At 39.3% G+C, this 144,179-nt stretch overlaps 4 protein-coding genes and 1 long non-coding RNA gene across 10 annotated transcripts; 2 read left to right on the top strand and 3 right to left on the bottom strand.

Annotated features, from left to right (window-relative positions):
* Positions 1 to 1,225: 1,225 nt before the first annotated feature.
* Positions 1,226 to 69,519, top strand: ITGA2 (integrin subunit alpha 2). Of its 5 annotated transcripts, XM_085566544.1 has the most exons (31): positions 1,271 to 1,379; positions 7,505 to 7,661; positions 20,979 to 21,102; positions 28,968 to 29,077; positions 29,988 to 30,079; positions 33,611 to 33,725; positions 34,116 to 34,243; positions 35,379 to 35,527; positions 36,398 to 36,548; positions 36,971 to 37,136; positions 38,440 to 38,513; positions 39,844 to 39,982; positions 42,531 to 42,676; positions 43,384 to 43,527; positions 45,399 to 45,602; positions 46,374 to 46,510; positions 47,964 to 48,103; positions 49,063 to 49,214; positions 50,268 to 50,378; positions 50,959 to 51,041; positions 51,832 to 51,973; positions 53,563 to 53,655; positions 54,784 to 54,860; positions 54,959 to 55,042; positions 58,093 to 58,195; positions 58,973 to 59,083; positions 59,530 to 59,634; positions 59,943 to 60,056; positions 62,359 to 62,448; positions 65,727 to 65,843; positions 66,576 to 69,519. In XM_085566544.1, the coding sequence occupies exons 5-31, from the start codon at positions 30,029 to 30,031 to the stop codon at positions 66,663 to 66,665; spliced, it is 3,216 nt and encodes a 1,071-aa protein (XP_085422670.1). In that variant the 5' UTR covers positions 1,271 to 1,379; positions 7,505 to 7,661; positions 20,979 to 21,102; positions 28,968 to 29,077; positions 29,988 to 30,028; the 3' UTR covers positions 66,666 to 69,519. The 5 variants fall into 5 exon arrangements, with proteins under 5 accessions (XP_021409554.2, XP_085422670.1, XP_021409553.3 ...); XM_021553879.4 differs by lacking the exon at positions 7,505 to 7,661 and having other exon boundaries at positions 1,226 to 1,379; XM_021553878.4 differs by lacking the exons at positions 1,271 to 1,379; positions 7,505 to 7,661 and having other exon boundaries at positions 20,795 to 21,102.
* A 5,726-nt stretch (positions 69,520 to 75,245) lies between these two features.
* On the bottom strand, positions 75,246 to 79,165 carry LOC110483758 (molybdopterin synthase catalytic subunit). Its single transcript, XM_021553884.3, has 4 exons — positions 79,036 to 79,165; positions 78,094 to 78,247; positions 76,591 to 76,714; positions 75,246 to 75,469 (listed from the first exon to the last, which is right to left on the bottom strand). The coding sequence occupies exons 1-4, from the start codon at positions 79,154 to 79,156 to the stop codon at positions 75,401 to 75,403; spliced, it is 468 nt and encodes a 155-aa protein (XP_021409559.2). The 5' UTR covers positions 79,157 to 79,165; the 3' UTR covers positions 75,246 to 75,400.
* A 1,093-nt stretch (positions 79,166 to 80,258) lies between these two features.
* On the bottom strand, positions 80,259 to 84,004 carry LOC110483759 (molybdopterin synthase sulfur carrier subunit-like). 2 transcript variants are annotated; one of them, XM_085566547.1, is made up of 4 exons: positions 83,845 to 84,004; positions 83,417 to 83,574; positions 82,968 to 83,089; positions 80,259 to 80,397 (listed from the first exon to the last, which is right to left on the bottom strand). In XM_085566547.1, the coding sequence occupies exons 1-4, from the start codon at positions 83,987 to 83,989 to the stop codon at positions 80,271 to 80,273; spliced, it is 552 nt and encodes a 183-aa protein (XP_085422673.1). In that variant the 5' UTR covers positions 83,990 to 84,004; the 3' UTR covers positions 80,259 to 80,270. The 2 variants fall into 2 exon arrangements, with proteins under 2 accessions (XP_085422673.1, XP_021409560.1); XM_021553885.3 differs by lacking the exon at positions 83,845 to 84,004 and having other exon boundaries at positions 83,417 to 83,469.
* Positions 84,005 to 97,275: 13,271 nt separating this feature from the next.
* LOC146763836 (uncharacterized) lies at positions 97,276 to 100,655 on the bottom strand. The gene is made up of 2 exons (XM_085568029.1): positions 100,596 to 100,655; positions 97,276 to 100,534 (listed from the first exon to the last, which is right to left on the bottom strand). The coding sequence occupies exons 1-2, from the start codon at positions 100,653 to 100,655 to the stop codon at positions 97,985 to 97,987; spliced, it is 2,610 nt and encodes an 869-aa protein (XP_085424155.1). The 3' UTR covers positions 97,276 to 97,984.
* Positions 100,656 to 122,093: 21,438 nt separating this feature from the next.
* On the top strand, positions 122,094 to 135,150 carry LOC146763837 (uncharacterized). Its single transcript, XR_014951240.1, has 3 exons — positions 122,094 to 122,623; positions 123,441 to 123,547; positions 128,675 to 135,150. It is a non-coding gene; the product is annotated as an uncharacterized LOC146763837 (long non-coding RNA).
* The last annotated feature ends 9,029 nt before the right edge of the window (positions 135,151 to 144,179 follow it).

Below are 144,179 nucleotides of genomic sequence, written 5' to 3' on the forward strand. Positions count from 1 at the left end.
TCCATAAAGCAAATACATGAAAGAATCCAATGTAAGTTATATAAAGACAGGTCCCTGCTGCACTTCCATCAAGTGGATTTTAACATCCTCATGGAGATTTCTTTAATTGCATGATGTCCGTATAAAACTCTTGTCCAAAAAAACGTGCTGAACACCACCTGCTGACAAATGCTGACAAACATCTTCATTTTAATTCATAGCTCAGTTTCCAAAGCTTAAAAACAAGTAAGAGAATACATGTGCTCCTTAAATAATAGCTACAGTGTGTCATACCTAAATGGCCATGACATAGATGGCAAGGACGATGAAGGAAGGAAGCTTTTTTATTTCAGTTTTCCAGACCAACTGTCTTTTTCATTACACAACATTAATGCCAAGAAGTTAAAATTATTCAGCAGAATTCAATGCACAAAATGAAATACATTCCATATGAAAAGGTAATGCCATAAATTTTGCTATTTTCTGGAACTGTGGGATGGAGAAAATGCATATTTCTCAAATACTCTGCACATTCAGTATTCAAACAGTGCTGGCAAGGCTATGTAGACTGAAAACTACACAGCATCTTGCATAGGAACTTTTTCTGATTTCTCCGGAAGCCAACCTCCTCACCTCCCTGATTTTGCTGGCTTCGATTCTCTTTGTCTGCCTGGATATTGGCCTGGCATCTAAAGCAATGCAGGCAGTAATTTTGCCTAGGCAATACATCCTCACCATCATTGCCAAGTTTGAGACAGTTGTGTGGCAAGGCTTCTGGATTCTCTTTCACTCTTGCATAGCTGGGGGTATATTCTACAAAAATCTCATTTAAATAAGAAGACATAGACTCAGTGTCATCATATATGCAATTTAATAAGAAAAAAGAGGCATCCCCAGCCCTCCAAACCGCTGTTGCTCAGGGTGCCCAGGGTGCTCAGGGTACCCAGGGCAGGGGTGGTGGGTGTCCCGATGCCGGAGCCCTCGTTCCAGCGCAGCCATGAGGCAGCACCAGGCGGGCCGAGCGCGGGGGCTCCTCCAGAGAGTGAGTAACACCGGGGGGCAGAGAGCGGGGCAGAGCCTGCAGGGTACAGCACCGCCGGCTGCGCCGCGGGCGCGGAGCGAGCGCCGGGAGACGGCAGGAGCGCCCTCCGGCCCCTCCGCGACCGTGGACCGCAGGGGGCGTGGAGGAGGAGGAGGAGGAGGAGGAGGAGGAGGAGGAGGAGGAGGAGGAGGAGGGAAAGAAGGAGGAGGAGGAAGAGTATTTGGGGGCGGCTCGGAGCAGGTGGCGCTCAGTGTCGCCCTGGGAAGCGGCCAGCTCGGAGCGGCCTCGGCCCGACCTCGCAGCGCGCCGGACATGGGCTCCGCGGGCACCGCGCTGCCGCCTCTGCTCCTCGCGCTCGGTACGTCTGTCCGTCCCGCCGCTCCGGGAAGCAGGAAAGGAAGGAGGGAAGGAGGGAGGGAAGGAGGGAGGGATGGTCCCCCGGCGGGCGCGAGGTGCGGAGCGGGGCCGCCCTGGGGCCGGGCGGAGACGCGCGGAGGGCGCGCAGCTGCCGCTGGTGGGCTGCGGCTGCGGGCGAGTGAGATGCACCGGCGGCGATTTTAAAGCGGGTTGAACTCCTGGAGCGGCATAGATTTCACTTTCCCCTAAAGGGACTCCGTCTGTGTGTGCGCGCTGGAACGGAGGGAACGGGGACAATCTGATGTGTGAAATTAGAATTATATTATGATTATACCTTTCTAGGCGCGAAGATGAATGCTTTTTGTGAATGCTGCTCCTATTTGCAAGAGTCCTCTAGGTCTGTTACTATACTGTTGGGCAGATGTTGCTCCTTGGACAAGGATAGGGAAACTTGAACCATCTCCTCCTTCTCTTGGCTAACTTAATTACCATTACATCTATTTTCCTGGGAACTATAAGCAATCATATTCACTTGCCATGAGCAAATTCCCAGGCAGTTTTAGAGTTTTAATATTACTGTATACTCTCAAAAACCCTTAATTAGCAAGTCACCGAAGAGGCAGCATGAAAATGAGTTTTCACTGATGAGCTGTTGTAACTTGTTCTTTCAGTAACTATAGCGTACATTGCAGTGGAATGTGTGGCTGCAGGGTATGAAATAAAATACAAAAATATTAACCTGTGATGTGATATATAGAACAAAAGCAACCTGGCAATTTTTTAAAAAAAGAAAAATTCTGAAAAGTAGCAGTAGGCAAAACATTCCACCCTGTACTTTTTCTTAATGTATCCATTATTCTCCTGGTTACAGCTACTGAAAACCAGGACCATTAGCATTCACTGTAATTCATGGAGTCTTAAGACTTACAAAGGCTGTTGAAAGCGGGCGATAAGGGCTGATTGTGAAAGAATTTCCCTGGCATTTTGAATGACAGAAGTGGGATAGGTCTACTTTTTTAGGCACTACCCATGATTTATCTCAATTTATACATCTGAAAGCTGTGAAAATTTTTATTTCAAATATGTCATGACTCTTGATTAGTGGGTTAATACTTGCTAAGGCCTTTGATCTTGTTGGAATAGCAACAAAAAGAAAGTTTCAGGACAGGGGAGTTTTTTCTTTAGTGTTTTTGGAGTTCTGCTATGGTGATACACTTGTAGCTCTCCCACAATAATTTTGGAGTTGTTTGAATTCTAGTGAACTGTTTTTCTTTCAAAGGTGATGTTCTTAAATTTAATTAGGATAGCTTGGCTGAATTAGTCTTTACTTCCAGAAAATATTCCAAGTTATTCCAGACATAATTTTATGTCAGTATATTAACTACTGAATTATCAGCTGAATAAAATGGGTCACATGGGGTGCATTGCTGTGCAACAGTGAAGTAATGGGTTACTCTTTGCTGATGCGTAATTTAATGTCTGGAAAGTCATTAAGACTTTGTAGATGCTGTAAGAAGAAGACATCTGAAAGAGAATTATCAATATGATAGCATGACTTTGCTACCAACCTTGTTAATGTTGACCAAAATGTGTATAGCATAGAGGAATAGATTACATTAAGAGGAATAAATGATGTATTAACAGGGTCAACAAAGCTGGAAGCTTTTCTGTTGCTACATGCTGCCGATAGATTTGCCACATCCAGTTCTTTTAATTTACATTTTATGATTGCATTTTTTTTCCTAATGCTGTTCTTAAAATTCAGAGCCAAAACAGCCCAGCCCTCTCTGAGAGTGAAGCCAGCGGAAAATACAGTGTAGCTTTCCTGGGCTCAATTGTGGTAACATTTGCTTTGGAAAGCTCTAGTGCCCCCATGCTTCAGAGGAGATATTTGAAATTTGGCAGGAAGGAACTATTTGCATTGTCTACCTAAATCTGGCCAGGTAACAAGTCTATGCAAAACTGTATTCCTCTGGAAAGAAATGCATTTTTATCAGCTAGATTCTAAGTTATGTCCACCTTGTTGTGGACCTTAGTCAGATATTTCTGTGTGAGGTCTTAGATATATACCTGCAAATACAAAAAAATTCTCTCTTGACTTGTCAAGTTGTTATTTCTAAAGCAATATCCATCATTGTTTAAGCCAGTTTTGCTGGCTTCCAGTTTTTTTGCTGCTTTCCAGTTTGCTTCTGGATGGTGGTCTCCTGACTGTCTGTACTGCATGCTCTTAACTGTTTCCTGGGCTTCAGATGAACCAGCTTGTTCTCCTTTTTATAATAATAATTAACTTCAGAGTGAATTACCAAATGATAGTGTTGGAAGACCAAACCTAGAGAAGGAAGTAAAATGCAGGGTGACCTCGCCTATACTGTCTCAGCAAGCCTTCATATTGAAGCCTAACATGCACCTTCCTCCAGCAGCCCAGGGTGTGAATGATACAACTCTTACTGCATTCATAAAAGCTCCACTCTGTGAAGTAAGCATCCCTTGAACTCTTTAATTCTGAAATGAAAACTTGAAGCAACATGAGGGTTATGGCTTTCGGGCTACAGGTCTACCACATGAGTGCCATGGATTCTCACGTTTTTGTGGGACCCAGGCAAACTGAAGGAGAAAACAGGTCTACCTGAAACTGAGGTGTCTGTGTAGAATAGAGTTTCCAATGATAGAAACTCTTGTAAGTAATAGGCTGTAAGGCCCTATATAGGAATAGGAGACCCTACTTACAAACTATTTTCTTCAGTAAGCTTTTGTTTAAATTGGGATAGAAGCTGTGATAATGGCATTTAACATGCAAAAATTGGAAAGTGCCCAGAGTAAGTTAGCCACCTGAATTTGTCTCTTTTGCACATCACTACATCATACTGTCACTGCCTATGAACAAAGAAAGATGTTGTGATCAGATAATCAGCTAGAACTCCTGCCTTGCTTAGTTTTGGAATTAGAAAGTGGTCTAATGAATGAGAATGAAATGTAGGATTAAGAGAAATAAATTTCTGTTTTCCTTACAAAAGTGGATTCTTTCTCACTCTCTCTCTTTTATTTCCCCCCCCACCCCCCGCAAAAGCTGAGTACAATTTCAGACGAGTCATTTAAATCAAATCTTCGACATGTGGTTGGAGCTTTTGTGTTCTTCTCTTTCTCTTTGCTCAGCCAGGGGTTCTCAAAACTGAAGCTGCGTTTTCACGATCTGGTTAAGCTGACCTGAATGTGGAGCTGACGCTGCAAGGACATTTCGTCCACTCCTGTATGCATGTTTCCACCAGTTTCTCTGTGCTATCACTATGGCTTAGTCTCAGGAACAGGCCAGGGACTCATTTGCTTGAATAATTTTTTCCCCCTTTTGAGCTAGGTTAGTTTTGGAGATGAGCTAAACTGGTCCTGCTCACTTGAGCAATTTATTTGTTAGTGCTGGCATAGGGTACAGTCAGAACTCGTGGCCAGAGGATGGAAAGCTGGAAAAGTCTCTTTCACTAGTAGCTGTCACTTCCACTGGCTTGACCTGGTTGTGCAAGTGCATCTTGGTGTGCAAAAGTGCTCTGTAGTCACAGCTGCGACTGAAGTAAATGGAAATTGTATTTTAAATGTGAAAAAAATAAGGGTTTAGCTGTATCACTAGATATCCAAAAGTGGTAAGTACTTTTTTCTTTTTATGGAGATAAGGATGGTCTCTCATTTCACTTGAGTGTTGAAAAATAAATCCTCTGTCACATGCAAATACTTAAATGTTTATTTTCATTATATGTAGGCAATAATCAACAAGGAAGTTGCTAAGATTAAAATTACATACATAAAAGGACATGGCAATGTACAAAGCAGAATGGACTAAACTGATAACTGAATAGCAAATGGAAATGGAACATTTGGTGCTATAAATGAAGATAACATTGGGATGCTTTTAACATGCAATCATGCAGACCAAGTCAAATCTGTACAGCCTATTTTGATTTCTGCCTTTTTCCCTCTTTGTGATCATCTTTTGATACCTTGTTGTTTTATTATCATATTTGTGAGTAATGTTAATGTTAAAAATTATTCTAGAATCTGGAGATGGCATGAAAGGAGTACCTAAACATGAACTCTTCTTAAAGTAAACCTGTCTCTAGTTTTTCCTTCTTTCTGAGGTAGCAAGAAGTAGCAGCACTACTATGTATTATTTTTGGAGTGTTGCCTCTCACAGCATTGCAGATTGAAGTAAGGCTTCATTCATACTGTATTACAGGACTTGTATTTTGTATTATGTTTGTTTTAGAAAGCATAGAGGCTATTACCATCAGACACCTAAACACATTAACAGTTAATATTTATTTGTGCATAATTTGGTCAAAGTCAACATGAGATCCTACCAATAAGTTTTAACTGTGTGCTGCCTCTCTTTGGAACAACATGTGAATTGTTCTTTGCTTTTTTGATTCAGTATCACAGAACTTTAATTTAAGAAGTTAAAGAAGTAAAATACAGCTGCTCCTTTTTTTCATTGTGCTTCGTAGTCATTATATAAATATTATTCATTGTGGTCTTTCTTCACTATTGTAATTTTGAATGAATGAAAGTGGGGTTTGTATGTACTTTGTGTGATGTATTTTCATAAGGACTAATAACTGGAACTACCAGTGTAAGGGCTTAATGTCAAAACAGCTAAGTGTGAATAAAGTATTATAAAAGGATAAATGCAGGTAAAAGGGGGTTTCTGCATCTCCAGATAAGTAAAGCAATTCATTTTCCCCAGCACAAATCTTGTGCAGCCTCTATCCAGTGTTGTTATTTTCATTTAAAGGTTTCCTTTGTTAGGCTCTGTGCAGGCTGGTTCCCATTTCCATGGTGACCATGCTGAAATGCAGACAGGACACAGACTGGATTCTCATCGGCATAGCCATGCACTTGCATACCAACACATGTTATCTGCTTGGCTTAGGACATTTCCATTAGCAGTTTTAATGTTTAGAGCTTCTTTAGCGCTTTTAGATCACATAGTGATCTCTGGCCCTGTGATACTGCACAGTGTTGGGATTTCAGACTGTGCAGCAAGACAGAACAAGTTGATAAGCTTTTTTTTTAGAGCCAAATAATTTGGCTCTACTGTTCCAATTTAAATTAATCAAGGACATCAGAGAACTGTCTGAGCCTTAGTTTTCTCTTAAAAGTGATAACACAGAAGGATTTTTATTTATAAACCCTTAGGTGGAAGACTGACATACATCTGTGCTAAATAGTTATGGGAACATACCCCGTCTTAAAGCATTGATAAAAGGATAATAAAAATAAGTGAGTGTGAATTACAAAGGACAAACAATACCTTCTGTCTTTATCAGTCTAGTGTGAGTATGTATCTTTGTGAAGCAGTATGCAATAATCTTCTTCCTGCTCATACTGCAGTGGTTTTCTGGAGGTGGTGAACACTAAAGGCATTTAGTGGTGTCAACATAAGCATTTCCATTACTTCCAAATCAGGCTGTGATTTCTGAATTACCAAATAAACTCAATATTCTGAGTTATTTTGAATTTTTCCCTGAGTAGCATTTCAGGATCCTCAACAGAGAAAATTTAATTTTCTCCTGGACATATATATGCTGTAAAAATATAAGAAAATTGCATATTATTCAGGACTTAAAAGAACAGGCAAAGAACAAGGATCAACAGACTTTTTGAATGGAGGATGAGCAAAGACATTTTGTGTGCCACTGAATGGCATCTGCATGGTTGAGTGTCACACATGATGAATGTCACGGATTCTTTTGTCCCTTTCAAATTGCTGTTAGGCAGCGCAAAGGGCTTGGAAGTTATGCACAGCCCTGATGGAACTCTTGCCTTATTCCTGATTTATTTTGTTCTTTGCAACTTGCTTCCAAGTTTATCATTCTTCCTTTATATCATACAGTTGCATTCCTTTTTTTTTTTTTTTTTCCTTAATCACAAAAATTTTCTTGCATAACATGGCTATTTGTAAAAGACAGACAATAAAGAAATCTTGGAGGAATTACTGTCAACAGCAGGCTTCAGGGAGGAAGCTTATTGCACAGTAGAAATACCTAGAGGAAATAGTGGAGTTTGAGGATGGAGTGGTGAGTGAGGGGTGGATGGGCATGAAGGATTGAACTAAATTTTTACCTTTTATCTCTCTGACAGCTAGTCTATCTGCCTGCCTAGCTATCTGTCTCAAACATAAGAGACCTTAAGCAAGAAAAGCTGGCAGCGGTTGATGCTGTGTTAAGACTGCAATACAAAGCTTTGTGTGATGATAAGATTGCAGATGATCAGGCTACTTCACCCACTGGATTACCAGGTAAATTACTATCTCAGCCAGTTGCACGATCAGTGTTCTTACCTGACTGAGGAGCAGATGCCTCGTGCCAGTGCTTAGTGCTTGTGCTGCCTGCTTAGTGCAGCTAAGGATGCTGTTTCTAGAAGTTGTCAGCCCAGCACTTCCTGGAGGAAATGCCTGTGCCATGCCTTATGCTACCTGAAGTAAGGCAGCTGCACACAGATAAACCAGTGGAATTAGCTATGAGTATGTCTAACTTTGCACATGCACAGAAGTCACTTCTCATAATTTGTCAGTTTCTGTGACTGTTGTGTTCAAGTTTCCCTTCAGTTATGAAAGCACACTGGGTAAGAAATTCTACTTCATTATATATTCAGCTAAAAGAACAAAACAGTAAATTACTGCAATTCAGGCCTAAATTTATTGGTCCCATTCTCTTTGTTGAGTAGATGTCTATGTAGGTATCAAAGCAGGGCAAGAGTGTCAAATCTGTGTCAAGAGTTTGTGTCCTGGTTTCTTTATAGCAACAAGCTACAATAAGGAGAGTAAAACACAAAAGAATCTCCTTGAGGCACCTGTCCAAAGCAGCAGCAAGTGGAGTATTATGTCCTGAGGCAACTAGTGCATCCTAGATAGTTACCAAGTATCACTGCAGAGGAGGGTGTGTGACTCAAATGTCTCTGTGCTTTTATTCTTATTTGAATCTTCTGTTCGAAGAGAGTATTAATTGCTACCTAAAGAATAGTGAAACAGTTTATTTAAAAATTTTCCAGTAATTCAACTTTCTTTACAGTAAATTCTTATAAGATAATGACAGCAGTCTATAATAATGAATTTTTAAACTATTTTATCCATTATTCCTACTGTGTAATATAAAATTCAGTTGTCTTTATATGCAGTACTTTAGATGCACGTAGAATGGATTGAATGTAATGTATTAAACTCAGATTTAGCTGAAATTCCTCAAATGATGATTTAGCTAATCTTTCCTGCATAGAAAAAAAAATTAAGTGACATAATACTTTCTTTAATTGTGCTCACCAAATAAAGTTTCCATTTAAACATGCCTGAAATACATATAGGTCAAATATAAAATAGCAAAAATGATGGAGAAAGGACTTTTAGGAAGATGGGCAAAACAATAAACTAAGAAAAAAATCCAGCAGTACTACTCACATAGTCCTTCTGCTAATAATAGTTATCCATTTAACTCTAGCCAAATATCCTTTTTTTTCCCTTTTTTTTTTTTTTTTTTTTTTTTTTTTTTTTTTTGGGTGGGGGGAATGGGAGTTGATACACTTTTTTTAAATTTTATTTTTTGTTTTCCCTTCCAAGCTGCCAAAAGCCAGTTCATCATATTGAACAGTAAGAAACTACTTGAGTCTCTGGAGTTGCCTTTCTGAGAAGCTGAGAGCTACAATAGACTTTGGCTCTGTAAAGACAAAAAAGCAACTGTTCTGCTTTTGTAGAAGCAAGTATTATCTCTAGAAAACTCTTCTTAAATGTACATGGGCCCTTCTCTCTGGCCCCAAAATATACAATGGCTTCATTTTACAAAAAAAAAAAAAAAAAACTTCCTTCTGAACTCTTAACTACAGTATCCTGTCACCAACCTGAGCACTGGCATCTCGGTAGACCCTGTCTGGTGTGTGGGCTGAGGGTTGGGAGAGTGCCTGCTGCAGTCCCTTCCTCACCTAAAACATAGTCCCCCTGCCCCAGAGTGCAGGGTTAGGTGCCTTGGACTCAGCACCTTAAAATGCACAAAAAGCCAGCTTCTTACAAAGCAGGAAGACTCCTGCAGCTAACAGATGGATCAAAGGTGTTTGAACTCTATCCTTCTCAGGCACCAGCACGAGGTGCCTCCTTCTACAGAGGTCAAGGATGGGGAAGAATTTTGGGAGACGTGTCCAGTTCAGCTTTTTTTCAAGAGGTAGCTGCTTCATAAGTAATGGAGTTACCTGGGAAACATAAGTCTAGTTCTCCCTTGAGGCTCATGGTGATGTAGATTCAGCTCTTGGATGATGCATCTTTGCATCACCTGGCAACAAAGCAGCCAGACAAACAGTCTTTACATCATAAATTGAAACAAGGTCTCAGCTCACCCCAGGATGTATATTAATATTTCTAGACAGGCAAAGATACATCCTGCCTGTGGCCTAATGTCTGGGTATATAGCTGGAAGGAGCTCAAAGCTGGCTTTTTGAGACCAGCTACCCATACAATTCACATGTGGTAATTTGGTTGTGCATAAAAATAAGTTACTTAACTATTTAGTTAAATCACTTAATTTTTACAAGTCAAAATAAATAAGTTGAAAATCCTTCATTACCTCTTACTGTGGTATCAGAGTGGTAGGGTAGAATACTTCACTGTTAAACAGGGTGCTTCTACACCTGATTCATTTTCTAAACTTTTGTGCAACTTTGTGTAATGACACCTAAGTGACACGTAATTTTACCTTCATTGTGGGTTAGCCAGCTGCTGAAGTCTGGGCTTCCTGAATTGTTTTCCTGATTTTAATGTGCCTAAATTCTGCCTAGACACTATCTGGTGCCAGAATTGATCATTTCAAGGTGCATTAAGGTGCAATTTCAGGTGAGTGAATAGGACCACCTGCCTATCATTCAGGATGCCCAGCCATGAGCTCCCATTAAAATCAAAGGAGAGAAGTAGTCATTACTTCTAGCATAGGAGAACAAATGTTCTGATAATTATAGCTCTTCCAAGTATTGTATTATATATCCTGTGGTGCTTTGGAGTTTTTCTTCTTGCAGGAAGCTGATGTAGCAAACTTTTTACAGCTGAAGCTTCTCTTATTTCTGTGGCCATCTGTGTGCAGAGCAAAGCTTCCAGATAGCTTCAGAAGCTGTGAGGGAGGAACAGGGTCTTAAACATGCTTTCCTAAAAATGGTATGATAGAGCGACCACTGGACCCACTGCAGTCCTAATGCTTTAGGCTGTGACACTGGAGTGGCAGAGGGGTGGATGGTGATGGCAAGTCCCTCAGCTTTTTTCTAGTCTTGCCCATCAGGTCACATTTAACGGTGATATAACACACAATATAATATGGTGTAATACACTGTAATTTTCATATAGGCTAGAGTGTGATATGGGTAGGGAAGTAAAGATACCCGTGGTTGCTTTCTCTTCTTGATGTCTGTGTGAAAACATGCTCTGTACAATTGTGTTTTCATAGCAGCTGAGATGAGCAAATGTGGCATACAGGGTGTACAGATAGCAGTCACATTGCTTTCCATGTGGTGACATGCATTTCCTCTCTTATGGTTGTACTGTGGCTCATGCTTCCCTGACTATATTTGGAAGTATTCCTAGTTTTTAAAAAAGAGAAAATGCAACCACTGATAATGTTGACACAGGGAACAGAAACTGCTGGAGTGAAATGCCACTTGTAAAGTCAGTTTTTATCATAGGGAAGCATGCAAGGTTTTTGTGTTTATCATCATTACTTGCGAAGGCCAGTGACAACTGCATAAATAACATGTGTATGTGTACAGCTTGTTACCCTCACATGCTTTTAATCTTTTTGTGGTGTTGAAAAACAACTTTGGTATTCTAAGGACAAAGTTTAAAAATCCAATTAGTACCAAGATAAAAGAAAAACAGCATGTCATTACAAAAAAAGATAGAATTTAAGTGAATTTTCTGTTAAATTAAGCTTTTCACCACTGAAAACATGGATGGAAACATGCCAAGATAATAAATTGGAGTAGGCTTGAATACTTGCTGTCTTTATTAAAAACTCATAGGAAGTTGTCAGTCCTGCAGGAGCTGCTCCTAAGCATTTATAACTATACACTTTTGTGTATAGTAGGTTGTCTGGATTTCTTAACTACAGATGGGTGGTTTATTTGTCTGCTCTGGCAGCCAAAGAGGGCAGTATCTGGGCCACAAGTAGGGAGTTATCAGGGGAAAGACAAGTCTTGTAGACTAACTAATGAAGTTGTGGATAAATTTAATTAGCTCTCTTATTCTGCAGCAGTGTTAGAACAACAACATAGACAGCTCCTAGCTGTGTTATCACAGTCTCTCCAACTTTTCAGTCACAATTCATGTCCTATCAGGTTTGGGCTGCTTTAATAGGAGGTTATTGATAACTCCTCAGTGCAGCTTTTGTATTCTGAACCATTGCAAGGGAAAGGCAGTGTCTCAGGCTTTCAACACACACAGAGGCTCTCAGGCTGGGAGCTGACCTATTTCCAGGAAGAAGCAGTCAGCCAACTGAGCCAAGAAAACTTGTTGTAAAGAAGGGGAGGAAGAAGGGTGGGAGGATTGTTACTAAATGAGGCATTGTTTCTCTTTTGTTCCAAGTCGTGGATCTGGGGGAGACTTTTTTGCCTATAATTTATTTCTACTCTAAATGTTATGATTTCTGTTAATTATTAAGAAGCCTGAGCTATTGTGGCTGTTGTAAAGAAAATGTTGATCTCAAGACAACAGAAAGTAAAATAGTTAGATGAAGTAGTAAAATAACGACTTGCATTTTTCAAACTCCTGTAAACATATGAAACAATGACAAAGAAAATGAAGTGAGGGTTATACAATGTCTCAACTGCCAGTATAAAAAGCAGTGTCTTGCCAATCACTTTCTTGATTATTTTTGATTCCTGTAGAGGATTACATTGTCTCTATATAGGAAACTGTAAGTCTGTTCAGTTTTAAGTAAAAACAAATTAAATGTGATTATAAAACTTCTGTTTTAGTATATGAGCTGAAGGTATCTACATGCTGTGGGTGTCCATATTGAAGAATAAAATTATTATAGAAAGTAGGAAAGTAAATATAAAAGAGAAAACTAATGAGAACTTTTTTTTCAGTTATGTTGACCATACTGGGTAAGGGCTAATACACCTTTCCAGATTGAAGTATAAGTACTCCCTATTTTCCTTGCATGTTGGGTTGGATTCCCTGTAACCATTTGTGAGTATTCTAAAGACAGATAAAAAAGTTATTTTATATTTGTGTTCATTTGTAGGAAAGTCCCAAATAGTGAAACCAATATAGTTGGACTAGTACATTACAAAAGGAAAAAAAGAGTTTCTTCTTTTATGAAGATTTTACTTATTGCAGTGAGAATTGCTCAGTGGCTTCTGAATGCCATAATGAACATTATCCATATTGCAATTCAATAATTAAAGTAACTGCATGCTGGTTGTTTTTTCCTTCATGTTTCCACAGTCTTGTCAATAAAGCATTCAAAGCACAACATATTATGAAAGCTGGGTAATTATTTCTGTAAGAATACTTGAGTAATTCCAGTTGGATTATTGCTCTGATAATATATGTTCTGAATAATAAAGGAGTAACATTACTCTTAAACCAAAATATTGTTCAAACAGTAAAGTAAAACTAAATATATTTAATACAAAGCAAATACTACTTGACTACCCTCTTTCATAACTTTATTGCTTCCCCTTCCTGCCTTCATTCCACCTTCTGGCTCATATTGCAAGGACAGTAGGTGATTATAATGTGAAGGGGGTCTGTAGGTGCCTGTACTCCCTCTCTAACTCTGGAATCTATGAGCCAACTTCAGCAAACATTTGCAGACGGATGAAAAAAATAACCAGCTGGGTATCAGGCAAAGACAAAAGTGCTTTTTCAAGTTCCCTGACAACTAAAGAGATCCAGTGTAACTTGGCACAACAGAAAATAGCTGAAAATCTACCCCAAAGAGAGCCCTTGGAAATATGTTAGTCATGGAGTGTTGGGTAAGATGAAATAAGAAGGCCTTATAAGTACGATTGCCTTTTGGGGGATTTGGAAAGTGCAGAGAATGCAAGCCAGATTGAGATGAAAATGAGCTTTGAGATGGCAGACCTTGGTTGCTAAGCACTGGTGGAGAGTGGTGTAGCTAGTAGAAGGTAACTGCCTTTTTTGACCCACAGACAAATCAAAGGGTCAGGTAAAGTGTTCTGTCTCCTTCCTCAAAAATGTAGAGTCTATCTTGCACCTGTAACCATCCCCTGAAGTATGATGTATCAGTAATCCCATTGATCCAAAGTCCTTTTCCGCGACCCCCTCTGAAACCCCTTTAAGGTGTTCCCAGGAGACAAAACTCTTCCTTCTTCTCCCCTCTCTCTCCCCTATCCCTCGCTCCAGCTGCTTCTCCTACTCTCTTGGACCCTCACTTAGAACTCTCTATCTCACCCTATCCCCACTCCTTGGGGCCTACTTTGGGCTGTGGCAGCTCTGAGCAGGGCCCACAATAAACCGTGTACCCTGAGACCTGACTCCAGAGATCTTTCATCTCCATCCATCCCAACCATGCAGCCCTTGCTGCAATGGAGAAAGCTTGAACCAGAGTGCGCATCCGCTGTGAGATGAAGTCAGTGGAAAACAACAGCTACAAGTTCTCTCATCTCTCCCCTTTCTTTTCTCTGTCCTCAGCAGGGTCTGACAGGCTTCAGGTCCCTGCTGATGCGTGTTCTTTGGAGGTAGAAATCCATGAGACCAACAGAAAAATTTTCTTCATGGAATTTGTAGTGGCTCTCTTGGAGCAGTATAACATAAAGGGCAAAGCAAAGCCCTCTTCTGTAATGAATAGATAACTTTTTAAAAGACCAGACTGAGCAATTAAGGCAATGCCAGCAGCACGCATCTTAGTGGCTGCCAATCTAAGAAACTAATTAAAGAAGCAGCCAATAATCCAGAGGGGTATTCTTGATTCATTTTTCCACCCAAAATAACTTACAGATGAAAAACCATAGTGCATGGTTTTAGCATAATGGCAGGTCATGGCCTTGCTTTGCTTTAGTGACTACATGCTTACCCCTTCTACCCCCAAATCCCTCAGCTTGCTGATGACCTGGAGTTTGGGTTTCTCAGGGTTGGCTGCCCTGCTGGAGCTGGCACTAGGTGCTGTGGTTATAGCTGTGGCTGTCCTACCCAGCAGAGGGGAGCTGCCAAGGATGCTCTCCTGGCATTGTGACTGACACAAATGCTCACTCACAAAGACAAAAGGTTATTTAGCTGGGTTATATAACAATTTTTTTCTGGTTTATAGCTAGTAGTTGTGCAAAAACATGAACACCATAACATTAAGGAAAAAAAGACAAACTTTCCTACTGGCAAGGTTAATATTAGACAAATTTAAAACTTAGTGGGTGATGGATCATTACAGGCTGGTGGTCAAAGTCCATTGTCTCTTTTTCTCTTGATACTGTCTTTGCTAGACCTGTTTGATGGCGAGCTATAAATAACAGAACAGAATGCCTTTGTTAGGCTGGATATTTTAATAAGAGGTGAGACATGGCATACCTGAGTCTAATTACAGTATTTTGTAATTTATTGCCATCTTAAATTGGCACATCACCTTTGCAATGTAGAAAAATGTGATTGAAAATTCAATTTTTACTATTTAGAGTGAAAACAAAATGACACATTTATGATGATACCTATGATACAAAATACAGGCTAATAATACATTCAGTACATTCTATTAGAGTTTTATAAAGTTGTTTCACCAAATGCAATAATCAAATACATAAAAATCAGATTTCAATTTTTTTATCCCATTGATGCTTTTATGCTTGATGTTAATCTGAATAAGAAGTTTCAATAAAACAGCTATTATAATCCTAACATCAAATGGTTATCATACATTTTTTGCTTGATCACTTTAAGCTGTGAACTTTGCTTACAAAATCAAAACAAATACGAATTTGGTGTACCTAATATGAGCTTTTACTTCATTAAAACTTGCTTCAGCTTGTAGTGCAAATAGAATGACACAAACAGAAAGCATTAGAGCTATCATTAGACATGTCATTTATAGTTACAAAGGAATTCCCACACGTTGAGGCTTAAAGGTGCCCAGTCATAACATGCATTATTTTTCAGCCTGCTAGGAGAAAAAAATAAATCCTGGTGTTAAATTATAAAACCAGCTATATAACTACACTGCAGCTCCCATGGCTCACACTGCAATAATGCAGTTGCTCAAACATGGGAATTCCCAGGAAAAAAAAATACCATACAGAGAGATACTGGAGTTTATTAGAAAACTTACAGTTTCTTTTATCCCTTTAGGATATCTTTTCTTGCACTGTTTCTGAAGCTTGGTGTTGGGACTACTCTACTTAGTGAAGGTGTTCCCTTTAAACTGAACTGCTCAAGTAACTTTCCCAGTGGAGAGGAGCTGCTCCTTTTGAAGACTGCAGAGGGGCTTTCAAAAGCTGTAGGCTTGCATCTAGCTTCCTTTGTTCCATGGAGTCTGTTTACTTGACTGTAAATAAAGTGCCATTTACAGACAGAAGTTAGGAAGTGGATTTTTACTTGCTCAACCAATCTCTCATCATGATCATTAGGTCACAAAGTAGAAGTCTGTCACCAAAAGCTATTAAAATCCAGATAGTGAACTAGTTTTCTTTATTTCAAGATTCTTAAATTATCAAAGTTCATTGCCTGAAGGCAGCAACAGACCCTGAATCATTCCAGCCTAGAATATACAGTACTTTGAACCTAGATACTTCAATGATTGGTACCCTTTTAACATGTAAGAGACTCTTATTTTGCACAGGCTTAAAATAGGTCTAAAGGAAACTTAGAATTTTCTCTTTTTTTGGCTGCAAATACTTAAGTTTCTTTTTATGGATACTATATTAAGATAGATGTGCAAAATGGATAAAAGATGTCTTTATAGTGCAAGCACTCTATAAGATGGAGAAAAATGGCAGGAAAAATGCCTACTATATTATTGCCAGTATATACTTGCTAGGCCCAAGCCAACTAAGATTTGTGTGGAGTAGATCTAAAAAGTCTGTGGAATTTAAAATGTGACTGAAATATGCTGAAACTAGGTTTTTGGATTTTTTTAACAATGGTTGTGCTGATTCAGATTGTGTTTTCCAGCATTTCTGCGTTGATTTTTGCAAAGCAGTTGTGGGTGAGAGGCAAAGCTGATTTGTAAGAACACTGCAGACAACAGTGTGCCCTCAGAGGCTGGGTTTTATGATTGATTTTTTTTGTTCTCTTTTCACTGTCCTTGACTGGCTGCCTGTCTGGAAAGTGAACATGATAGAGGCAGATTTGAATGCTGCACTTGTGCAAATGATTAAAAATAATAAAATCAAGCCCCAGTGGTAAATGGGAAGGAAGGACAGGTGAAACAGTTCAGTGAGAAGAAGGCCTGTGTCACACCATGGGAAGAGAAAAAGGACATTGCTTCAGTAAGCTGTGGTGAAGCCCAGGGGAGCTACAGGTAGTTGAAGCTGCCCAGTGCAGGGACAGGCAATGCCCTTGCTCCTTGGAATAAGTCCCCATCTTGGGGAAAATAGGACCAGAGAGAGTCATGGGAGGTTCATGGATGGATGTTAGACACTGTAGTGAGTGGTCAAGGGAGAAGATGAACAGGCAACATATAACCAACCACACATTTTGCTGACCCCATCTGACTTTTTACAGCACCCCAGAGGAATTTGAACCATAGGACCTCTCCTTCAGGCTGTTGGCTGTCATACTCACCTTGGACACAAATTAGAAACATCTTCCATGTATTTGCACCGAAGTTTTCCAGTGCACTCAGCAGTGTTACCATTTGGTTTGCAGTGTGATTTGACATTAAGTGTGTAACAGTCCAGAGATTCAAGAGTTTTTCTCTAAATTGTCACTGGATTTTGGGTCAGATTGGAACTGTTTATTATTCTAGATTGCTTCCATATTTCAAGTTTGAAAGCCAGGGTTTATTTTCATGTACAACATAAAATGTGGAGGGTTCTTCTTCAGTATTTACATGCAGGATGATGCTGTGGTATAGTCTTGTTTATTCTCTTGAGAGTGGGAAACTGCTATATTATGCTTGATTTCTGACTGAGGATAATACAATTTAACAACAGACACAAAAAAAAAAAAAAAAAAAAACAGGGAATGACATGAAAAAAATATTTTTATAAAATACAAGTATATTAGATCACAAAGGAATTACTGGTAATTGTTGATTACTATCTCAATACACCATTTCCTTATCCTCATAACCCAGACATAAACTGTGATTATATGAGGTTGTGTTTAGTGTCAAAAGACTTGCAAAACAAGGTAATCAGTCTGTACACATTCTCTTTTCCAGTCTTAAATAGCTTGACTCAAGAAATATATTTATCTCTAAGGATGTTTCTCCAGGAACTATACTTCTAGCAGTGGGTGACTTCTTGCTTTCCAGAGGCTGACTGTAGATGTGGTTGTTTGAGATAACTAATATATGATTTCCTGTTTGAGTTTGTGGTAAAAAAGTGGTAACTCTAGAGTTGTATTTAGTCTTCCGCTAGAGATCCTCCTTTTTTGAATAGTGAGGGCAGGGGTACAAAATATACTTTTTACAGGTCATAAACTTTGCCTGCAAACCTGTGATTTTAATATTTTCACTATGATTTTATTACCATTCTTACTATTACAATTCAGCTATTGTGATGGACTGTTCCATGCTGATATAAACCCTGTTAACCTCTCTTCCAAAACTGCTCATGGGACCTGGGAGATAGTGATACCAACAGTAAGCTCCCATCAAAACTAGAGAAATGGTTAGAATTTGAGATTATATTTTTAAGATGGCATCTCTCCTTAAAGTATCCTTGTTGTAAGGATTATTGGAAAGGCTGCTTCTTTACTACACAATGACTCATACTAAGTAATCGTGGTGAAGCATATTTGTGTGTAAAGCAGATAAAACTCATTCTGTCTGGGCACACAGGAAGGGAGGGGAAACATGAGGGACATTGTTTAACCCATGAGCAGCTCTGTGAACCTACCTCATCTAGGAACCTCAGGGAGTGGCTGCACAATGAAATCACAAGTCATGATTTCTTCCATCGTTGCCATTTTTGGACACTTTTCAGGAGCTCTGAGGTGTTCCTCCATTGGGCTGTAGCTTGTTCCTGGAATCCCACTGTTGTCTCAGTTCTTCCACCTCCACAGTGGGGAAGGAGTTACCTACTCACAGCAGAGTCCCTCAGGGGAGTCTGGTCTTTTCCCTGCAGCCTTCCCAGTGCTTATTCTCTTAGGTATCCACCTATAGTTCTTGACCAGAAAAAGATCAGGCCCTTTGTGAATGAGGAGTGGACTCCCATGTCCTATAAAATCAATTTTGTCCCCAGTTTACATAGCCAGTTCCTTCCAAAATGGCATGGAATGGCACACCATTATACCCAGGCACATAAGTGACCAAGGAAAAGCAATTAAGAACAAAACCACAGCTAAGTAGAACTACAATGTTAAATGTCACAATTTATTAATGCTGTTCTACCTTGCATGTTTATAGTTCTAAGTTTTCCTGTTTGGACAACTGTTCAGACTGTTTGGACTGAAAACAAAAGCTTCTGGCATGATAATGAAATTACTCAAAAATTTAGGTTTTATGATGCATCTGATAATCTCATTTTTATTCCAGTGCTGCAAACTCAAATATAAACAGTATGAGCAGATACAGTCAGGGCATTTTGTTTGAGCACAAAATGTTGAGGTGAATGGAATTGCACCCAGATGGTGAATGGTCACAAGTGGTGTTCCAAGGCTCAGTTTTGCTTCGATATCTCCATTGCCTGGATGAGGGGATCAAGTGCATGCTCAGTCAGATTTCAGGTGACATCAAGTTGAGTGGTGGGAGTGTTGATCTGCTGCACATCCTCTGCAGAGGGATCTGGACAGGCTGCATCGATGGGCTGAGGCCAGTGCTGTGAGGTTCAACAAGGCCAAGTGCCAGATCTGCCCTTGGGTCACAACAGCCCCAGGCAGTGCCACAGGCTGGGGCAGAGTGGCTGGAAAGGACCTGGGGGTGCTGGTGACAGCAGCTGGACATGAGCCAGGGTGTGCCCAGGTGGCCAAGAAGGCCAATGGCATCCTGGCCTGGATCAGCAATGGTGTGGCAGCAGGACCAGGGCAGGGATTGTCCCCCTGTGCTGTGAAAAGAACAGGGCTAATGCCTTTATTATGTTCAGCTCTTTATTAAAAAGATCTGCTGGGCAGAGGTAGCTTTTTCCAGGTAGCCGAAGGGTGAGGAGGTGTGCAGAGCCTGTTGCTGAAGTTGCGATCAGCAGCTGTCCCCTCCCCTTTCCTTGCGGTAACACCAGGAAGGTCTGCCTCTTCGTTCCTGCTTCCCACAGCCCACTCCAGTCTGTTCTTCTGTAGTGATGGTGACAGGTCAAATATCGGGCAGGGGATGTGTTTCCCTCTTCCTCAGCCAGGGCACCTGTCCAGCCTCCTCTACTGTGTTTAGTTCTCCATTTAGGGGTGTCTTTATCCCCCAAAACACTCTCCCATGTTCCCCTGTTTGCATCTTAGTCCTAGAAGGCCAGGGGAGTGGGGGGGGGGGGGGGGAGGGGTGGGGACAGGTGATCTCCAGGTATTTTAGAGTAAACAAACAGAGCAATTAGCTAATGAACATTTCAGTATCAGTACTCAGCTAAAGCCAGCAGTCATCCTAGTATTGCCATGGGAACCAGGGAGGCTTTTCTGTTCATTACATACTGGGCACTGGTGAGGCCACATCTCAAGTGCTGTGTCCAGCTCTGGGCCCCTCACTGCAAGAAATGAGCCCAGAGAAGGGCAATGGAGCTGGGGAAGGGTCTGGAGCACAAGGCCTGTGAGGAGCAGCTGAGGGAGCTGGGGGTGTTTATCCTGGAGAAAAGGAAGCTCAGGGGAAACCTTATCACTCTCTACAATTCCCTGAAAGGAGCCTGTGGCCAGGTGGGGCTCAGTGTCTTTTCTCAGGTAACAACCAATAGCACAAGCAGAAATGAGCTCAAGTTGCACCAGGGAAGGTTTAAACTGAAAATTAGGAAAAATTTCTTCCTGGAAAAGGAAGTCAAGTACTGAAGTGGTGGAATCACCATCCCTGGGAGTTTTTAAAAGATATTTAGCTGTAGCACTTGGAGACATGATTTATTGGTGAATTTGGCAGTGGGTCAGCAAGGTTTTTCCAACCTAAAAGATTCTGTGATTCTAGTGTACCTCAGCAGGCTGTTGATGTATTTGCTGTGCCATAAGCTTAACTCATGCCTGAAGGTAAAGGAGGATAACAGACGTCTGAATCACACATTTTGTCTCCATTCAGCTAAAACATTCCCATTAGTAACGCTGCAACTTTTGTTAAGCCAAACAGTGAATGAGTCACTGATCTCTGCCCACAGTAATGCAACACACATAAAGAGAGCTACAGAGGCATTTCACATGGCCAGGGTACTGTAGCAATATCGCTGTTTTTTCAAGCATGTGTCAAAGGCTGTATTTATTTTCTTCTGTTGGGGGAGCTGTCGCAGATGAAGAGACTTTTTCACTGGGATCAAAATTCTTCTTTAATTGCTTCTGTTATAATCTTTCTGTTAACAGGCATTCTTCATAACTGCTGTGAAGCCTACAATGTTGGGCTCCTGGAAGCAAAAATATTTTCTGGTCCACCAAGAGAGCAGTTTGGATATGCAGTTCAACAGTTTATAAATGAACAAGGCAAATGGTAAGCAGTTTGAATGGCTTGGTTTATGTCCAGCTAAAAGGTTAAGTATAAAATATTGCAACTCTTAGTATTTCTTTTATAATTCCATATCTCATTTAAAGAGATTCTGGCCAATTGGTTTTTATATTAGAGCTATCTTTTTACAAATAAATACTTAATGTTATTAAACCAAAAGTTGAGATATTCTAAAAGCATATGAATGTGATGATTTATGCCTTTTTCCTTAACACCATATGACCCGAGGTCTTTCTCATGGTAATATTTTACCTTGTCTCCAATACTCTAATTTCCTTAGGCTTATAGTTTCTTTAGAATTCTAACTTGCATTTCATTCTTTTGTGTAACCAGAATATCTTTGTTACACTTTATATATACGTAGGATATTCTTCCATTTTAACATTGTTAAGGTCAAAACAAATTATCAGGTCTAGTGAGTTTTAGTTATTAATATTAAAATTAAATTAAATTGATATAATTTTGTGTCTGATACAGTATTAACTGTTTGCTTCGGAAGGGATGGTGTATTTGGATGTATATGATAACACTATATAGCAAAGACTTGTGTTTGCTACATCTCTTCAGCCACAAAATTTGACCTGAAATCCCCTGTTGCCACAACATTGGACTTAATGAGCAATTAGTAAAATATTTTTCTTAGTAATGTTGGTTTCAAGGAGAACTTTAACATATTATTGGGAATAAACGCGTTTAATAGAAGACACATTTTTTCCTCTTCTGCAACCTCAGCAGGCACAAATCTTAAGGTGTCTTTATGTGTTAGGACTGTAAGTCTTTGAAAGCAGTTGAGAACGACTGAACTCTTCAGTGGCTGTGTATACATGGGTTTAAGTCTAGAGCAGAAGATTACACCAGATTGTACATATTATGGTATGCTGAGACACTTCAGACCAGTCATCCTTCATGCACAGGAGCTGCGTCAGAACCCAAATAGCCACAAACTGGCAGTTGTGCTTTTGTGACAGCAGCCTCAGTAACTGCACTTTTTTTCAGTAAAGAGAAAGTAAGATGCCGCACGTGAAAATTTATTTTGCAGTTTAAGTTTGGAAAAGCCAGCACAAAGTTACTGAGGCAGCTGAGAGGCTTGTGGTGGCGCTGCTGCTGCTGTCAGCTGCCCATGCAAACGTGCAACTCTGACTTCTCAGCAGTGTTTGCTTCCAAGGACCAGGAGACACAGCGAGAGGAGACCAGAGCTGTAGTCTCTGAATTAAAACATTGGCATTTTCTCTCCTTCAGCTGAGCAGGTTTCCAACCTACCCGCACTCTTCATCTGATGCTGTGGTGGCTTCTTACTGCATTTCTGTCTGCTTTAATTATGTATTTAGTCACCCATAGATCAGATATCTCTTAAAACCAAAAACAAAAAAACAAACAAACAAACAAAAAAACCCCCCAAAAAACACAAAACAACAACAACAAAACCTTCAGCTTCTGTGAGAAGCCATTGAAGGAGAACAGGAATGTGTGCCTGTACTGAATTGAACAGTTTTGCCTCAAACATGGAGAAATTGTTGTGTTTTATACTTCTAATGAGTTTTTCTGAAAACTTGAAGAATAAGCAATAGCTGCCTGATCCATTCAAGCTATTTATGTTTTATATTTCCCCCTTTTAATTTTGTTTCTAATATAAAACCTCCTCCACTACCTCTTTCTTGGATAATGTACGCTGGATGGAAGGGAAAGGAAAGTAACTTTGGTACCTTTGGTTTAACTTTTCCTACCTTACAGAATTACAGAATCATTTAGGTTGGAAAAGACCTTTATGATCATTAAGTTCAACCTAATTTTCTCCTAAGTATATGAATATTTTGAATCTGGTAAACTTTTCTGTATGTAGGCACTTCACCATTAGTTCTTTCACTGCATGCTGTCTGACCTATCTCCAAAAATCAGGGAAATTTCATCAGCTTGTGTTCAAGTAACCAGGACTTGTTAGAGACTCTTCAGTGAAGAAAAGCCCTTTTCAGTCTCCCACTCAAAAACTCATTAGACAAGCTTAAAAAAATGTCAATCATTTTCTACTGTGTTGTTCTCTTAATTTCTAGGCTATTTTCTTTCTCTTGGGACAATAGAACTTTTTCTTGTGTGCATTACTAAAAAACAAACAAATTAAAATCCAAAGCAAAAACCCAACCAAATAGACAAAAATAAACCCCAACCCAAACAGAACATTCAATCTCTTTCAAGCTGTTCAGTAGAGTTGTTTTCTCCTATGAGCAATGTGGAGGCTGTAGCCCATGCGCAGAGTTCTTGTTGACATGGCTGAACTGGGAACAAGATAAACAGTCTGAGATAAGATCAGGGTTATTTTTCTGTCTGAAAGGAGCATTTATCATCATATGCTTTTGTGAAGATGTCGTCACTGTCGGCAGCAAGAATGTGATGTATCAGGAAACTCTGTCCAGGCACAGCAAAGTGGCTGCTCAGCACACCATGTGCTGCTGGGGTGCCATCTGTCCCCAGAGAGACTTATCCAGAATCTGAGATCCACAAGAAATTTTATCACTTCCTAGATTTTGCTTGATAAGTTCACAGGGGTCTATATAAAATACAGCTTTAAAAAACCTCCTGTGCGCTCACAAAGAGTACAAAGGAGAGATACAGCAGATGGCAGTTATATTATTCAGCAGTATTTCTGGGAGGTGCATCTCCCGAGGCTGTAAGAACTAAAGAAATGATAAAGAAAGAATTTTTGCAGAATTGTTACTGGTTTTCACTTTTGCTTAGAGATGAGTTCAGAGAGAAGAGGGAAGCCAGTCCAAAAGGGAATGCAGGACTATTGAAGAGTCTGGTACATGTTGGGATGCTGTGGCACAAACCACCAAGGAAGACTTTTTATGTTAGAGACAGAGGATCCAGGATAACTGGGCACTGATCCGCTGTGCATTGATGAGCCTTGATGGTGTGTGATACTCATAAATAGGGACAAACTTGCAAGTCAAGCACAGCTCAAGCTTTTCACAATTTCAGATGGAAATTTCAAAACAGGAGTCTTTAATGAACTTGAGAAAAATTGTGAATACCAATGAAAACTCGTCAATTAGAAAAGCAGTTCATCACACAAGTAATTAGACACCATAGAAACATAATTCAGTTTATGCTGTGGCTCTACCTGTCAAGAGGTCTTAAATCTTATCTTAAATTGAGACTTAAATTTCTGTTGTTTTATAAATATAATTTTTTTAGAAAGCCAGATTGTACCCTATCAAATTCATCTTGAATGCATATTCCCTGAACAGTAGCTGACAGTATATTCCTCAGAGGTAGCCATATTTACTTCATGCTGATAGTTGATTTTATAGCTTCCTCAGGTGAGGAAGATTGAAATAGCTGTAGATAGCTGTGAAATGCTTTTTCCTACACACATGTCTTCAGACACATGCTCAGCTGTGTCTGTGTGCTTAGAATTTGCAATTTTAAAAATTATTTTGGTTTTGAATTTATATTGTGGGATTTTTGTCTTAAAATATTTTGTTTCATCTCAAATGTCAGTAATGACACAATAAGCAAGTGCACAAAATGCACTTACTGATGTATCTCATAATTATTTCACAATCAAAAGTATTTTGAGAAATCATTGCCTACTGTTCACTGGTCACCAAATATAGTGGCCTTTCTCCTGAGGTTCTGTATGGCCTCTTCAGACCAATAAGACATTTTGCCAAAAAGACACATTTCTGTATGTACTTCAATTGAAATCAGTACATTTTCAAAGCTTTCAGATTTTAATGAGGAAGGCCATTTCTTTTGAGGAGGGTAATTTTTTGATTTTTTTTCCCTCCTAACAGAAGCTGCCATTGTTGCAGCTCTGTCTTTTCAGTGCCAGAGCCACTACTAATGCTGAGTTCTTTACCCAGTTTTGTTTTCCCTGACTGCATGCACCACAGTTTGCCCTTTTCCTGCTTGCAGAAGCTCTGGTTGTTTTTTTCTAGGACTTCTGAGTTTATAATTCAAACTCTTTTGCTATAGCTCACTGTAGTTTTTGAAATTCTAATTCTTGTTAAAAGGATCAAAAGTTTTAGATGGTGAAAAGTGTTTTAGTGTGTGCAGAGAAGCTTCTATGAGCATGAGGAGTTTTCTGGTCTTCATATCTGCTCATCACTTCCTGTAATTGTAGAAAAAAGGCCAGATGATCTAAGAGGTTCTTTTCTACTCTTATTTTCCTATTAGCAATCTTTGTGTTTAGAAAACAAAACACAACACAATAAAAGAAGAGAAGAAATAAGAAAAAAATAAAGAAACTAGAAAACACAAAACATGCTCTGGCAACAGCTGGGAACTCAGCCCTTTACTATGAATTCTGATGTTACTTTCTGCTACATCACAGTTTGCTGATTACTGGCTTTGTCATGGTGTAATTTCCCAGAAATAATTCCTGTTGCACTTTGATCTGCCACTCCTACAGCTTGTGTGGTAAGGCTGTACTTCATTTGACTTCCTAGTGCCATTGCTTTGTACACAGTGTTGTAGAATGATTAGGGAGATGAATAATAACATCAGTAGCAATATTACATTATACTCACTATAGTATTTTGTAAAGACGGTCTGCAAGGACACATAAAGAGGTTTTGTAAGAATAAATATTTAACTCATGGCTGAAAAAGAGCCATAATACACTATACATGATACAGTTTATTTGGAAACAAGAATTTTCAAGTATTTCCGTACTGCTTTCTTGCATTCTTTCCTGATATATTCCGTTTCGGTTTGTGTCATGTATCCTGTCTAATTACAGTAAAAAAAAAAATTGTAGTTAGCAGGATGCTAGCCAGATACTCCTTTGCTGTCTTCACTTCTAACGTTTCAGAAAGATACACATGCATTTTCCCAGAGCAGTGTTGTGTAACTCCCCACTGTAATGGTTTATGTTAATCAGCAAGTAGAACTTTCTGATTCTTTATATAGATTAAGGCTGGTATTAAACATTAAGTAGGGCAAAGAATACAAAAGAAATAGAAATCATGTTATTTCCTAGAGCCTTTAAAGCTGGCAGTTAAAAGTAGAGGGCTAAGCTTGGCATAAGTTGGTTACTAATTTTTTCTCAGGCATGTATTGATGACAGGTTAGACTAGTTAAGTCAAATAATGCCATAGGTTTGAGAGCTCTGTTGATTTCTGAAAATCACTTTCAGTAACAGTCAGTTCTAAGCGTGAATTCTGTGTATGGAGTGGCAATATTTTAGCCTGCAATATAGGTATGACATTGAGATTCACAAACTGCAAATCTACAAGGAACACAGAAAAATAAATAAAGTAAGTCCCAGTAAACTGTGAGGAGTGCAGGACGAATGAAAGACAAAATTAAATTTCATTATTTGGCATAGATTTAAATCTGGATTTAAAATGAGAAAAGTTCATCTCATTTATCTTTCCTGTTTGTACCATGTAGCCAACCCCACTGTTAGTTTCAGGGGTAGCAAAGTAAAATTATCTTGTGAGTATCAAGTTTTAAGTGATAGTTCCTTGGTATAAGCAGATGTCTGGATTGCAGTAAATGTTGAGGGCAGGGAAAATAGGAGGCAAATAATGCCCATGGAATGAGCAAAAGTATGCATGCTGAAAAGGAGAGAACAGCTTTGAGCAAATGCTAGAGCAGGGATCATGCTTGTTCCTATGCCAATAGCAGGGGTGGAGCTTGGAGTTAGCTTGGAGATAGGCTTGGATTTGGCGTCAGCTAGTGCTCAAGCATGCTTCTGTTTCTCTTCTCACTCACTCTTGTGAGTGAAACTGTGTGCTCTGGGCTCCCAGGAAAACCTGTGCCTGCAGAGCAGTGCCAGCACAACACCGAGATTCACAGTGAGTTTCATGACTGGATGGAAATGGATGCAGGGGGTATTTCCAAGATACAAGGCCATTTTCTGAACAGTAGCTGTTATCCTGAAAGAACTGAAATATGTTTGTTTTCTGGGAAACTTAATAAAAAATTGCCAGTGTTTATAAATGTACACAGTGCAATGTTCAGCTTGACAGTTAATGATGGAAAGTTGTTCCAGTTTCAGATACTGCACACACATTGTTACCATCCATTTTAAAGCTCTTTCCTCTTTCCACAGACTCCTAACCCTTCCCCCCCATCAGCCCAGTTAGCATTTTATGCCTGTACCTAACTCAGTAGTACCTAGCAAGGTGAGAGAGTGTAGCACCATGTCTTCCTCCTGTTCTTCCTCCTTCTTCCTCCTACTATTGACCAACTCCAGCCCTCTGTGTCTGCAAGTATTTGCAGATTATGTTATCTCTTGGCACACGACCAGTGCAGTAGCTGCTTATGAGCTCTATTTATTTGGTCCTAAGCTGTGGTGATTCTGGTTTCCACTGTGCTGAAAAGGCTCAGAAACATTCATAAAATAACAAGAAAATTAGAGGCCTCCTCACATTTACTGCAATTGTTTTGATAGAGAGAGGTGTTTTTATGAAGCTAAGTTGCATATTTAGAGATGCTAGAAATACACAAAGTCCTGTTCCTGCTGCCTGCATGATCACCTTTTTCCAACAAGGTAACTGAGAAGGAATTAGGCATTCTTAAAATACCCAGACACACAAGAAAGGAAATCTGAAACTAAACCCCCAGCAGAATCGATAAAATAATGTTATTTGTGTTTAATCAAGGTGGAATACATTTAAAAAAGAAAATGCAGTTTAGCAGTATTTTCTCTGAGCATACTCAAAAGGTCTAAAGCTCTTTCATATGCATCTAAAACTCTTAATTGTCATAACCATTTTATTCAAACTAACATCACAACAGTAAAATCAGATGATCCCTATGAAGTTAATATGATGTATATAGAAATTGCTTTAAAATATAATAATTTCACAATTTTAATACCACAAGATATATTTGTGTTAGCCACCTGTAAAATTTTATAGAATAGCAATTTTGCTTTAAACAACCTATTGATGGACTAAAAAAAAATTATTTCTAATTTAATTCAATATTCTGTATTGAGGCCCCATTGCTTGTCTTCCTACGGTCTCCAAAATGCATTACTTACTACCATGGATTGTTCTGTTTGAAAATAAAGTCATATTGCTGCTGGAGCAAATACCCACAGTCCCTGCTTTTCAATAATCTGGTTTATTTTTAATAACCCTTGAGACCATCATTTAGAGACCTTTGATGAAACATATGTGTCCTTAAGCAGTTTTCCAAGAAGGTGAACTAAACAGTTTTGTGAAGGCTTTCAGATAAGAGTCTTGAGCAGATGCTGGGGGGAAACCTTATGGCAGATGAACAAATGAGTCAGAGAACATGAATCACTTTTTGTTGCAGGCAAAATTATCATAAGTATTAACTTTCTTGTTCAGGATTACAGACTTTATGGAGCATATTGTTAAAACCTGCAGTATTTTCTTTCTGACTCAGAGGTGTGGTAGTGCTCAAGCTCAGACATAAGTGTTTTATTGTTGCTGAGAAGATCCTGTAGAAAATGCTTCCATCAGTTAAAAGAATAATGTAAAAGGAATCAGTTAACCATTAGCTGATGGAACAATAAGTAATATGTATCTTGATCCCTAACATATATATTTTTATGTTTCTATGTATATTAGTACCTTCACTGTATTTCTTCTGACCTATGACATAATATCACATTAAAAATGGTACACGTGTTGAAAGGCAGATGAATCCCCAAAGACTGTCCCATTCTTCTCCACCAAAGCTGCCCCTGGTGAATCCAGTGCAGTGTATTGACATGCAAGTAAAGCTTCAGAACAATTCTGGAGAAGATTACTACACCTGAATGCCTTGGGTGCTTGTGAAAGCTTCTCTACCTGGTACCCATATTGTGCCATGCAATGCTGCTGAACTTTTTCAGTATGGTTAAGGACCTAATGAAGTTCCTTTTCCTTTAGGCTGTTAGTTGGTTCACCCTGGAGTGGCTATCCTGTGAACAGAACTGGAGATATATATGCATGTCCTGTTGGTGTGTCCAAAAACACATGTAAAAAATTGAATTTACAAGGTACGTTCTAACTAACAGTATCTTGCTGCACATGTTCAGTTTTCCCTTGCGTTTGTACGAGGCCAGTCTACCTTATTAAAACTTTCATTAACTATCTGTCTGCATGATCTCAGATTCTGTGGAGGTGTGTGTATGTGCTGCAAGGCCTCAGCACTGATGAGATGTGTCTGTCTGAGCAAAAATTGCTGCCTGCCACTGTACTCAGGCCAGGTGGTTCCAGCTGCTGGAGGCACTGGGGTCTCAGTGTCACCCACTGGAGCACCTGGGGTCTTTACCCTCCAGCCATGGGGCAGGAGCACTGTGGGTCCCAAAGATGGTGGGTGCAAGCTCCCTGCTGGCATCCAGGGGCGGGTGCCTGTCCCTGTCCTTCCTAAACCAGGTAGGCATGTGTGTCTGTGTTTGCAAACTGTTAGTTATAAAATGGAGTGCAAGTTTGGATACAGTGAAAATATGAGGCAGCTGGGTGTGCTGAGATGCCTCCTTTCTGTTTATTTGTGGTGCAGATAATTTCTGCCCTCTGCTGTCCCTTCCAGTTTTTTGTCTAAAGCCTGATACTGGATCAGAGGAGTCTGGTGTCCTGAGGAATTTAACAATAGCTACTCAGCTGCATCTACTCAGCCAGCCAAAAACACGCAATAGGTAGATTGTTTCTTCCTCTCTTTTGCCTTCAGCTCTCTTGAGGGAAGATACTCTAAAAGGCCATACTTAATCAGTCTCTATATTTGATGGTTAGCAATTTTTTCCCCCAAAGATTGGCTTTTGTTTCTTTTATCTTGGAATTGTATGCAGCCATTTGGAAAAGCCACCTTAGATTATGAAAAATCAAGTTTTTGAAACAAATTCTATGTTTGTAAATTGCTTCTAAATCTCATTTATTTTTCTGCAATTATGTAATCTAATTTTATTTCAGCTTTAATAAATATTCCAAATGTGACTGAAATTAAAGACGACATGAACCTTGGCTTGACTCTGATACAGAACTCAAAAACTGGAGTATTTTTGGTATGTATCAAGATCATATGTAGTGTACATAGAAATTTCTGAAGAGAATTAAGAAACCAGAATTCTCCACATTTTTTCATAAGTCCAAGCTAAATGTATTTTATTATGGAGCATGGATTTGTATATCCCACTGCAATTACCTAGGGTCCAAAATAAATTGTGAAATATATCATTAATGCAGGAAAATTGTGAGATCTCTCCTTTGTTGTTTATCTAAACATCTTATACTAATTAATGTCTCAGTAATTTAAGTCAGACAATATAGGCAAGAATATTTCCACCATTAAATTATTTAATGCAGTCTTGTATAGTTCTGATTGTACTTTCAGTGGACTTTATATAATCACTCCTCTATCATTCACACTTGCACAGGCACTGTTCTCCTGAGGTGTCAGTATTTCTGGTCTCTTGGATTTGTCGTGTATTTATTTGGTTAGTGACCTTGTCATTTTCTCAGAGTATATTTCACAAACCACTGTCCTTGGAGCCTGCAAAATAGAATTCTTACTTGAAAGGAAATGAATGCCTCTTTAATATGCTATTTTATGATCCTAATCATAAGCATGAAAACTCTTGGTGTGTAGGTGTATTTCAGATTGATGTAGCCATGTGCAGTACGTAAGTAAAACAACAAAATACAGAGAGAAGAGCTCTAGGCTGTCCTTATGCTTTGTATTTTTCAATGTGTCTTCCTAGTAATCACAAAAGTATTCAAGTATTTATTATATTCATTAACAAGTAGTTCAGTTCACTGAAGTACTTAGAAGTATGCCTAATTCCAACTTTTCCAGAAGATCTCATGTGATGAGTAAAGTTATTCATAACTTCAAACTACAGCAACAGTAATTTTCCTGACTTGTGTCTTGAAAAGGTCTTGATTAAAAAATCTTATTCTCTCTCCTGAATAATACTTTCAATTACTGTTAATGTCCTATGCACATTGACTTTTAGTTAGTATGAGTAACTTCACTGTTTTAAAATAGCTCATGCAGGGAAATTTGTATTTTCTAATAATCTTTGAACTTCTCTCCAATAAAAAGTATTTCCTGATCCACGTTATTGATTGAGTCTTCTTAAATTGCATGGATTTAAAAAAAAAAGAAACAAACCCACAAAAAGCCAGGTTCAATTCTAAGACATAAACAGTCACATCTTCATCAACAGGAGTTCTTTTTTTGACATAAGGAGAACGAGGTACTGGAGACAGGTGCTTATCTGTGACTCAACCTCAACAAATACCAAAAGCCCCATGGCTTAGTTGTGGCAGGTATTGAACCCAATGTGTGGACTGCCTGTTTGTGTTTGCAAGCTGCTTCCAGCTGGGACTTTGCTCCAAGACTCTCTCTGTGGCAGCTGGCCTGTGTGGTGGCTTTGGGGGTTATTTCAGGGCTTCCTCCTCCCAGCTCACCATTCTCCTTCCTCCTGTGGCCTCTCTCAGCCTCCATCTGCCTGTCCCGGTGCTCAGTCCTGGGCTCTTTGGCTTGGGAATGTGACTTCAGGCTGGCATGTCTGTGCTGCAGCTCCTGAGTCCTGCTGGTTCGGCTGTTGGATGGCAGGGGATTGCTTCCCACAGGTATTCTAAGTTCAAGGCAGTCATTTCCCACACGTTCATTACATTTTTCTGAGGCATGCTTAGTCCTGTTGGAGAGGTGCAGAAGAATTTCACTGACAGTTAACAAAGTTTTTCTGGATTTCCAATCTATATTTTTATCAGGTTGTTTACTGGGCAGTGCTGTGCCTTTAGTTGAAAGCAGCAGCTCTCATCTCCCTGCATGTAAAATCTCCCTTTTCTGACAGCCCACAACCACCTTTCTCCTTTGCCTTGCTAAACAAATACAGAGTTTTTTGACTGAAATGTTCTTTTTAAAATATGTCTCTCTCAAACATCAGTGATCAGGTCTCTGCTGTATTCCATTTGAGTATTTCCCGGGCACTACAGTGTATTTGGTATTTCTCCAACTCAACAGCTTCTTGTCACACATCTTTAAGCCATATTTGCTTTGTATCCTGGCTGCATGTTTGCAGACACCCTGCAGTCATCCAGTGCCCAATCCATGTGCTTTTCTCCCTTCCATTCAATTACCTTCCAGTTTATGCCCAATTTCTTAATGTTAGTCCTAAAGGGCAAGTCTCTGCCCCTTTATAACTTTTTGCCTTTCAAGTTCATCTGTCCTTGATATGTGATCTCCCCTTCAGTAATGATGCATCTTAAATTTCTGACTTAAGCAAATGCTAGAACATTAATTTCTCCTCTTTTTTGTTCCTCGGATGATCAACAAAAATTATTAGAACATTTTTGCTTTTTGCTCCAAGATCGATATGTCTTGAACTACCACCAATACAGAAAAAAAAGTTAGAAAATGGGCAAATAAGACTGATCTAAAATGAAGTTTTTATTAATTTTAAAGGCTAGTAACTCTCCTCCGACTTCAAAGAGATGATTTATTTTGTACCTTTCACCTGTCTAAAAATCTGTCTTTTTCAGTATGAACTAACCATGCTTTGTGTAGCAGCTAAAAAAAAGCACTTATCTCAGGATCAGATAATGTGGATATACTTCCTTTCTCATCTAGAAAATCCGCCATCTGGTCAAATATCTTAGGGTAGTTTGATGCTGTCTCTCAGTGAGAAACCAGTGGGTGATTTAGCTCATTTTCGACTTACTTTTGAATTTAATTACTTTTTTCTGCCCTCTAGTATTCTTGAGAAAAGTCCCTCTTTTCCTAAATAAAGGCTGGTGCAACCAGAGTGTATATATAAGGAAGCTGTAATTTCTCACAGAACGGTTGGAGAGAGGTTATGTAGAGGTTATATTTATTTCCTCGAGTTTATAATGTTTTCTTTGAACAAGGAAATACACCCACACCGACTCGCCACCCCAACCCACACACATACACAAACACACACACAGAGCTCCCCCTATATTCTCACGGCAAGATACCGTCTTAATATGTGGTTGCTATCAGTACATATAAAGATGTATAAAGACGTAAATGACAGCAGGCTGATCCAGCTGAAAATACTTCTATTTCCGGGGACTGTTTCCAGCAGCGAAGCAGGGTCATTTTCCCCCAAAGCCAACAAAACATGTAGCTGGGGGGATGCGCGGCCGGGGGCGGACCTCTCCCGCTGGTGTGGCCGAATGGGCCGGTGCTCACCGCGAGGCGGGAGGTGGTGCAGCCCGGCCTGTGCCTGCCAGGCGAATTCCCGCTGGGAGGAGGTTTGCGGAGAGCTCCGAGCTGCCGCCCCCGCTCCGGCCCGCGTCCCGCCCGCGTCCCGCCCGCGTCCCGCCCGCGTCCCGCCCGGCTCCCGCGCGGGGCGCTGCCGCCACCTGGCGGCCGGCGGCGGCGCTGCAGCGGGCCCGCGGGAATTGCGCTCCCGAGGAGCTGGTCGGGGGGTGCCGGCTGCGCCCACACCGACGGAGCCGCGCTGATCCATGTGCCTGCCGTCCTGCTGGGGTGGCTGTGTATAGGTACGGTGAGACAAGTATCTGTTATTTTTATCCTTTCTTTCTGCTGTTATTTTTTTAAGACTTGTGGTCCCTTGTGGGCACAGCAGTGTGGAAGACAGTACTACGCAACAGGAGTTTGTTCGGAAATCAGCCCAAGTTTTGAGATCCTAAGAAGCTTTTCTCCAGCTCTTCAAAGTAAGGCAACATGTCCAAAACAGATTCAATTTCAAACAAACAAGCAAACATATCAAACAAAATCAAGAGATACTGTGTTGATGACTGTTAATTTTGATATCTTAAAGAAAAAAGTATGTGCCAAAAACAAAGTCCTGGGATTGATATGCAAAGACTGACAAATTGTGATCCAATGCTGATGCAAATATGGTCTTAATCCTCTGTATACAGATATATTATGCCAGTGCTGGCTTAAAACCTGCGTATGCTCTTATTGAGTTCTCATTCTGGCAAAGCCTCCTGATCTGAAATTTTGCCTGTGTGAAACCTAAATAGGCACCTCTGGATTTAACTGAGGAGTATATTGAGACTGCAGATGCATTTAATGTCCGTTTCCTATTTTTGTTTTAGAGTGTTCCTCTGTTATAGATGTTGTGGTGGTTTGTGATGAGTCAAACAGCATTTATCCCTGGGATGCAGTGCGGGCATTTTTGAAAAAATTTGTACAAGGCTTAGACATAGGCCTTAACAAGACCCAGGTAAGTTAAAGACATATTTGAGAAAGACCAAAAAAACCCAAACAAAATGTAAACCAACCAATTTTAAAGAAAACCAAGCATGATTTTGTGTAACTAGAGTACCTCAAGCAAAGCCACAGATTATCCTACTTGGTTATCCTACTCAGTGTTTGGAATTTTATCTCATGGTTATCCTATTTCAAAACATATTAGTAATTTGATCCAAAATATAAATTAGCTGAAATAGAAGTCTGTGTTTCATCTAGGGGAGTCAGATCTCTTTCACGCATTAGATGTAAAAGTAGTTGAAAATAGTCTTTGGGGATGTGATAAAAGTAGAACATACTTTTAATGGACTTTTCATATAACTCTTACTTTCCAACTGCTGCATCTTTAAAACAGGAAATTTTCCTGATGCTTTACTCACTGATCTTTGAGGGGTTTTTTTCCTTTTGATTTGATGATGGTAAGGAAAATTTTATTGCCTTTTTTGTTTTAAACATATTCTGTCTTTACAGTTGTCCATTTTCCCCAAACAGTTCTGAGAACAAAGACTGGGGCACTGGAAATCTCTCTCCCAAAGGCTGCCTTCTTCCTTTGGCTACTTTGGAAGTGAGGTGCTTAAAAGCTAGGCTTCCTGCTCAGTTCCTTCTGAACCTCACCTTTTGCATCTTCTCTTTTTTCCCTTTCTTTTAAATGCACATCTTATCTTACATCTTTAGTTTCACCTATATTAAAAACAAGTAGGGTTTGCAGTGCTGTAAAGTAACTAACCTTTAGGACTTCCTTAGAAGAGATGAGACTAAGGTGCTGTCAGCTTGTAGAACTATTGCTATTTTCTGTTTTTTTCCCGGAGCTCCTTGTATATTGCTATCCATCAGCCCTTCCGGAAGTAACCAAACAAACATTTAATGTCTACTATTTCAGATCATTTGCAGTAACATACTGTAGCCCATAACAAATGATACAAAGTGCAAGAGCATTTTAGCTTTCTTTGCTTTTCAAATGTGTTAATATTAATTGGTTGCATATGTGTTGAAAGGGAACTGTGCATTTGCAGACTTTTTACACCAGCCTGATGCATAAGCAATCACCATGATTCTATGTAACTAATTGTAAAGCATCATAATCTAACACCATTTTTTTAATTGCATAGGTGGGTTTAATTCAGTATGCTAATGATCCTCGAGTAGTCTTCAACTTGAATACATACCAAACCAAGGATGAAGTTGTTAAAGCAATGGAGAAAACGTTTCAGAAGGGAGGAGATCTCACTAATACTTTCAAAGCCATTGACAATGCAAGGTGAGATGCATTGATGATTTACTGTGCAACTATTATAACTTACATGACAATGAGAACATCCTGAATTTCATTCCCACTGGAAGACCATGTACCCAGCACCTCTGGAGTAGGTTCCCAGCACTAGGCAGAATCCATCAGGTACATTTACAGTGTCCCATGCAGACTGGTACAGGAATATGTAAACTAGAATTGCTGAAAAGCATATTGTTAACCATTGGGTTGAACTCTGCTCTAAAGGAATTCTAGCACCCAAGAGAATTGCTTGTTATGTCACATATCTCTAAACATGACAGTGCATCAGAGCAGACAAGGTTTTAGGAAAGATACAAAATCACTGAAAAAAGTAAAGTTTATCCAGGGATTCAGTGGGCCCAGTAACAATTGTGTTTGCAGATCAGGCTTTGGTTGATTGCAGAGAAAATAAACCCTCTTGTCTGTTGTCTGTTTGTCACTGCAGCACCATGAGTGTGAAAAAATAGGGAAAATTTAAACCAATGTTTTAGGCTCTGGGAACATATACAAACTAGGTCAATTTCTCAACAGAAGATGCTGTTTTGAAGTTTAATCAAGTACAGAACTCGAGGCCAAAATACATGCTGAATCAAATGAACCTGAGAATTTGGCATAGGAACAGATTCAGCTTACAGTGGAGTCAATAATTGCTGTAGTATTGAGAAGCCTATTATTAAATCTGTTCCATTCTTGTCTGAGCTTGGTGATGCCGATTCCTGTTGGCATTCCAAGTTGCTTCTTATGCACTACAGAAGTAACTTGTTCTAATTCTAAGTGATGGACACATCCGTTACAGTATATGTGCTGGATTCCATCCATTGTGGATTGATGTGTGACAAACACAATGTTTTATAACAGACAGTATGCCTTCTCAGCTGAGTCGGGAGGACGCCCGACTGCCACAAAAGTCATGGTTGTTGTGACAGACGGTGAATCACATGATGGCTCCAACTTGAAAACAGTGATAGGTAAATGCAATGAAGACAATATAACCAGATTTGGCATTGCTGTAAGTAATACTGAAATTATACATTACTGCATGTTTGAGAGGTTGTTTTGTTATGGATGTATCAAAGCACATGTTTTATACAAAAGTGGTATGTAATGCACACATTGTTACGCTAGTGAGACTGAAGCAAAGTCACATTAATCCTCTGAACTGTTGGAAATTCTGGTCTTTTCACTGGATTAAAAAGCAAGACTAGAATTGCCTGAGCAACTTCAGTGATTTGCTCCCTTGCCAAGCATTATGTACTTTTCCTGTATGAATGGTCCCTTGCATAGGAACGAACTCTAATAAGCAACTCAGTAATATGAATAAAGGTAACTTTTTTAAAACTATGTAGAATATTTGCTAATATAATACAGAAGGAAATTAAGTAGCACCATGATCTCTCTCTTCTTATTTTGTTCTTTGCTTCTCAACACAAGGTTTTGGGATACTTAATAAGGCATGAACTTGATACTAAAAACTTAATTAAAGAAATCAAGGGAATTGCTAGTCACCCAACAGAAAAGTATTTCTTCAATGTGTCGTCTGAGGCTGCACTGCTGGAAGAAGCAGGAACACTTGGAGAACGCATTTTTAGTATAGAAGGTAAAATACTCAACATCTTTGAAAAATTAGATAAGATTCTCCCAGCTGACAAGAATAGGATTTTATTTAGCTTCAGTTTGGTGCAGTATTGTGAAAGTGAGGGGGTAGCTTGAGCTGCAGGTTGCTCCCTGCTCACCAGGAGGGCTCTGGTTTTCATAGTTTTTCCCCCAGCTACTCCACCCCTAATTAGCCTGAGCTTTAAGTTAATTTATGCAGTTTGGGGAAAACATTCCCCAGCTAATGAAAATTTCTATCATATCATGGGCTTCAGGCTTGGGAGTTTTTCCATATGCAACCAAATGTATTTTTTACCACCAGAAGAATAAAGGCATCTTTATGCTTTTGAGCTTTACCTGTGTGAATCCTAAGATATTTTAAATTAAAAAAAGAAAAACAACAAAAAAACCAAACCAAAACCAAACAAAAATAACAACAACAAAAAGAAAACAAAACACAAAAAAACCAAGCCAACAAAAACCCACAACCCAAACAAAGCAAACCAGCAGACTGGGTTACAGAACTGAAAAAGCAATTTGTGTGGTGCCTACCAGGCCCCTTCCCTAGTACCACCCACACTCCTGTGTATTGCTCAGAGGAAGGTGTTGCAAAGGTGTCACAGAGGTACTTTGGCTATCCCAAAAGCCAGCTTTTTAATTTAAGTTAAATTCAGATCTTGCCTTGGAGATGTGTAACCCGCCCTCAACTCCCTAACAAGCTTATGTCTGCCACTTTCCTGTGCTCAGGAAGAAATCTTCCCTTCTCTTTCACCTTCATTTATTCTTTGCTAGGCCCATGCTACTACTCAAAGCAAGAGAATCAGTATTTTTACTGAGTGCTCCCACTGAATTCCTATCAATCTAGCTTAGGAAATGGATGTCACAGTACAATTCCAACATGTTTTTTTAAGTCCTATACGAAAATAAAAAATCCTATTCTGCTTGGAAGTTGTGAATATACAGTCATTAAAGCTGTTAATTTCAGGGTGGTAATGCTTCCTGGGAAACACAAAATGAGACCAGCCACAACGGCAAGACTGTGCAAATTGATTCAAACCATCTTGAGCATCACCTTCTGCCCTTTTTTTGGAAGAGACTTATAGCATGGCTCTTGGCTCCATCTTATCAATTTGCCATTAAATCCTCCAATTTTCTACTCTTTACCAGCTCTGATTTCCATTGCTTGTAAATGCTTTAGCCAAATTGGTGGATATACACAGCCCCTATATAGCTAAACTCAGAGGCAGCAACATTGGATTTTGTGTGTTTACGTAGAGATAACCATATATGCATATCTGTTTTACCAGGTACTGACCAAGGTGATACCTTCCAAATGGAAATGTCACAGGTGGGCTTCAGTGCATACTACTCACAAAAAAAGGTATGTGAGTTTAATTATTTAATGGTACAAATAGGTACACATATTTACACATGAGTGTAAGAAAAGAGGAACAAAAACAGAGTGTCCAGTTTTAAAACTTTTTATAAGCAGGAGTATATCAAATTATTGTTTCATTTTTTACTTAAATATGTATTAATAAGTATAGTTGTATTATAGTTTGTTTCAGGTACTAATTTTGAGATGTGTTAATGCAATAATTGCAGTGATTTCTGAATCACATAGCAAGAAAAATATAAATCCTCCTTGTTTCTGACTAGCTATATTGTAAAGCTGGTAGGCAGCCACCAAAATATAAATAAATCAAATCTTATCTCTTTTTAGAGAAAATAATTTCTCTATAAATTATAAAGTTAATTATATTTGTTTAAAGCATATTTCACTTAAAAATTAGAACCAAAATATTAGATATATTTTAGTGCTAATCAATTTCAAGATTATCAAATAAGTCATTCTTATAAAATCCAAATGTGATTCAATCAGTTTTCAACTGAAAATACCAGAAGATTATTTCTTTCTCATAACACTTAAAGATGAATGAAATAATTTTTATAAAACTGAATTTGTATTTGCACAAATTGAAGTTTTAAATTTTGAAGCAGTTGATCCTAAGAAATGGAAAAAAAAAGAGAAAAATATGAGCATTTTTTTAGGAAAATAACAATCAATTTTATTTCAGTTTTCTATAACAGTGTGTCAGTTTAGTGAAGAATTTTAATAACTTGAGTAAACTGAACTATGTTTGTTTTCTGTGTATAAGATTAAGTGTTTCTGTATGAAGTATTCTGTATAATGAGCCATGCTAATTTGGATTTTAGATTTAACTCTTCTCTCAAGAACATCTCCTTATGTAATGAATTAAACTGTATCTATTCACATCAGCTTTTCTGTGCTGTCATTGGCACTTTTGTTGTCGAGAAAAAGGACTTTAGCTTTTTTGTACAGCTGCATTTGTGTGATCCTCAGTCTTCTGAGGATCATGGGTGCATAAAAGCATGGATTTAGCAAGCACAAGCCCAGTGTGGACAGACATAGGAAATTATCACAGTGTTTAAATAAGCCCATTTTATCATGAGTTGCAGTGCCATGGGAACCAAAGCAGTTACTTATCCTCTTGCAGCAGAAGGGTGATGATCCCTCATAATGGGACATAGTTGCTGCTCATAGTTGCTCCAATCAGCTGCCTGCAGGCTTTAGTCTGCATCACTGGCTTAGACACAGTGATGTAGGAAACTATGCATAGGACCTTCAGCTTTGATCACACTTTTTCTAAATCAGGTAGTTCTAAAATGTAGACTTTCCTTTTTTAAAGGATGTTCTGCTGCTGGGTGCAGTTGGGGCCTATGACTGGAGTGGAACAGTAGTTCAGGAGTCTTCAGACAGAGCCATCACCTTTCCAAGCCATGTGTTTGAGAAGATTCTACAGGACAGAAATCATAGCTCATATCTAGGTAAGGGGCTGAAATACAAATCTGGAAATGTATGAAACCTTGATTAAGATATTAAGTAAGTTGGAAGGTTCTCCCCTAGCCAGATTTGTATTAAAAAATTCTTTGAGAATGTGAAAAAATTTTTGGTCAAAAAAGATTCTTTTTTGCTTGTCAGCAGTTCATTGAATAAAAACTTGAATTTTAAAAAAAAATCCTACTAAAAAAAGCAAAATCAGTCTTTGTCACTGCTGTGGTTTAACCCCAGCTAGCAGCTAAGCAGCCACTCAAGTCAATCCTCTTAAGGAAAATGAGAATGGGGGAGTCCGAAGAGTTAAAGTGAGGAAGCTTCTAGGTTGAGATACAGACAGAGAAAGTGAAAGTCAAGCATGCAAGCAAATCAAATCAAGGGATTTATCCACCACTTTCCATGGGCAGACAGGTGTGTTCAGCCATCCCCAGGACAGCAGGACTCCAACACACACAGCTGTGACTTGGGAAGACAAATGCCATCACTTTGAACATGCCCTCCTTCCTCCTTCCTCCCCCAGCTTTACATGCTGGGCATGCCAGGCTATGGAACGAGACATTCCTGCAGTCATTCGTGGACAGCTGCCCTGGCTGTGTCCCCTCCCAGCTCCTTGTGACCCCTCCCGGCCTTCTCGCTGGTGGGACACAGAGGAGCAGAAAAGGCCTTGGCGCTGTGTGAGCACTGCTCAAGTAGTACCTAAAACATCCCTGTGTCATCAACACTGTTTCCAGCATAAATCCAAATCACATCTCCACACCAGTTGCTGTGAAGAACTTTAACTGTATTCCATCCAAAACCAGCACAGTCACAGAGAAATAATAAATCATGGGATTTGAAAAGACTGCTTAGTGAATCATACTGATCATTATGAGTTGCTTCTGTTACACAGTTCAATGTGGATGAGAAGCTGATTGACTTTCTGTTGTTTCATGTGTGCTTGCTGTTCTCTTAGCCTTTTCCAGTTCAGTTTATAGATTTTGAATATTGCTGCTACTCAATAGAGATTTTACTTTCAATCTCCATGTGTATTTTTGACATGCTTTTATGACCCAATAAAGCCAGTCTGTATTCTCAGATCATTGGAACTGTTTTCAGTAACTGTTTTTCAACACGCCTACTCTGCTGTTCCATCCCTGAATAATGCTAATACATTAAGCATCTATGACTTTCTCATTCTTAAAGATATTTAATAATGTGCTGTTTTTGCAACTAACATACTCTTTTTTTTTCCACTATGGCTCAGCATTACTTGCATCCAACAAAATTAATAATTCTAAACCCAAGCAAATGAGCAGTAGCTCTTTTTGCGTGTATGACCTCTTTAGACTTTGTCTTACTTCATTTTCTTAATAATTTTTAAAAACTCAGGTAATTTTCTTTCTCTACGAGGCAGTATCAGTGTATTTTCTTTAATCTTTTTGGAGCAACCAATGTTGTTGCCTTTTCTGTCCCTTTATTTCCCTTCCACTTTCTGTCATCCAGTAGATCTCCATGCCAGCTCTTTCTCACCAGTGTGGAAGAGTGTAAGTTAAAGGGCCACTAGAACATCACAGCCTGCTCAATTAGCCCCTGTTCCGCATGGCACCCACTCACTTCAAATTATTGTATTCTGCATTGATTAGGAAGGTGCGAACTTAACTTGCAGAATAAAATCTCATTTTGTTGCTCATTGAACTTTCAGTCACAAAAGTTGTTCTCACCCTGTGTCTGAACAAAAAATCTGAATTAGACTGGTGTGATGTAAAGATCAAGCCATAATCCTGTTAGACTGCTCCTCATATTGTTCTGAAGCTTGCTAAAGATCTGCATATTCTGTCCTATCACTGGCATTTTATTATTAACTGTAGACTTTATAAAGAATGACTTTGTTTTCTTTGCTTAAAATAAATTTGCTAGAACTAAACCACAGAAATCTAAAGTATGTACTAATGCTAGCTTTATACTGCTAATACATGTTTACATTTTTACAAGTATTAAATGACATTTCCTGAAAGCAAATAAATGCTAAAATAATGGTAATGAGCATTAAAATATTCAAAGAATTTCAATCAGCCCTTCAGCTGACAAGCTGTTAATATAGCCTCTTCTATTCAGACAAACCACTGGTCTGTGGTTTAGTGAGCTGTGGGAAAATGCACTGCAAACTTTGCAGAAGCTAGGTGTTCCTCCCTAGTTTGAAGACTGGTTCAAACATTCATCTCATATTTCTCTTTATTTCTCCTTTCCAAGGATACTCTTTGCACGTTTTTTCCCTGTCTCCTTCATAAGCATGACATTTTTGTGGTCTACATTTTACTGAATAGGCTAAGCTATTGTGTTATTCTGTAGACCTGCTTCAACTTGATCTGTGTGTCATTGTTCTCTCCAGCAGAATATTGCAAATATTATGCATATGTGACAGCATAACTTCCCATGTGGAATCGCCACTCTGTGCAATTAACATACCAGATTGACTCATCCTCTGTGCCTTTATGGCTAACCAGCTGATAAATTGTAATTGCAGATCTCTCACATATGTTAAATATTGACTTCTATACCCAGGTTATTCTGTTGCTGTTCTCTCAACTATGAGCTCTGTCTATTTTGTTGCTGGCGCACCAAGATCCAACTACACTGGCAGAGTGGTGGTTTATAATGTTGACAGTGATGGTAATGTTGCAATTGTGCAATCACAGAGAGGAGAGCAGGCAAGTATATTTTGGTCATGAATACAGACTTTCAGGAATCGTTTTTTTATTGACCCAGCAGTAAATTGCAATTTGTTTTGAAAATTCCTCTTTGTCTCAAAGCATTTACAATCCACTTGAACTTTTCTCTGCCACTAGACTATTTCAATGAGGTTAGGTTAACTCTTAAACAGTATTTTAGGAAGTCATCCAATTAGTGGCAGAAGATAATATACAAATCTAACTAATGTATCCTTCTGCCAGCAATACAAATCAGGAGATGGACATTCAGTAAACTCTGCTCTGCCTGAGAAGTTATGAAGTAGCTGACATGAGAAGGCAGATATGGAAACGCAATCACTTTTTCTCTGTTTGGAAAAGAGGAATGGTATTAGTTGGTTTTGGTATCATCTTTAAGACAAATCTGAGAGTAGATCAGAGGCTGGATAGTTTCATGTGCAGTTATTAAAAATATATACCTCCCATATCTTAATTTCTGTTGGTATTTGTATTGCTGAGTGATAAAGCCATAGCAACTACGGGACAGAAATAGTGAAATATGTGTAAGGATATGATTCTTCCAACAATGGAGCATGCTACAAAATAATTTAATTCCTCAACATTCAGTAGCATTGGAATATTACTGGATGTAAGTTTTCTGAATCAGGTGCTAAAACATGATTTAGAAAAACCATACACAGCGACAATCTATTTACTTCTGATTTCAGATTGGCTCCTACTTTGGCAGTGTGGTGTGTTCAGTTGATGTTGACAGGGATTCTGTGACAGATGTGCTGCTTGTGGGTGCACCAATGTTTATGAATGACCTGAAGAAGGAAGAAGGGAGAGTATACATGTTTTCCATCACAAAGGTAAAAATGGCTCAAGCCCTAAACGCTGCTCTAGGGCTAATTTCTTTCAAATCAGATTGGCCACATGCATACTTAAAAGGCCTTTGGCTCTTCCAGATCCTCAAAGTCACTATTTAGTGAATCTTTTCAAAGTGTTAGATATATTTAAAGTGACTTTTTTCTTTTAATAAAAAACAGAGCACATGCTTATCCTGGGATGTGGCATAAGGGCAGGGATGAATGGTGCCAAGCCTTCCTGGTTAGAGGGATGTGTGTGGAGACCTTTCTAATGCTGCCTTTCATGTTCTGCTTTTCAGTAGCAGCTGCAAACTTGCCCCAGAACTGCTTGTGCATGTAATCTGGGAATTAGGCAGATGGAACAGACCAAAATTGAGCCAGTGAGCAAGGCAGTAGCTAAGCACTGTTAGTGGTCAGAGGCCTGGTGCTCTCAGTGTCTCCCTGGTCCTGGTGTCAGGCCATGTGCTTCATGCTAATACAGCATGGGTTGGCTGTATCTCTGAAAAATTTAGCTTAAGGCTTTTGTTAAGTAATTTGCCATTTGTTTTTGGTGAATGTATTCAATGCCTGACAGTATTCCCAAAGCAGTTCTAAGAAATGCTCTTCTACTAGCTTTCTGCATTGTTTCATAGACTCTAACACTGGATGGTTACCATAACTCTTGTTGTCCCCTCTGTTCAGTAAGCCTTAGTTATTTATCTGATGCTTGACTGACAGTGCTTTTTATTCAGACCTGTAGTAGATGTTTTTAGGATATATGTATAGACCATACTGAGCCCTCTGGCATTTTTGAACAGTCTTTCATTCACTGGATGTCTGCCAAGTAAATTAATATCTGACATCCATCAGAGAAAATAGAAAATGGTGTCTTTACTAGGTAAATTGCAATTAAGTAAATAGAGAGGAAGGACCATGCTCCTTAGCAGGATCTCAGTCAGAGTATCCTGATGCAACAGGAAACTACCCTAGAACAATTTCAAGGTCAATGGAGGAGCTGAACGTTGGCAGCCGACATTGGCCTTTTGCCTGTAGTATCAGACATAAGATATGGAAGAAAAGAAAAGCAAAAGAATTTTTTTTAATTTGCTTTTTAAAACCAAATAAATTGGATGACTATCTTAAAATTTTTAGTTGTTGTCAAATGTTGGGTTTAAATTTTAAATAAGAAAGAATAATGAAAGGTACTTTTAATATTTTTTAAGAATAATCTCAATTTGTGCAAGTTGCACAAGCAATACTTTTCTAGTCATTTTTAATAAATAACTTGGTTGTTATTTCTAAAATTTTAAGACAGTATGGAAACTGAAGTTAAAGGTGAGAATGCTATTTGCCAGAATTGCATTTAATCTAATGTAAATGGGATTATTTAACTATGAAGATCTCCAATCTTTCTTCATTGGCATTGGAGAGGTCAGGAGTTTACCATTTGGACACATGTTTTTTGCATTAGTTTTGTAAGGAAATTCCATTTCTGTTTCAAAGAATTATGTCCAGTTACATAATTTCCATTCCCTCTGCATAAAAACCAGTAATCCAAAACTGGAAACTGTATTTTTCAATGTATTGTGAAACTTCAGAACAGTCAGATGAGGACAGAGAGAGCATTTAAGCTTCATACATATGGTTATATTTGCTGTTAGTACTTTGCTTAGCATGCTTTGATTTTGCTGTGTAATTCTTGCCAAGACTTTGAGACATAATGCAAACTGAATGGGCAATACAATGGGGAAGGAATTCAGTGTTGAGCTATCTGAGGGGAATGTACTGGAAAACAGAAACAAAAAACAATGCACATAGATAGATAGATTAGATAGGTCTAATCTGGTGCAGTGGTAGCTGTGTTTCTGCTTTCTCTTATTTTTCAATTTTTAAAGAGAATCTTGGATCAACAAGAACTCTTGGAAGGTCCACAGGGGTCAGAAAATGCACGCTTTGGATCAGCAATCACAGCACTTGCAGACATTGATTTGGATGGTTCTAATGATGTTGTAATAGGTGCGCCACTGGAAAACCAAAACTCTGGAGCAATTTATATTTATAATGGATTTCAAAAGACTATACGTACTAAATATTCTCAGGTAAATAACTGTTGCATAATGCTGTACTTGGTGCCTTTAAATGTGTTAGAGGAAAACAGAAGGTCTTCTGTACTTTAGTTGGGTGTTGTTTCAACCTCTTAAAGGAATACTGTTATTCTCATGGTTTATTTTACATTTTGTGCCTATCCTCCTTTCAGCTGTCAACATATCCAGGCTGAGTTGTGGTGCTTATAAATGAACCATATAGAGGTTCATTTGCATGAGCATGCAAAATGCTCATTCTGAGCCATTTTTGATACCTGAGTGTGAAGTCAACTACTGCCCTAAAACTGACACTCATTATTTTCAGGTTTTTAGTGTTGATGTACAGCAATGAAGATTAGATAAATCCCAGCTCTGCAAATTATAAATACATAGTATTAAAGGGAAAGTCTTTCACTGGTCTTCATATATACTATAATGGTAATCTTATTATCTCTTTCTATGCAGATTTTCTGGTTGCAGCAAGTATTTGTTAGAACTCTTATTAAGCTTCATATTCTTAGAGTTGCTCAATATGAGATGGAAAATGTTCCCAGCTGTATCTGGCACAAAGCGGCCAGTTGATTTGCTCCCAAGACAGAAAAATCTAGTCTTTTGTCTGCTCCAACAGAGGAGAAAGAAGTGTTAGAAAAGCATCTGATAAAACACCCACAAATGAATTTTGTTTAAACAACACATTGCATATACAGGGAGTATCAGTTAAAATTAGGGTACTATCTGTGGACTTAAACATGATTTGGCAAACTCAGTAATCAAACTCTTTCCCAGAAAATCTTAGGATCGGATTCTGCTTTTGGACAAAAGCTCCAATTCTTTGGAAGATCAGTAGATGGCCATAGAGACTTAGATGATGATGGCATTACTGACGTATCAGTTGGTGCTGATGGAAATGTGGTTGTGCTATGGTAAGTATACTCTTTCTTAGAAAGGAAGCAGTTACTGCTTCAGATGCAGCAACTGAACATGCAGTTAATTAAACAGGAAAAATAAGCAAATTAAAAAGCTCTTTTGTTCAACGTGTTCAGTGCTAGCACACTTACTGCCTCATCACTGCTATCAAAACTACCTAAAAAAAAGAGCATTAGACTAAATCTCTTTTAGGAATTTATCATTAAACCACTGAAAGCCAAGGCAGCACACAGGGCAGAACCAGGACATGTGGGAGGAAGCCAGGTGGCAGAGCCTGGGAGGGACCTGACCAGGAATGAGGGCCAGGAGACATCTGCCTGCTACTGCTGTGCAGACACATGGTCCAGAGGGAAGGGACAGCAGCAGGGAATGGGGCTTGATGGAGGGTATTTGTAGCAGGTTGTGCACCTAAGTAGCCACAGTATAATTTTGATAGCTGAGCCTGAGACAGATGAAACCACGTCTCATACAACCTGCATGACCTTTACTGGCTGATGGCTGGTATGGGGGGAGCGTTGTCCTGCAGGGTAAGGACAGAGAGCAGTAATAGAGAGCTGACAAGTAGTTCTGGCAAGAAACACATTTTTAATGGCACATTGCCTTTTCCACAGAAGCTGGAGTACTTTCACAAAATTTAAAAAAGTTTCACAGAACCCAAATCATCTGCCTTCCTAAGTAGGCTGTGATTTCCACTCTTTGCTTGAGGAACTAAATTCAAATGCTGTTTCCTTTCCTATCTGTTGCCTGTCTTCATGCCTAAGGCTCCCCATTGCAAGAAAAATACCAGTGAATTGCTACTTCTTTCATAATGAAACAAGATAATTAAAAATGAATGGTCAGTTTGGACTTTTGACTGCCACTGCTGCTGCTGCTGGGAATTTTATTAAAGAAAATTATGCTCCTTGAAGTACCAGCATTTATTTAAATTTGATTAATGAAGATGCTGATTCTTCTTTCACTCTTACATTTGGGCTGATTAATGCATTTAATTTTGATTAAAGTGTTTGTTTTTACATGTAGGGTTCCTTTGAAACTCTTCAAAATCTTGATTAATTACACCAAAGTTCTTTTTCAGAAAAATTACACTATTAAATAAAATGAAAAATTACCCATTCTCACCTTCCCAGAAGAGCAGAAGGTTACTTATTTGGAAAATAGGCCAAGAGCTTCATTCTCTGATACCTTGAGGGATTGATTAGACCATAGGATGAAGCCATCAATCAGCCATTAACTTGACATGAAACTACATATCATTATTACTATAAGCAATGATATCAACAAATTCATGTATACCTAAGGAAAAATAATTTTTCTAGTGCCATTAAAAGAAGTTGACATTGGGAACCAAAAAAAAATCAATACTAACATTTACAGAGAATGTTAGACAACAGCTTCTATGTTACCTAGTGTTCTTCAAAAACCATGTAACTTTTTAAATATATTTGACAGGTCAAGAAGCATTGCAAATGTGTCCATAACTGCTTCATTTAAACCTGAGAAAATCAGTCTGCTGAACAAGAATACGGATATAACTGTCAAAATATGTTTTCAGGCTTCATTTAGACCTGCTAAGAAAAATAATCAAGTAGGTAAGAGTATTTCAATTATTTTTCTTATATTACTTTCTTCAAACGTCCATTATTTAAATGAGCAATGGAAAGTCCATTTATGTATTAGATTGAATGTCAAGAATCACAAAATCAATATAAAACTTAAGTGCTTGAGAAAGTGTTTTTAAGACCTAATTCATCACTGGTTCCATACTCTTTGAAAAGTGGGGAATTAACAGTATAGAGGACAGCTGTGTCCTTGTGGTTCAACAATCCCCAAAAATGTAATTCATGAGGAGCTATGTTCATCCAATCTTCTGTTTTCAACAGCAGACTGCATATTTCTTCAGAAAAAGAAAATTAAATATTTTCCAGAGTGTCAGAGCAGTTTTCAGTGGGAAGAAGCTCTTGTTTTCAGAGCACAATGAATATTTCTGTGACCAGCAGTGGGCTCCCATGAAGTTTTTAAGTTCAGTCTCAGAGACAAGGCCAGTAGGACTGCCTCAGTGCTACATAGGAACATAGGGTGCCTTTAGGAACCCATGATTTTAAGCTATAAAATAACAATGAACTTCCACAACATAATAGTCATAAAATAAAAAGGAGGTGGCAGAAAGTATTATGTGATTGAAGAGAAGATGCAGATTCTTTAAAGTCACCTCTGAGTTCAGTGATATTGTTGCAAGGCTGCTTTATCTAGAATAACCCTGGCCCTGCTGACAGGCTTCTTGCCTGAGCTGCAGGCTCAGACATCTGCAGTGGAGGCTGGATTGATTGCCATTTAATGTGCCCCTTGCAGATCAGGACCTAAACCTGTTTGACTGCTTTGGAAAACATAAGAGAAAGTATTTTCATTTTGAAACTGCCCTGTGTTTAGCTATGAAAAACATGAAATACTTAGTGTGGTTTGGAAAGCCTGGTCCCTGTAACATCAAGCATAGTAATGAGATCACAGGCAACCATGCTCAGTCAAAAATGTACTGTTATCCTTCTTGTAGCTATAAAGTACAATGCAACATTGGATGCAGATCTCCAGTCCTCCAGAGTGACTTCTAGAGGATTTTTCAAAGAAAATAATGAAAGGTACATGCAGAGGGATCTTGTGGTGCATCATGAAGAGAATTGTGTTCATGATGTCTTCAGTGTACAAGTAAGTGCAATTGCACGTACTCTTGCATAGCAAAAGATCAGAGGAATGCATGGATTAATTTTTTGTCTGTAATGTGAATTTCATGCATGGTATACTGAATTATTTATGTTTCCCAAATACCCACAGCTGAGAAATACTTAATAAGTTTAGGATTTCATAGAAACTAATAAATGTCATATTCAGTACAGATTTTTAGGATAGGAAAGAGGGTTCTTAATTCTGTTATTCAGCTTTGGTGTAATATAGAGCCCATGGTCTATAGTTTAAATAGATTTTAATTTCCCTCTGAGTAGACTCTTCTGTAAGAACTAAAACATACATGCAAATGTTTTCTTCAAAGTAACATTCAGGCAGACTTCGGATGCATTCTAACCCCCGGTACACACCAAGGAATTTAATAAAAATAAGGAGGTATCTATGTTTCTCCAGAACTAAAGCCTGAACATAGCCTTAAGACTTGCCTTAAACTCTGTTGCATGATGCAAGGTCAGGTAAAGGACTTCTGTCCCTGCTCTGGTTTGCAGTAACCTATTGATCACATTTAGTGCCATGTGGAGCAGTGAGCCACAGGACTAGACAGTGATTAATCCATGACTGAGAAAAAAAGGAAACATGGCATTTACTGTATTTTAGTGTCACTCAGGCCCAGATGCTCTTTGTGATGGTAAGGCAGAGTGGAATAGGAATTTGGCTTCTGCAGCTAGATGAGAATGAAAGCTACCTAGTGATGGCTTTGAGAACCAGCTCCTACAGCTGCAGACAATCTGCATGTTCCTTAGTCCTAGTAGTTACTTTGATGTGCACAGTCTCCAGGAATCCTAGAAAAATCAGCTTTATCATGGAAATCACACTGAAAACTGTTAATCTACAGGAATCCACACTAGTCAATCTCACAAAATTATATTCTTTAAGAAATGAAGCTTTGAACTGTTGCTACTCCTTTTTTGGAGCAAGTATTATTTTACTGCCCATTCTCAATTCACAATAGAAATTATCATTTTTACCCTGTTTTCTGTGCTGGCAGCCATCATCTGAACCATGCATGTTTTACAGGAGCCTTCGGATGCAGTGAATTCACTTAGCTTGCGCATTGACATTGGCCTTGCAAATCCTGGCTCCAGCCCTGTCCTGGATATATCTTCTCCAGCATCTGTGGCCTATACTGTAAGTATGCAGATTTACTATTCGTGGCCATACACATCCATAATGTGCGGCCCCAACAAACACCAAAAAGGTACATGCAAGTGAAAACTGGTGCTCTGAGTAAGTCACATGGAGGGGTGTCCCCTGGTTCCTTTCATTCCTTTGCCTGTATTACATGAGCTTGCTCACACACACACACACACACCAGCCACCATAGCACATAACAAGCATATAGTTCAGCCATGTTACTATTGATGTGAACTTCTAGTTGATGGCAAAGACGAATTCTTTCAGTTTTATCTACAGTAAAAAAGTACATAGAAGAGAGATGGAACTAATTTTATTACATCACCTTTGCTGTCATTGAAGAGTAACCTGTCTGTACAGTTCTTGGATCAGTTGAGATGTAGCAACACATTATTCACTTCACTCATTCACTTGCCAATATTTTTCATGTCCTTCAGAGGGTTTTCATGTCCTAAGAGGATTTAATCTACAAGCCAAGAACGTGCTTCAGCTTGAAGATGTTTGTATTCTAGTGTCTTCAGATAATGTTAAAGGTTGAGCCCTGTCATTTAGAAAATGTTTTTGTTTTTATTAGATTCCTTTTATTAAAGACTGTGGTGAAGATGAACTTTGTATCTGTGATCTTGTTCTGAATGTTCAGCAGAAGGCAGATGACAGGTAAGAGCTGAATCAGTGGAACTGTTAAAGCCCAGTGTTTTCAACAGTTGGTTTGTCTGTAGGCTTTGGATTAATTTCTAGAGGAGAACACCTTTCCACTTTAACATCTACTTAGAAACAGTACCAATTAAAAATGCAATGACATTTTAATCTAAATTTAATCAAGGAAAAAGAGGTAGGATAGGAACACAGACACAGAAGTAGGACTCTTGTCAGCTTAGACCAACCCAAGTTTTGTTACCTTAGAGATGAGTACATAGTGATTATTGAACAAATTGTGTCTGACTGGCTGCTGTTGGGAAAGGGAGCACAAAGAGAGAGCAGCAGCAGCTGCAGCAGCTGTCTTCATCCCTCCTGCAGGGAGCAGTGAGGATCCTACAGTAGCTGTGCCAGGGGAGTTTTGGTCAGCTATTTGGGCAGCACATATTCTAAGTCCACGTCAAATGTATATGCACATATGTACATCACAGAAATAAGGCTGCCCATGTGTGCTGCCCACTCTGTCCACCTTCCCACCAGGGTAGACCCCTTGAAAATTCAGCAGAAACTTTGACAACACGTAGTCAAAGTGCTGCACTTTTGGAATACAATAATTCTATCTGGTTTTAGGAAACACCATCACAGAATTTCTTACACCAAGGGATTTAGAAAGCAGGGCATTTAAGCTTATACAATGTAGGAAATGTCTTGCTTTGCTTGCTATTTGTTGTGGGCTTTGGGCAACACATTTTCCTGATCCACAGCTGTTCTAGTACCTCTATTTACAACAATGGACTTTATTTTCCAACAGCAAACAACAGTTTATTGTCAGCAGCAAAAACAGAAGACTAACATTCAATGTGAAATTGAGAAATAAAAAGGAAAATGCTTATAACACCAGAATCCAGGCTACATTTTCAGACAACTTGTTTTTCGCTTCATCTTCTTTACCGGTGCGTGATACCCAACTTCACTGTTTCTGTTATTGCCCCTGATTTTTGAGGTTCTCAGAGAAATTTTCTTTTTTTTCCTTTCTAGCAGTGCCTGTTCCAGAAAAGAATGTGTGTACAAAACTCTCTCACAATTTGTTTTCTTGGATACCAGAATTATTCCCCCGGCATATCAGTTTATTTAGGTCAAGGAGAGATATTTCCAACTCAGCATAAAAGCTGGCAACTTTTTGAGTTTGACCTCACCTCAGACATCTTTTCCTCACTTTAGGCCTTGGCACCCACATCTACTTCTTAAGTCCCAGCAGCATGACTTAAGCAGTTTCTGTGCCACAGGGAATTTGTATTTGATAAATCAGACATGCAGCATTGATGATGAATCCTTAAAGCACAGACTTGGGATCTAGAAATAGTGTTACTGCCAAGGCCATGTAATCAGTGCCTTGACAGTTAATCAGATTGACATGATGGCTAATACCAAAAGCTCTTCTTCCAACAAATTTTATCTTAGAGAAAGCAAAAGAGAGGAATTATGCATACTATTTTGGGGAATGCAGCATACCTATAATTTAAATTGTTGCTCCCAATTGAAGGCTGAAATGCAGATTTCAGTGCTTGGTTTATATGGTCAGGCTCCTACTGGAGAGGTGCATGATAATCCTGGGGGTGAAATCCAGAGCAATCCCTGTACTGAAGGGAGAGGAGGGATAGCATTCATTCCTGCCCAAGAGCAGCATTATTCTGAACAATGAATTGGCCAAAGTATTGCACACAGTGCTGGGGGTGCCCCTCTACCTCCCCATCCTGTTGTGCAGCAAGATTGTTCATTTCACTCCTGCCAAAAGACCACACTGGAGCTAGAATTTTCTTTTGCTTTAAAAGCCCTTTTGCTTAGAAGCACTTCAGCCTGAAAGTGAAGTTTGGGCGAAAAGTGTGCCTGCTTTAAGGTGGGAAGAAAAACACAAACTGAGAATCTACTATGGGTCTTTTTGCAGGTTTTGTTTTGAGGGTTTTTTTGGTAGCACAATTCATGAATGGTAAATGTTTACTAGGAATGTTTTTTACAAAAGACAGTAGTTTTTAATAAATTCTTTTCCAAGGGTTGATAACTGGCTCTGAATTTTGAATTTGTCTTTGAATCAAGGATGATGACAAGCCAATATTTTAGAAAGTAGTAAACAAACTATTATGTGTGGCAGATTTTCCTACAGAATATTTGATTTCTTCCAGGTCTAAGATTGTGTAAATATGTCTGCAAAGTTCTGTAAAAATTCTGTGAAAAAGGATTCATAGAAGTAAGTGGTGGAGCTGATCTGTACTCTCTGGCCTCTATTCCTTCTTCCAAGCTCAGCACAAAGTTCTAGTAAGATGATTGCAGCCCACAAGAAACTGAGTGGAAATGGTCCTTGTCCCACCTTCCTTGTGACTTCCTCCTGGCCCTGACCCACCCATCTGCTGCATCTCCTGGATTTACTACCATACCACCTATTTTCACTCCTCCTTAGTATAATACATATGCTGTTGAAGGTACACACCTCTCTGCCTTATCAAAACCTGAAATAAGATGGTGTTTCTGTCTGTTTTCTTTGCAGAGTGATGGGACTGAAGTCTTGTGTCAAACAGGAACAGCACAAAGTACAGTCATTTGCCAAATAAGCTATCCTGTTTTCAGAACAGGACAACAGGTACAGCTAGCATGTTTAAATAACCTTGAATGATACCCAAAACCTTCTCTGCTGTTGTTTTTCTATAACTCTGCATTTATTGCTGATAAGGGTTTCTTAGATTTTACAACAGAGGGCATTAAAACAGGCAAGCTAGGGCTTAAAATTTGTGACTCCCTGTCACATTAAAGGACAAAGGGCTCTCAAAGCTCATTTGTCACAACCCACAGCTTCCAAATGCTGCTGCAGCTATATACCTTTTAGAGAGTGAAAGTTGGGTGCAGAGAAGCATAGAGCATCATATGCAGGCTCCTAAGAACTGTGCACAATTCCCATTAAATCCTTTCTGCAGTGTGAACCTGGAGTAACTGCCTCACCTGCTCTGTGAATCTTATCTCTCCAAGTATTGTTTTGGGAGGAGATGGGAGGCCCACACAGCCCCAGGATGAATTGTGTATCTTCTTTTTCCATATATACCATAAACCTCATGATATCCACAGTTTCATGGAATCTCTTATTCCTCAATGGCAGAGCAGAACCAGGGTTCTAGCCTCTAACATAATCAGCTAGAGCAACAAAAAACTTGCTTGAAAGAACAGAAACATGATGTTATTCTGTATTTTATATAGAATATATACTATATATACTATATATATACACATGTATATTATTCTATATAATATACATGATTATTATATATAAACATGTATATTATTCTATATATGACATATAGAATAATAGCTTTAAAAAACCCATACATAGAAAGTTAAGCTTGTTCTGAATGTTAATGAAATTGCTCAAAGTGGACCTGCAGGAACAAATGGAAGAAAAGAGTGAATACAAAGCTTGTGTTAATGCTAGAGTTTAGAATGAAGGAATTGTGAACACCTTTTTTTGCAGTTTACAGCTAGTTGTACACAATTTTAAAATGCAAATAACTCATGTTTATGTAAGAATGCCAACTTGAAGGGGAATTTAAGAACAAATCAATTCTGAATATTAAGAAATTATCAAAATATTACACTGAAATCTGTAGAGAATTCAGATACAGAGGGCAGTTCTAGACTGTTACACTGTTACACACATTAATAATGTCCTTCAGGATGTTGTACCAACTCATTTACTTTGTGTTCCTTGTCTCTTCCGTAGGTATCCTTTGATATCAGCTTTAATTTTAACCTTAAAAATCTTCAGAATGTGGCAGTTCTAAGTTTTCATACATGGAGGTAAAGTACATAATGATATTAAATCAAGTTAGGTATTAAAAGCTTATTTGTATAAAACAATATTATTACACCTGACTCAAATGTGTTTTGATGAACAGTGAAAGTAAGGAACAGCAAGACTCGGACAACCAGGTCACCTTATCAATTCCTTTGCGATACGATGCAGAAATTCACTTCACAAGGTATGCTGATTTATGTAAATAGACACAGTTATTTTGCAAAGCTACTTGAACTAACAGTCTTGAAAGGCCATTAAAATATAGCAAAGCTTTGCTTTGGTTGTGGAAGTCATAAGAAATTACCTCTTCACGAGTAGTAGCAGATTTTTTGTCCATCCTTCCAACCAAACTTATATATAAATTTAGGAAAGTTGTGGACTCATGTTTACCTCCCAAAACTTGTTACAGATGCTTCTGTGAACAGAATTGATACAAAGGCCAAACAGTGCATGTGGTTTAGGTAACATAAATAGTATATACTGCATAATAACATTGAGTTTCTTGGCTCAAATATAATGACCTGGGATCAAATCTGGAATTACTGTGATTAAAGCTAAACAAAAGAATCTCAAAAGGAAAAATATTACCCCCTCAGTAAAGGAGGGAAAGAAAAAAAATAAAAAAAATATGGATGTATTTGCTAAACCTGGAGCAAGAATATAAATTTTTTATCAGTTTGAGATAATGATTTGAACTAAAACCTGAGGTACACCTGGCAGATTCTCCCTTGCTGCAGCTGCACTGGCATTGGAAGCAGACACCCTGCTTTCCCTTGCACCCATCCAGGTTCTGGCTCAAACCTACCCCCTCTACCTGGTGCCAGCCCTTTCTTCTCCATGTAGAAGGCAAGTCAGGGCTGTTGGAAGAGAGATCCTTTACCCTGGGAAGGGTAATTTGTCAGGAGAGGCAGCTGAGCAGGCAGGGGGAGAGACCATGAAAAGCCTTTTAAGGCCTTTTATCTTCATATGATCTTGAAAGTTCGTATCTTGAGCCTGGAAATGCTTGCTGACTTGGGATGAACTCCAACAGTAATGAGTCTGTTACTGTTCCAAACAAGAAACATTTCAGTTACAGTTTAACTTAGATTGCAACTGAAACAAAAATATACTGGTGTCACTCTCAGATCAAGGTAGGATATTTGAATTTTCATCAAAGAAAAGATTTATTTATCTCTCCCAAATACTCCATTTCTAGGATCAACATGTAATTACAGTTAATGCATTTAGTCACCAATTCTTGGTGAACAAAGGCTTTTGCATCCCAAAGTGTTCACAAATTTATAAATATAAACAAATATTTTAAAACCCAGTAGATATTCAGAGAATAACAGAAATTTTAAAAAGAGGGAGCTGCTTCAAAATGCCCAGCAACAATGGATCCAGGAAATTAATATTCAGAGACCACCATAGCTACAAGAACTGTTGGCTTCTGTGTAGGATGAGCTAGAATAGGGACCACAGTACAGAAGATTAGTGTTTTAATTAATCTTTGCAGAAGTAGTTTCAGAATATTGAAGGCCCTGCATCATCAATATGTGCACCAGTCTCAGAGTCAAGCGGAATTTTTGAGATTATTTTAAGTACAGAGAAGCATTTGAGTCAATGGTGCAAGTTCTTTCAGCTCCTTGAGAAAGTTGCATGAGACCTTGCCAGCAGCAGCAGAGACTGCAGGAACATCTGTGTAGAGGGCTAACTTCTTAGGAAATTCAGATGGTGCCAACTTGAGTCAATGGGTTTAATTAGCTGAGAAATATGAACTGAAATGAAATTAAATGCTTTGGAAGAAGCGAGGAATAGAGTCTATAAAAGTTATTCAAGGGAAAGCAAGGGTTTGAATTCAGCTACATCTCCTGAATATGAAAAAATGCAATTTCATATGCACATCAAGGAATGAAGGAATACCTACTGCCAGAAAATGGTTATTTTATTCTTGGAGATGATAAATTTAAAATAATTAAATGAAATGCATATTAAGCCATGGCATAACTTGGCTTAGGAAGTATTTACCTGGAATTTGTTCCTTCCTGAGGCAGGTAATGTAGCCAAGAAGTAATCCCTTAATATACAAGAGTTGAGAAAAGAGTATTGTTTTGCTGAAGCGAAGTCTTTCTAGGATTAATTTCCTGAGTTTCTAGGAGAAGATGTAGCAGTATGTCTTTCCAAAGACTTCTGAAAGGACATGGAAGTTGATACTCTGCATCTTGGAAGGACTGGAATCTCCAGGAGAAAGGAAGCAGAAAATATGTGTGTTTTCCTTGGAGTCCTTGTGAGCAAGCCCTTCAAGGAAAGGGCCCATGGGAGAAAGTATGGAGGATCAGAAAGGATCCATAGTGCAGTATGGAGGACCAACACTGATCAGGAAGCACATCTGTGTGACTGCACACACATTATATTGGGATTGTATTCCCAGATGTTACCAGATTAAACAGGGAGAGCAGTAAAGATGATAGATTCCTTGTGGAACAGGAAGAGCTGATGTAGGAGCTGTAATAGCCTCTAGTGACCAGCTTGCTTTTTGACTGCTCAAATTAGCCTTCTAATGAAAGTTAATGATCAAGAGCAGACACAGTTCTGGCATGATTTAGCAGAGTAGCTGCTCACAGGTAGCAGGTAGTGGGTGTAATGCACTGGGATGTTTTCCTTGCCTTTGAGCATGGTTCCAACTAACAGAGCTCCTCAAGCACCATGTCCTTCCATCACATACCTGCCATTCCATGCTGCAGAGGGCTGAAACCACCCTTGTATTACTTTGGAAATGCTGGATTTTAAACCCCATAATTTCTAAAGAATGTGGCCCAAGAGTACTATGAGGACTATGTGATATGTACCATCTACATAAGCAGGGTGATGCCTGTGTTTTCACACCCCACCAGTTACAGATGTACCAAGGGAGACAGCCTTTTACTCAGGCCCTTCCTGGGAAAAAATGATGACTGCAAGGGTGAATTTGTGTGCAGAGGAGTTTGCAGTATGGCCCTGAAACAATGCAGGGTCTAAAAGCTTGAGAGTCTGTATCCTGTACAATTCTCTTGTCCTAATTTCACATGTTTTTTCCAGCTCTGGGCTTCAGTACACCATTTTCTTAACCAATTTTGTAAAATTCAAACAACAATCTAAGTGACTGACTACTTCTTTCTCTGTACTTCTGACCTGTTTCACAAAGCCATATCCAGTAACATATGTTTTCAAAGCAGCTGCCAAATTGAAATGTATTGTTTTATGGTTGTTAACCAGGCTTGCCAATATCAACTTTTATGAAGTATACTCTGATCATAACATTCCTTCCACTGTGAATAATTTTGAAGATATTGGCCCCACATTCAACTTCTCAGTTAAGGTTAGTAAGTCTGTTTTTTTCTGGTTCAAGAAGTTGCCTCAGCTCCCTCTGTAGCCTGCTCCCAAAACCTTGTTTAAAAAAACACTCCTGCTTTCATTGTCTGATTTTGAGGCTTTTGAATAGGTCAAGTAAAAAAATAATTGCAAATAGCGTAAGTTCTTGGAGTCTTCATAAGGTTAAGGATGACATTTGTACAACTAGAAAGGGGGAGAGATTGGTCCTGCACTGTGTACATATTTAGAAGGTGGTTAATGCTTAACTTTAGGCCAACTTAGACTGTTTTTTCACAGAGTCTCCTGACAACTTGATAAAGAAAAACAAGTGCTTGCAGGCTTGGACTTTGAAACTTGGAAGTTTGGCAAGGGTTAGGAGCTCAAACCTGATGCAAGAACTAGCCAAATCACAGTGCTTATTACATAACACAGAAAAAAACTTAGATCAAAATATGCAACGTGGAAGAAAGTTAAATTATGTTCCATTTCCATTCCTGTAACTGCTACTTCAAAGACTAAACAGGCCTATTGGCCGTGGCAAAATATTTGCTTTTCAAAATATATTTCATGCTTTACTAAGAAAACAGACAGGAACCTGGAGCTATACAGTATACTTTCTGCTTTACTATTCACAAAATTACTACCCCAGTGTCTTAGTAAGAAAAAAATTGATGTAAAAGGAGTCCAGTTCTTCCATACTCATCCATTATTTCTAATTTTCTTGCTGCATCAAATAATTTATGCATAGCTACCTGAATTAACTCCCGAGTTTTTTACTTTGCAGGTAATAACAGGAAATATTCCAGTAAAGATGTCATCAGTAACAATCACTCTTCCCGAACTGACCAGCAAAGGCAACCCACTGATGTACCTAACTGCAGTCACCATAGATGAGGTATAGATCTGAACTGTATTTTGGGGGTTTATCAGTAATATAAACATCTGTTATCTCCCCATATTATGGCTTAAGAGAATCCATGCTTTTTCTCCTTGTCCCTTCCTCATAAAAGAGGGACCACAATGCCAGTAGTACACTAGCCTAATTACTTGGCATATGTAGAGTATCTGGATCTTCTCAGTTAGGTCCTTCTCCAAGTTCCTGAGAAAGTTATTGTAAAAATGAAATTTTTAGATGAGGAAAAACCCTTCAGGTCAATCTAGGGACAAAAAAGAAAGTGTCATAAGAATTACTTATTTCATACTTTTAGTTTTCTAAAGAATTCAGTGTTCATAGTTCAACCTTTAACCGCCACCATCTAAGCCCAGAAATTTATATTATTATGATGAGTATAAACTACCAAGTAGCATGTTGTCCAGTCTCATTCCTGCCATATTTCCTAGGCCAGAGGTGTTACTTGTGATGCTCAGATAAATCCACTGCAAATAGGGAAAAGACCTTATTCTCCATCTTTCATGAAAGAGAACTTCAGAGCTTCCAAAGAACTGGTGAGTAAAACCCAGGGCTGCAGTAAGCAGGACCTTCTGAGCTGAGGGAAGCAGAGCTGACCGTCTGAGCCTATTGCTGTACTTGTGAGGAAAGCTGTGATGGGGTGGCATTCCTCATTTACAGAGCAGGAGCTTGGCCTATGGATGTTCTTACAGACACTGCATCTGCTTTAGCACAGCCTGCAAGCACTTAATTTGTATGCACAGAACAGCAAAGGCAAGGGCAAAAAGTCTGGATGTTGCAAGAATATTTTTAAAGTGCATTTTTAATGCATGTTGTTGTCTCTTCTTGCTGTTTCTCCTGGAAGAACTGTAAGAACGTGAAGTGCAGTACCATCACATGCAAATTGGAAGACATTGCACTGAAGGGAGAGTACTTTGTGAACATATCCACCCAAATCTGGAATGGAACCTTTGCTGCCGTGAGTATCAGCTGCATCTTTATGAAGGATCCAGTACTTAAGTACTGGAGATATTTATATATATATATATATATATATATATATATATATATATGTATGTATATATATATATATATATATATATATGTATGTATATATATATATATATATATATATATGGATATATACTTAAGTGTTTTCAAACTCCTGATACTTTTCGAAGTTCAGTACAGAGACCTTACAGTCTAGAAAGACCTTCCTTTCCTTTATATTGGTTTGTGTTTTTCCAGATTGAAATCTTGAACTTAAAGTAGTGAAGCTGTATAACAGAGTTGATAAAAGTTCAGTTCAGCACAGAATCTAAGAAAATGCTGTAATAATACAACCTTCACAGCTGGAAAAATGTTTTCTACATCTGTTAGATTCATTCTGGGGGAATTTCAGTTTCCACAAAACTCATCATAAGACAGCAGAGCACAGTATCATCATAGCCTGTAAAGTAATTGCGCTTTTTAGCTTTTGAACATCACAACCTACATTGAGATAATTTTAAATCATATCAAATTACCAAAACCCTGTTAGTGCTGCCAGTTTTATTTGATAAAGTGTGGAAAATATCTTCAATTTATTTTTTGTGTTTGTTAGAGTAGGTGTCAAAGAAACAGTCCTTGCTTAAAGACCTATTTTTTAAAAGAAACGTCAATATCTCAGCCTATTTTCAATCCCCATGTGTCCTCCGGATATAACTCATCATGAGTTAACAGACTTTTGAAGTTAGACTGTGTTTGCTTCTTAGCTAGGCAACCAACCAAATGATCTTGGAGTCCTGGGTTTGCTTAATGCATCAGGAACATGATGCAGTCTCCTTAGTGTGTCTGGTGATTTTTGTGGCAGGTATTGACATTTAACAGCAGGGCTGTTGTCAGCTCCAGCATTCAACTCTTAAAAGGAAAAGGTCAGGTTGATAGGTGTTAAATGTGTTGTGGAAATGTGTGACGAAAAGCATCTGTCTGTCTTTAGCATTTGTATGTTTCTAATCAGCTGGGTCAAGACCATTTATTAGTTCTGTTAGGTATGCAGAAGGTGGAGACCTGAACAAAAGGTTACTCACAAAAAAGTGAGTGGGAATGGATTGTTTACTATCACTGGCTGATGGGAAGGAAAGCTCATATGTCACAGTTCCCCTCGCGTCTCCCATTTTGTAATTTTCTATTTCGTTGTCAAAATTCAGCACAAATAATCTTGCAAGCACTCAATCATGCATATCATCAGCCTTTTAATTTAGTGGCAATCCAAGAAGTCCAAGAAGGCCATAGCAGACTTGCCAGTACCTGCTAAGCAAAGAAAAGATGTGTTTAGGAATTGAGATGCTTTGAATAGTGATCAGGTATGCTTCTAAACTTTTAGGTGTCCAGGACACACCAATTGGGCAGATGGCCACAGTGCAGGGAGTGCAATAACTCGCACTGCAGAGCCAGTCAGTTTGGTGTGTTGGCCACTGCAGACCCACAGCTGCCCATGGCACCTGGCCCTGACAGGCTGAGGAGGAAAAAGGGCAGAGCAGGCATTGCCTTTGGGTCGCCTGGAGAGAGTGGTCCTGTGCTCCCATGAACCTGAGGCCATTCCTTGTGGTGCTGTGGAAGAACAGCAGTGAACTGTCAGTGTCTACACAGCCATGCACCTCTCCTCCCAGTACATCCACAGAGGGAAGTTGGGTCTGGCACAAGGTCCCTTTTCAAATAGGAATTGGCTTAAGATTTTTGTCATCTTCTCTGTTTAAGCTGAGAGAGCTATGTCAGAATTTGAGATGTGGAGAGGAACACATAGTGAAAGGAAAAAATAAATGGGGAAAAACAGAAGCATTGGATAGAAGGGCAGGCTGGGGGAAGTAAAAGAACATCCAGTTTCCATTTCTTTCAAAGGCCAGAGATATATTCCCATCTGTATTTTGTTGCTGTGTCTCCTTTTCTCACTGCTATTTCCCCCCATCTCTTCCCTCCTAGCAGCAGTGACAGCTTTGAAATAGCTATAAAGAGGGTTATGTAAATATTTCCTTCTGTTTTGCTTGAACTGTACATTAAATAAAAAGAAAAACCAGTTCCTCAATGTCATTGCTAAGTGGATTACTGATATATTATTACTTTGATTGACATGTTGGCTGGGGAAAATATTAAAATAGCTTTAATTTTCTTATTACTATGATTTTTTTTTTTATGGCTGTGAAGTCTTCATTTCAAGGCAATAGAATTATTTTAGAATATTTACATTTCAATTGTGTTGCCCTACAACAGAGCTTTACAGTTGTTTTAATATTTTCTTTCAGTTAAGTTTCCAGACATTACAACTCTCTGCAGAAGCAAAAATTGATACAAATAACCCTGAGTTATTTATCATTGGAGAGAACACCCTAACTGTAAGTGATGGTTAAGTATATTTTTTCAACTTCTCTATCTTTGACTGTATTAAAGTGATAGTATTAAATTTTCAGTGTCCTTTAGGAGTACACAGCAGCTTGATTATGTTGAACTAAAGTATCATTTGACTATATACAAATCCCTTAAGTTATTAAAATGTTTTTATTTCAGCCCACTGCTATATAAACCAGACATAGTTAAAACCCGTAGGTCTCAAATAAATTCTAGAACTCTGAGAAAAAGTCAGCTGGAAACTCCTGAAATTCACATAGCTTTCTGTTCTTGAAAAGATCAAGATTTGGCTTTCTTGCTGCAATGGAATTAATTGTTATAGAAAAATGAGCTCTGGGAAACATGTTCACAAATCTGACTTACAGTCTTACTTACTTCTATAAGAGTATGGTTTGAGGTTTCTACACAAATGTTTGGCAAAGGTCCCCAGAAATTAATCTCTTTTTTTGGAATGTGGAATATTTTTAGCATTTGGAATAGCTGTCATATGGACAATGTGGACATAGCTAATCTCAAGAGAAGTCTCCATACCACTGCTTTATTAGTACTAAATTCTTCTTCTAAGCTTTCTATTTGCTATACAGAAAAATAAAAACTCTGGAAGAATACAGTAGCACTGTGGTACTGTTGTAATAAAAGAGGACATCTTATTCTCTTACTCTGTCTTGAGAGGAACACCCTTCCATTTGCAGTACTAACTTCAGATTTATTTTTACAGGACTTAGTAGCCTGTTTTATCCATCAAATAACCAAGGTCATTAAAAAACAAAATGCAAATTAGTAAATGAGTCAAATATCTGTAAGAATGTGCAGCATAGCCCATTCACAGGCAATAGAGAATTCAACTAAATGTATACAAAAGCGCTTATAGATTGATCTCTCTCAGTCTGTGATACAATCACTATCCAATACCATTTTTAATCATTGGTTTCTCATGGATCACTCATAAGCTGTTTTGTAATCAGTAAAACCTCCAGTGCCTGAAGAACAAAGGAAGTATGTTTTCACAGAAAAATTACATGCCAGTATTTGAAGTGTTCTGAGTGCTTCAGTTTGGCATGATATTATTTTTATTAGGAGATTAAACTCATTACTATAAAATACAAATATTCCAGGTAATTGCACAGGCTTTTTAGGTAACACATAAACCATGTATTAATAAGTATTTCTCCACATTTGCAACATGGTACTGCCAAATCTACATTACCAGAAGTCCTGTTGGCAATTTCAGGAAAATTAGAATTTTATTATTTAAATGATAGTGACAAATGAAAATCAATTCCTCCCCCAGCCATTGCGCAGCTGGGACTTCTACACCTTTGAGGCAGTAGCTGAACAGACGCTGAAAGTTATCCACAGGGTTCCTCATAAACAAAGTGGCTTTTGGTGACTTCCAGACTGACCTTTACTCAATGACCTATTGCCCTGTGAGAAGCCTTGGTAAATGTGCCAGGTTGTGGAGGTACACTCTCCCTAGAGCAGACAGTTTGACACTTGGAGTCAGTACCCAGCACAGTACTTCCTTCTTGTCAGGCCAACAAGGAATACCCAGTCTGGCCTTCACACTTCCCTAGGAACAGGACAGTACAGAAGCAACAGAGTTTATTTCCTTACTTACCCTGTTAATTTAGATGGATGTGGTAGGATTCACAATTTAATATCTGCATTAGTCATCCATATTCTATATACCCTAGTCCCTGGGTAAAGAATGGGTATTTCTGAAATGCAGCTCATCTCATCCTAAATTTGATCCTGAAAATAACTAGGGTGAATTGGGCTTTTAAAAAAGCCTATTCTCCTTTGAGAGTCAAGGAACCATTTTGTAGAAAAACACCAGATTAACTGAATCCCAGTTTTATGGTGTCTTATTGACCACAGTTTAACTTCAGGAAAGATAATTTGTTCTTAGGCATTATTTTTTCTTTCCAGTAATGCCACTTCACTGTTAATCTAATGCAGAAAGCATTACTAGACAAACTGCATATATGAGATTGGCTTTTTATATTGGATGAACTGGGTTGTTGGTTAGCCAAATAAATTAGTATTGCCTTGTGATGCTATGTGGGGAAGTTGCTTAGGTATTTTTACGTAAAAGCTTTCACATTTTTTCCAAGTAGGAAAGGTCTGCCAGCTGGAGGCCAGAATGGTAACCTGCTAGAATCATCACTATGGCCATTCAGTTAGAAAATACACAAAGCCATCCTGCCTTGGTGAAATGAATACACATAACTACACCTAGCACAACACTGGAGCCTTCCAACAGAAATTACTTAAATCACAGAAATGTCAGTCCAGTGCAAGTTTCCCAGAAAGCTTAAGATTAAATTACTCCAGACAAATGCACTGAACAACCACCCTGAGAAAATAAACCAGTGTGACTTGTTTTATCATGTTTCAGGAAGGAAAAAAAACTTTCAGCTAACTGCATGTCATTCCAAGATTAAATCCAAAAATTTGACAGTTCATAAATATTACAGCAATGTCTCACCGAGAAACTCTGTTATATGTAATTATATATTTGGTTATACTTAATCCAACTAGATAGGGTATCACCTGAAAACTAACTTCCAGACACTCTGTGCTCTTCTGGAAGCTCTTTGGTATTGCGTGTGGTTCAGGAAATGTAGGTGTGTTAGAGGTGCTCCTCTTTGACCTATACATCTTGCAGCAAATTCATGCAGTTGACCCTGGAGAACACATGATTTAACAGATGAGATCTTTAAATCGTGGTTTCATAGAAGGTAGGAACAGCAGGCAAAGTAGACTGAGGCACCTCCCCAGCAGGAGGAGTTCAACAGATGGGATGGTGTCTGGTCTCAGTGATTAGTACTGCCTCCTACAGCTGCTGAACACAGATAATGGCTCTGACAAGACTTGGTGAAAAGTAGTGCTTCTCCAGCAGTCTGATTTTGGGGCTGTACACCAGGCTATTCCCTGCCTTCATGTAAACATGGCTGTTCTACACAGTGATGTTGTAGTAGATGTAGTAGTGTGGAGCTTCTGAAAGGCCTGCTGTTAATAGAGAGGCAGCTGGCAGGAGAGATTCTTCTCTGCCTGTTATGCATGGCCAAGAGTGATGAGGGCCTCTAGTCCTCAGTGTAACCAAGCACCCACAGACACCAGTGAAAGGGTTGTAATTGCTTGGTGCATTCCAGTCATTCATCCTGGAATATATGCAGTCCAGGCATTCTTGATATTTGGTTTACAAATCCTACCCTATTTGTAGTTAACATTAGCCCCTAAAACACAGTCTCTCTGCTTTCAGATCCCAGTTACAATAATGAAGCCGGATGAGAAAGCTGAGGTACCAGTAGGTGTTGTGATTGGCAGCATATTGGCTGGACTCCTCTTGCTGTTGGTACTGGTTGCTGTTTTGTGGAAAGTAAGTAGGTAATTGTATCTTAAAACCAGAAAGGGATAAATAAATTTGGGCTATTTTCTTTGCAATATCTCTGTTCTAGTGTGAAACAAAACCACATCTGCAGTTTGGTGGTGTGAATAATACTGCACTGACATTACATCCTTAACATATTTTAGACGGGTTTATGAAATGAGTCCTTATAGAAACCAGCAACATGAAGATGATAAATGAGCTGCCAGTCATTCAAAACAGGGGCTGTGGCATTTACTTTTTTCCTTTCCTGTCTGCCTCCTTCGATAATATCCTATCTAGGCTCTGAACACCTGTGATATTCCCAGTGGACAAGGGTGGGGATTACAGCCAAGGTGAGAGAGAATATATATTGAACAGACAACAGACAAAAGAAAGGGCAGGAACAAAAAGTAAATTACAAAGGTTACACAGAAAAAGGGAAAAGTTTTTCTGTGTGCCAGGGGATTGGTGTTTGAAGTGCTCCTTAGCATTATCAAGGCATCATGGAAATGTCAGCAGGGAGAAAACTGGCTAATCAGCACTGCTGCTCTAGCATTTAGTTGCACCAGGTAGGAGTTTAAGGCCAACCTCCTTTCATTTTAGAGGCAAGAATTGTCTACAAATCACTCTACAGTGTATGCATGCACATGTGCATTTTTACCATCATAGTATTTAGTTCTGCTGAGTAATGAATTATCAATGACTGACTGCAATGTGGTGTTATTTTAATACTTCTCACAGCTTGGCTTCTTCAAGAGACAGTACGAGAAAATGACACAGGATATAGAAGATGTCGATGAAATTGCAGAACTCACAAAGGACAAAGACTGAAGATGAGTTAGATGGACAAAGAGGAGATCTGAGCCACCAGTAGTAGTTGTGATCAGGCAGTTCTTCAGCTGGAGTGCCTTAAAGCTTAGTAACATTTAAACATTTTTAATGAAAGTGTCTTTATAGATTAAATATTTTACAGATTCTACTCTATTGTAAGAGTAACTGCAGGACAGTTTGGTTTTTTCAAAAATGATTTATAATGCCTTTTCTTGTAAATTTTTGCCTTTCAAACAAACTTAACCCTTAGAACTGGCAGGTCCGGAGTATACAGTAACATACTGTTCCAGCAGCCCTTCTCTTGATCTACTGTAGAATGAAACAAGAATTTATTTCAGATTATTGTGGAACAGCATCAGTTTGTAATTCAGTTGACAAGTACCACATGTGTTAAAGGACATTTTCTATTAAGTTGATGATGAATGTGTGGTAAACACTGCTTCCAGACTGGAAGAAGAAAAGTCATTTTTTCATTGACTAGCTCCATCCTTATTGTTTTAGTAAAATAATTTCCACCAGCAAACCTTTGCTTTAACTAATTTATAAACTGGGAACTGTGTATGAAGATGTCTGTCTGGTTGCTATAGGACAACTGGCTAGGCAAAGTCTTCCAAAAGTTCACCACATTTCTTGCACTAAGGTTGCAACTAAATTACTAAAGGATATTGTTTGGGGGAAGTATTGCCAAATGATATGTATAACTGTCTTCTGCATACTTTCTCCCTGAGAAGAAAAGATGAATTTCATAATCACTTATGGCATGTTTTCTGCAACATTAACACTCAATTTTCATCCTGAGAAGAACTACCACTACTGTTATGCTGGCCTTTATACTCTTGGTCCCTCTGATACCAGTTTTGCTTTTGACATAAATAGAAAAGACAGTCAAGATCTTGCCTTTAATTCTGTACTGAAAGATTTTGCAAGACTAAGAGCATAGATTGAACTAAAGGGGATAGCTGACTGAGGAATTATGCACGTTACAAAAGGGGATAGTGAAGATCTAAGCTCTGTAAAATGTTTACTGCACTTCTTTAGCATCTCGGTGCCCTCCAGGAGACCAAAGTTCAGTACAACCTCCTTACCTGTCACATTTTTTTTGGTCCTACCTGTTCATGTCTTGGTGAAGTTAACTTATGTTTTATACGGTGAAGTACTGTAGTGCTCTGTGACTTTGTGTTGGTTACACACCTCAAGTTTATCACATGCTGTTACGCTGCCTGGTTATAATGAAAGCTCGGTCTAATAAAGGCCCATGCTGTAAGACTGGCAACAGGGGAATTGGCCTTTTGGCTGCCTTTCTCTCTCATGCCTGGCAGTTACACTTACAATTGATTGGGAGAGAAGATGTGTATGGTTTTTGTATGTATGCTGCCATGCCAGTGAGATTGTTTCCAACTTGAGGTGATTTACTTGAAGAGTAAAACATGCAAATGTGCCTGGTTGAGAACATGAATTCATGGTGTCTTCCCCCCAAAACTGGATTGTAATTATGCTTAGGCACTTTTCCATTATTTTCTGAGGGACTAGCCTTAAGCATGTTTGAAAGTTTTACTCAGTCTTTTTTAATAGCTAATCAGTCAAAAGCCAACCATCTCTTTGGCAAATAACAGCTTCATTTGCAGCAACAGCTGGATTATGCTCAGTGTAGTTTCATATGTGTTTTGAATTTATTTTGTATCTATGAAATGTTATGTTTTGAGACATTTTGTTGTGGTTTTTCTAACGTTCTGAAAAACAATTCAGATTCTTATATCAATTATCAAACAAGATTCTTGCCATCAGCTGAGTCTGCAACCAAAACAAATATTTTAAAAGTGGAAAAAAAAAATAGAAATTGCATAAATCTAACGAATAAGCTCCTGATTTGTAATTATAAACTTTGAGGGCAAATGCGCTGAGAGTAAAAAGAAAAAAAATATCTGCCTCAATTCTTATATAAACTTATGCAGAAAAAAATAACCCCTACAGCCATGTATGTGGGAAACTCCTACATAATCAGGGTCATGCACTCCGGAGCAGAGAGGGAATTTCACAATACACCAGATGGTAGAATTTTCAATTTCTGGTGCTGCCTACCAGGGCAATTCAGGCATTCACCCAGACTTCCTTCTTCTGCCTTCAGTGGGAGGTACAGATTAATATCCAATATGCAACTTCTTTGGGGATTTACCAGTTTATCAATTAGGTAGCAATGATTCAATTCACTAGTATTTTGACATGGACAATGTAATTCCCCTTCCCAGTCTGGACACAATACTGCTTTTTCAAAATAAAGGGGAGACATAACAATGGGTAAGGTTTTTGTATCCTAACCACTCCAAGTTAATAGTTTATTTTTCTTTCAAAAGGTTACCCATTTAATACTTAAATGGGTAATTCAGTTTTTTGTAATGGGCAAGTCTTGCACTTTTAAGTTGGCACAGCTGCAAATAATACTGGAAATATTATGTATATTTTGTATTGTGTGCAAGGGTTTTTTTTTTTTTCTTTTTAATTTACTTTTTTAAAGCAGCATGTTTTAAACACCCTGAAATTTTGAGCTTCAGCATGTACTTCTGTTTGTGCTTGCAGCAAGAAAAGTCAGCAATACCTTCAGCAAGCTCAAGTTATATCTGATTCTAGTCTTGAAATCTAGCTGCTGATTTCCTGAAGTACTGGAATTAAGTCCAAAAATCTGAGTTGGTTTCATATAGACCTATGTATAAATTTGGACTGTACAAGAGAATTTATAATAAAGTTGACTTTTAAAAGCTAGCATGTAAGCTCTATGGGAGCAGGGACTGTATCACTGTGGTGGCCTGTCTGAGGGCCTAACAGCATTACTGCAATAAAACCCAAGACTACTGCTGAACACAGACTCATTTATTTTTAGACAGCAACCTAAAGAAAAGCAATGCTACTGAAAAAGCACTGCATAAAATGGGGCCAAATATGGCTTTGTCCCAGTAGCACACAGTGAGAACCTAAGGGGATCACTCTGCTAGGTAGACAAAGACACTGCACCTGAAGTCTTGCAAATCATACTCCAGAATGTGACATTACCAGTAAATTGTACTGTACTGTAACCTGACTCACATTAGTGCAAAAAAAGCTGAATTCAACTTTTCAGCAGGAACAATGTAGCAAAAGAAGAGAAGGAGGAACTCAACTATGAATAGAAAGATGACAGGAAGACAATATTGTCATAAACTACCACCTGAAAATTACACACTTTCACAGAGTTTCTTATTTTCACTTCCAGCTCCTCCATGCTTTTAACAGTGGTATATAACCATTCAGGTAGGCTACTAATTTTAATATTTCCATCATACAATATCACATGAACCTAATCTTAAGGCACGAAGTTTTGTCTTTCAGCAAGTCTCAATGTTTTGCAGAATTACAAGCTAGATTCCTTATACACTGACTTATGTATGTGCTGGTTTTGGCTGGGACAGAGGTACATTTCTTGACAGTAGCTAGTATGGGGCTGTGTTTTGGATTTGTGCTGGAAACTGTTGATAACACAGGGATGTTTTATCCGTCACTACACAGTGCTCACAGGTCCAAGGCCTTTGCTGCTCTTCACCCCATCTCACCAGCAAGGAAGCTGGGGGTGCAGAGGAAAGTGGGAAAGGGACAGAGATGTGACAACTGCCCACAACTGACCACAAGCACTCAGAGTATTTGGTGTCTGTCTTCCCAAGCCACTGTCACATGCAATGGAGCTCTGCTTTCCTGGGGCTCACTCAACCTGCCTGCCAATAGGAAGCGGTGAATGCATTCCTTGTTTTGCTTTGCTTGCATTAGCAGTTTTTACTTTCCCTATTAGATAGTCACCCATCTCAACCCACAAGACTTCTCACTTCTACTCTCCTCTTCTCTCCCCCATTCCACGAGTGGCAGAGTGAGTGAATGACTGTGTGGGGCTGAATTGCTGACTGGGATTAAAGCGCATCCAAAACAGAACTACAACAAAAGATTGCAAATTAAAGACTAAAAAAATGAAGGTATGAAAATGCATCTCAAAATCTGTATGTAATTGCCTCAATTTTTTATTGCTTGTGAAAGTAAATGAAATGCACATTTTCACAGCTTTTTGAGTCCTACATTTTAATTGAATCTTTCTGTTCTCAGTTAATTGGTCAATTATTTGTATGCAATCACAGGTTTTAGTATGGTAGCAGTTTTTAAATTGTATTTGCCTCTTAAAATGGTCAAAATGGAAATTTTATAAAAAGAACTGCTATAAAGATACATCAGGATACTAATTTTTGATAAGTTGATAAGATCAAACTTTATAGTGTGGTTGTTTTTCAAAAAACTGGCCTAATGTACTTAAAGAAACTGGTAATTTACAGTCATCAATCTATGCCAAACTCTTTTCAATCACCTCCACAGGACATTTAATTGTACTTAATAATATTAAATGCTCAAGACTGTTTTTCACAGCATTTTAAAAGAGAAAGGGCAGCACTGTCTGCTTTAACATACAACTTGTTAATAATTAGATTTAGCAGTTCTTTTTTTTAATGCTTCTGAAGCAACAAATTAATGTGCTACTCTATAAAACTACAACTTACTTGGAACCGCTGTGCATAAAGTGAGCAGAAAGGCCAAAAATCTAGTTCAAAGTTGAGCAATCCAAAACCTTAATTCCTGAGTGCAGCAGTGGCACTTTCACAGGCAACAGCCAAAGCGAGGGCTTGTATTTCCCAGCACAGCCAGCACCTGAGTGGGCCAGGAGCTGCTCCTTCTGCCTAGCCATCTCTCGGCTGCCCTCTCCTGGGTTGGCCCCTTATAAAACAACTCGCTTCCTCCCCCGCCCCGTTATTCTGGGACAATCCATCAGTTGCTGTTTTCATCGTATGCATCAGGCTGAGCTTCTCTTGAGAGCAGAGCACAATGCTCAAAATCAGGAAAGGAAACTCTTAAAATCAGTGCTGGTATATGGATGTTCGGCCAGACAAAGGGGTGGATCAGTGTATTCAAATTTTGCCAGCCAAAACTGAGGCATCTTTTCAGAAGGACAAATTATTGCTCTGAAGACATGCATTTCCACAGACAGCCCTCATCTGGCAGATTTCTACAGGAATCACATGGTGACCCTCTGGGTCTGCAGTATTTGTGTCTGGGAACATCCCTCTATGTACCAGAGCCACTAAGTCAACACAGCTGGTCTCATGGTCTCATGGAGAGGTGGGATTACCTTCCCTACAGACAAGGAAGAGAAACAGCTGGACTTATTCCAGAAAGCTGAGTCTTCCTTGAGATAGGCACATCTGCAGCTGTCTATCATCCCGCTCAATGGACCTCACCATAACACAGAATAGCCCTCATACAGTACTGTAGTTCTGCAAGTGTGGACAGCAGGATAAACACAGCCACATCTTTCCTAATACACAGTGAGACACCGCCGGGATTCATCCCCTGGCCTGGCAGTTTGGAAACACTTCTGGGTCACTTCAGACACAGCTTAAACAGTGAACACAGTAATCTGCCCTCTTATGATAATACTGCCCTAGCAGAGAAGGTAGCCTACAGAGGGAGACAAAATGCCGAGTTAAGAGCATGGATTTAAGTTTCAATGAGATACATTTTACCTCTAATTAGCACACCATCCCTCCCAGAAACATTTCCATTTCGCTTTTACATGCCAGCTGAAGAACCCAAAGTTACACAAGACTGATATATCATTGTTCCAGAACAAAGGAGTACTTGCCTCATGCACAGCTAGGGACAAAAAATGACATTTCATTGTCTCTACCATGGCAGCATACACACATTGTAACACTCAGCTGTGACTAAGTACAACATCTCTTCCATTCATTGTTCCTGGTCACTGTGGGGAAGTATACAATTATTCTCTCTTCTTTTCTGCATCCTCCTTCCCAGCTGCATTGCTGATGGGGAAGGTGCACTTAAGGTCACCCTGGAAAAATCTTCCAGGAGACTGCAGTGCTAGAAAGGCACTAAAGAGACACTACTGCAACTCAGGAATTGCCCCTGATCATGAAGAACCAAGTAGAATTTAACAATGGTAACTAAGATATTCCATTGATTTTCTGTATCAGAGCACAACACTAGTAATGGAACCACTGCAAAAGTTTTACTTAATTCATAAAATATCCACTGAAAAACAAGCTAAACATTTATTTTTGTGAAATTAAACACACTAATTAGTTGCATGGTAACAGCAAACATAAACATGGAAAAATGAACACCAAATATGAAAAAGTTCATGTATTTCTTTCTCTTCTAAAGTGAAAAATAATTGTTTCACAGAGCAAGTGATTGTATTCTGTACAATTCCTATGAAAAATTACACTCAAACAGCAGAGGGCTTCTCTCCAACCTCCAAAATAAAGGAAAACTCAGTCTTGTACTTGACCAGCTCTGCCTAGATAATAGAGCCCACATGGCTTGTAGAGTGTGCATCTGCAAACACGCAAGGAGCAGCTGCTGTCTGCAGATGAAGGACTGAGTTACACTTGAGGAAAGTACATCAGTAAGTTAATAAGCACAGTTAAATGATGTCTCTGCCTGAAGCTGTATGTTTCTTTACAATTTACTTCAGATACAGTAACTAAGCATTAAAAGTGATTCAAATCCCTGGGGGGGAAAAAGATCATCACCTAATGTCCTCATTTTACTTTATGCAGCTAGAAACTGTTAGTAGATTTTTACTGCAGACAGAATAAAATGGAATATACAGCTGAGGCTTCACTGGTGCGTGATGTAATGATTACAGAATCAAAGACTGGTTTGGTTTGAAAGGGACCTTACAGATTATCTAGTTGCAGCTGTCCTGATAAGAGGCTGGGACACCTTCCACTAGACCAGGTTACTCACAGCCCTATGCAGGCTGACCTTGAACATTTCCAGGGAAGGGGCATCCACAGCTTATTTGGGCAACTTGTGCCAATGCTTCACCCCCCTCACAGTAAAGAATTTCTTCCTAATAGCTGATCTAAACCTACCCTCAGATCAGCTTAAAGGCATTCCCCCTTGTCCTATCACTACATGTTGTTGTGATAATTCCCCCTCCAAACTTATTGTCAGGCCCCTTTAGGTACTGAAAGGTGATGTAAGGTTTCCCTGGAACCTTCTGCAAGCTGAAAAACCCAAGCTCCCAGCCTGTCTTCATAGGAGGCGTGTTATAGTCCTCTTAGATGAACTTAGTGGCCCTCCTCTGGACTCATAACAGCAACACTTCTTGAGCTGGGGGCTCCAGAACCAGGTGCAGTGCTCCAGTGGGGTCTCTTGAGAGCACAGCAGAGGAGCACAATCAAACCCTTTGACCTGCTGGCCCCATTGCTTTTGATGCAGCCCAGGACAGAACCGGATTTCTGGGCTGCAAGTGCACGTTGCCAGCTCATACTGAGCTTTTTGTTCACAAATACCGTCAAGTGCTTCTCCCCAGTGCAAGTCTTGATCCACTCTCCCTCCAGCTTGTATTTGTGACTAGGATTGCTCTGACTCAGGAGTATGACCTTGCCACCTGGATTATAAATAACTATATATGATGTAGAAACAGATATATGAGCAACTGAGCAAATAATTTTGCATTACCTTATTTTCCTTCACTTTTATCTAGCTTGTCTACACTGATAATGATAACTAGGTAACACTGCCTCTCAGCATTAGCAGAAATGCCATACACAATGGGACTTCAAACTCTTAACATCTAAACACTACCATGGCAATGTAGAATAACAAATAAAATTACCTTGCTCAGACAGGTAACCTGATATTTCCAGTGAAACCCAAGCATATTATGTCAGTTCATTTAACCAGTTTTCAAAACAGTAACAAGAGAAAAACTGTAATAAGATTAAATCTTAAATGTGAATATAAATGCATATATGAATTGCAGCAAGTTCAATAAACTCCCTTTTCTTTGAAAAACTATTCCATTTGAAGACTTTTAATCCCCACACATATGAAGTCAAATTACTGAAGCTAATTACACCATTGTTGTGTATTTGTAATTAATATTTGGTTTGGGTTTTAATTCGTGGAGCACCACACAACTACACAACCAAAAAGTCACCTTCAAAATTTTGTCTAGACATCATTAAGTAGTTACAGATTGACATGTTATTGCTAAGGCAATTATTTTTGCTGGTAGAGTACTAGCTTTAATTTTGAATCAATCTCTATTCATATATTTTTAATGTAATGGACTCGTAATACCATCTGCATGGTAAAAATCATTCTGTGAGACAGAGCTGCTGGAACATAAGCACTACTAAACAGTTAGTAACTCTGGGGTATAGTTTATATTTTCTTTGCACTAAAATAGTTCATCTACTTCAAGTACCTTTCACATTAGAAGAATGCCAAAATAGCATAAAGCTTGCAAACTTAATTCTGTAGTCATATAAAATTAAACCTCTCTGAACTTTAATTGTCCCATGCTGACCTCCCATGCAGACAGAGAACACAGACCAGCAAAGTAAAAGGATTAGAACAGTATTTATCACAGAGTAGTCTAAACGCTGCAACAAAGAATTTTAGGGAAGATTCTTTTAAAAACCAACTCCATGTTAAAATGCACAAAAAGGCAATTCCAAAGGACAGTCAAGACACCTAAAATCCCTAATTAATCTTTATTCACTTCACTCAGTCCAAACTAAATGATTGAGATTTAAATATCTATTGGATCGTTTAGAAACAGAGATTCTCTGTAAAAACTCAAAAGTAAATATGCTCATTAGGAAGAGTGACACTTTATTTTCAAAAGAGTACAATTATTTTTCTGAATTTGCCCAAAAGCATTCCTTGTTTTCTTTCCAAGAATATTCATCCTCATAAATCTCCTGTAATATAAACAAAGAATGGGAAATGTTGTGAGTCTGCTACATACAGTTACAAACCAGGCCAAACTACTCAATAGCCATCCCACTATTATTTACTGATCACATGAGGACTGCACAGCACTTGGCTGGCAAGCAGAAGAGACAGCAGCACCCTTAGAACATACAGACTTGGCTGAACCCCAGGCTGTTCCCTACTGAGTTTAAAAGGGCCTACCTATGCTGAAGTCAATTCAACAGAGATCTAGAAGAAATTACGTAATAGCTGTAGAGTACACAGCATTTATGCTGCTACATTAACCTACTGTACCATTGTTTTGAGATGAGAATTTAGATGTAACAAAATGTCAATATTAAAATAAAAATTATATTAATACACTAAATAAACTACTAATAGATCTTAAGGACAGACTGGATTACCCAGCTGCAGTCCAGTCCTAAGCAGCAAATTCTGAGTCCCTGATAATTTATTCTGAGAGAACTTCCATCCCCTCAAGGAGGTAAAGAAAAGTGAAGTAATGTGGGGAATATCACTGTTAACCACATGCCAAGCTCTGCCAGGTAGAGGACACAGATAGACATAATGCTCATTATTTGCATGCAACACTGAGGTTATACAATGAGGCTCTTTCTAGACTTGGGGTAGTTTCTCCACAGTGTTGTGTGCCTATACTAGCTTTGGGACTTCTGCTCATCCCTTCATTGTGCACTGTTGCTTAGTGCTCAGAGCTTTCTCATGGCCACAGTGAGGAGGGGCAAAGAGAATGGCAAGAAATGCTCCTTTTACTTCCAAACTGAAATGCTGTCCAAAGCAAAGCTGACTCAAATTCTTTCACAAGCCTGTGCAGAACTGAGTTTTGCTACTCAAAAGCGGACAGCTCAGGCCTCCTTCGCTTTCACCCTAGGATGGCTCCAAAATAAAGAGGAGCTAGATGGTACAAGTGCAGGAGAACCTTCCAGAGGCTCTACCTCCTGTATATGAGCCTGGCTACAGTAGAAGAAACTCACTGGTGCTAGACACTGCCAACCCATCAGGACCAGCTGCTGCTGCCTGGAATGCTGCTAAGGCAGCCCAGACATCTAAGACTAGATAGGCTTAAATTTGATTTTGTCCCCAGACATACCTTTTTCCATATTGGGACAGATGCTTTTAAGGTATTGATGTAGTACATTACAGCTTCAAGGGATTCTGCTCTGTGTGGAGAGGAGACTGCAATAATTACACTTGCTTCAGTTACTGGAACCACACTAGGGAGAGAAGAGGAACAACAGCAGCTTTAGCTAACACTCAACATCAAGAACACCCAAAAGTTGCAGCCATGTCACGTCAGTATTCTGGCCACATGCTCTCCTGACTCATTCATACTGAGCAAGTGTCAAACCACATCCAAAAGATTATACTTTTTAAAGAAAGAAAACCACATCCAAAATCAGTACCAGATGTTAGAATTCCACACTTTAAAATAAGTAAACCCACCAGACATAGGCTTTTTTTCTTCCATTCTTTCTTTTTTTAAAATTAAGCCTATGGAATTAAGAAGGGGAAATTGTTAACTTGTAACAATGCATAGGAAACTCACTGGAAGCTGGCTTAATAATGAACAATAACAAGTTAGAACAGCCAGTTTGTATCTAAAAACCTAAGAAATCATCTCAGTTTGCACAAAAATTTGTGAAAGAAGAAATTAAGTGCCTCATACTATGCAGATTTTGAAATGAAACCAAATTTTTGATTAATTCTGATTTTAGATTCTCGTTTCTTAGTTGGTGTGCTGTGTTAAACTTAACAGAAGCACAAGGTTCCATGTTTCTCCTTGCAGTTGTAGCATTCCCAAAATCTGACTCCCAATCCTCCCTCTATAGTAAGACTCCTTCAACACAGCCCACAGGAAGAAATCTCAGCATAAATGCTTTGAGCTGCCCTCATGACAGCCACCCTCTCTGTTGACTATAAAGGAAATCTAGGGAAACTACCCCTCAGGTCTTTTATCTTACTTACCCTTTGCAATCACATCCCAAGTTCCTTCAGGATTTCTGCAAATCCTGCTAGTTTCAGCAAGAAATCTTCCCTGAACTGGGAAGGCCCAAGAGTATGTCAGACACCAGTATTCCACGTTTTGAATCAAAAGGAATATGCTTATCCAAGATTCAAGGAACAACAGGAGGCTGGCAATTACTACGCCCCACAGCCTAAGCTTCCAGACATTTTGTAGCACAACTAGAATAAAATTTGACAATAAGAACATTCTGCAGCTCCTCAACAGGAGAGAGGAGAAAAAAGAAAGTGCTGCCAACTTCACACCTTTAAAAAATAAATAACAAAATAAACCAAAAGCCTCCCCTTCCCTAGGGTGAAATATCTCCCCACTTTCAAAACATCATATCAGCATCAAACATCTTTCCAGGCTAAGTGTGGACTCCAGCAAACCCTATCTCAATAAATACATAAACCTAAATAAACACATTTTTGAAAACAAAATTTTTAGCTCCAGAGCAAGAGCTTGCCAGCCTTGCTGCACTATGGGTTCTAAACACTCCTGTGGGTTCTGCAACTACGTAAGCAGAGCCATGCAGCAGACAAGGACTGATACTCCAGTTGCAGAAGAAATGGGTCTGGACATACATACCCAAGTCTGTGGTGCACTGCAATATGTTTGACTGAAGGCCATTTCTGTCTAACATCTCTGCAGATTTTCTTCATTTCAGTTTCTGCCATTGAAGTATACGCTTCATATTCTAAGTGAATCACTTTTTTTCCTTCAAAATTATTTCTTGTAGTACCTAAACAAAAATGAATACATATTGTACCTTTGTAATACACCTCATATATTATATTAATACAGAGGAAAAACCCAGAATCTGTTGCTATGGTCAAGGTCAGCACTGTATAAACAACCTCCCCTAATCATGACTGCAAAATGAGATTATTTGAACAAGATAAATCTTTACTATATAAGGAAGAATTTAGTTTACACATTATACAGGTCTGTAGCCCACAATGCCCAAGGCTGGGACATCTTCTGTGGTAACTGCTAAGGTGCTATAATGGCATTTGCTCATGTAATTTTTAAATACCCAGTATTTAGGCACCTAGTAGCACTAGGGTTTAAGCACAGAGCAGTTTCATATGTGTGCCATGTACATTAAGCATGGTAACAGAGCTAGCAGCCTGATCTTCACCAGCCCATTGGTAGAAGAGGACTTCACTTTCAAGACCTGAGTTACAGGACCTCACATACAGGTGTGGACATATAGTTGGCATAGCCACAATATTTCATTTCCCACCCTGAACAAGTATCCAGGGGACAGGGGAACAACTCCCAGGCTATTCTCTACTTCAAAGCTACTGTTCTGTTCAGTCCTATGATAGCCATACCAGCCAGAAAGTTCCACACCACTTTAATCCATGGTCTTGTTCTAGTGATTCAGAACATGTTTTCTAAACATAATGGGCTCAGAGCAGGAACTGATTTATTTGAGAACTACAAGTCTGGGATGTGGACTAAGTAAGTTACATTTATTAGACTAGTAACATATCCAGTGACTTAGCTCAGAGATAATAAACTCACCAACGAACAGAGACACTGCCCCACAGTATGGTGAAACAACCAGCTCTGACACTTCATCAACAGAGAGCTTTTCAGACTTGAGCTTGATAAAATCTTTTGGCACGTCTTCGCTTTCTTCCATATCACAACAGAAAAACTGAAACCAGACAGACTCTGTTGTTGTTCCCGGAGATACTAGCATCAGACAACTTTTTATCCACTGCTCATGCCTGAATTTATGCACAACACAGGCACTATCTATTTGCCCAAAAGACTAGTCTATATGTGAAATTCACTTCTCAGGAGCCTCACTGAGAGAATATTAACAACAAATAACAAGCAAAGTCTTGGTTTTATTGCAAACATATTTTTTTTCTGATAGGAAAGTCTGGTACAGTGGGAGGAAATTATAATTAGCCCGAGGCCCTGGTTTAACAGTACATTCAACTAGCACAAACCACTGTGTAGTGCTGGTAAATCTGTGATGATATTGTCAGTCCCTCCTACTTATCAAATCAAGCAGTTTAAAACAGAGATTTCTGATAAACATGGATTAGAGTTCTAATCCTAAAGCTGAGTATGCTCTCCAGGACATTCAGGACCTTGTACTATCTATTACAGACACACAGGAGACATTTCTAACTTTTCTGGGTAGAAGCCAGTCATCAGATCACCTAGGAATGAGAAGTAATCTGATCAGCAACAATGGAACAAGCTATAGTGAATAGATGGACTGCCACTTGAAAGCAGGCAAAGAAATTAAGCTATTCTAAGGACACCTTTTTACCAGCAACAAACTAACAAAATTCCTAAGCAGCAGTCAATTATTTTTACTTTATTATCTTTTCTGTTAAAAAGTGGAAGGAAATTTTTCATTATTATCTTGTATAAGCAAGCCAAGTTTCCACTGGTAGGAAGAAACAACCATGAAAGAGTAACAAGACCTAAAACCCAGATTCAAAGCAATGCCTGACCTCTCTTGCAAATGTCTTCCATTTACTGCATACATGTTAATCATTTACTGGTGCACTGGCTAATAGTTTCCGCTCAGCACAACTGCACTCACCAGACGGAAACACAAGTTGGGTTTTCTCAAAAGATTACTGGGGTGAAGGGAGAGAATTGCAATCACATCTTCAGACCTAAACAAGAAAAGGTTCTTGTAAAATCACACAGAATCCATGAGGTATTTTAGCACTACACTCCACAGGAAACTAGTCAGTAAGTGATACTTACCTAAGAGAACCTGGGCAGGTTCAGCCTCCACTAATTGGTGGGATGATGGCAATCTCGTCTCCAGGCTGCAGGACCAGAAGCTGATCTCCAAGAAGCACGTACTCCTGCCGAACAGCAAATACCACTTGATCCCGGATGACAGCAAGCCTGAGGGGGATTGCCAAGAGCACAAATACATTTCCAATCAATGTTTGCATTTAGCCATGAGATTTCATTAAACAGCAAACTGGTGCACAGTATAGGCCAGCTGAGGTAAAAACCACTGAGACTTATACAAATTCACTTCCAAGACACTGTTAAAAATACAAACAAACACCCACCTCCTAATCTTGGATTTTCTTGTAATGGCTAAGAAAAAATGAGATCAGTATAATTTTCAGAAATCAGGAACTGGATTTGTCATAGGCCTATGTCAGAACAAGCCAATCCATATCAGACCCACTTCAGAAGCTTACAATAAAAAAGTTGGTAACTCAAGAGGCAGCAACCATCCAATTCAGGATTAGAAGGAAATACTGTCTTGATGCAGTCTGGCAGGACTCAAACAATTTTCTTACACACCAAGAAGCATTGTGGTATGCTGTTCATGAGATGTCATGAAGATTCAGTGGTCAGAGAGTTGCTCTTGTATGTGCTTAGACTTTGTGAAATTTTGGGTCTTTTGTACTTACAGATCTGAAATCTGCTATTGATAAGGAGTGCCCATAGAACTAAGAGAGCAAATGTGATGTGTTTTCTGGCACATCTTGTACATATTTTTTACATGAGATATTGCTGTGAGAGTCCATAGTTCTGGACATCATGAGGCAGGGAATCATTTCAATGACTAAGCGCAATTACATAGCAAGCATGAGGGCCATAGCAGTAAGACAGTAGAAAAAAGAATTGCATTTTACTTCAGATGGTGCAGGCATGATAACAGTTCTTGTTTGAGAATACAAAACCTGGCACAGCCAGCTCAGCTGTATCACCTAGAAACAAGTAAGCAGACCAAAAGAGTACAAGTAAAAATCATCTTGTTTCCTACAAGCCAGATAGACAAAAGTAGTCAAGGCAAAGGCTTGACAAAACACAGTAGCAGTGATTCAGAGAACAGACTGAAGGGAGGGATTGTATGAAAGCAAAGCAAGCCACTAAAGAACTGTGCACTTCCATGAAACTGAAGTGCCCATTAGAAGGATGGGCTCTAATTAAAGTCCCTTGCAAGCTAATTAGTTGGGTAAAATGTGTGGAACAGAAAAGCACTGTCAAGTACACTCAAGCTCCAATTTGAATATCCATTAGCAACATGAATAGAAGTCTGTGGTCAATGCCCTACAATTATATTGAGTTTTTCCAGAAAATTCTACTGCCCCAAGTCATCATTCATAAAAGGACAAAGTTGACAAATTACAGCAAAACGACCAACGGTACTGCTGCTGCTTCTGACATAGACGAAAATGCTGCAAAGTAAAATACACACATTCCCTACTGCCTCTAGCACCCAAACACACTATTTCAATTCTCTGTGAGGAAACGGTCCCTGGTGCAGTGTTTTGTGAAGAGTTTTTCACTTGGAAACAGATAGCAATGTTAAATAGTTCATTTTTTTTCACGGTGTTTGAGAGCATTTTACTAAAGAAAGATTGTGCCTAAAGGAAGACTTGGACACCTATGTGCAAAGTTATTTATTTATTTATTTATTTATTTATTACAGAGCACTTAGTACTAAATTCTGAGGACCACAACCTCTTTTATACCTCACTTTTTTTTACCCTCTTCTATCCCTACAAAATGGTGCTCACCCTTGTCCATCAGACTAGTTCTTGACAGGACTGAGCACATTCCCTCAGCTTTAAACAGAGGGGACATTTTTGTTGACACTCCCAAGAGCACCAATGCTGCTGAGACCCTTACAGCATACACAGTACTTTCTCAGGACCAGACCCTTTATGAAATGCAAGCAGAAGTGTGGGTCTTTTTCAGAGCATTGAAGTGGCTGAACATATTTGTTGTATCAGGGCTGAGTGGCTGAAAAATTGTGGAGGCTTCATCTCCCTTCATGATTTGAATTGCAGAGTGTGACATAGGCTCAGACCAATGGCTTACAGTGCAGTTAATCACAGAATCAACTAAGTTTGAAAAGTACTCTAAGATGATCAAGTTCAACTTATGACTGGACATCACCATGTCAACCAGACCATGGCACAAAGTCCAATCTTTCTTTAAAAATCTTCATGGAAAGTGACTCCACCACCTCCCTGGGCAGCCCGTTCCAATGTCTTTGCATCCTGTCAATGAAGAACTTCCTAATGGCTAACCTAAGCAATTGGAAAAGCTCGCCTATTATCATTTATTTCTCATTTATTGTTCCTGACCATGCTTGATATTTCCTTGCAACATCTCATCTTCTCCAAAGACTAAAAACATAGTAGTTTGCAGGTTAGTACACCACAGCCCTCCTGGACAATGGGCCACGTGCACTCTCAGGCCCAGTTTTGGGTACATCTCCTGCACTTAGGCTTTCCTTCTGTATGCATAAAGCTATAACACTTCCAGCTGTGCAAAACACAAAACATTTGGGGCGGGTCACCAAAAGAAGGTAACACCACTGTTTTTGTGCTGTTGAAGTACTGCTATGTGCTCCAGCCCAATGCTAAACACCGAATTTACATTGCAAACATATTTTTTTTAAATCCACGTTGCTTTGTGCACCTCAAGGGTAAATGGCTGCATACCTGGGGTGGACCTTGACGATCTCCTCCCAGAGCTGCAGAGAGGTGATCTCCCGTGGCACCGAGAGGGTCTCGCAGCGCAGCCCCGCCAGCTCCGCGCTCCTGGCGAAATACAGCACCGAAACCTGCCGGGGCAAACGGCGCTCAGGCCGCGGGCCTGCCCGGACACCGCTCCCAAAATACCCACACGCAACCCCAACCAGAGCGCCAGGGAAACCTTTCCCATGCTCGTCTCGATGCCGATCGGCTCAGCCGCTGTCTCCTGTCCCGGCTGTCAGGCCAGCGCGGAAAGGGGAGCGGGCGGGGGCGGCGAGTGCCCGCGATCCGCGCCCGCCGTCCAGGCCGCTCCCGCTGCCCGTCGGAGCCAGGGACAGCGGGAGCCCCGCCGCCCTGCCCGGCACCGGCCAAGCCTCTGCCCGCGCCGGCCCGGGGCTCCGGCTGGCGGCACCTACCTGGCAGCGCATTGAGCCGCCGTGCCGGGGCGAGCTGCCTCCGCCGCGGGCCCACGGCGGCGCCTGCGCCCGGGCGAGAGGCGCCGGGCCCGGCCCGCCCCCTGCGGCCCGGCCGGGAGCGCTGAGCCCCGCTCCGCCGCCGGGCCCCGCTCCCCCCGCTCCGCCGCTGAGCCCCGCTCCGCCGCCGGGCCCCGCTCCCCCCGCTCCGCCGCCGGGCCCCGCTCCGCCGCCGGGCCCCGCTCCCCCCGCTCCGCCCGCTCCGCCGCCGGGCCCCGCTCCGCCGCCGGGCCCCGCTCCCCCCGCTCCGCCGCCGGGCCCCGCTCCGCCGCCGGGCCCCGCTCCCCCCGCTCCGCCGCCGGGCCCCGCTCCGCCGCCGGGCCCCGCTCCGCCCGCTCCGCCGCCGGGCCCCGCTCCCCCCGCTCCGCCGCCGGGCCGGGCCCCGCCAGTTCCGTCCCGCACGGGCGGTGGCGAGGCTGGGAGATGGCGCGGCGTTGCCCCAGAGCTCGGGGTGCAGTGCTGGGGACGGTGCTTTACAAGCCGGATTTTCAGGGGGACTCGCAGCCCTGTGCTCATCGGGAGTGCAGATGTTCGCTAACATTACGCGTCCAATGCCTTGCACGTGTTAAACATCTACTAAATGCACAGGACAGGTATAGTTGGCGTGTCAAAGCCACGGATCCGTTTCAATGCTGACACAGGATTTCAGGATTAGGGCCTGTTTCACCTGTGCCCGCAGTAACTGAGCACGGAAGGACAACAGGGTGGCTCTCACCGGGCAGGGGGGTGATGGGGCGTGTAGAAAGTGCTGCCGAGAGACCCACAGCAGGTGTTCCACACGGCATAACTGTGTGCCAGAGCTTCTCCTTGTGGCTGGCCAGGGTCGCTTCTGTAGTGTTTGTCTTTGACACTCGTAACCTCACAACAGTAGTGGAAGAGCTCCTCCAGGCAGATAAACCAGGGGCAAGTCCACAGCCATTTACAGTGTGCAGAATATCATGCTGCCAAAGCCCGAGCACACAAACGAGACAGAGGAGTCCTGCAAAAATCGACTTTACTGAAAACTCGGGAGATTCCACTGAGGCGTACCCATCTAGGGTCTCTCCAGTTTTTAGCACACACAGCCTCCATTAATTCTAAACACCCTCCGACTTTTCCCTTTGGATGAGTTACTAGGAAAATACAACCTTTCAGAGGTCTGCGTGCTACATATCTCCCCTACACCCATTCTTCCAGAACCTGATTGGTTCTTTCCGGTTATCTAGTTGCTTGTAAAAGCATGCACACCCATTCCTCGTATCATCAGTGTCATAGAGTTTATGATCAGTAATTGTGATTTGGGCTGGTGGTCATTGAATTTTTAAGGTTGGAAAAGACCTCTAAGATCATTGAGTCTAGTTGTTACTCCAGCACCGCTGTGTTCACCACTAGACCATATCCCTGGGTGCCATATCCACACATTTTTTGAACCCTTCCCGGGCCAGTGATTCCACCGCTTTCCTAAGCAGCCTGTTCCAATGCCTGATCACCATTTCAGTGAAGTAATTGTTCCTCATATACAAATTAAACCTCCCCTGGTGCAGCTTGAGGCCATCTGCTCTTGTTCTGTTGTTTGTTACTTGGGAGAAGACACTGACCCCCACCTCGCCACAGGCAGTTGCAGGGAGTGATAAGGTCTCTCCTGAACCTCCCTTTCTCCAGGATAAACACCCTCAGGCTGCCCCTCACAGGAGTTGTTTTTCAGAACCATCACCAGTTCTGTTGCCCTTCTCTGTACAAAAACATCAATCCTTGCTGGATGCAACACTGTCTGTTAAAAAAAAAAAAAAAAAAAAAAAACCCAACAAAAAAAAGACCAGAACCCAACAACAACAACAAAAAAAAGAAAAGAAAAAGAAAAAAAAAAAGAAAAAAACACCCAAAAAACCCCAAAACAAAACAAAAAAAACCCTAAAAACCTCAAAGAACTAAAAAGATGACTGAGAAAGGAAGCAGACCTTTCTGCATAATAATTCTTGCCTCTGAGTTACAAACTCAATGAAAGTTAAAGCGATTACATTTTCCAAAAAGTGTGTGATAGAAATCATTTCTGCAGAGTTACTGCATTGTACCAGTTATTCAGTACATTGTGTCTTAATCCTCTGCTGCAAGGAACAAATATGTTACTTTTTAAAACTGTGTTCTTTTAAGAATGATTAACTGGTGTTACAAATTGAATTCTCCTAAACACATGTGTCAAGTGAATAAAATAATTGCTTTCTTTTTTCTCTGGGCTGAGTAATTTTGGATCTATACATTTTAGATGGAATAGATCACTTAGACATGGTGTGTATGACCCAGCCAGTAGCTAGCAAGTGGCTGGCACATTTTTCCCATGCAAAAGGTGTACCATAAGAGGTGTTCTTAGAGTGAAGTGGAGGAGTACTAGCCTCAGCTGGAAAAAGATCGCCTCTCAGCCCAGAAAACAATGAGCTTTGGAGGACTTAGCTGTACATTTAGGGTTAAGACAACTATGGAATAAGGAGAGATGGGTTACTGACACTGAATTTCTGGATTTTCTTTCTTTGCTCTCCAAAAAATAACTTACCTAAACTAATTCTTGAGTATTTTTCCAAGTATCAGTATTCAGCTCTGCATTGTATAATTTAGTCAAAGGCAGATTATGTGCCTAGAAAGCAGAGGAATAGAGTATGATTTGTGACTCTTATGATCCATTATCTATGTTCTTGAACAGCTAGGAAGTAGTTAAAAGTTCTTAATCAAAACCAGGAATTAAGATGAGGTGTAGTATTACTGTCAGAAACAAAATTATCCCTAAATACCACTTTATTCTAGAAGTCTTATCTTCCGGGAACACCAGCTTCAGCAAGAAGTTGGCAACTACACTGTTTGGTTTGCAATAATGAGTTTTATCCAGATTGATTTTGTTTGATTATTTGGTTCTTTGGCTTGTTTGGTGTTTTTGGGGGGAGAGTATAGACACCTACCTAAGATTAAATAAGACATAATTTCATAGCTCTGGAGGAGATATGTTAGCTCTGTACAGACCAGGATTCAAAAATATCTATTATATAGACTAACTCTATATGATGTTCCCTTAAAATATTTCCTGTTCTCTATCCTCCTTTCAGGCACCATTTTCTTCTTGGAGCTTTTGGATTGGAATATGGGTATCTGCAATGTATAATATCTAGTTCTGTTACTTATTGAGTCTATTATTTTCAATTAAATCTTGTCCTAAGCAATGGGGCCTTTGCTGCAGCAGAAAGGTGTGTATGTATTCTCTCATGCCAATATGTACATTAGCCAGAATGTAGTATGTGTATATTTTCAGAATTTATTACTTTCAGATGTCTTCAATTTCAAAAAAGTTATGTTATGAAGTCCTCCAAAACAGGTGTTTCCTATTCCACTTTACAACTTTTCTTTGTTTTAGTAATGTTTAATAATGAAAAACTGCAAATTTTCCTGTATATATGGGGTTTCCTTACACTACCCAAATAGCAGATTAAAGAAGTTTATTTCTAAGGAATTGCAGATGGGGTGTTTTACCTCCTATTTTCTTTTACTTACCATCAAGAAACTTTGAACTTTTAGATGTAGCAGGAACTTGCCCAGACACTATGCTTACAATCTAAAGCACTGATTCTGCATCTGATGTTGAATAGAGAGAACCACAAAAAAGTCATCAATACTTAAATGGGTACTGTACTCTGTGTGCTAGTCCTAAGCTAATTTTGTAATAACTTATTACAATAATTGGTATAAAATATGACTGGATATCTTGGGAAAAGCAAAGTGGATTGAATTGGAGATATGTTGTTAATCTTTAATTCTTTTTACCAATGATTTACCTAATGTCACTGCTGAGAAAAAGTCTCTCTAGGACTGCACAAGATTTTGATTGTCTAATTTCTAGCAGATTTTCTGTTTCCTTTTGTTTTCATTTTAAACATTTTCTCAGGACTGTTTGGTATAAATCATGAGTTGCTGCTCTGAAGTTCAGATTTATACTTGGGAAATCTTGAGAGAATGTGTTTTACTCCAGTGTTGTTGTAGTGAAGAATTTAGGCCATGCTGATGTCAGACTTGAGTGCTTTTTTTTTTTTTTTTTTTTTTGAGATTTTGAAGCATAAAATTTTATTTAGAAAAACAAAGAAAATTCCTTTACTTCAAGCTTCCTGAAATAACTAGGGAAAATAAAATTTATCACTTATGACATAGAATAACTCTTCATTACCTCATGCACCCCTCATATTCCTTGGGCAACCAGCCTAATCTGAAGTAATTTTAGCATCACATTTTTTCTACTGACTTTATCTGGGGTTTTCTACTGAGTTCATCTGTGGAAAAAAAAAAAAAAAAAGGAAAAGAAGGGAAAACAAACACCTCAACTCCTCAAGAAAAAAAAAAAACAACAAAAAACAACAAAAAGAAACCAAAAAAAAAAAAAACCCAAACAAAAAACCACAAAAAACCAAACAAACAACCTCAAAAGCCATTTGGAATAATCTACAAGGATCCAGAAGTCAGGCAGGTATAGGTGATATGTCACTGTGAATTTCAGTAATTCCACTGAATTCAGGTCTGAATTTGGCATCATACATGTCAATGCTGGTAATAATTTGGAAAACATCTTCCTGTTTTGGATGGAAGGAGAGCTGTTCCTTGAGTTTCCATTGTGGAACAATTGAGAGAAAAACTTGAAAATGTGAATCTGTCTGAGACACTGTGACCTCTAGGATTCACGTGTGTGAGGTATATGTGGCTGTTTGACCAATGTATTCAACATTTCCCTTGGCACTCTTTGAAATTGTCTATTACAAAACAGATGGTGCAGTAGTTACATTTTGAAGCGCTAGAAGAGCATGACTACATCTGGAATTAATCTTTAGCTCCCTAAACCAATAGATCACACAGTTTTAAGAGGGCCTTCTAATATAATTGCATTGCACAAGTACAAAGAAAGAATACACGGCTTTAAGGCAGAGTATAAGCAGTCCAGAACTATAATTCATAGCCACACAAGTCTTTCTGTTCAACTATTTCATTTATGGGCAAGTCTTTTCTACAATAATTTATTTTTATTGAGCAACAGCAGTAAGTGAAATGTGTAACTTCTTCAATGAGATTTTTAAAATCCACAAATTTTCAGGGTTTGTATAAAGTATTTTTCTGTTGGCAACTACAGTATTCTTAGAGAGATTACTTCTTTCATTTTTAATACTGTCCTTTGCCCAAAAAGGTTGTATTAAACTGGAATGCACACCATCATCATTCAAGAAAAGCCAATTATGGAGTTTTTGATTATTATTAAGTTGTACAACAGATGCTCTGCAAAATTATGGGAAAGGGTTTTAGGGCATTCAGGGTTGATGTGAGGGTAAAAACTGTTTCTGCAACTTCAATGCCAAAGCAAAGTGCAAGTTTTAACCCACAGAACATCCTATTTGAAACTGCCTTGTACTGAACTGCCTGGCTAATATTTGATCTGGATTATCTATATATTAAAATATTAAATGTATTATTTGTCTTGGAAAAAAAATGTGTTGTTAAAAATGTACTGCCTCCTGCAAAGGTCTTGAATTTCTGTAACAAAGTGGTTATAGGGCAAGGAATTTGAAATACTATCAAATTAGATGTCTGAAATAATGTTTAGAAAGATAAAATTTCTCATGTATTTCAGTGAGTTTGTATGCACTTCTGTCCTTTCATAAAGCACCTAGAACAGGGAGACATGAAAGGCTGGCATATAAATAATAGTTGTTGGTTTGAATTCCCAAATTATATTATTGGCATTCTAATTATCATAATGTGTAAGAATTTGAAACACTGTACAAAGTAAGAAGCATTTCAGAATATCAGATATATTTCAAAATATTAAAATATTTTTCTTAAGCCAATGGAATTCCCCAGGAACTACTCAGATCTGTGGCTGACAGATGAAAATGAAGAAAACCTCTACCGGTTCATAATTTGCAATGTCAAATTGCAGATTGCAGTTACCTTGCCTTTCAATTATTTATGATCATTATAGCTGCTTTACTCAGCTTGAATGGGGAAGTTTTGCTGAAGTTTTTACTTACTATTATTTCAGATTAGTATATCAGTTTAGTATCTTTATTGCAAGATAGTTTGTTTAGCTGCCACTGGGGGCACACACAGCACAATTGTAATAGAATATACTGCAAATGGCAGTCTATCTGAGGTTTAGATTCTGGCTATATGACATGGTGATTCTTTTGATATCTGTTAAAGTATTGTACAAGGTTTGCCTTTAATATTTTCCTTACATTTAAGATGTAAATATTATATAGCTGGTTCTATAGAATGCTGTACAATTTGATTAATTCTACAGTTGGAGTTTAATATTTTTAAGAAATATAATTAAAAATGAATACACATTTATAAGCACTCCAAAGGAACAGTTGTGCAGTAAACATTGGAAGTGTACCTGCTCTGGCTCCAGCCAGGGGTGGGCTACAGCTTGCTTCTGCCTGCTGTCATACCTGCCTACTTGCCATCCACAGGATCCCTGCTGACAGTCTGCAGAGGTTCACCACCACACAGTCCATGTATGAAACTGAATTAATATTCTTACTGAAAGGGATCTATGCTTTTCACTCACCTGTTTTGCACACTTCCAGGAAATCAAGCCTAGATCTTGACTGATAATGTCATCCAATGAAGCATTAGTTCCACCTGCCTATATGCCCTGGCCATATACAACTCCTCTCTGTGATGGCTGACAACTGGAATGCTTCCTTTGTAATTAGGAAAGGTGTTTCTTTAAAAAGATTATATTCTATTGAAATTTTCCAAACCCTGGAAAAAAGCTGAGTGATTAGTTCTGAAAGCCAGTCACTTGACACTTACAATTTTAGTATGAATCCATAGGGGTTTTTTGAGGGAGAGAGATTGTGATTTTGCAGATAAGAATGAGTTCAGTTTCATACTTAAAATTTACATTAAGAGCTATGCTGTATACTGGCATCCAGGTAGCAAATTCTGCTTACAACTAAGTAAATGGCATTGCCTGTACTGCAGGTGGATAATGAAAGACCCTTAAACCATCTGTCCAAATTCTGTGTGCAAATCTCAGATGTTAAAGTTTCTATGGCTTTGTTTTGACTAAAAGTTTCATTTTCTATTATATATAATGGCACACTTATCCACATGAGGGCACCAGCTGACATCTTATTCTCAGACCAGTATGAAATCTGTTTCTAAAATGAACATGTTTACCAACGGATGTTCCATCTTTGCAGAGCTAGAGTAAAGATCAAGCTGTTAAATGTTATAGTTCTCCAATTTTGGGTTTTTTTTCAATTCTTTGGCCAGCAATATTTTCACTTTCCCAAAACACTACATCAGCAGAAATCTTGAAATATAATTCAATCACATAGAGATGTGGGGATGTTAAGTTTTTAAAATAAATAAAATCCAATTTTTTTAAATTTGGCTATAAAATAGAATCTGAGGGAACATTCATTAAAATTGGTAAACTTTATTATTTCTTAGCTTTGGAAACAGAAAAATATCCCGAAGTTTTAGTTTCATTCTTATTAAACACAAAACAATATGCCATCAACACCCATTCCATTTGTAGACAAGCATAAAATCAGGTTATTTTTACTATTTTATTTTTATATATAATAAAAGTTATACAATCTTAAAAAAAATTCAAAGAGTAATTGATGCACTCTGTACATGTACAGAGTACCAATGACTGTACTCTGGGTTAGGCTGAGGACCGAAGACCAAGCTTGTCCACTTCCTTTCCTTGCTGAATATTAAGAACATTGACCAATATACACTACAGGAACAATCTCATTTCCTCTCCCACCTCCTAAAGTTTCAGACAATCGAAACTGCAAAGGTTTGAGGCTTTCCTCATTGACCAGCAGACTGCATGTGGTAAGGAGGAGGTATCAGTCTGTTAGCTACTCAGGGAAGGGTACCCAAGTAGATTGCAGGGTTATTTGACAGTGATGAGTGCACACAACAAAAAGAGATGTAAAAGTTATGTTTCTTTGAAAACAAGTTGACAACTTTTTGAAGAAAAATTTCATTTTACTTTTGAATTCAGGGACTTCAAAAATACTTCAGTGTACATTCACAAAAAGTTTTAGCTTAGTGAAGCTAACCTTTCTAGATTCTAAGTAGTGGAAACCCAAAGGCTTTTCCAAATAATGATTTTGAAGAAACTACCTTCTCTTGGTTTCTCCTGGCCAAGCCAATGTTTCTCCATTGACTGTTGGTGTGAACTGGAGAAATCAGGGTTTTGAAGCTGATCTCGCTCTTGGGGAATATACTCCCCTGGTACATATATTCCCCAGAGAAACAAAATGACATTTTTTTGATATTAAAGTTATCATGGTAGAACAGAGTTCTCTGAGTGGAGTGGAGAAAGCCTAGGAAAATTTCTTCTCAGCAGAAAGCCCATAGGGCTGGCAAAATCAGAAAAGGTATTAAATTATCCTCAGTCTTTATTGAAGCACAGATACAGACACAAGCATGTTTTATAGCATGAGAAGTAACCTGAGTATGGGAACAGGTACTAAAAAATTGAGAAAATGTGAATCTTCTGAAAATACTAATGCAAAATGTTGACTTAGTAGCCTATATTTTTCTAAAAAATAAAAAGGAAAAAAATAGCCATTAAGTGTTTAAAATGTTACAATAGAAGAAGTTCTGCTTGATCCTTAAAATATTTGATCAGCTACCTAGAAATCTGGATTAGCTGAATATATATTCATTATCTGAAAAGTCTGATGCTTTGGAAACACCAGAAGATTTCTAAGATTCTAGATCACTTTTAGTACAAGTCTGACCTCAGTTTATCTCAATGTAGCTGTAATACATTGATAATATTGTAATACACTGATAATATTGTAATACATTGATGCATACATAATACAGGAGAAAAATTCTATGTCCTTAGAGAAGAAGACAAATCTAATGATGCATAAGAGAGGACCTGAGATTTCAGCATGCACTACTGATAAAGTCTTTTGTTAGTCATCCATAAATTTAAGAATAGAAAACTGAACACAGATTTAAAAAGAGCTCCAGATGTCTGATACCAGAATGTACTCATTCTCTCAAAATTAAATTCAAAGAATAAACAGGTCAGAAACTTGTGCATGAAGATAGGCATGTTGTTGTCAAAGAAACAAAGCTTTAAATTAATGAAGTTGGGTGCCTTTCATTTTGCTGTCCATGCACATCATCAGCTGCCCTATGCAGTTGGAATCAGGGTGCTGGCAGCTCTAAGACACAGGCCATAATTTTGTGCAGACCTAGGAGTGGTTCCTGAAAAGTAAAATGGCCCTATATTTTGAGAATATATCTAGACTCTGTGATTGGTTTGTCAAATTAAAGACTAACAAATGGTTAGCTAAACTAAAAAAAATTATATTTGAAGTTACAACGAGAAATCGCTAGAGTATTAAGTAAGCTCCTAGCATTACACCAAGGCCTATGGATTACTCAACTAATCTGGAATAAAGCTTTCTCTGTGAAATTAAACTCTCCAAAGTAGAAAATAATATGGAATTTCCTTTGGGCTCAGTACTCAGATCTCAAACCTGGGAAATAAATGTGATCTGTAATAGACCAAATAGGAGCTCAAATACTACACAGCCTTGTCTACTGACCCCAAGGTAATTAATCTTTTCCTCAGTGCTTCTGTTGCTACACCTTGAGAATGCTTCTCAGGACTGAGGGGAAAATGTCTCTTTTTAGACAGCACTTTCTAAGCTCCCATCTTATTTGCACACAGCACTGGCATTAGACCAATTTAAAACTGGCCATGTGCAGTTGTAGCCTCTTTAGTACTGAGACTGAATAATGGACAGTTATCCACACATAAATTCAAATGATTAGGGGAAGGCTGTATCTTACAAGCCTATGTTTTTTACCTTAGACCTTTATTTTGGATTCAAATAGATATAGAATGGATATGTTAGGTTTTTCTTTTCAAAAACTTGTTACTCAGTTTAGTGATGCTTTTTCTTTGTAGCAAAATGAGCAGGAGTTGTTAGTTAAAAGACTTGAGTTAATCCAGCATACATGTGACAAGTCATATAGTGTACATGAGCAGCAGTGGTTTGTGAATCATTTCTATTGTGTTGTCTATTTTTCACTCTGTTGATATGTGACAATCCTGGCTTGCAAACACTCTTGCCATGTCAGAGACTTTTATTTATACCTTCTGTACCTGTTTCCTCCTGACAAAACTTCCTTTAAAAGGAATAACAGCACAGATGAAGAAAATTTAATACTTTATGCAGAGCACAACACCACTTCAGATATACATGAAAACTGAAAAATTTTCATCTTGGTGTTGCATTTGTATGTTTCTGATTCAGATTTGTCTTCTGTCTCTTCCAACAAAGGATCTATTTTATTTTTTTCCTTTTTTCCCTTTTTTCCCCCTTATTTTTATTTTCTTTCTTTTTATTTTCTTTCTTTTTTCTTTTTTTTTTTTCAGTCCTTTCATGTGGATAGTGCAAATTATAGCACATTGGTTTTGGCAGCTATGAAGGAAAATTAATGTCCCCACATTCAAAGGCCAGTATTTGAAAGGACTGTATATAGATGAGCCATATATTTCCACCACATGAATGAGACAGAGCAACACTGTCAAGAAGTGCTGGAAAGGAAAAGTAGAATACCTTTCTTTCAAAGACTTTACATTACCACTGTTTCTAAATTTTCATCTTGGAGCTTCTTCAATTCTAGCTTGCCCACTGTCAAAGGCATTTTATTGTTACAGTCAGACTGCTGGTGCTTCAGAGATTTTGCTACAGTTTAATAAATGAAGAGAAAAATGTCACAGCTTTAGTTATAAGCATATATAGGGAGAAAATAGTGTACATTATGAAGTACACGTCATTCTTTAGGAGCTAAAGTACAGAAACAACCTTTAAAACCATGATATTTCCCAGGCTACAAGGGTTTTCACAGTGGTGCTACCCCAAGAGGAAAATTTAAATATAATCCAGTAAAATTATGCAACCCAATATCCTTTTTAAGACCAGTTTATTTAATTTCACCATCATGCAGACTAAAGCAGCCTAGATCACCATAATCTTAAATACATGTCAAGATGGAAAGGGAGCACAACAGCATAAAGATCCTAACAGAATCTGTTAACATTCATGGACGGTGTGATACTAAAGGATACTGCATATATAAATATATTTACACATATTTACACATATATACACATGCACACACACACATGTATATACATACACACACACACACACACACACACACACACACACACATATACATACATACATATATATATATATATGTATATATATATATATATGTATATATATATATATATATATATATATATATATATATATATATATACAGGAGAAACATAACACCGCTCTCTATCTAGATGAGAAATATGGATGGATATTCACTGATGCATGCATGTCACAGATGTCTCCCTGAACTGGCGCATCTTGGTTACTGCCTCTGACCAGAGGTTATGCCACATCCCCAAAACTCCTCTCCTTCCTTCTTAGCTGGTGGGAACTAAGAAGCAAACCTGGCCTCAGCAGATGAGCCTGTGGGCTCTGGCCTCCTCTAGGCCAAAGCCAGCTAGAGCTAATTTTCAGGGTAGCTGCATGGTTTGCCTTTCTTGTGGATACTTCTCCCTCAGTTTTGTTTAATTGTCCCTCAACCTGAGGTAATTAAACAAAAGTATCACTATTGTATCCTAAGTTCTGTTGGACAGCTTAAATCACAGTCCAAAGCTCCAGTCAGGTCAAGGATTGGTTCCCCTTGGTGGTCACAGCTTCTTTATACAGTTTTGCCATAATGGGAAAATGCTTGCTTCCTAGCAATGCTTAAACCGTTACCCATAACATTTCAGTCTCTGACATCTCTGGTGTGCCCAGATCTCCTGTGAGGCTTTGGACACAGTGCTACATGACACCCCAAGCCCCACAGTTCAAAGGCCTGGCTTTGGAGGGTGAACTATACAGGGCATGAAATGGGCAGATGGATGCAGCAAGGGGATTTTGGTCAGTGGCTCCATGTCAAAGTGCAGACTGGGAATGAGAGGCGTCCCTCAGGGCTCTGCCTTGTCACAAGAGTTCTTTAATGGCTTTGCCAATGACACAGACATTGTATGGATAATCAGCACAGGGTTTGCAGGGGACAGTGAGCTGAGCGAGGCAGAGGCTGAGGAGAAGTACTTAGGGGTGCAGATAGAGGAGAAGCTCAGCGTGAGCCGGCAATCTGTGCTGCTAGCCCAGAAAGCCAGCTATGAGTTGGGCTGCATGGAAAGGAGCGGAGAGCAGCAGGTCAAGGGACTGTGGTCCTCTAGTCCATTTCTGTGATACTCTACCTAGAACATTATATCTGTGTCTGGAGTCCCAAGCTTAAGAAGGATGTAAAATAGAATAGAATAGAATAGAATAGAATAGAATAGAATAGAATAGAATAGAATTCAGAGGAGAATTATGAAGATCCTCAGAGAGCTGAAGCACCTCTGCTATAATGACAGGCAGAGCAGAGAATATGTTCCAAACCAACTGGGGGAGATGCCTCTGCTCAAACCAAAGCACACAGACGAGATGGTATGATGACAAAATCATGCAGATTTTATTTAACATGGATTTTATTTAACAAGAAATGTGAATTAGAGGGATAGAAACAAATAGGAAAGAGGTCTCAGAGAAAGAACAGGAGATAATCAGATGGAATTAGAGGATCCTTAAGGTCCTTCCCAATCCAAAACATTCTGTGATTCGAGAATATGTGTGTATGTGTATTTTAACTTGATATTATTGTTATTATCATCTATAATATAATATAATATAATATAATATAATATAATATAATATAATATAATCATCAATAGAATCATTATTGTTATTATTTACTACTATTATTTCTTCATCTTATTATTCTTATTATTTTTCTTCTTTTACTTATTATTTTTACTACTATTACTATTTCTTCTTCTACAAATTATTATGATTATTATTATTACTGTTACAGTTACTATTATTATTATTTAGTACTACAAATTCTTCATATTCTTAATCTTATTTTATAATTGTTACTATTCTTATTCTTTCTCTGTGTGGTTTTTTTTTTTTTTGGTGGGTGTTTTTTTTTTGTGTGGGTTTACTTTTTTTTACTACTGCTATTTCTTAAACCCACCTTTCATAATTTGTTTTGAATGAACTGTGTGTGTTGCAATCCTGCAGTGTGCACTGAGACCCTGGGAGCAATACCTCCTGTCTGTACCCTTTCCTCAAGGATAAAAACCCAAAGGATCAGCAGGTAATCCTATCAAGATGTGAGGTTTCCTCCAAGGAAGGTTCCACCAGGGAAAGTTCAAATTAAGCATCAGAAACAATTTTTCCCTGACAGAGTTGTCAGGCATTGGAAGAAGATGCTCAGGGAGGTGGTACAGTCACTATCTCTGGTAGCGTTCAAGAGTTGTCCAGATGTGCACTTGGGGACATGGTTTCAGGGTGATGATGATGGTGCCAGAATGACAGTGAGACTGGATGACTTTCAAGGTGTCTTCCCATCTTGGTGAATCTCTGTGATTCACCACTGAGCCACCTGCCACCAAATGTCCTCCAAGAGTACTGGTTTGAGGCTGGCTGCATCAGTAATATTTGGTCTTTGGAGCACCCACTTGGGATGCTCCAAAGCACCCAGACACTGCTGAGGCTGCAGTGCCATGTCCAGGCAAAGGCAGTCCGTGTGGCTCCCTCAGGATGCGGGGCAGGCTGCGTGCCAGCCACCACCTGTGGGGCCCGGGCTGGAGCCAGCAGCCGGCCCTAATCCTCGGGCTGTGGCGCCAGGCAGGGGCAGCAGAACAGGCAGCACAGCGCTCACAGCACCTGTCTGAGACGGGACGGATATTTCTTGTGGGGAGCTGGCTGCCACCTGCAGCAGCACGGCAGGAGCTACTTAAACTACTGCCTTCCTGAGAGTGTCCTCTTTGAGAAGGGTTATTTCTGCACACCAGACGCTCGCACCATGCTTTGTTACACAAAGGTCGACAGAGAGAAAAACATATGGGAGGGGTTCTTTGTATGGTATTCCAGTGGCCTTAATTAACAGCACTCTGAAGGGAGCCAGGGACAAAGAACCAAGAACAAAGGAGGGTCCAGTATCATATACCGGATTAGGGAGGTGGAGCATCAGGTCTGAGGGCCAATGGGTTGAGGGAATAGGGGTGGTACAGAGGCAGGGTTAGAGGGTAACAACCAACCAGGAGTCAGGGGAGAAGCTGTAAGGAATGAGGACCAATACGGAAAGAGGAAGTGAGGAACATTCTAGAACTGGGGAAGGGAAAAGGGATGATGTAACTTGGATTATTAGCATAAAGGCACAAGGATCTGTGGTAGAACATTTCTTTGTGTCACCCTGATTTAAAGGTGTGTCTCTTCCCAGGGTGTCCCTGCCTCAGCATCCCCTTCTATGTCTTTGGATGCAGCAGCAGCCTGTGGTTCCCTCAGGATGTGGGTCAGGCTGCATGCCAGCTGCCATCTGTTGGGCCCACATGGTATCACCCTAGTCCTCAGGGTGCGGTGCCAGGCAGGGGCAACAGACCTGTCTGCACAGCACCCATAGCGCTGGCCTGTGATGTTTCTTGCGGGGGGCTGGCTGCCACCTGAAGGCTTGGGCTTGGGCTCCCAACCAGGGACCGGAGCAGCTGGGATAGCTGTACTGGGCAGGACCTGCCTCTGGCACCTGCTTCTTGAAGGCAGGAGAAACTGCTGGTCCTCTGGGAGCTTGGGCTTTTACATGGGGAGGCAAGGCACAAAGCGGCACTTGGGGGCATGGCTCAACCCAAGCCTCCTGAGAGACAGGCGCTGGGAGCTCATCCTCTACAAAGCATCCCAGTCTTTTGTCTGTGTCTTCTTCAGACAGCTCAAAGACACTCAGATCGTCCCACTCGTCCTCCTTCTGCAAGAAGTGCTTGACGCTAGTGCTGTGAACACGCATGTGTTCACACCTGTCCTGCATGAGTTCTTTATCACTGTCATTTTTCTGGCTGGGCTGCATGGAAGGTCTGTTAATATTCCCTTTGAACACCTTCTGGCCGATGGAATCTTCCTCTTCAGAAAGTTCTTGTCCAATGGACTCTTCCCAGTCAGAGAGTTCTTGGTAGCTACTGACTTCTGGGAACAGCTCTTTCCCACTGTATTCTTTGCAGTTAGACAGTTTTTGGGAGCTACCAACTTCCTGGGAAAGCCCTTTCTCCGTACATTTATCCCAGTCAGAAAATTCTAGGTAGGTCCTGGATTCTTCTAGGTACAACTCTTGTTCTGTGCAGTCTTCCCCTTGGGATAATTCATGGTAGCTACCAGCTTCTCCTGGGGACAGCTCTTGCTCCATGCAGGCTTCCCTTGGGGACAATTCCTGGTAGCTACCTACTTCTCCTGGGGACAGCTCTTGCTCCATGAAGGCTTCCCCTGGTGACAATTCCTGGTAGCTACCTACTTCTCCTGGGGACAGCTCTTGCTCCATGAAGGCTTCCCCTGGTGACAATTCCTGGTAGCTACCTACTTCTCCTGGGGACAGCTCTTGCTTTGTGCAGGCTTCCTCTTGGGATACTTCTTGGTATTTGTTCATTTTTTGATGGGAGAGCTCTGGGTCTTCCTCATCATCATACTGGAAAAGCTCAAGCTCCCCAGCCAAGGTTCCCTTCTTGCTCTCCTGTTCTGACAGGCCTGACCCCCTGTCTGCCTCCTCCTGCTGCTCCCTGAGTGCCTGGGCTCCCAGCAGGCTGGTTGAGGGGCTGGTTGAGGGACTGGTTGAGGGGCTGGCTGAGGGTCTGAGTGGGGCAGAAATTGGTCTCTCTTTCCTTTCTGCTGGAGCTGCTGCTTCCAGTTCTGCAGCTATGCTTTGCTCCTGGTCCCTCTGTTCCTCTGGCTGCTGGCCAGTTGCCTGGACCTCAAGCACAGCCTTGCACACCACCTCAGAGCTGATGTGCCCTGCTAAGTCCAGCAGAGCCTGGCAGCACCCTGGGGTGGTGTGTGAGGCAGGGCTCTCTGTTCCTGGGCTCTCTGGGCTGTCTGTCTCTGTCTCTGGGCTCTCTGTCCCTGACAACAGCACCTCATCACTGTCTACAGGAGAATCTGGTGCTTTTTCCTCCCTGGGAGCCAGAGGCTCAGGGGGCTTCTCCTCCTCAGCACCTCCAGTCACAGCAGCAACAACTGCTTGCTCAGCCTCCATGGGAGTTCCCAGGGCAGGAGAGGTGCTGGGAAGCTCACGGACTGTCTCTCCTGATACCTTACTGCCTATGCTGCTGGAAGAGCTGGGCCTCTGCTGGGCACAAGTCTGGGCATCCTCATGGTTCTCTGTGTGCAATAGTTTGTCCCAGGTCTTATATCTGACTCCTTGTCCCCACTGGGACAGACTCTGGCTACTCATACTTTCTTCTTGTTGGGACTGCTTTTGATCACTCTTGTTTTTTTCCCATTGGGGCAGCTCTTCAACACTGTAGCCTTTTTCTTGGGATAATTCCTTGTCACTGTAACCCCCTACTTGGGATAACTCTAGGTCTCTCTTGTCCACTTCTAGCTGGCACATATGTGGATGACCTTGCACATCTTGCAAAAGAGACAGATCCTGGTATCCCTCCCCTTCCTGCTGGCACAGCTCTTGGTATGCTGGATCTTCTTCCCACTGGGAGTACTCATAGTATCTGTCATCATCTTCATGCCATGGGTAGTGGAGTGTCACGTTTTCTTCCCAGTGGTACAGCTCTTGCTGTGTTCCATCTCCCCACTGGACTGTCATACCTACCTCACACTGGAATGTCATTTCTTCTTGCTGTTGGTAAAACTCCTGGACTCTCACCTCTTCCCACAGGCAAAACTCTCGGCCACTAATATTTCTCCTTGGGGAAACTTCTTGACCTGCATTGTCTTTCAGCTCTTCATCCACATTGACAAAAGCTCCCTCCTTCTCAGCCTGTGACGGGGGCGGGACTGAGCTGCCCTCTGCCCTCAGGTCTACGTGAAAGTTGGTCAAGGGACTGGGGGCTGGGAACTGGGATTTACCTTGTTCTCTTCCATCCCAGACATGCAGAAGGATCCTGGGAGCTGCTTCCTCCTGAGACGGAAGCTCTCGTGGAATTGGTCACCACAGGATTGTCTCTGTGCCCCTTAAGTACCCCGCTGGCAGGATGGGGCTCTGTCACATCACAAGAGCTCTGGGCATCACAATGTCCCATGTCACCGAGGGTCCTGACGCAACACACCTGTGTCCTGTGTCACAAAGGGCCACACCCGGCACCCCTTGAACAGCCATACTTGATATAACTGTGGGTTTCTAGCCCCCTCATAACTTTATGATCCAGGTACTAAAATTTTCAGAAATGCCTCTGCCTGAATTAAGGTGCAAATGACACCATATGCCAAAGTGAATAGTGAATGGGTTTTGTTTAACAGCAAATGGTGGTCGGGGGGTGGGGGGGAGGGAGATAAAGAAAAGATAAAGAAGTAGAATAGAGGTAGGGGCAAGAAAGAGAGTGACAGAAACAGATTAAGTAGAAAATACCACCACTCTGTTGATCTCAATGGTGTCCCATTGATGGTCTCCATGAGGGCTTCTTTATGGTGAAAATAAACATCACGTTCAGTGGATTGATATACGCTTGGGCTGGGTGGGAAGGCCTAGGTACCTCCCCAGGGGCAGGGGACACTCTGAATCTGTTGATCATTTTGTACCATGTGCAGTGCTCTGCTGCAAGGCCTCAGCAATGAGTCTGTGGAGAGCTAAGTAGGTCTTTGACAGATCATGACACCTCCTCAGTGCCCCTCATGTACATGTCCCATGGATGTGGGCTTCCTGGGGTAGGAGCTTTTACAGCTGAGGCAGTTTGTGTAAGGGACAATGGGTCACGATGTTCTGGGAATTCAGTACAGAGCCCCACAGCAGGGCATGACTATGAAGCTCCTCAGTTTTATTTCACCGTGCAATCCCAGGCAGCTAGAATACTTCTGGTGGGACTGACAAATTTGCAGAGTATGTGACAGGAAACTGCTAGATATTGATAATATGCAATTATACATATTATAAACTTTCCTTGGTACCTTTCCTGAAGGAAAAATTGCAACTAGGTAATTCTCATATGACTGGCCTTTAGCTCTTGGCATTTATCAATGGTATTGGCCATTACATCAGTGTTATATATAGCCATGGGGAAAGAAGTTGTTGTAAACAGTCTCTCAAAACAGGGATCAAGTGCATAATTGATTTAAAGTGACCCTGACAATGAAGTTGTCTAATTACAGGGCTCTGCAGCCAGGGCCCATTGAAGTAGTCGAGTGTTTTCTCCTGGATGTTTTTGAGACATTGAAATTTTGTCAGCATTGACATAGAATGAACTGCCAGGAGTGTATCTGTAGAGGTCAATAACATCTCTTTCAATGTTTTTCTAATTCCACTGAGTATAAGACAGAAAAGTATAGGTTACTCTGTGACTCATTTATGAAAAGAAAACAAAAATCTTAGTAACTCCATTATCTGCCACATTTATTTTCATTTTTCTATGGCATCCCTAGGGTTTCCAGCTATAACAATTTCTGAAGGGGCTATTCTTCCAAGAACAACTTTCTTAAGAGATAAATGGAAGAACAATATATCTGTAACATGAATTTTTAAAGTTTCCAGAGAGAAAATACTTTTTTTATCTTTTCCAGGAAAAAATTTTTGTAATGCAAACATTCAACCTTTTAATCAGTTCAAGATAATTGGATACCTGCTCTTACTCTGGGAATTACCCCTTCAAGATGCTAAGGAAAATATTTTTCAAGTGGGATCAGGCAGGCACTACAACAGGTTGCCAAAAGGGATGTGTGGCCTCCATTCAGCTCATCTGAGCAAGGCATTAAGCAGCCTAAGCTGATGTTGCAGGTAGTCCTGCTCTGAGCAGGTTCTCAGATTGGGTGGTATCCCATGCTCCATCCTACAGTCAGTTCTTCTCTTAGCCTATTATTTTGAGAACTTACACAGAAAGAGCTAACTTCTTCAACTCTTGCACTTCAATAGACAGCAGATACCTGTGCTCAGGGACATTTATTGTCTACTCAGACTTGGGCCTTTATTAATTAGTAAAATAAAATAACTGACTGAGAAAGAGAAAAGGAGGATTTTTACAAAATAAATGTGATTTTAAAAGTGGGGCAATTTTCTTTTGGTCTTAGGTAAGTACTGAATAATCTTAGTCATGAATAATAGAATATTAATTTCTTTTTACAAAAACTGCTTTTATAGCAGCCTAACACAAGTTTCTTGAGAGAGGTTAGTTCTGATCTACATATTCTTGAGAACAAAAGCTGGCCATTGTCTCTTAATAGTTAGGATGCCAAAATACTTTTGTGTACTCAGTGTTCTGACTTCAGTTTCATATGGTCAGAGATATCAGAAATTTGAAATCAGCCCTAATACACAAAAATACCCTAACAAGTTCATGTTTTTTCTTTAGTTGACACATGGTCTGGATTTTTCTTTCTGACCAGGTAGTCGGTTTGGAACACAAAGTGCTGATCCCCAGATAAAACTAGCCCAACCTGTGGGACTCTTCCCAGATTTTTTTCTCAATCCATTAGGTTGTAAACTGCTAAGTTGCAGAAAATGTAATTGTTTATTTCTATTCCTTGGAGCATAGGAGACCTGGTTCCATTATTTGACTAATTTTTGTGGGTTTCTTTCAGACCTCTCAACATTTGTTTCTTGCTGGCTGAGTCTCTGGGGATGTAAGAGACAAAGACTGGCACGTTTTTTGCCTTTAGCACTGAACAGTGCTGTGGCTTCTCTGGTTACCGTATGTTCCAAAAAGCAAATGTGGGGTGCCAGATGATGCAATGACATGTGCCATGCTACTGGCTGAATAGAAGTGTCACACAGGATTCAGCTGCACCACTGTCTTGCCTGCATTCTTATTCTTCCTCAGTTTGGTGCATTCAGAGTTAAAGTTTGGGGGGCACAACTGAATGCAAAGATCTAATTCTCTCAGTTTGAGGGACTGAATTTAGGATCATATTTTCACTAAGCTGTTTTAGTGGTCTGTTAAGAAACAGGCCTTTTCAGGGAGTGTTAGGATTGAGCTGGATAAGAAGCATCCTCTTCTCTTTCAAGAGGGAGCTAATAATTAATATATTCCTGATTAAGGTACCTGGCTAGCAACCCAGAATTAGGTGAGATGAAATCAGACAGAACACAAATGCTATCAAGGCCAGCCCTAATCCGTACAGTCTGAATCCACAATTTAATTTTCATAGGAGTCATACAGATCCAGCCTGTTTGACCTTTTTTCTGTGCTTCTGTCCTTCAATTTTCATATGTCAATGACATTGTCATTACTAGCAATGTGTGGGTTCCTACTCCATGCTAATTAACTTTTCTTTCATGGAGAAGTTAACAATAGCAAGCTACATGGCATGTCTCAAGGTCCAAACCTGCCCACCAGCAGGAACCACAGACCACAGATGAACAAAAGCATGGAACAGTTTTTGGAGGCTGAGCAACAGACAGGCAGAGAAGAGAAAAAAAAGAGATGCTGAACTGAGGAGGTAGAAGATTGGAAGAAGAGAGGAAGATGAGGGCTGATAGAAAGTCTTTGGTTATGAGAATATACATCTGGGTTTTTTGCGAGAAATGTAGAACCCCTAATTCCTGGCAAAGTCTGTTTTGGTGCAAGTGATCTCCATATCACCCCATACTCCAACTCTTCCATCCTGTTACAGTTTGGAATCCAACAGTAGGTCAAAAATCATCCATGAGATTCAGGGTCTGATTTGGATTTTTTTCCACCCTGCAAATATGAAGTGACAAAATAGTTTGGAAGTACAGAAAAAGTAAAATTTGAGAAACTTAAAAGAAGGGAGAAATGCAAAACTGGCTAAAATCAGAAAGGTGAATTATGGCTGATATGCTTGGATTCTTTTTTCTCTGTTGGTTAAATATTTCCAGTTAGTATATCTAGCTGTTATTTTGCAAATATTCAATAATTGTTCACAGTCAATACCAGCATCTTGCTAGCCTCTCACACTTCTGGGATCAGAGGGCTTTCTCTACCTCCTCTCAGTTTTCTCAGTTGTTACCCACTTTTTTTTTTTTTTTTTTTTTCCAGTAAAATACTTCAATCTGCTGCAAAGTGTGTCCTGCAATGGTTTGAGATTCCTTCTATCTCACTGAAGCTTGTATGCATGAATAAGGGCAGTGGGTCTGGTGCACTCCTTTTCACTGCTGAGCCAACTTGGAACCATTTTGTAGCTCATTAGACACAGAATATTTTAGCATTTTAAATGTCAGTGTTTTCTAAAAAATATTTTACTTCATTCATAATATGCAAGGATCTAATATCCTGAATTTATATGCCAGACTGGCAAACAGAAGAGGGAAGAGTGTCTAGCAAATAGTGTTTCAGTTTTTGTCTTAGGGGTTTCCCAATTTTTCTCTGACCATCTGTCTTTATGCATGATTATTCTACTACAAACCTTGTTATGATACTAGAATATATTTATAAATATGCAATTAGAGGTGGGCCCAGTTCAGCCTGAACATTTGTGTGTATGTTTGTGTGTTTATCTTTGCCTCTGTGTATGAAACTCATTTCCAAGGAATCCAAACCTGGATGCAAGTCCAAAGTCCTCAGATGGTCCCTGTCATTGCAGAAGGCTAAGCCAAAACAACTGAGCAAAACTTTGAAGACATTTACATTCTAAATCCTGGTCCAAATAACTAGAATTCCTTTCCTTCTATCATCCTTTTAATTTAAATTGAAGATAAGATCCAGGGAGCCCAGGAAAAAGAAAAGACAATATCAACAGTTGATATTAATTGCCCTTTATCAATCCCTGAAGGGTTCTCAAAATATTTAAACAATCTGCTCTAAGTAACAACATTAATAAAATAAATGTGAGAAAGAAGAAAAACAGTAATTACAACAGAGTTTAAACATCTGATAAGTAACAAAGACCTCTAAATTAAACAAATAAAACAGATAAAAGAGAAAGCATAGTAAAAAAAATAAAAGCATTGTCCTAAATGGCATAGAGGTCACATGAATTAAATACCTCTAATGTCTTTCCAGAAAGAAAACATCCTTAAAAGCCTGGAAGAACTGAGTTCTAAATTAGTTCTTCATCAGCATTCAAAGTGCTTTCCCCTTCTTTCTATCCCAGCATTTTTCCTAAGGCCTCATGCTTGACCCATAAAAACTATGTAATTGTAATAAACAAAAAATAAACTTTTGACCATTAATGGAAGATTAGAGTGTTGTAGGAAGTAGGTGGAGTATGAAAGCCTTAAGCCAAGTGTATGTTCAAGGTCTGAGAGAGGCTCTTTATATTAAATACATATTAAATACATGGAATTTATTTGTTATTTATTGCAATTATGCATTCTCTTTGCCACCCAGTTATATTTACTAAGTATCAGTTACTTGCAGATTCATTTGATTTGAAGGTAAAATATTTGTTAATTTTATGGCAGTTCTGCAATGCTGTAGAACTCAAATTTTTGTCAAAATTATCCCAGTCAGGGCAATTTGAAAAGCTTGTGGTGTGTTAGCTTAACCCAACTTTTTGGGTTAGAGATATGGCTGCTGAATTGTACCATACATGATTTTTTCTTTTATTGGACTTGAATGGACAGATACCTTAAATCCAGCCTTTATTTAATTACAGGGACTTTAATTACAAGGCCTTTGGGCAGGCAGCTGTTCAGCAACCTCTGCCAGCACTTCCTTCTCCCTGCTGCTGAAACCTCCTCATCTTCATCCTTGATGTTTTACATGGCTGATACCCTCTCTTACATCAGTCATTTCTATCAAAGTGATACAGTGGAGTTTAATCTACTTCACTTCAGGATAGCAAGTATATTTCTTATTGTTTTTCTTGTGTTTACTATTAAAAAGTTACATTTTTATGCAACCCTACAATAATGTCATTAAGATGAAACACTGGGGGCATTTCCATTGAGATGAAGGATATGTCAGAATTTTAAGACTGTTTCTCATGTGGTTCTTCAGTGACATATATTTTTTTCCTGTTAAAAAGGAAAAAAAAAGAAAAAGAAAAGAAAACCCAACAAAGGAAATTGGCCTGGGGAAAATGCCACTGAGATACTGTTAAGAAGTCTGACTTAATGCCAAGCAGCATATGCAGGGCGAATGCTCAGTCCACCCATTGTGCTTACAGCCACAGGGGGCTGAGAATAGTACCCTATGAGATTTTACCAGAAGTGTGGTAAAAAGTATTCTGGTATAGCTCCCTGTCTTTCTGAAATGAAAAACCTTAGTTTTTACTTTAACTTATACTACCTAATCGGACATGGGTTTTTATTTCTGTGTTGACACTGCATCATTGTGCTTTCAAAGAAGTGCTGTGAATGAAATGCAGACTATTCCTTAGCATATTGCAAGGTTAATTGTAACCTGGATACCACTTATTCCAGTGCAGGTGATGAGGGGCCATTGAGTCCATGGCTGCAGAAGTTATGGCCATGGTGCTTTTACTAGTTACCAGAATGCAACCTATGAAGATCTATTTCAACCTAGTCTAATTCCGAGCAGTTTTCAGACTGTTCTAAGTTGCACAAAGGAAAGACCACTTTCAGGCATAGGGCAGAATCAGGAAGGTGAAGAGAAAAATCATCTTTGTTCATTTTTAACTCTCCTGTTTTAAGAACAGTGTTGTTTACCAGAGAACCTGATCCATCTTTGATAGTTTTTCTTTTCAGTAAATAAGAAAATCAATTTAGGGCTATCTGATAGCTTGTAAGTGTGGAAGTACAAAGTGTGCTGTGCTGGCTCCCTTGAGACACATCCTTTAAAGGGCAGAGACCTGGTGTAATCACTGCCTCCTTACCTCACTGAGGTGGCCAAGGCAGACAGTGGTTCCCAAAACTGGAACACAGCTCTGGTCTTTACTGGTGCTCTTGCTCCAGGCTTGGAACAAATCTTCTATTCAACCTTAAGGAAAGGAAAATTTTTTAGCTAGAGTATTAGCTACAACCTTCAAAACAAAACTTGTTATTATATTGTCACAGAATGCATGTAAATTTATGAGACCTTGGGAATACAATGAATTAATCACAGTAGTACTTGTTTTTATAAGGGTTTGCAAAACAAGTAATAAAGTGTTGATGTGATTTTTTTTTTTTGCTTCAAAACCCATTAGATATTGTTCTGAGTCTAGTTTTCATTAAAATGAGCTCTTCTAGAATACATCTAGGAGTCATGAGCTGGTTGAATATGATTAGGATTTCAGGAGTTACAGTCACAAGTCAAAAATCATCAGATCCTAAATTTAGCCTCCATTGTATTTCTTCTTTAGCTACAATAGTAATCTATAAATTTTTCAAAAAATCCATGCTAAAATTTATATTATAACAAAGAGCTAGCTAGGAAAAAAAAAAATAAAAAAGGCTCATTAAAGGAAATAGGCACTGACTTTCCAGTAAAATAAATGGAAGTATAAAAAGTTTTACTTTATCTCTTGAAGTAATTAATAGTTTAATGGAAATTTTCTATTTCAGAACTCAGATGTTTTTTATTAGGACTGCTAAAATGATTAACAAGACATTGCGCAATTTGTCAAATTACATCCAACTGCATTAACTAATAAAATATTTGTTTTCAGTAGTTCTGAAAAGGTATTACTTCAAAAGCTGATGAACTAATCATTCTTCAAATCTAATTCTGTTCCTATTTTGCCTCTCATTTCACATTAAGAACACCATGTCTTACATCTAAAACATGCTAAAACCTCAGTCATCCCTGCATACTCCAGCAATGACAGCCTCAGCTGGAGGGGATGCCTGCTATCTCCATGCTACGTTGCCTCTTGAAGGAGTCTGTTTTCTCAATTGATGACATTGCACAGCTTTTATTTTTGTCAAGGCTTTTTCAGTAGAGTGGCATGATGTGAAATAGAATAACCTGATGAAATGCAACAAGTTAATAATAGTGCTGTACACAGAGCACCTTTCATCATGACAGATCGCAAAGAGTTTTACTTAGACTGTACATATAAAAATCATTCTTCACCCACCACTGAAATGCAGTTACTGTTACAGAAGAATAGGGTAGCCATACCATGCCAGGAATAACAGCTTTTTTGAGTAAGGGATATTAAGAAAAATGTCATCATATGAAACAATAATGGGAATGCTTAGGGATGCTGGATCTAATTACTAGCATTTGCATTTGGTCAACGTGTTTAAAGGACTTCTTGTAAATACATGAATCAGTAATAGGAATAGGGGTATCTGTAAATATTTAATTTGCCAGAAGTTCTTGTGCCTTTATTTTGCCTTTTCTCAGAAGCAGCAACTTACACAGAAAAAAAAAAAAAAAAAAAAAAAAAAAAATATATATATATATATATATATATATATATATATAAGATTTTTTTTTCAAAATTTACTCAAAAAAAGGAAAAGGCAGTTAGTCATGAAGAGTTGGCTCTAAAATGTTCACATTTTTGCACCAAATTCTAACTCTTCCATGGGGTATAATTCAACAAAAAAAAAACATTCTGGGTATTGTTGTGAGGTGCTGTAGAACATAAGGGTAATCCAGGCTTTTTCAGTAGATCCCTTGGGGAAGATTAGAATGAGCAACACTGAATGATTGGTGTTTGTAAATATATATAAGTAGGGTTTAGTATAGAAAAAATTGGTTGCAAAAAAAAAGCAGGTATGTAGGCATTTTGATTATTATTGCATATACTTATGTGCATAAAATCATGCTATGAAAATACAGTGTCTATGAAGGAGACAGAGGAGTCCTGCACCTTTATTTGAATAAAAGGAGAGTCTACTGGGGCATACACTCATGCACTTTCTCAAGTTTTTGGAGGATGCAGTGTCCTTTGATCCTAAACTCCTGGCTGCCTGTTGCTTTCTTCCTTTCCCCATTGGCTGAGGTACTAGGAAGGTACAACCTTCTCAAACTGCCTACCACATAATTTTCCTCCAAAGTTCAGAAATCCAAGCTATCTGAGTCCTGCAATAGACTTAGTGTGGATCAGTTTGTCTATTGCCCTAAAGTTCAGTAGTTCAAACTGCAGTCACACTGTCTGCTTTCTGTAAAACCTTGTGTGGCTTGAGGTTGATAGAGACATTAAGACCCATTTCAAAGACATTAGCACCTATTTCTCCTAAAGCCCTCACCACTGAGTTGTTTGTAAAGACATTAGAGACCCATCTTTCCTATCAGGAATACAACAATATGGAAGCATTGCAATATGGAAGTGCAACATCAGCCAAGAACATGCACAGGGGAAAAGAGAGAGAGAGAGAGAGAGAGAGAGAGAAAGGACAAGAGAATAAAGATCTCATTGCTTGTAGGCTTCACAACAAGACTTGGCTGCTTCCCTGTCTTGTTACAAACTGAATCCATTGGGTCATGGTTGAAGTCGCAAAGAAGTGGTGAGGAGAAATGCACAGGAAAATCCATGAAACAAAAAATCTACTGGGCTTATATCCACTCTGGCTCATGTGAGAATGCCCAGGTACCTCCCCTGGGGTGGGGACACTTTAGGAGTTCCCTGACACCTTCTAAGACAGCAGAGTTGCCCATCACACCAGCACAGCTGGGTCAATTATGGCCCATTACGGTCCTTAGCAGAGATGAACTCTCAGGCCACAGTCAATGTCCCAGTACTTCCCTGGGGTGGGGAGGAGAGGGAGCCCCATACGCAGAGTTTTGTGCAAGGCAGCACAACTGAGCATGGACAGAAGCACCTGCCCGACTCCACAGGACCCTCTCCTGTCTCATTCATGGCCCATCTGTCACCTTCTGTCTTTTCAGATCAGAGGTTTAGCCACTGCACACCCAAAAGCTCACCTACCTCAGCAAAGCACCCTGACATCACCACAAATCAGGGAAATGTTTTGAGTTGTTATCCTTTAACAATTCAGTCTCTCACAGGTATATCCAGCTAGAATCCTCTCACACCAGAATCTGAGTTCCAGTGCCATTCAGTGCAATACAATACTGGTGTTGTATTTGCTCTCAATGGTTCATGATACAACATGAATATATTGAAACTGGGAATATCAGAGGAAATGTAACTGTAAGCCTTAAGCATTTACAATGCAGACTTATGACTCTTGATTTTAAAAAGCAATAAAAGTGTCATAAATAATTCAATGTGTGGTAGTTGTGTGGGGGTTTTAGCCTTTACTAGTCACAAAGTCATGGAAAAAAGTAAACAATTTCCTTTGAAGATTAAGTCTATTTGCTGTGGGCTAACAGCACTCTCCATCAGTGGGCTCAGTTAATGTGCCACATGCACACTTTGCAACATCTGATCATTGTTTTTGCAGCAAACAATTACTGAAAAATGGAAATTATCATATCAAGATAGGGAGAGATAGAGGGATCTTTTTCTTAATAGTCATTGCAGCATGAAAATCAGCATCAGTGACATTTATGGCATTGTATATATAGGAAATCTAGCCAAAAACAGAACAGGAATTTGTTTGATGCTTCTCAAAATCTTAAAAAATTACTGTAAATTCACTGGAAGAGAGTGAGCCAAAGGGTTATAAATGAAAATAACAGTTCATGACAGTAAACTGGTGATGAATTATCCATACAGTATCATAGAGATTAGTCTCATTGCATGTAATTATTGGTTCAGTGGAAAAAGATATCAAAACTACAGTAATGAGGTTTGGAAACTGAAATAAACATGAAGAAGGCCAGAATAATAAAGTCCACACTTAAAGGTAAGGAATATGAATTAGAAGTATTATACTGTGATTCAGTATGAAAAAATGCAACCTGATGTAACTAAAGAATCTAGAATTTATGGATATCAGCAAAAATTATGGTAATAATGATTGACAGTGGTTTATATGTCTGTAATATCATCTAGTGCCTAAAAAGTATATTTCCGGACTTGACACTCATAGGAAAAGGCAGTAAGGGGCAGCAGGGGTGGAATTACAAGTCAACTTGGAAAACTAAACCTATATGCAGTTCTGACAAGTGAACCAGCACTGCTAGGTAAGAGCAATGCAGAGTTCTTAAGTTTTGTACACTTCTAGAAAGTGTAAGGCATTGCTTTTATGATTTTTTTTGTCACTACTACAAAGAAATTTTCTCATTCCCTTCCTCTTCCAGGCCTCACTTGAATATCTATCTCTCTGATATCACAAAACTTCCTTCAAGTTATGATTGTAAATCTATATCCCTTATCTCAGATTTCACTCTCATTCCAATATCCTCCATTCTAAGAAAATCCATCCAGATTTTAAAAAAGGTAAATAAATCATTTTCATAGAATGTTTGCCAACTCTACAGAATTCCTCAGCTTGAAAAACCTCCCAGCAAAGATAATACTGGGAGGGTGAAGCATGCATTAATTAAGGCTTTAGCTGATGATAAGGAAAGCTTCAATTCATATCCTACTGAGGTCTGAGTCACCAGTTTGATCCCAGCGTTGTTCTGGCTCTCATTCCTCATTCTTAAAATGAATCTTAAATTGATTTAATAGTCCCTCTGTATAACATAGGAGTCTTGTGAGAATAAATATGCCACAGATGGTAAAGTACTTAGACATTAAAGTCCTGAGAGCCAGAGGAAATCAAAAATTATATCCCTGTATCTAAGTTTGGAATCATTTGAAATTGAGTGCAAAAAGTTTTCAGAGAATATGCTAGACACAATTGCCTAACTTACAGCACAGATTTTATTCAATTAATTAAATTTCCATTATTCCTATGAATTATCTGTAAGTGGTTTAGGAACATAAGAATTCCCACCCCATCGGGAAGAGAGTTTAATAGATGGCGGGCATTGTGGCACTGCAGCAGGGTGGGCAGCACACAGCCTCCCGAAGGACCAGCCTCCCAGCTCTCCACCATCTGTGCAAATCTGACTTCCACAGTTAGTGGGTTTTGATAAATGTTGTTCTGTTGATTGTTTTACACCCCCACTTTTTTTTTTTTTTTATGTTTTGAGGTATGCCTGAGGCTCACTGGAGAGTTGAATACCCCAATAGAAATGGTGGGATTGTTTTTCTCAGAAGAGAAACCAAAGTGAGCCCATTACCATCAAACTGTTGCAAATATGTGCGGAATTTAGTGAATATGTCATCACCCAACAAAAAGAAACTCAGGATCAGCTCACCCACCTAATGTATTTTATCAGTTATACTCTGTGTGTGGTAGTGCTTATCTGTATGTTAGCTACTACATCTATAAACTTGACCTATTTTCTGTGACTATACAGCATCCGTACTTGAGTGAATTTGGGGTATGGTGTAAATATTTACAAATATTTACAAATACGGCCTTACTTTATAACAGTGAATACTCTGTCCACATTTCTAACCTGAAGATGCTTATTTTCAGTAGTAGACTTCATGTTTTCAACACCCAGGTTTAACCAAAAGACATTTTTTTTTGTCATTAAATCTGGTTTTTGTACATCAGCTTTTCATCAGGAAAAGACTCATTCATGCTGAAGATCACGTTCTTGTTATACAAAACTGCTAGTTGACATTGTCAACACCCTTATTAACTAATTCTTAAAGCAAGCTTTGAGATCATTATCCCCTTACTGGGCTGCTCACATGTGGAAGCAGAGGCAGATGGAATACACAATATTCCTCCAGGCCACAAAGAAATCATTACCAGAAAACAGATTACAATCCTGATTCCTTGTCCATTATTTAGATGATGCCTTTTCCTTGCTAAGTTCCCCTGCTGTTCAGCACACTAACTCAACACAGTGCTTCTTAGAACACTCGCGTTTTGATCCAGTGTTTCAAAAAAACACAGAAACTATAGTAATAATGTTGAACCCTCTTGGGTTTTGTGCACAGTCCAAGAGAAGAACTGAAATAGAGATAAAGTACAGCTCTGGTAATGGGGCTTGGTTTTGAGCCTTTGTTAGGTGAGGCTGCCTAAACAGATCACTAGGTGGTAGCTAACTAACCTCTTCCAGTTTACTGGAAAATAAACCTCACAACTGTTTCATAACCCCAGCAAACATGTCTTATTTTACAGAAATAAGGTTAAATTGTCCCTTTTTAATTTGAATGCTGTTTTCTTCTAGGAGAAATATTGACTTCTACAGGAAAATATCTGTGAAACTCTACAACTTGATATATAGTTCTTTATTTTCAATTCTTATTTAAAAAAATAAATAGGAGAAGACTTTTAGATCTTGGCTACTTTTTTACTATTAAATATGTCTTGACACTTGCCTAGATTATGGAGTAATCTATATGTTGCATAACATCATCCTTTAAATAGGTCAGCCAAAACTCTACATCCAAATACATACTAAGCTCAGATCTCAGAATTTTACAGTTGGATTCTATCTTTCTAATGGTCTGAATCAAAATTCAGGATACATCCAAATACCCTGAAGCAAGGGTATTGCAAATACAGATCCAGCATGTCTGGCACAAGTCTTTCATTTTCAGGCTTCTTTTTGTATTCTCCTCTTCCCCACCCCCTGTCTCCTCCCTTTCAATTAGGGCAAAAGCACATTGTTACTTCAGGAAACCTAAAAGATATTATTTTCCAGGATGGCTGATATTCATATATGATATCATATGTGATAAAGTGATTAACTTGCAATACATCTTGAGCAGACCCACAGAGAAGAGTAAAAACATGGAAATTCAGCACATATGTTTTGTAAAGAAAACCTATTGTCCTCTCTGGGAGACTTTATTTCCCGAGCTTTTTAGGCAACATTTCTTTGTCCCATAAATCAATATGGAGGAGGTCCTGGTGCTCAAGCCTCTGTTACTAACTACAGTTGCAGAAGGGTTATATGTGTAGTAGGATAGGCACAAAAATTCTGTAAGGGTCCTCTCAGAACATTACAGTAGTTTTGAGTATTTGAGGTAATCACATTATATACAATGCGTATTGTTTTATTGTGACTGATACTTGGCTTTCTATCCTTAAAGCAGAGTCAGAACTCTAATTAATCCTGAACCAGCACAGTGACACATTTTCCAGAGGATATGCAAACTGAGACTGATTTTTCCATGTTTTTTTAATGTCTCCCCTTTACTTGATTTCTTTTTTGAGCCCAAGTGCTGCCACAGACAAGCATAGGATAAGATCTCAGTATTTGTTATGTCTTGCTCTCCAGGATATAATTTTTCCTAACTATCTTTAATTGAATGGAATTCATTTTCCTTTATAAATCTACAAAATCTAAGGTGTGCTCAGATGCCTAAATATACGCATTAATGTTGTGTTACCCCAGTCTAGTTTTGTGACTGTGCTGTCTAGAAGAGCATACCAGAGCTTGGCTTAGGTGTACTGGAGCATGTCTTCTGGCTGCATGTGCTTATATTCCAGCACCTCATTCATAAAAAAAAAAACAACTTAATATTTACAAATTATTTTGTGCATAATGACTAACAGGATTTATAGATACTTTCTTCTATTCTTGTCATTTTAATAATCTGTTGAGCACTTAAATTTTCTCTTTTGGCATTTCTATCTCCTCTCTATCATTCTTGTGGTGACAACTTCAATACCCCTTTAATCTCACAAATGCACTTTTACACATTGTCACAGATTTCACTTTTTCCTCCGCTATGCCTTGGTTTGTCCTCATCATTGGATCCCACAAGCCAAGAAACTTGGACCAGAGGGACAATTTTATTTCTGTAAAGACTAGGGCTGGGAAATAAAAAATATGTTATTCCAAGCTGGTCATATGCCTTCTCTAACTACCACCAGTCTCAGCACTTTATCTTGTTCTTTTATTAATTCATATCTTCTACTTCCCTTTTTTTGTCTCATCCCATCTAAACTCAGAGAGGGAGAGGTTCATGCTGGAGGCAGCTTTCCCCTCCCCAGTGTTATCTCTAGCACAAATGGGGGTGCTGGTAAATAAATAAAACCTCTTCAGGCAGATGGAAGGCACAGTGCTGCCCCAAGGACTACGTAGACTAAAGGCTTTAACTGTTTTGCAAGCTGGGTCATGCTGCTCTTCCACATGGCTCAGCACCCACTTCGACATCTGTTGCAAAATGGCATCTTGGATAAGGACTGACCTTTCCATCTCATTGCGGAGTTAAAGCTGGGGTAGCACTTATGTTCTAGGACAATATCTGAAAGTCCTCCTGAGCTCCCATGTACTAAGTACTGCACTAGAGTAGTCCTCGCCCCAAATACTTCATCCCTCGTCTTTGGTTTTTTGTTGATTTTATTTTTCTTTTAGCCCAAGTACCAGTATTATGACAGTCTGTGCCTGAGACCATGAGAAAGAAAATGCCTGTTTTACATTCCTATGCTGCAAACACCAAAATCTGACTGTAAGCTTTGCTGCCTTTTCTTCAAGTCCCAGCTACTATTGGCATGATTCATTTTTTGTTTTATAATAGTAGCCAGATGTCCCAGTCAGGGTTCTGCTGTGTTCAGCACCATAGAAACATATAAAAAGAAGCAGGCTTTTCTCTGGAAAACTTAAAATTTAATCTGGGAAACAAATGTAGCATTGTAAACAAGGTGAGATATGTATCAGGGTGACTAGTTGCTGTAGGCTGGTACTGGTCACCAAAGAACAGTGCTACATCATGCACTGGGACTTCTGTGGTGTTGGACAGCACTGGTCACTGACCACTGTGGTTCTGTCATCAGCCATCAGACAGTGTCAGGAGCAACTCCTGAAACAGAACTGGAAGCCAATAAGATGAATTTAGTAGACAAAATCATGCAAACTGATGGGGGAGCATATGGCTTGGTTAGGTTTTTTCTTTATTGTCCCAGTGAGGGGACAGACAGCAAATCCCTGACAAGATAGTGCTGGGTGTGCTTGTGGAACAAAAGCTGTAGAAAAGTACTAAAGGGGAAAAAAGGCTCCCTCATGCAACACTGAAGGGACAAACCTCAGTACAGATGGGGGATGGTCAGATCTCAGTGAGGAAATGGTGTAATAAAGGACGGAACTGAGAGAATAAAGGAGGGAAAAGGAATCTCAAAATGTAAGGTATTTTTATTTAATACAATAATAATTTCCCTTTAGATCTGTAACACCTATCTTTATATTTTCTATTCTTGAAATACTAAATACTGTGTCCATTTTATTATTTTATAAATAAAACCATGTTTTTTTAACAGACAACATAAGTAATTTCTGGGAATATTGGTCATTTTGCCTGGTGTATAGGAGAAATGTGCTTTTCATTTAGTTGACCATTTGGTGGCAGTACACGTTTGCCTCTCTTTTTAGATTATAATGTGTTATTCATTATGGTTGTATCTCAAATTTGTTCCTCTCAAATATGTCAAGTGCAGGAGCCAAATCTTTATATAAAGTCTGCAGTGCTAAGAGGTGAATGCCCATTCTTAAAGCTCACTAAGAGAAACAGGTATTGATATGAAGAAATTTGTGCTCATTAACATTTCTTAGTAAGTCTTCACCTATGACAAAACTCTTCCTTTTTCTTCCTACCATTGTTTTTTCTAAGTGTGACATATTTTCTCAGAAATTATGCTTATAATGAAATATCAACAGTATGCCAGGATTGCTTTCTTCTTTACATGGTGATTAAAATTAAGACAAAATAAATAAAATTAATGGCCTGCACACAAAGAATAAATTCCAGCTATATGATTAAAAACATGTCCAGGATTTTCCATGGTAAAAGGCACGTGTTACCACACTCCTGCAGTGCAAAGTACACTATACTCTGAATGAGCAGTACTATCTGGTACAATTTAGAGAAGCACAAACTATCATGTTTTTAATGCAGCACAGGTGTTGGTAGATCAAAATGCTAAGTCTTATTAAATCATATATATATTTATATATAGATAGTAATTTATATTTCCAATACTAGTGTACTAGATTGGACTGTTAAAACTAAAAGGAGGGACATGAAAAGGAATCAGCTATGGTATTCATAGGGGTTGATACTTGTTAATCTCTTTTTTGATACGAGCAGTATTTCATTGTACTGTTTATTTTCACTAAGATGTTTTTTGAACTTACTTATTGAGCTGCGATATTTCTTGGGAAGTGTTTCTGGCTGTGGACAAATAACATCTGCAGTAGAGTAAACTTGTGTATAAAAACGCTCATTAGTACAAGCTGAAACCAGGAAAGGATCCTAGAAAGGGCCCAAGGAGGGGACCTGTAAAAATAATGACAGGATGGAAGGCCAGAAGGACTCTGAGCTTCAGTGCTGGACAACAGTCCAGCTTCAACCTAAATACCATGTCTTAATGTTACTGTGTGATCTCAAGAAGGCTGCATCCACCTGCAAACCATTCCTGGAGGAAAGAAAATTTCTGAAATGTGGACATGGAAGTGCAGAATGCACAAATTATGGATCGCACATATATCTAAATATTTATGCATAGCAATGTGTAGCTATATAAAAAATGAGAATATATCCTCTGCATTTTCAAGTGTCTATGAATTTGAAAATTGTAATCTGAATTAACACTCTTAACTTTGGAAGTCCCTCAATCTTCAGCAAGAGCTACAGGTACACTCTAGTTTACAGTAGTTTTTGGCATCCCTAATTCTTGAATAGAGAATGGGCAGTTTGATTTGGTCTTCTCTGGTTTGACAGTATGGCTTCCTACATTTTATAGTGTTTACATTTTTTCAATTTGGGACATTTATAAAACCTCAAAACACCTGTACACAGGAGATAAGTGTCACTACACCTGAGTTTTGGGTTCTGGAAATGAAAGAACCAAACTATTTAAGATATTGCAATGTCATACAGTGGTCAGAAATATAGAAGCAGCAACAATTTTGGGGTGGAGAACTTAGTAGTTTCTGAGTCATATTGTTAATATTCTTCTTGCTTTGGCATCCAATGAATATATGAGAACATCATTGGATTCAGTTTAGAATCTAGACATAAATTTAAAGCATAGCTTTCCCCAGTAACAACCTGATTTGAATTAAGGAGCAGAAAGTATATTTGAAAATTGATATTTTCTGAAGAGAATTTGAAAAAACATTAATAGCAGTAGTCACAGCATTTGAGTGTTACCTGCAAGTACTTATTCCTGCCACTGGGAATATCCAAGTTTCTCTAAATCAGGTAAGGCCTGGAAGATTTCACTGAAGACTTCAACAGTAGAAGAGGTGGAGCTGCCACCTTCTCCTCACCTTCAGGAGCTGTAAAGGAGCTTTCTTATAGCTCCTAAAATAAGATTTCATTGGTTAAGGAAAGTTTCTGTAAATTTACAGTTTCAACAGTTAAAAGAGAGACAAGCCATAAAGCAGGTACTGATAGAATGAGGTATTGTTTGTAAAAGGTGGTGTCTGACTTCTTAGTGGCATGTCCTTCAGTTGCAAGAGTGATTTGTGAGAGGAAAGTCATCCTGGAAGATGGATAGACGCGCTGCACACTTAGGCAGTCATTTTGTCTTCATTAGGAAGGATCCACATTCATTGAGTTCACCTATGCTAGGACTTTGTCATATAAACTTGTTACCACATAGCTATGCATTAACTTGTTTGCTCTGTATTTGTTCCTCACACATCATATTCTGTAGTAAGTACAATTATCCTACTCCTGCTGCCATGAAGGAGTCAATTCCATGAAAAAAAGACACCAGGATAGTTACCACAAGCAGCCCTGTGCCTATACCATGCTTGCAGTGACTTGCTTCTGTGGCAAGAACTGGAAAAACATAGGGTGAAGTCCTGCTGAACACAGTTCTGCTCCTGTTCCTAGTGTGAGGTAGCTTACCTCTGGTCTCACATTTTCCTCTTATCTGGGGGCCTCCCAAAATATGTGAAAACTATAATCTTCCTTTTTTTCACTAAGATTTTTGTATTGTGGTAATGTTAATAGTTAAGAACAAATCAATTTTCATAATAGACAAGCATGTGTAACTGTTTCCTTTGCAGTGGTACAGACTTTTCCCAGAGATTTTTATTCTTTTCTTACTACTGAAATGGAGAAAATTAACTTTGGGTGTTTTTTTTAAAAAAGCCTAAACCTCCACAATTTTTCAAATTCAGAAGTTTGTAAATGAGACTAGTAATTCCAGTGTGTATCTACTGTTTGTGGAGTTGAGGCACAAGTATCTCTAAGTAACATAATTCTTGTCCAAAGGATACAAAAGCTACAGACCTCTACCATGAAGGAAACATAGTAAGCAAAAGGTATTTATGTTTTCAGGAAATTGATGTCTTTTCACCTTCAGTGGGACAATCTGGGTTTATTCTTGTGCTTTACTTTTCCTTGTAGTTCTAAGATTATTACCATAGAATTATAAAATATGCTGACATGGGAGGGACCCATCAACATCATCAAGTCTAACTCCTGGCCATGCATAGGACATCCCAAATAATCACACCATGCGCCTGAGAGCGTTGTCCAAGCTCAGTCCAAACTCTGTCAGGCTTGCTGCTGTGATCACTTTGCCCAACCAATCTTTGGGAGAAAATATCTATCTACACCTTCCCTGACACATCTTTAGATATATCCCTTGAGTCCTGTTGCTGGTCAAGAGCGTGGAGACATCAATACCTGCCCCTGTACTTCCCCTCATGAGGATATTGAAGACCACAAGCAGGTCTCCCCTGAGTCTCCTCTTCTCCAGGCTGAGCAGACCAAGTGACCTCAGCTGCTCCTCTCTTCCAGACTCTTCCAGACCTTTCACCACACTTGTGGCTTTCCTTTGGACAGACTCTTACAGTTAAATGTCTTTTTATACTGTGGTACCCAAAAGTGCCTCAGCACTCGAGGTGAGGCCGCCCCAGTGCAGAGCAGAGCAGGACAATCAATCCCCTCCCTTGCCCAGCTGTCAGTGCTGTCCCTGATGCTCCCAGGTCACCCTTGGCCCTCCTGGCTGCCAGGGCACTGCTGGCCCATGTTTAACTTGCCATGGACCTGAACCCCAGGGCCCTTTCCATGGCACTGCTATCCAGCCTCTCATTGCCCAGTCTGTCTGTACATCCAGGGCTGCCCCATCCCAGGTGCAGAATCCAGGACTGTCCCTTGTTAACTTTATACTGTTGTTGATCGTGGCCCTCTAATTTGTTAAGGTCTTTCTGCAGGGCCTTCCTATCTTCAAGGGAATCAACAGCCCTTCCCAGTTTAGTGTTGTTGGCAAATACACTTTAAATTCCTTAGAGTTTTGCACTGAAGTGGTTAGTGAAGATGTTGAAAGGCCCTGGACCAAGGCTGGAGCCCTGTAGAACCCCAGTAGTGACAAGTCTCCAGTCTGATATCACTCCCTTCACTGTAACCTGTTGTGCCCAGCCCATGAGCCAGTTCTGACCCATCCCATTATGTGTTTGTTCAACATCTAGCTGGACATTTTGTCCAGAAGAATCCTGTGAGACTGTACTGAAAGCTTTGCTGAAGTCCAAAAAGATCACATCAACTGGCTTCCCTTGATCAACTGGCTGGGTTACCTTTTTATAGAAGGAAATAAACAACAAACAAGATTTCAGACATTGTGAAGCCATGCTGTCTGTGGGCAATATTTGAAAATAACACTGTTAATATCAATTCCCACCACTAGTAGTGAATTTCTCAAAATTCTAGAGGTGAAACCATGCATTGGCTACTGCCATTTTAAACCATCTATATCATGTTGCTTTAGTATGTGGCTATGTTGCTGCATGGAAGATGTGTTCTGGTCACTGCTTGTGGGCTTTACCTGTACTCAACAGCAACAACTTGTCAGTATGGTGTCCGGATAGCAGCATATTTAATGAGTACAATATATCCTTCATGGCTACAAGGAATGAACAATATAAATTCATATCTTCTAAATTAAGTGGCAAATTGCCTGTTCATTACTCTGGGACACTGCATGATTTTCTGCCTTCAATGCCCTTTATGTTCAAAAATTATTCCTTTTCTTCTATGAAAGCCATAGCATGACTTTTCCTATGTTATAGCAAGGTGATTGATAAGAATAATTTGACTCCAAACCCATTTCTGAAATTGACTACTTCATCTATATAAAATTTTTGCCTGCCGCTGTCACCCTGATCTTTATATATATTGAGTTTGCATGACCAAGTTTTGGTAGCTGTAGGGCTACAGGAATGGCTTCTTTGAGAGGCTGCCAGAAGCTCCCCCATGTCCAACAGAGCCAATTCCAGATGGCTCCAAGATGGATGTGCTGCTGGTAAAGGCAGGGCCAATCAGAAGTGGTGGTAACACCTCTGTGATTATATATTTAAGGAGAAAAGTTATTGTCCAGCTGTGGCCAGAGAAGAGTGGGATGAGAATATGAGACAGGAACAGCTATGCAGACACCAAGGTCAATAGAGAATGAGGGGCAGGAGGTGCTCCAGGCAAGTACATGGTGAGGCAGCTGTGCCCCTGCAGCCCGTGGAGGACCCCACGGATGCAGAGATCCACCTGCAAGCCATGGAGGAGCCCACAGTGGAGAAGGGGGATGCCTGAAAGAAGACTGTAAACCCATGGGAGGCCTGACCTGGAGTGGGCTCTAGGCAGGAACCTGCAGACTTGTGCAAAGAGGAGCCCATGCCTGGAGCAGGTTTCCTGGAGGGACCCACACTGGAGCACAGTGTGCCTGAAGAACTCTACCCATGGAAAAGTGTCCTACCTTGGAGAAGTTTGTGCAGAACTGTTGCCCATGGGATAGACTCATATTGGAGAAGTTCATAGAGAATTTTCTCCTGCATGAAAGACCCTGTGCTGGAGCAGGGAGAGCAACTCCTCTCCCTGAGCAGTGGCAGGAACAGTGTGTGATGAACTGACTGTAATCCCCATTCCCTGTCTCCCTGTGCTGCTGTGGGGGATGAGGTAAAGCTGGGAAGGTGGAGAGGTGGTGGGGGGAAGGTGTTTTTAAGGTCTTATTTTACTTGTCATTATCCTGCTCTGATTTTGTTGATAATAAATTCAATTAATATCTATGATTCAAGTTGGTATTTGGGGAGTGATTTCTCCTGGACCTTATCTCAACCCATGAATCCTTCTCTCTCCCCTGTCTAGCTGTGGAGAAGTCAGATAGAAATGCTTTTGTGGATGTCTGGCATCTAGCCAGGTTCAAGTCCCAGAGTTCTGTGCAGGATTTGGCCACTCAGAGGTGGGGTGCAGGTCACTTGGCTGGGATACTTTTCCTCTGAATACACTGTAGGACATATGCTCTTTTTTGTACCACAGGAACTGTGCTAAACATGGGAATATCAAATCAGAGAGAAATTCAAGTGAAGTGGTTTGAAGATGGACAACTTCTATGTGTGTAAGATCATTTCATGTGTAAAAAATGTGAACCTTTTTGACCTGTCACTGTCCTTCTTTTGACTGTGGAGATCTCTGATAAAAGCAGTGTCACAGCCTATAATTAATAATCAGTGAGAGAATCGAGCCATACCAAACATTCAAAGATAGTGACACTACCCTGTGAACTGTTGTGCTGGTTTTAGCTGGGATAGAGTTAGTTTTTTCTTCACAGCAACTGATATGGGGATGTGTTCTGAATTACTGCTGGAAAAAATATTGATAACACAGGGATGTTTTAGTTATCACTGAACAACACTCATATAGTGTCGAGGCATCTCCCATGCTTTTCACTGAACCCCAGCAGGGAGGAGGCTGTGAGGGCACAAGGAGTTGTGAGGGAACACAGCCAGGACAGCCGCCCTCACAGCTGACAATAGTGACATTCCATCCCATATGGCATCAAGCTCAGCACGTAAAGCTGGGGGAAGAAAGAGGAATGGGGGGGATGTTTGTGGTTAATGGCATTTTTCTTCCCAAGCCACTGTTACACATGATGGAGCTCTGCTTTCCTGTAGATGACTGAACACCTGGCTGCCCAAGGGAAGTGGTGAATGAGTTCCTTGTTTTTCTTTGCTTCTATGTGTGGCTTTTTCTTTACTTATTAAACCGTCTGTATCAAAACCTACTTTTAGTCCACCATGGGGGAGTGAGTGGCTGCATGGGCCTTAGCTGTCACGGGGTTAAACCATGACAGCTGTCCATAACACTGTCTGTCAAAATTAGTGTAAGAGACAATAACTCCAGTCATGTTATTACGTTTGGGATTTTTATTTCAGGAAAACCAAAGTCATGAAGGAAACTAAGTATTGGAGACTTGGTTACATCTTGCTGAATCACAAGAGAATTTGAAGTAATAAGTCCACTGGATAAGAGCAGCATGGATGTAAGTATATGGGGTTATGCTCCAGCATTCTCTCCTTGGAGAAAATGTCCATGCATTTAGCAGGAGCAAAAGCGATGAATATGTGCCCCATTTTTAACTTAAGCAAGTAGTAATGAACAGTCACAGGTGGGATTATTGTAATGTCCTGTTCTTTATGTTTTTATAAGAAAAGAAACCCAGAGATAGACACTACTGCTACTGGATTTGTTTAATGTAAAATATTATGTTGGCCCTCAGTTCAGAGAGTATGCCAACAGGTAGAGTCAGAAATGCTCTGTTACCCCATTTCATAATCACTAATTAGATAGTTATGACACTCTTGCTGGACCTTTGGTTAGCTGATACTGGCTTGACACCAAACAGAAAAGAAGGTTGTAATCCAGTCTCTCCACATGCATGTATTTACCAGTTTTGTTTCAGTTCAGGACATTGAGTCCCCCTATCTGTGCCTCTCTGCCCCTTCACTACTCAGCTGAACAGGAGCAAAGGGCTTTTCTAGTGAGTCTTGGCCACAAGAACCAAGCCATGAGTGCTGCAGCTGTCTGCAAGGGCAGGCACAACAAACCCATGTGTCTGTGAATCTTTAATATAACAAAGACTCTGGCTCTGCACCAGCCAATGCAAGCACCCAGTGAGGCAGGGACAGACCTCGTCTGGGTGACATCATTGTGGCAGCATTGTACTTTAATCAGTGAGAAGGGTAAATGAGGAGAAGAGAAAGGGGGTTTTCCTTAGATAACATGATCTCAGCTGCCCTACCTGGGAGGAAGGGAGAAGATGAACATGAAAATGAAGGCTAAAGTAATGCGGCAGAGACCAAGGGACTTACTCTGGTGCCATGGCCTTGCCTATATATCCCTCTCATTGCTACATAGCAGGGGAGGGACAGGAAAGGCTGAAAACACATGAAATTTTACTACTCCCATCCTATAGACTTAAGTCATTTTACATACCCAGTCTAGTCTTCAAACCCATTCAGATGTCTGGTACCGCCACATGAAAACTAGAACACAAAATTACTTGTCTATAAATGGTGCATGCATAGTTATGCACATTAGAATGCCCACATTTTAAAACCTAACAGCAAGCTAAGCTGGGAGCTACCTTATGTCAGTGAGCATACAGCTGCCAGTAACTATACAAAAAATAAACTCTAAGGATATTTTGTGTCTTAGATCTTAGCCTTTACTACAGGCTGCAAAAAATTGCTTTTACACACATTATATGTACAGCTAAGACTCTTTCTGGAAGGTATATATTTCTAAAGAGCTAGGCAGAGCTAATTTGTTTCTTTAAAAACATTGTTAGAACTTGTTCCACCTCTTTCAAAAGTAGGGAGAATGTTCAAGAGGAAACAGACTAAATTCTTTCCTCATCTTGGAATATTTTAATCCCCCTTTTCCTGCTTTTCAGAAGATGGAGATCACCAAGAGGTGGCCTATTCCTCATAGGCTTTTTTGGGAAGTAGAACAGGACTCTTCTCACCCTTTTGGGAAAATGGGGCTGTTATGCACAAAATATGAAAGACTGAGTGACAGAGGCAGAGCATGAGTCCCTGGTCTAGTGGTTAGGCTTAGGGCTGAGACACAGTTTGGGTGCTAGTTTCTATGGTCATTCCTGTATTTTAATGTATCACCTATAAAATAGAGATACTGTCTTGGGAGCAAAAACCAGAACTCAGAATTCCTACCAAGTTAAGCTACATACCCACTTAAATTAGTGAACTGTGTTTCACTCCATAAACTTTGGAGTCTTGTCAGTGGATTGTACGTTTACCCTAATTGGTTTAGTCTGGTGGCAGGACATTTCTCTCAAAGGGAGGACGTATAACTCTGAATCATATAAACAAAAGGGAACTAAATTTGGTTGACTATGCCAAGTGGATAAATTTAGACACACAGATTGAGGGGCTCTGGAGGAAAGTTTAAGCTGAAAAGGATCAACACCCTATTAAACCCAGGTGTCTTCAGGGATAGGCAGGCATTTTCAGTATAATGTTTTAGACTTCTAGTTTCTAGATCCCATATAAAGTGCTTAAGTCCTCTTTTGAACCTGGCCTAAAGCCATGTTTAGATCTGAATATAGCATTTACATTAAAAGTCACTTCTTTCTCACCTTACATTTAGGTGCAAAGTTCACTGAGTTCATGAATATAAGCTAGGGATCCTTAAAGTTTGGCAAACACAAGAAAAGGTGGTTCAGAGAACTGAGAATCTGGCAGACCTACAGTACTCAGATTCTACAGTTTATACATCCTCAAAGCAAGAGAGATTAAATTTACCCTCCCAAGCACCAGCCTCACTAGAGCTCAGTGCTGCAAACTGGGAGAGAGCAGAGAGACTGATCTGGTACCATTGTGCCTGTAAAAGCTGTGACATTGTGGAGATTACCCTGCTAGCATTGCTTAAAGCACCGCGTGCACAGGGAACTGTACTTAACAAGCCTGCGAGTTGTTTGTGAGCACAGCATGTAATATCCTGGCACTGCGGCTGATTGCTTACAGGTGGTAAAATGGACCCTGACAACCACGCTGAAAGCACCTTTGCACAATATTAGCCACTGCAGCACACATTGGAGACAGGTGACAAAATGCATCTGTAGTCCTTACTAAGATATCTCTGCACATTTACAGGGAAGTTGCAAGTGAGAATGACAGAAACAGCAGTGGGAAGGGATCTCTTGAGATTATTCAGTCATGCCTCCCACCTGAAGCTTGAAACTGTGGGGTTCTTTTCAGTGCCTTACTGTCTTCTCAGGCCCCTTGCATGCTGACAGATTCAAAGATATGGAGTGCATTTTGGGCTCTAGAGTACAAAAGTCAAATAAAAGCTTAAACGGAAAAAGAAAAAAAAAAAAGAAAAAAGAAAAGAGAATTCAGGAAAGAGCCTCTAGTTTTAAAACACATGTCAAAGTCTGTAGGTAGTCTTGTTGCAACTGGAATGTGTGGAGCTCTTTTACCATTAACCTCAAGATGAATGGCTTGTTTTAAAGACAGTAAAAACACCATGTTGTGCAGGTGCCTCTATGTGTGGGTGGATTTCTCAGGAGGACATCAGGGACTGTAGCCATAGCACTGGTGCTCCCCAGTGCTCTGCACCATCTGTGGTGTGTGAGGGGGAAGCAGCTGCAGTCCTGCACAGTCCTTTCCCCAGGTCCTCCTCTCCATCACCATGCCATTCGCCTCCAGACCTCTGTACCTGAAATTCCAGACTTGAGGTTGTTAAATAAAATGCCAACTGAATAGAGTAGAAACTAGTAAATGAGCAATAAAGGAATTTGAACGCAAGCGGGCAATTAGAAAAGGAGTTGAAATCGGCATAATTAGATAATATAATTCTAAATTAATAGTGAATCTTAGTTAATCCTATTAAATATTTACAATAAATAGGACAAGTGGCTTGTCAAAGTACTGCTAGTTTTTCTATGGTTTGATAGATCAAGGTTAGTTACTGTTAGAACCACAACATTATGCTTTGTTTCCAACTGATGAAGGAGTAAGATTGATTTGAAACATATGGTGAAAAATACTGCACTTCTTTGTTTGCATCTGTTATACTTTTACTTGTTAGTAATTGGTTCACAAGCTGCATTTCTATTTTTTTTTGTTGTATTTTTTAATATATTAAGTGAAAACAGAGACTTTAAGCAGATGTACAAATGAGAGGATAAACATCTCAGAAAGCTTTGAAGCTGTGTTATGCTTTTTCTCTAGTTTGTTTTATATCTCTAGGGCTACACACAGGGTTTTCTGCTGGTGAACACAGGTGAAAGGCTTTTTATTGGGTCACTAGGACCTAGTGAGTAGGGGGTCCATATCTGGTATAATGTAATAGCATTTTTTAAAGACATAAGATTGCACCCAAAGTAATAGCACCTTCTGCAGTACACCTCTGTTTTTAAAAAGGTTAACTTGTATTGTAAAAAGGCTTTTGAAGGAAGTTCCAGTGTTTATTTAGCTAAAGTCAGGCACTGTCATGTGATTAGCTCTCTAAACTCACAGCCTTCAAATTGTGAATAGCCCAATACTTAAGTTAATTCTTAAGTGTGCAATGCTGTGGATTCACAGCATTTTCACATCTTTAGTGTTTTCTTAGACTATGAAGAACAGCTAATCATAACCCTGTGACCTGTGAGTGAATACCAGAGCAAGCCTAAAAGTCAGTGGAAACTACAATGTGTGTGCTTCAGTACAATCAATTTTGTTTGTTGTTTTAGTGGCATGATTCCTGTTTACAGCAATCAAACCATCATATTACACAAAGTAAATCAATAGGGTGATAATGTAGCTGTTTACTGTACTTATAGACTTGCTGTGACTACGTCTAGGATACATAATATCACACAATGCAATGTTCTTAATTTTTATTTCCCTTTGGATGAAGGTTGACATAACTTACAGGTACTAGCAAATCCCACCATGCTACAAAATACAACATTTAAAAGAGATTCATATGGTACATATTTATAGTGAGCAAAATAAGGACTTGTTTCAATTATGCATGTGGATTAGCTCTTTGAAGGAAAAAAAAAGTAGGTGTTACCTCATGCCCATATAAATCCAGGGGTAAAATATGCCTAAAACAAAAACCCTTTTACGTGCCGTTACTTATACATGAATATTAGCATTTTTCAGGCACAACTTTGAACAAGATACACAGATATATGCTGCTATGAATCTTGGAGAACATGCTGTGCTTACATTTTTCAAACTATCCAAAAATTTCTGCAATAAATTTATGCTGTGCCAGAAAAGGACAGTATTTGGATATCCTGTGGGCATGAACAATATATATTCAACGCACATCAAATGCATATAGGTAGACTAGCAAGTTACTATTGACTAAATTAGGAAGGAAACTTTCAGCATTTCAGCTGTTTGAGATATCATCCTATGCACAGATTATCACCTACTGTACCTTGCACTATATCCAGTGCATCCTGTCTGCCTTTCACTGCCTTTCACATCATCTCTGGGAGGAGACACTTCAGAGTTGCAGGCCACTCTAACTTCTGCCACAGATTTACTCTGCAGCAACTCACTCATTAGAGAACAATTGCAAACAGTAAAACTGTTGTAATTTTAGACAGTTAATTGTCATTAAGAGCTCATCTGTGTCTGTTTCATAGGATGGAAATTGCAGACTTTGATCCCTCATTCCTTTTCTGGGAGACACAGGATGACTAGGGAGAAACAGGAGCAGGAGAACCTCCTGAAGAAGAATTTTCAAGCAGAATACCACTTCCTGATTCAACACAGGATGAATCTAGCAGACAGTGACATTGCTACAGACTTGGATTTTCATGGTATTTAGGAGAGTTATAAGGATCCACTTTCAAAATCATGTTGTATCTGGAAAAAAAAAAACCTCTGCAGTTAAAAGAAGCATTACTTTCCAGCAATGTGGGAAAAGTGGAGATTAATCATGCCTGTAAATAAGTTACATTTTCTTTGTGTATTATTTTGTGTATTCTCTTGAAATTAATCCATAAAGAGTGAGAACTTGAAGACTTCTTTGTGTTATTTGCAGCATGAGCTTTTTTGGAGGTTAGTGACACTGATTCTCTCTTCCTCAATCTCTCCTATTTCCATAATTTCTAGAGTGCAGAACTGCTTCTCCACAGTGTGCACAGCAAAAGAAACTGCAGTATACCGTGGTCTGAAAACTTTATGACAGCATACTAGGTTTGGCCCTTCTCCCTCTCTCTTTCAGAGACTTCCAAATCTTCCCCTGAGGGGAGCATTCTTAGCCTATTCTCTAAAAACCTTGTTTTGTTTCTTGTTTCAGCCTCCCTTTCTTAGGTTTTGCTTTATATGAATGAGTTGTATTCCTGAGACTCTTGACAGATAATGGCCTATTCCTTCAAGTCCTCTAGGATCTTTCCTAGGGTCTAGGTAATACCAGGTAGAAACATTTTCTTTTTTTTTTTTTTTTTTTTTAATAGTTTTTTTGCATAATAACTTAGCACACTAATTATTTATAAAATCATATTTGTGTGTCTAATAAAATGAATACAATTTTTTTTCAGATGATTTAACATTTTATGGAATTGTATTTATTTGTGTTTCAATTAACTTTGTTAACAATGGCAAAGTTAGTAATGATATTTGGCAATCAAAACCCATTATGAAGTGTTTTAACAATACAAGGTTAGTTAAGTTAAAGGAGATGTTGTGCAGAGCATTTCAAATTGAATTTGGATAGTGGCAAGCATCTGTGTGTTTGGAAATCTCTAAATTTCTGCCTGAAGGGTAAATTGAAGCTTATATAAACAAGAACTTGTGATCTAATGTTTGGGCTTTTACTGACACAGACACAAAGACACACACAGATGCACACACAATAAGCCTCTATTGGAGGTTACAAAATATAGGGAAGAAAAAGAGAGAAGAGTAGAGGAAGATATGAGACATGTTAGCTATCTATTTAATGTTTTTCACCCATGTTATACAGTTTGGCAAGACATTTTCCACTGTTCCACCAAATCAGACCTGTAAAAGCAATTATCAGTCATCATAATGTGACTCAAGCTTGAACTGCTGTGGTTCTGAAAAGTGTAACAAAGTTAATTGAAATTTAGGCAGTGAATAGTTTTCACTTCCTGAGATAAGGTGTGTTTTCAGGGGAAGCTTGTTGCTATGTTGGCTTTAGTTAACAGTTCTTAAGTCTCTTGTTAAAGGATTTGTATTGTTTCTGTGGGTGGATCATAGTCTCATCCAATTATGACTTCAGTACAGCCAAGCTTTGTGTCATATGCTTTACTAGCCTGTACTGGTTTGCACATTCCTTTCACTTCACAGGAAGATTAAAAAAGAAAAAAAAAAAAAAAAAAAAGAAAAAAAAGGCAAAATTTTCTCTCTCAAGTGATTACAAACAGTACTTTGGAAGTATCAAATTCTACTGAATGTTCATTTCATTCCAAAAATATCATTTTGGTGGCTTAGTGGTGTATTGTTTTAGTAACTACAATAAAATTGTTTAAAATCTGGTAAAAAAAATATTAGTTCTCAGCCTAGAAGCCAAATGTGATATATATCTACATTTCCTTGGCTAGTTATCTTCTAATCTCCTGACTGTAGAGAAGCATGAATTTGCTTTCATGTTGTGTTACACCTTTTTTAAAGGAATTTCTGTATTTAAATGGCACTCTGCCATTTAAATGGTTTACTGCTAACAGTTGAAATTCTGAAGGCATCCATGGCATTGGTATGAGTGCAAGTATAGTAAACATTGTATGGAAAGGAAAGTGGAACTTCCTGATTCTCTGGGGTATATTGTGTTCTGTCTTTTTTTAGCCCAATTTTGCTCTAAAATTATTGCAAGTTTTGGAACTTCTCTGTGCCAAGTTACAAGAAATATCAAAATTTAATTTTTAGGGAGGTTTTTTGAGAGCTGATTGTTTTGATATGTTATTGTTTTTATTTTTTCTAATGTTGGCCCTTAGTTCTTGCCCTTGGGGTCTTTTCATACCCTGCCGAGTACAATTCTTTAGTCACTTTGAAAAAGAAAATTATTCTGAAGAATTTCTAACTAATTTCATGGATGTAACAAAAAAAAAATGTTTTGTGAAAGTAGAGTTAATACTTCAGTACATTTTTCCAGGTAAGACATGCCAGTAATATAGATAGAATCTAGGGCTCTAAAAACATTTTCAGAGTGAAGACTTGACTAAGAGTCAAAAAAAGCCTTAATTCTCCTGTTAAACTTCACATAACATAGAAGGACAAAATAGCATTATATAACAGTTGTATGAAAGGGAAGGTTTCTTCTCAAAAAGACTAAACTCTTTTATGGTATCCTCTGAGGCTCCCATTTGGTAGTCCCTCTGATCTCCAGCATTCCCCAAATATCTCTAAAGCAAGAGAAAAACCAAGAGTAAGGATGCTAGATAGGATCACACCAGAATCCCAGAATCTAATCTAGCAATTTTGAGCAGTTATGAGACTCCCAGGAGTACTGCAAGACTTGAAATTGCTACATGACGTTAAAATTTAATCCCACTGAAGTCATTAAGGTCCAAACTAATGGAGGTCAATCTAGCATTTATGGACAGCAAAAATATTTAGATTGTACATAACAGGCTTCCACAACCTAATAATTTAACCAGAATGTACTTCTGTATTTAATATTACTTTTCAAATTATTCTATATAACACCTGCATGCCCCAGGTCTACTTGGACTTGTTGGCCATTTAGGACTAATGCTTAAAACTGAGCATCCCCAAATTGATTATGAGCCTGGGAAACCACTGCAATTGTACCTGAGGAAAATTGAAGCCTAGCACCTGAGCAGGTACCATTTGATAAAATGAGCAAAAGACAGGCAACACAATTAACCTTACAATGGTAGCATTCTCCTTTCCCACTCCTCTGCCAAGTGCACTTCTTTGATTATAACCATTCTAATTAAGCCCATTATAATGCAATGGAAATTTCCCAGGACATACTTCATTGCTAGAAATAGGCTAAATGATACTTACTGGTAGTGTTCTTTCCCTGTACACTAGTTATATTGTCCTCTCTTCCAGTGCAAGGTCTAATTTGGGACATGCAAAGAGTTTTTCAGTTTTCCCCCATTCTCTCTCCCCTCTGGAAACTGTTGCATTTTTGAGCACTGAAGCACACACACTATGCAGTATTACATTTCTCCCATCTGGCCTGCAGCCTCCCCCCTCAGGCAATGAGCTCACTGGATCTCAAAAGCTGAGGCAGGGTTAGTCTAGGTCAGTGAGTGCTAGAGAGGGTCTCCATGCAGAGGTTCAATGTGCAGGAATCATGAGTGGCATTTAAGTAGGCGGCATCCTATTCTTTGGCGTTCACACCAAAATGACACTGCCATGTCTGTGTCACTGTGGGATGGATCCAAATTGCAACTCAAGTTCAAGTCACCCCTCAGGTCCATGAAGGTCGTGAGCAGAGTGCCAAGTGTCCCCTCCATTTCACAGAGTCAGCACTTATGACTGCTGAGTCCCACATAGGCACCAGGGCAGCATGTTCATCACTGATACAGGCTACCATGCAATCCCTCTGGGAGAGACACACCATGTGGCTTTGGAAATGGCATAACCATCTGCTCCATCACCTCCTACCTGTCAACTGCCAAACAAAACCTCTTTAGGATCGGGGGATAGGAAACCCAGGGCAGTTCTCCCTTGAGGATGTTGGGACCTAGCAGGACCTGGGAAATACAAGCCAAATTAAATTGTGCCTAAGTAATGAGACTCAACTGTTCAAAATCTCCCTGAAATGTCAGGTGCATTAAACTTCCCTGGCTTTCAGGACTCTCTGCAGCAATTGGCCATGTTGTTCTGCATCATCTGCATCTCTGTTTTGTCTCCACTTGCAGAGGTCTAAAACTTTCTGACTGCTATAGACACTAAGAATGTAAAACAGTGTCCAAAATTCAAATGTTAGCAATTCTCCCTCAGAAATAAAGAGGTCTCTCCAGCTTATTTTTCCCTCTGGAGACCATTCACACAGCAAGAAAGAAATCACCTTTGGACCACTTGGTTCTTTTCCCTGAGATCTGTTGGGTGTATTGTAGTTCCCAAAACATTGAACTTCCAAGACCACCTGGGAGAGCCCTACAAACCACTGGTGGTCCATACACCACAGTTGGAATGCTGTTCTGTTAGGCTACTGGTTAAAGAAAAGGAAATTAAACACAGAAAGTTGTTAAAATGACATTGTGTGTGAGTCATGGCTCCACATTAAGTAATACTCATACAGAGCACTTGTCTCCCTGGATGAAAGCTCCCCACCTCCTGTCTCTAGTCTCTACCTCTTAGTAATAAATACCATATTTTCTAATTACACAAATGAAAAAAATTCTAATACTTTGAGAAACAATGAAGTGATAGGAATAGAAATAGAAATACAAATGTAATGAGAGGTGTATGACTGAATACACCACTCATATATTTCTGCCACCGACATGCAAGGAATTCTATAAATTTCCACTAAAACCTAAAAGAAGTTTAAAAGAAATATGTCAAACAACACTTTTGTACATTCTCTCTTTCCAAAGTGCAACAAGACAGTTTCTTTTTGTGCTCAATATTGGGCTGTAGCAAGCTTGCTTCAGCCTTGTCTACCAGCTGATGGGATCATGCAGAGATAGTGTCTAGCAGCCACAGATTTGTGCAGTTCTCTGTCTGATTTTGAAGCCATTTTTTAATGAGCTAATTTTTGTGATTGCTGTCTTGCTTAAGCTTTAAGAAAATTGTTTCAGATCTGGGGAAAGACTACTGTGCGACAGTGGTCCATTACAATTGCAGTCTATTATTATTCTTCTTCCTTCAGATTACAAACGTTGTCCCCTCAAATCCCAGATATGAAGATGCATCACACAGAATACAATACAGCCCTACAGAGGACAGCAAAAGAAGGCTTTTTTCCTTGGCATCCTCCCACTTTCAGGTCGTGGACCCAGAATATACTGCTAGTTTGTAGGGCTGTTTGTGACACAGTCACATCTCTATCCGGATGTTTCCATTCAGACGCTGTCTGTTAATGTGCATGGAGCAAGCAGAGCTCAGAATTTGGCTGACTCCTTCTGAGAAGCAATGGGACTAAGGACTAGATATGTCACACTTGGGACCTGCTCCCCACAGTGGGTGGGATGATCTTGTGCAACCCATAGCAAAGGAGTAGGGTCAGAACAATAGATTTCTGCTAGCAGGGACATAAAAAAATTGAAGTGTCAAAAATATGGTTAGTGATGCACACAGGATTGTTGTCAGCCCTTTGCAGTGGTAAACTGAAACCTTGTATTTTCAGCTAGTGCCTCATTCCTAAGGCTATTTGTTATCCTCTCAATGTGGCACTGGAGGAGTGGATAGACGAGACAGGGCTGCCAAATCCCTCCATTGCATGAGGCACACAAAGCTTGACAGGCTGGCAAGGAGGCTGACAAGAAGCTGGCTGTGCTAGCACAACACTAGGATGACAGTCGCTGCCCTTCCCGCCCCAGGGCTAGGATTTTAGCTTGCCTGCCGGCAGAAAGGCAAGATTTCCATCTTCTGGGATTCCAGGTATGACTTTGTGAGAGCATGACTGGTTAACTTTTTTAAGCATTTCCTAGCAAATCCACTACACTGACAGCATTTCAGTAACAGCATAACCTGTCAGCATAAAGCTGGAAAGAAAGGAAGCATTGATGTAGACAAGACTCTCCAGAAAAGCTCTTGCTAGGAGTGGCTAACATGTCAATTGTCCAGCTGGTATTTGCTGCCCATGTCTCCAGCAAGGGTGGTACTTAATCCAGCTCATTACAGGCAGAAGACCACCAATATAGTTCCTCTGTGGCACGCGTGTATGTGTAAAGGGGGCACTTTGAGGGAATTTCCAGAAGTGTATTGGCCACTTCTATAATCTGTAATTGATACTCTGAGCTTGGATGCTAGGGCCATGGTATCGGCTGTCAATGATAACATCTTGCATGAACCGTAACGATGGCAATAGGAATAATTTATGGTAATAACACTAAGGAACGGTACTTTTTCCAACAGAATTTTCAGAACTGCTCATTGTAAAGATATGGAGAATTACACTATGCCTTCAAAAAAGTGAATAGGATATGACCTAATGTTCCAGCAGTAATGCTAGAACATTTTCTTTGGTTGCTTTAAGTAGATTTGTATATCAGCATAATGCAAATGAAATGTCAATCTGCTGTTCATTTCCAGGTGCTTTACTATTTACTCAGAAAGCAACTAATCTTGCACTTCTAATTTTTACTTTGATTAGGCATTTGAGACCTCTTAGTAATGCTAGAAGTAGTAAACAAGAAAATTATTAAGAAACTACTTGAATACCAGTTCCAGAGCTTCTGGCATAAAGAGTGGAACTTATGTCCCAGTCACCTAGCACAAAGTTAGCACAGAGCCTAGTGTAAAAGTTTTCGCCCATGATCTTAGGTGCTGAATTTTGTTGGCTTCTACATGGAACATGGGTATTAGACAAGGTGAGGTATCAGAGGGAGGTCATCTCCCCCTGTGAAAGGATGGAGGTTTGGCTGGACTGTAGAGAATCCACAAAGCATCCTCTCACCACAGTCACTTCCCAGAATAAATCCAAGGGTGAGGCTGAACACACAAGGATGGAGACCCAGAAAAGGACCTAAGAGCCCTGTATACCTCTCTGTGATACAGCAATGTACACAGAGCAAAAGCAAAAAATGCTCTGGTTGGAATTTGAAGTCTAGCAAATTTATTTCCATATAAATGTTCAGGAATGCCAGAATTTGGGTAGTGGCATCAACCTGGGAAAAACCAAATATCACTAAACTCCTGAGATCAAGCTTCAGAGCAAAAATTGCCATCTCAATTGGAGGCATTATAGTCAAAGCAGAAACACTATTAAATAATTCTGGTATTTGGGAAAGTGTTACAAAGTGTATGTGGACATAGCCCACAGCAAAACTATTTGATGGATATTTAGCACTTTTGAAGTTAATTCCATGATCTCCCCCACCTAAGTACATGGAACTCTTTGGCCTATGGATGGTCTGGATTACTATAGAAGCTGAATAAACCCTTCACCATAATAAATATGGAATGGTGCAGCATTCCCTTGTTTGTTTCATGGAAAATAAGGCATGATAACACTTACTTATGACTTTCGTGCTTTTTTATATGTCTCTGTTCACTCCATGCACCTGGTGCCTTTTGATGATTCATTTTAATGTGTTCAACACATGCTCATACACAGACTGAGATCACAACAGAAAAGTGCTACAGTGTGAGTATCCAGGGATCTACGCCCAATGAGTTGTTGACAATGACAGAGCAACAAATGCTGTCAATATTGTATAATGTGGAAAAGAAAAAAAAAGTCCTACCAGAATATTCGGTCCCAGAAAATTCCGTCCTGGAAAATTCTGAAAAACACAGTTTTTCCAAAGCTTTGATGATATAAGCAAAAAGTCCCTCAAGCGCATATTTCCCCTGAAGAATGTAGATGGTTTTAGTACTTAAAGTCAAGCACACACATATGTTCTGTGGTGATCCAAAGCTGTTACCACTGTAAGTATACGGCTTTATCTCAGTACCCTTTCTATTATGATAATTTGTGTCAGATTTACAATTTACTGTAGATTCATGACATACACCAGACTGTCATCCTTCCTAGTTAGGTCGCTGAAGTAATCTCCAAAATATTTAGCATCATACCTAGAATGTGTGTTGATGGTGCCCAGTGAGTTTTGCTGAAATCTATGTAATTCCTTATAAGGGTATGTGGTTCCTGGTACTGCAGAGGGATCCAGAGATGGAAAATAATAACTTCTGTAATTCCAAAGTACTGAAGGCTGTCTTTGGAGTGCATTTTTGATCTTGTTTCTTTACCTTTAAGAGCACAGATTACTTTTATTACATAGGCAGACAGACAGACAGACAGATAGTTATGGCTAAAACTACCACAACAGAAAAACAATGTTTTTCATTTAAATTGTTTTGCTTTTCAGTCAGCTTGTCTTACTCAAAAGCAACAGAAGACCCTTGACTTCATTTATATTTCAAAGCACAGTCACTCTTAGACATCTGTTTTGGTGGAAGTTTAAACTACTTTGCTGGCTTTGTTACTTTATATAAATGTTTAAAGACAATTCAATAAAGTGCAATTTCTTTGAGACAGGTACTATCATGTCAGTTTGAGGTAATCATGGCCATGCCTGCTTACATGTTTTTAATGCCATTTGATAGGTGTCACTGACTTTTATGAAAATCTTTGAGGCACTTCCTTATAGACTGTGTTTGGAATTACTGTACATATCTCTTTCCTGGCCTCTGGCTGAATCTTACAATGTAAATAGGTTCATATGGCTGGCACAGAGAGGAATAAGGTGTGTATTACTACAGCCAATACTTCAAAGGGATATGCATGGTTTCAACCAAAATTAAGAACAGGAGAGCCTTATGTAGACACTTCTCTTTTTTTTTTTTCTTTTCCTTTTTCTCCTAGTTGTCTGCTTAAATGCAAAATGCCTGGGGTGAAGATTTCCAAAGAATTATTTTGAATAATTTAAATAAAGTTGTATGTTATCCTACTTGGATGGGGTTTTTTCTTTTCAATTTGTTGGTTTCAGGCATAACAAGTTAGGAAAAAAATAGAGATGTTAGAACTTCACAATAGATCTATTACTGCACTATTATCAGCATGTTGACCCAAGAAAAAGACAAATGTCAGTACTTGTCATTATAAAGGAAACAAAATTATTTTAAAATATGACCACCAGATAAATCATATTGACTATATAAATGCTTTAAAAACATTGAAGAGCTGTATACAGTAAACAACAAGCACAACAAATACAATTATGCTGCTGGAGCTACCTGAAATAATTAATATCCTATTCACATTTAAAGGCAAGAACTGCAACAGAATTCATTATATGAAGTCCATGCAACTTCTGATATAACTTTATACACTCTTAATGTCCTCAGAAGAGTTAATATAAGTATTCTACTATTTCATTTCAGACATAGAATGAAATTAAAACTGTGCAAGACAAAGTAATTTTTAAAATGCTTTCGTTGCAGCCAAGGAGACACAACTGGATGAAATGAGTTGTACTTGACCTCATTTGCACTGGATTTGGTCTGTAAGCACCGCTGTAATGTATGTACTTCAAATGCTGAATAGTTATTTTGTGTTTCAATCATAAATAGCCTTTTTTACTAGGGTCAGGCAAGAAAAAAATTTATGTCAGGTTAGAATGAAAGACATTAATTACAGGCTAGAGAGGAGACCCATACTTGTGCACAGAAATTACAGGAATTACAATTTTTTTTTAATTTTCTTCTGTAGTTTATAGAAAATTATTGATGCCACATCTGGTTTTTTGGCCAAAGCTGTCCATTTAATCACTTTTTTCCCTCTCTTTCCTTGCTTCAGCATGTATTTTGGGTACTACTTCTGAGGTTATTTTCACAATATCAAATTACATTTTAAAGGAAGAAAAGAAGCATTTAAGATCTGAGCCCATAGCAATTATGAGGAAGAAGACCAGATATAATCTTTTTTTGGAGTAGCTGTTCAAATGGAGGACAGCAGCCCTACAACAAATTTTGTCCTATATTCAGGCAGGATGTGGACAATCCTAATCCCCTGCATGAATGCATACAGCATTTTATAACCAAGATTTTCTGGGACCTCCCAATTTCTGCTACAGCCCCATAACAGAAGAGTAATACACATTACCATCCAGACAGTAACAACTTTTGTCTAAAATAAATTTGCACAACAAAAATAATGCAATGTTATTTTTATTTTAGCAATAATCTATCCTTTCATTTCTACTACTTGTAAACAACAAAAAAATTACCAAAGTAGTTTTCCTCCATAGAATTTTGTGTGTGACATGAAACCAAGTGAATAATAATTATGAAGTTACAAGAAAAATAAATATGCTATGTTTATATTTATAAAAGGTGAAAATCCTAATATACCATCTGCAAATTGTGCATCACACCACACCTGATAGCTTTGGTCTTCCCTCAGAATATAAAGACAATATGAGTACACCAGCTGAAAGCAAATGTTGCTTTAATTTTCTGTGTGCTGTGAAAGAAAAAACATCATTTGTTGCATCCTTTAGGTACATTCTATATTCTGCTGAAGTCTGTAGAAACCATTATATTTCAGTGAAGTGCTGGACTAGGTCCAATGCTAGGTGCTTTAGAAACGTGATGAAGCTGGAATTTGGTGGTGTATTTAAGATAGAAAGTCATGAGGACCTGACCTATAAAACAGTAAAGTAACTCTTCTTAATAATAATAAATAATGCAATGTTTGCCAAGACAAATTGGAAAGATGGTATTGATGCAAACATTGGGCAACATAATACATCTGAAGAAATAGTGTGGGAGGCCACACACATCAAAGCAGATGCTGAACTTTAGTTCAAGTATCTTTGAAACATTAGAAGTAAGCTAAGAATTATGTCATTTGAAAAAGTAAAATGCATCCATACGTTTTCCTCTCAGACACTCTTATGCACTATCTAAAATGCTGTAAATCACTCTGTTGCCATCTAAGAAAAGACTGGTGACCCTCACAATTCACTAACATTCAATTTTGTTCCACAAAATCATAGGAAAATTTTGCTTTCAATTTGGCCCACTCTGAAAGGCAGAAAGCTCAGAATGAATAACATTATTGTGTTTTCTATCTCTTAGAGTTCTAATTATGCCATGGGCCTCTTTAAATAAATTTTGACCTTTTAAATTTGTCCATCAGTGTTCCCTTTAGTTCTTAGCACTCCTGACTTTGTCCTTTCATTAGTCCATAACAGAGCAATTTACTGCTATTTTGAGTTAAACCTTGTACTGCATTTTTTGTACCTGAGTTGATTTGTTCTTGGCGATGCTGTATATTTCACTCCTCCTCCATAAGGCAATTTTTCCATTGTGTTCTGATGGGATAGTAGCACCTTTCTTCCTTCCAATGTCCTAATTAACTGTTTGTGTAATTTTTGTCCAGTTACCTGCAAAGACATAGGATTGCATTCTGGGTGGCTTAAACCTGGAGGTCCTGAACAGCTGGAGTAGCTTCTTGATGAGCTGGAAATGCTAGACAGTTCATAATTGAATTTATGTTGAGCAAGTGCCTGCCCTTGGAAGAGGTATCTTCCCACCTGAGTTTGCATCCTGCTCAATTTAATGCACCAATACAAGATCAGTAAGACATGTCTGATATTTAATGGTTTTCACTACTTAATTACTTTAATTTCCTTTAGTCTTGATTAAGAACGCCGCTAATCACCTGCACTCAGAACATTACAAAACCTTGACATGAATGAACTGTCCTCATCCAAACCAGCCTTTTTTTTCTGAGCAGACAAGAGTGAGCTGGAAATGGACCAGATCCAGGCGTTCTCCCTATGCATGTGTCCTGCTGGTGCTGTCACTGACTGCCCTGAGCTCTGTAGATCTGTCAAGCACTTGCAGCTGCAGGTCCATTTTGGCAATATTTCCACAGCCTGTGTGCCTCCCTTCATTACAACAAACACTGCAGCTTCCCACAGCAGCCTTCCTGAAGTCCCCAGCCAGCTGTATGCACTGCATCTCATCTCAGAATCAGTGCTCTAAATAAAATTATAAATCCTTTCAGGAATCATCTTGGAATCACTTTATTCAATGGTTAACATGTTTACCCTTACAAGTAAGGGCAATGAACAATTTTAGCCAGACAGATTAGAAAAAAAGAGAGATGCTTCATAAACTTTTTACTGAAAATGCAAACTTAGGAGTGGAACAACTCAGTATAGACTTGGTTAGTATACTTCAGTATAACAAACATTATAAGCAGTCTTAGAAACCAATAGACAGATATTCAACAGTCACTTCTCATTGTTGTCTATCAGAGACATTTACCTTTTTTTTTTCTGACAAATATTTTGCTTTTCTAACACATAACATTCAAGAAAAATTACCTTCTAAGTGATTATTCAACTAAAATATCAATTTTAATATCCATTAATTAATATGTTGGTGCAGTCCTTTGGCCAAGCTTCCTCATAAGGTTTCTAGAAGCATGCAGCAGAGTATTATATTAGATTGGATTAGCTTATTTTCTCCTCATACTTGTAGAATTGTGTAAGAGCTATATATAGGAATACTTTACTGCATGCAACTAGCTAAAAGTAGCAGAATTTCCACCCTGCTCAGAGCAAGCCAATAATTGCAGCATTAGGCTTGGCACAATAAAGAAGACATACAAGAGCTTTTTCTTAAAAAAACATTTTTTAACAAGAGTTTCTTGTGGTATCTTTAAGTCTTTTTCCATCTTGCTTCTGCATAATAGATAAAATATCCCAGGACTTTGTTCTCAGATGCAGACCTTTTAACCTCCACATTTAGAAATGCAGAGATTTTTCTTACATTCAAGTGACTGGATATCTTATGTCACAATTACAGAGGTGCAGGTTGACATGTGTATTTCAGCTCACTGCCCATAGGGTATTGTTGACGTCATGAGGGAAAGGCAGGTGTTTTGAAATCTTTTACAGAAACTGCACATAGAGCATTGGTCCAATTACCAATGTTCTTCAACACCTGTTTTGTTAATACTGAGGATTCAGTACTGAGCAAAACTTGGGGGTTTATGCTGTCTTCACACAAAGGAGAAATCTCAAGCACCATAATTTGATCTTTCCATTTCCTCTCATAAATTTTTCTTGTACTTCTTTTTAAAAGCAAATAAACAGATTTAAATTTTCCTTCTAGTCCTAATTCTTGGAATGCAATTTGCATTCTTGTGGAGGGTGAGGAAAAAGATAAATTTCCACCCCCAACCTATGGGAACTGCGATTAAATACGAGAGGTCTGTATCATATAGGGCTGTTCAGGTTTGATTTGAGAAGCTGTGTCAGTGATTCAGAGTTCAACTGATGTCTTATAGCACTCATTACAATTGTGTACTGGAGGCACCATTTCTCATCTGGATAAGGTGCAACACAGAAGTCTGATCTTCTCTGGAGTCACTGAAGGTCCATCTTTGAAAGAGAACCAGGTGTTGGGCATTAAACTTAATGTGCCAGTTAACTCATACCTCTGGTCCTTCTAGAGACACACATACACATACACTGATGCTCTTAGAGTTCACATTTTAGTGCCTCTTTAAAAACACATTAAACACCATAAGTGCTAAATATGATGGTTACTATGAATAATAAAAGAATCTGATATCCTTCCAAGGTAAAAAAATTTACAGAAATGTAAAATTTTCCACTTTTTTTTTTCATAGTGTTTGGGGCCCAAAGGGGACCATTAGATCATCTAGATTCATCTCCTGTGTGTCACAGGCCATTAACCTTCCCTAATTACCCTTTATAAGCCCAATAACTTGTGTCTAAGTAAATCACAAGTTATATATGGCTCCAGCCAGGCATTTCCATCTGGCTGGAGTGACAACTCCTTCCTCAGTCTCCCATGACCCACATTTCCTACAGAAGTCTTCTTGCTGCCTGTAAGTTTCTCTCCAGAGTTACTATTCTGTAGAGAAGAAACACTGGCTGTTAGCCCAAACCAAGAACTGGTACTAGTTGCCCCTCACCATTGGTTTTATTTGTCTCTTTTACACATTCTAGTCCTTTGTCCAGGTCTTTAAACTCTACTCATGACAAATATATGCATTTACCATAATCTTTGGATCACAGTGTGGTTCAAGATAATTTTATAGTAGCCTCCTGTTCTCTGACCTCTTTTCTCGTCCATTCATTGGATATTTGTCTTTGTGGCTTTGAGATATGTAGGGCAGCGTAGGCGCTACACACCCATGTACTTCGTGTTTGTAAAAACAAACTTGGTAATTAGTGGTTTGCTATTGAGCTGGTAATCCAGTGAAATCCATATTGCAGCATTTGTTAGGACACTGCTGACAGCATTTGTGTTACTGAACCAATGGACTTGCTGCCCAAGGCAAGGTGTGGTGAGAGGATGGGTGACCCTAGTGTTGCATCATGCTTGTTCTGCTTTCCACTTCCTGTTGCATGAGTTCCTCCTAGCAAAATATACCCATTGCTTTATTATCTTAGAAGGGACAAAATAATAAAAGCCTCCTCTCCTGGAATCATTAAAAGATATCCCACACAAACAAGCCACACATTGATCACCTGCCTGGCTCTTGTGTCCTTATTGATGGGTACAGCAGTGTGTGTGCACCTGTCAGAGGGCTACCACAAAAAGAGTGAGTGTTTCCCTCTCTTTCCATATCGGTCAACAAGTTAATGACATCTACATGTGTAAAGAACCCTGAAGCCAAACTGCAAAATCAATATAAAGCAAACATAGTTTAGAAAACTAAATGAGATACTCAAGGTTAATTTTAGCATTTAAGAGAACAATAGGTCAAAGTCACTTGTCTGTTTCCCAGATTATACTTTCCATTTTACTAAATACAGTCTGTTAAGGCTGAGAAAAGCTCCACGGTTAGGGAGTAAGGAAGGGAAGAGAGGAAAGCAAGAGTAGCAGGGAGAGATGACCTTATTTTACCTTTTCTGACAAAAGCAGATAACATTGCTAGATTGAAGACACAATCCTACAGGCCACCAAAGGCTCTTTCCTGAGACAATGTGGAATTTCCTTTTCCTGAACATTTCTCACTTTTAATTTTATCATCTTGACAAAGCCCTCAGCACTCATAGTTACTTCAGAGATGGAGAAAACTTCACATTCACAGTGGCACAAAGAGTTAGCACAAGGTCAACTTCTTCTTTTAAATAAAAACCTATCCTGAAAAGCAGCAGTAAGAAGAGCAACTATGAAGATGGATTCTGTGTCACTGATGCTACAACAATGTGTAGACAGAGGGGCAATGATACTGGGATAGTACAGCACAGTCTAGCAAAATCAGGTTTTTCCTGCGTAAAGTGAGAGGCTATGCTACAGCCCTGTAGCATGACTCCGAAGCCTTGGTCCTAATTTAGGTTAAATTACTGCTCCTCTTTTTTGTGCACATGACCAGCACATTGCCAGCTTATACAGATCTCACAAAATAACTGCACAACGTGAAAGGTTTTAAGTAATTATTATGTAGATACTGCTTGTGGAGACAAAAGCCCCGTGAAAAGCAGGGGAAACTCTGGTATCCACACAGTAGTTGCCAGCAATGCCTCATCTCCTATTCCACTT

The sequence above is a fragment of the Lonchura striata genome, chromosome Z (assembly GCF_050655825.1).
Source record: "Lonchura striata isolate lonStrDom1 chromosome Z, ASM5065582v1, whole genome shotgun sequence".
NCBI lineage: Eukaryota > Metazoa > Chordata > Aves > Passeriformes > Estrildidae > Lonchura > Lonchura striata.

Excerpts from the sequence above, each read along its gene's own strand:
- LOC110483758 (XM_021553884.3), bottom strand. The coding sequence starts at position 79,156 with ATGGAAGAAAGCGAAGACGTGCCAAAAGATTTTATCAAGCTCAAGTCT. Across the intron at positions 78,248-79,035 it reads GGCAGTGTCTCTGTTCGTTG|GTACTACAAGAAATAATTTT; the intron begins GTGAGTTTATTA and ends ATTTTTGTTTAG. Across the intron at positions 75,470-76,590 it reads CTGTCCCAATATGGAAAAAG|GAGATTTATGAGGATGAATA; the intron begins GTATGTCTGGGG and ends TTTATATTACAG.
- ITGA2 (XM_021553878.4), top strand. The coding sequence starts at position 20,909 with ATGAAGAGACTTTTTCACTGGGATCAAAATTCTTCTTTAATTGCTTCT. Across the intron at positions 30,080-33,610 it reads CAAAAACTGGAGTATTTTTG|ACTTGTGGTCCCTTGTGGGC; the intron begins GTATGTATCAAG and ends TATTTTTTTAAG. Across the intron at positions 45,603-46,373 it reads TACGTACTAAATATTCTCAG|AAAATCTTAGGATCGGATTC; the intron begins GTAAATAACTGT and ends ACTCTTTCCCAG.
- LOC110483759 (XM_085566547.1), bottom strand. The coding sequence starts at position 83,989 with ATGAGCACAGGGCTGCGAGTCCCCCTGAAAATCCGGCTTGTAAAGCAC. Across the intron at positions 83,575-83,844 it reads AACTGGCGGGGCCCGGCCCG|CGGGGGGAGCGGGGCCCGGC; the intron begins GCGGCGGAGCGG and ends TCAGCGGCGGAG. Across the intron at positions 80,398-82,967 it reads ATCGTCAAGGTCCACCCCAG|GCTTGCTGTCATCCGGGATC; the intron begins GTATGCAGCCAT and ends AATCCCCCTCAG.
- LOC146763836 (XM_085568029.1), bottom strand. The coding sequence starts at position 100,655 with ATGGGACATTGTGATGCCCAGAGCTCTTGTGATGTGACAGAGCCCCAT. Across the intron at positions 100,535-100,595 it reads AGCCCCATCCTGCCAGCGGG|GAGGAAGCAGCTCCCAGGAT; the intron begins GTACTTAAGGGG and ends CTTCCGTCTCAG.